The 144,179-nt window shown below is 39.5% G+C and overlaps 1 long non-coding RNA gene across 1 annotated transcript; it reads left to right on the forward strand.

Moving 5' to 3' along the window:
• The first annotated feature begins 29,024 nt into the window (after positions 1-29,024).
• LOC119510924 lies at positions 29,025-61,634 on the forward strand. Its single transcript, XR_005212068.1, has 3 exons — positions 29,025-29,114; positions 29,922-30,071; positions 60,651-61,634. It is a non-coding gene; the product is annotated as an uncharacterized LOC119510924 (long non-coding RNA).
• Positions 61,635-144,179: the final 82,545 nt, after the last annotated feature.

Consider the following 144,179-nt stretch of genomic DNA (forward strand, 5'->3'; position numbering starts at 1 on the left):
TTTTTTTTTTAGGAGGGTCTACCCATATATGATCAACCCCAATCAGATTTTTTCAGACCAGACAGACCCAGATCTCAGGAGGATGGTGTAATCAATATCAAGTTTCCCTGAAGATCAGACCCAGAAGTTTGTCACTTTCCTGTGAAGCCTCTAGATTCTGTTCTTTTCCTATCCTGCCCAGCAGGTGGCACTTGTCGGTCTGCAGCTATTTTGGTGTAAAGAGGTACAGTGCATTTAATTTTCAGCAGGCCCTATCCCTGCCATGGGCATGGTTGAAACAGAGGCTGTGGCAGAGGGAGGCCTTAAACCGTTTCTGTTTTCTAGCCCTTGGGGTCTGAATTCTCTGAAGGAGGGCCACCACTTCAGCTGGGCCTTGCCCCCTTTTCTTGGGGGAAGATAGGCCCTTTAGGAATTATATCCTTCACTTGACTCCTTACTTTGTCTCTCAGACCTATCTCAACTTCACCCTTGCCTGGGTCAGCACTGACAACCGAAAATGACCAAAGCTTTCTGTAATGAGCAACTTAGAATAGTTTTAAAAATGTAGAGAGAGACAGAGAAAAGAAAGAAATCCCCTTTTCAGAGCCAGTTCCCAGTTCCCTGGTGTCACCAGTTAAGAGCTGGAATTGGTACCTGGCTCTATATGCCCTTTTCTTTGGGACACATCTCTTTTCCAGTAGTCTGAGCTCAGTCAACTCCCAGAGAGTCTGTTTTTATTTATTCATTTTATTTTTCCATCAATCCCACCTCTTCTCTGCTGGGAGAGACCTTAGGATTCCTTTCCTGCTTGCTCCAGGTTTATCTGTGCTCACAGCTTATATTCAGTAGTCCAAATTTGTTATATAAAACTGCAATTGGGGCTTTGTTGAGGTACCTTCTCTTGCTCCTAGTAGAGACTGCTGTTTACCACAGGGAAGTGACCCTAAACCAACCTGCCATGCTACTAGGGGAGGGGCACCAGCCTCTGCAGTTTGAGGGCTTTACTTACAGTTCTATTCTGTGATCTCAGCCCTTCCAACCATTACAGACTGGCATACTATGTGTGTCTGGTCGTGTATGTCCCCCAAACAGTTGTTCCAGACAGTTCCTGGCTATTTATTAGCTGCTCTAGAGGACAAACTCACCTTGCTATGCTACCATCTTGCCCTGCCTCTTCCTCCTCTTATACTAGTTTTTCATTTAATATTTATTTTGTCTGATAGTCGTATAGCTACTCCATCTTTTTTTGGTTACTATTTGCATGGAATAACTTTTTCCAGCCTTTTGCTTTCAACCTATTTGTGTCTTTGGGTCCAAGATGAGTCTCCTGTAGGCAACATATAGATAGGTCATATTTTTAAAAATCTATTTTGCCAGTCTGTGTCTTTTGATTGGGGGATTTAATCCATTAACATTTAATGTCATAACTGTAATGGCAGTACTTCCTTCAACCATTTTATCCTTTGGCTTTTATATGTCATATCTTATTTTTGTCTCTCTTTCAGCCCTTTTAGTTTCCTTTACTTATACTCTTCATTTCTGTACTCTCCTTCAAGGCTCTCTCTCCTGTCTCTTCCTTTCAGCATGCAGGACTCCCTTTAGTACTTCTTTTAGGGCAGGTCTCTTGTTCATGAACTCTCTGTTTCTGCTTATCTGTGAATATCATAAACTCTCCCTCATTTTTGAAGAACATTTTCTTTCTGGATAGAGAATTCTTGGATTACTGTTTTTCTCTTTCAGTATCTTAAATGTATCTTACCCCTTCCTTCTTGCCTGCATGGTTTTTGATGAGAAATTGGGGCAGTCTTATTAGGCATTCATTGTATTGAACAAATTACTTTTCTCTTGCTGCTTTCAAAATTCTCTTTATCTTTGGTTTTATATTCCGATTATTAGGTATCTTGGAGTAGGTCCATTTGGATTTATTCAGTTTGGAGTATGTTGTGCTTCTTGGACATGGCTAGCTATGTCTTTAATAAGCATTAGGAAATTTTCAGCCATTATTTCCTCAAATATTCCTTCTGCCTCTTTTCCTTTATCTTCTCCTTCTGGGATGCCCATGACAGAAATGTTTGCATGCTTCATGTTTTCAATCAACTCCTTGAGACCATGCTCAATTTTTCCCATTGTTTTCCCTATCTGTTCTTTTATCTTTTCAAATTCAGATGCTCTTTCTTCTAGCTCATGGATCCTTTATTCTTCCTCTTCAACTCTGCTGTTGTGTGCCTCTAGGGTACTTTAAATTTCATTTATTGTGCATTTCATTCCCATAAGATCTGTTATTTTTCTTTGTATGCTTTCAAATTCTTCATGCTCCCCCATTTTCTTCTTAATATCCATTATCTTTTTAGCCATCTCCTTGAACTGATTGATCATCTTTAAGTAGTTGTTCCAAATTCTGTATCTCCTCCAACTCTTTCATTTACTCTTTTGACTGTGCAAAATCTTCTTGCATCTTTGTATGGCTTGTAATTTTTTGCTGATGTCTGGACATTGGGTTATTGAGTTTCCTCTGAAGGATGGATTCTCTTTTGTTTAAGGTTTTGTTGTTGATTGGCTCTGTGTTAATACTCTTCTTTGACACTTGGTTCATCAGTACTACCAAGTCGAAGTAGAGTCATGGACCCATGAAGGGGGTGTACACCAATTCCACGGTGTCCTTGGGAAGGGATCAGATAAAGATGCTAAGAAGCCTTTAGTTCCACACCCAAAGGGTGCACTTTCCTGGCCTGTACAGCATTTGGCCCTTTTTGACCAAAAGCCTTTTAGATATCTTCCTGGAGGTATGCTCTCCTTGTCTGCCAGCAGATGGCTGTCTTTGTCAACCCATTCTGCTCAGCCCTCAGAAGGCGGGCTATTAGCTCTCTGATGTCTCCAGATAATGGCATAGCAGCACCATGTCAGGTGGGTTGAAACTGCATGTCTCAGCAGTTCAAATTTGCCAGTTAAAAGCTGGAACAGTGCTAGGCCATGACCCACCTTGTTCTTGGACAATGGACCTCCACATCCCTCTCAGTCTACAGCCACCTGCCTGCCAGGGACTGGACACCCTGAGGCTTTCTGCCCTGAAAGTGGGGGTGGGGTGGGGTGGGCACCAGGAGCTGGAGCTTAGGGAAATTACTTAAATTCTCACTGCAGCTTCTCTGTCTCTTTGTTCCTTACTTTCCTGGGTGTTGCACAGCACTCCCTTTGGTCTCCAGAGCCCCAGATCCATTATTCCAGACAGTTTCTTTCTGTCCCCTACTTGTTTTTTTTTTGGGGAGAGAAGTGAGCCCATGCTCTCCCTAATTAGCCACCTTGGGTGTTACCTCCCTCACTTTTAAAAGAAAGTTACAGCAGATATAAAATTCTTGGCTGGCAGTTTTTTTTCCCCCAGCACTTTAAACATTTCAACCCACTGCCTTCTTTCCACCATGGTTTATGATAAGAAGTTCACACTCAAAAGAACACATTGCTTTTCTCTGGTAGCTTTCAGAACTCTCTTCTTGTCCTTTGCATGTGATAGTGTGATGAATATATGATATGGTGTATTTTCCTTCATATTTATCCTTTTTGGTTCTCTGGGCCTTTTGGATGTGCATATTCACACCTTTTGCTAAGTTTGTGAAGTTCTGTCATTATTTCTTTGAATATTCCTTCAGACCCTTTCTCTCTTCTTCTTCTGGGAGTTCCATGATGAATATATTGGTATGCTTGATGGTGTCCCAGACTTGTTTCAGGCTATTTGTGCATTTTATAATTCTTTTTCCCTTTCTGCTCCATAGCCTGACTCATTTCAAGCATCTAGCCTTCAAGTTCACTGATTCTTCTGCCTGCTCCAATTTGCTCTTGAAACCTTGAGAGTTTTTCATTTCAGTATTGTGGTTTTCAACTCCACTAGCTCTGTTTTTTTTTTTTTAATTTTTTTTATCTGTTTACTAAGATTCTCATATTGCTCATTCATTGTTTTCCTGATATCCTTTAGTTCTTTCTCTGTACTTTCCTTCATCTCCTTGAGCATGTTTAAGATGAATTTTTTAAAGAGTTTGTTCAGTATATCCACACTCTGGTCTTCTTCTTTGGTGTTTTCTGGACTTTAATCCTCTTCTTTTGGATGGGCCATAATTTCCTATATCTTTTTTCATCTTGTATTCTTGTTTCACACTGTATATTTTAATATTTTAAAATGTTAACTCAGGGATTTATTCCCTGAGATGTGTGCTTCTTGCTTTTGTTACCAGGTGGTGATAAGACGGAGATTTTCTTGAGCTTCGATTGTTCTATCCAGTAGGTCTGCCCAAGGCAAATGCAGTATCCAGGGTTTTCCCTGTCTTTCTGTGCCTTTGTCTTGTCCTGGACTTCTGCTGTTAGTTTTTTGGAGTTCCTCTGTTAACAGGACTTTGCTTGTATCCCATGTGTACCAGGGCAGACCTCCCACTCCTGGGTGTTTGAAACTGGCAAGCCATTGCCCCATATTGTCTGCCTCTATATTTTCTTACACTCCTTTTGTTGACTCAAGCTGCTTTTGCTTGGAGAGCCAGTTCTGGTAAGAGGGACAAGATGGAGAGGACTTTCTCAAGTCAGTCTTTCCCAGCCAAAGCATAGCAAGGAATCCATGAAGGCAGCACAGACCAGCTCCAAATTGCCCTAGGGAGAGGTTCAGGAAGGGCACCAATAATTTATCTGACAGCTCCCCAGATCTGAGCTTTCCTGGCCTGCCCAGCAATGGAACCCTTCAATTAACTGTTCCCCCAGCCCTGAGGAAGCCTTTAAGTTGCCACCATCACCACCCTTGTCTGGGGAAGGTTGAAACAATGGCTGTTGCAACCTTTATCCAGGATGGGTTGAAACAATAGCTGCCTTCAGAGCTGGGCCCACCGTGATCTGAATTCGCTAATCAAATCTTTGATCAGTGATCAGTCATTCCTACCCTGTTCTTGGGTAAGGGGATTTTTATGTCCCTTTCTGTCACCAGTGAGCTAGCTAGGGGCTGGACCCCATGGTGGCCTGCCATGAGAGTGGGAGGTGGGCACTGGTAGCTACCATGTGCACATAGAAAGAGCAGTTTACTATTGTTTACCATAATTTACCAGTCTCTTACTGTTGCTCTTCTGTGGTTGCTGTACAGTGTTCTTCTGGCATTGAGTTTCAAAATAGTTGTTTCTGACAATTCCTGCTTGTTTAATAGTTGACTTAGTGGAAGGACTGATTTATGGAGTTCTCTACTCTGCCATATTCCCACAATCAGTTCTGTGATTTTTGAGGATCATTAAAAAAAAATCTTGTCTGATATGTCCAAAATCTTGTCTTCTTCATTGATGGTTTCTGGATTTGTATCTTGTTCCTTTGGATGGGTCATCATTTTCTGTTTCTTCATCTTGCAGTCTTCTGTTGCATGCTGTACATCCTCTAGGATTTGGTCCCTAAGCTGTATGTCACTTAACATTTGTATCAAGCTCGTGATATGAGTTTTCCTTGAGTGCCAGGAGATAACAAAAACAATCAAACCAAATTTTGAAAACACCTTTCACAGTCTTTCAAACTGGCTTTTCTTTGGCTGGTGGTTTCCTTCAGAGGTTATCCCTCCTATCTAGAACATCAGCTGGAGGTGAAGGCTAAGTGCAGTGTCCTCTCTTATCTGAGCCTGGGTGGAGCTGTGGAGCCTGCTTCTATTCCTGGGCTTGTGCTGGATCATGGCCTTAGGAAATACCCTGTTCACAGTTTACAGGAGTTCAAATGCCCCTTTACTCCCTTTGAAATAGACTTTCACCCTTTCCTGGGTGCTCTACTGTATGACTTAATGCAGGTAGCCCTTTGCTTCAGGCTTCTTTGACTCACTTGTTTCTTATACTGCTTTAGTTGTGTGCAAGTGGCTTCTCTGTCTTCAAGGCAAATTCTGGGAGGCTGAGCCTAGACAAGTTTCTTGGTCCAATATTCCAGGATTCCAATGGATAGAGGGAACTGACATACAGGCAACCTAGTATGCACTTGGGCATTACTCAGCTCCTTCTGGCACAGGGCCAGGGGCTCACAGTAGAAGCACAGGCTGGCTCCACATTGCCCTGGGGAGAGAGTGAGGGAGGAACTAGCATGGGCACCAGGAGCTTTGCCTACCGTTTTTCAGGCTGCTTTTTCTTGACTTAGTACTTTCCCAGTTACTGAATCCCTTTAACTATTTTCCAGAATTTTGAGGAAGATGGCTTTGCCAGTTTTTGCTAGTTGTTTAAAGTTTCTGTTGGGAGCATCTTAGCCATCTTGGTAGACTGGATATCTGTGCACTTATTTTTGAATGTCACTGGTTAAATCCTGTTTAGGATACACAGTTTTATGAGTTATGCTGAAGCTTTCAAGGAAACTGTAGTCTTCAAGTTGAGTTATGAAATGTGCACACATAACATAACACAACAACAAAATGCTAGTGCTACAGGGAGATACAGTTAAAATCTGATAGTGTCAAAAAGGAAGGGATAATTTTTGGCAGGGCAATCTAGGCAGACATGGAGGAGGTGCCATATAAGATGGTCTTCAAAGAATGATAGAAATTCAGTAGATGTTGTGAAGGTGGCTTAGGAAGAGGAATCAGCATGAATGGAGCTTGGAAGTGGATGAGGGTCAACCATGTTTGGGTATTATTTTACAATCCATTCTGGCCACCAGAAGAGGGTTCATGAAAAGAAACAGTGGAAAATTAAACTGGAAATGAAAGCCTAATCCCCAATTGAGAAGGGTCTTTAGTTCTTCTATAAGGAGTTTTGTTAATTAACTTGATCTAATGAATATTTATGAAGCTCCTTCCTGTGCCAGATACCGTGCCAGGCACTGAGGTTTATGTAAAGAAGGCAGATGGAATAGGGCCTCTTGTGGCATTTAAAGCAGTACAGGGGAGTCAGATGATTAAGAGAGACTTTGCAATTGAATAGGATCATTAATTTTGTGCTGGATGTCATCCATTTGCCCTTCATATCCCTCTCTACCACCTTCTTCCATCTTTCTCTGCTCGGGAAGCTGACCTTTGTGGAAGGTACAAAAAGACTCACTTGCCCAGCTTCTGGATGTGGCCAGGGGGAGAGAAATGAGAGGGTGGAGAGAAGGTGAGGTTGATATTTATTCCTCTTTATTTTTTCCTGCTGGGTCCGTCTGAGTTGCTGTGTCCCTCTACTATAGGTCACAGCTCCTATTGGGAGCTCTCTTCATACAGCTACTCTCTGCGTTCTGGTAACCATTCCCTTCTTTTGCCTTCTCAAACCTTGAAGGGGTAATGGCAACTTGTCATTATCCCCCAAATTACTGCACCCTCCCTTTATTAAACTCTCCTCAGCTTGACTGTTCCATCTGTTTTCTGTTGGGCCCTGATTAATGCAGTATGATCATGTATTAATTTCCTAAGGATGATGAAACAAATTGACTCAAAGTTGGCAGCCTGAAACAAGAGAACTTTGTTCTCTCTCAATTCTGGAGGCCAAAAGTCAGAAACCAGTATCACTGGGCCAAAATCAAGGGGTCTAGATGCTCTCGGAGAGATCATGTCCCTTGTCTCCTTCAGCTTCTGGTGGTGGCATGTGATCAATTTCTGCTCTTATTTTCACATCACCTTCTTCTCTGCATAAATTTCCTCCTGCCTTCCTCTTATAAGGACAATTGTGATTGTGTTTAGGGCCCACCTGGATAATCCAAGATCATTTCCCCATCTCCTAATCAACATGATTATATATACAAAAACATTTTTGTCCACCTATGGTTCTGAGGATTAGGACAGTGTGTCTCTGGGTGGTCATTACTCAGCCTACTCCAGACAGGGAATGAAAGGTTTTGGGGAAGCACAAAGAAAAGGATTCCCTACCAGTCTACTAGGACCAGGGTTGGTGTCCTGAGGAGTAAGGAATATTAAAGCTGAAATTTGCAGGATGAAAAGAAATTGACCAGGGACAGTTAGGTGGGAGTGAGAATGTTCAAAGCTTCAAAGCAATGAATAACTAGAATAAAGACCTGGAAAAGGGATTGAGCATACATGGCCCATTTAGCACATTTAAAGACATGACTAGATTTGAGTATGGCTGGCATGTAGAGTTGAGGGGGTGAGAGAGGATGGTGAGAAGGTAGCTGGCAGAAGACTGGGCCAGAATACGAAAGGTTTTGTCAGTGACATTAAGGAATTTGGACTTAGCCCAGTTGGCAAAAAGTATACATTACCTATTTTTAAACAAGGGAGAGATATGATAAAATAGTGCTTCAGAAAGATTAATTTAGTTTTCAGATGCAGGGAAGATTACAGCAGGGAGATCCTGGAGGCATGGAACCCAGTTGAGCAATGAGATGAAAATTTCACTGAATTTGGCCACACAGTAAATATCTGAGGGTATTAGACTCTGTGTAGGGTGTGCTCCGTGTCATCAATCATTGATGAATATTTATCAACTTTTAACAGCAACTGTTGTGAACAGTTGAAGAAGATGGAAAAAAGGCCTGTTACGTGGTCTAGGAGGAGATATAAGGTTTGCAATTGGATTGCACTGAAGCTCTCCTTTCCCCCAAAAGTTCACTTCCTATTTACTGTTTAGGAAATATTTGATCTATTCATGAACATGCGTGCTTTGCCAGATACCACATCACCGATTCTTGAAAGATTACTGTCTGAAAATTAATCCTGGAGGTCAAAGGCCAGGATTAAAAAATCTGTTTTAGGAAATGATTTCTAATAAAACTTCAATGACATTAACTAGAAATATGTTAGCCGGAAGGTTGTCATGTTGAATAATGCTAAAAAATATTGGTAGAAAACAAATGCAATACAAGTGCTCTGTGTAATTTTAGAAACGTAGATTGGAATATCTGACATTTTCTTGTGTAACATAACAATGGATAAAAACAAATGGATCTTTATAAATAGGTTGATCTGGAAGAATATGAACAATTTACTTGTTACTTAGTTACTTTTTACCTATTGAAACATACTCTTCTATAATAAGTACACAAGCAATATCTTACTATTTTAAGTTTAAAAAATCCTGAAGGAAAATTAATTGCTAAGGTGCTCAAGTTCTACCTGCCAACCAAGTCATACTGTATAATAAATAGCTTGTATCTTAAGGGGGGAGTTTTTCTTCATTCAATTATTTATTTTTCACTTTTAACAATGTCTTAATTAAACAAGATGGGTATCTATCAGACTGCAGTTAGAATGCAAACTTCAGCTCTCCCAAAGAGATAGTTGATGAGTTTGCTAAAAATGGATGGTATGAAATTATAGTTAAGTTTTTGAAAAATAGAAAATTAGGAAGTGATAGTGGGAAGGTAGCAATATGGATGCCCAGAAATGTGCCCATAGCCCGAGTTTAGACGCAGATTTCAGCTAAGATATGGATGTGCTCAGCAAGACCCAATAAAACAGAAATATGCGTTACAGAAGTGTTTACACTTGACAGGGAAATGCCATCAAGAACCAGTTTTTCCGTAACCTGATTCTAAAACAGTATTGCAAAGATCAGTGCTGTGGTGTAAAGAACTGCATTAAATAAACAAATTTTAAAAAAAGGATTGGAATATGTTCAGTCCTGATAGATAACAAGAAGTGAATAAAGTCTATTTATATTTTGACAAAGCATGGAGACTGCAACTGAAGAGATGCATTGTCAGAGATTACTGGAAAATCATGTTAGTTTTTAAATGTATCAATTTAATTAAGCTGGAACTACATTTTTCACAATTCCTTTCCCTCCATGGTTCTGGTTTGAGGTTGGCCAAAGTGCAATTTATGTGTGATTTGAAAGGCTTGACACAGCAGCAGGGTGTTGTTGATCTGTGGGCTCCCAGTGTTAGCATGGGGCAGCATGGCTCACAGCTACTCCACTTACAGCCAGGACTTCTCTTTTTGGCTTCTCTGGGCAAGACTCACATACAGCTCCGTGGCAGAGGATGTCAGGTTGCCCTGCAGATCCCTCATGCCATGCAGGTCAGAGGCAGAGAGAGACAGATGCCAGTTCCAGTCTGCCCTCATGGGTTCAGATCCTTCCTTGAAGATTCTGGTCTGTCCTCATGGATTTCATTGCCTTTCCTGTCTCACTTCTAGCTTTTCTTCCAGATTGTTGGCCATGCTGACCTATGGCAACTTTGGGCCCAGATCCAGAGATAGCAGCCTTCTACAGCCTTCTCTGCAAGCATCTCTTTAGGATCTCTGATTAGTTATTTCTCTGTGACCCTCCAGCCATCCTCTCCTGGACCTTTACTTCCCCTACTTCACCCATGGTTGTAGAAAGTCTAATTCCTGTAATAAATCCCTTATTCCATATCACGGTATTGGTTCTGTTTCCCCCACTCCCAAGTGGATACAAAAACTTTAATCGCTCTGTTTTGCAACATTTGCTTTCCACTAGAAGGAAAAATATATTGCCTAACTAAAAAAATTGCAAAAGACTAAATATGTCTATCTGTGTATATATATCTGTGTATGTATGTACACATGCATATTCACATGAAGTTGATGGATGATTTTTTTTTTTTTCTGAGTGTGATAGCTAAGAATCTTGAATTCTAGATTCTTAAACCACTTGATCACAGCTAATGTTGCTAGGCAAGGGTTCACTGCCTGATGCACACAGGAGTCAATTCTGTGATGCTGGGATTTTGAGAAAAGATTTATTGCTAGTTGACCAGCAAGGAGATAGGAGGCAAGGCTCAAATCTGTCTCCCTGATTTAAGGCTAAGGGAGATATTATTGAGGTAAGAAGTGGGTGTTGTTATGGGGAAAGTTAGTTTGTTGTAGCTTGATTCGTTAGGCACAGATGTGTCCATATATAATTAGGCAGGCTCCAGACTGTATTTCCCTTGTTGAAGGAGCTCTTGCATTGGATTTGCTTCTGACACTTCTCGATTCACATAACTTTGGTTCCAAGGGGGATGATTTTTTTTGTTTTTTTTTGTGTCTTGGAACTCATCTAAGGACACCAGTCCATATTTCTGTGCATGCCCAGGTTATATAACTTTTGTTTGGCCACCTGAAAAACAAACTCAAGAAAAAAAGTTTCAGATAAGAAAAGTTACACAAGTTTCAGATAAGCAAAGATTCTACTAACTGGTTCTGGGTGGTTTCAGTTCCCCCTTGAGTTTTGATCATTCCTCAGTCTTCAGGGATTTGGGACAACGAACTGCTCCGGCTACTTCGTTGCTGGTCAGAGATATATATCACGGTTTGGAGAATGGAATTGCTTAGCTTGAAGTGGGAGATATTCTCGAGTTCCTGCTTGTTGATTCTGAAGTGGCTGGTATCCTTGGGTCTCAGGGTTCAGTTGGCATAGAAGCAGTCCTGAGGTCTGGGGCCCTGAGAAATAAACTTAACAAGTAAATTGAAAATTATAGGACCAAATAGAAGGAGGATAATGATTAAGGGGCTTACTAGTGAATATAGCCATGTCATATTAGGGAGATTTTTTTTTTTTTTTTTCAATCATTCCCAGATGGAGTCTGCAGAAGGGTAGTTGACCCCATGCAGCCACATGGCCTAGGTGTAGATTTTCTACACATTTTTTTCTATTTGACTGGAGGTATGAACCCAAGTACAACAGCATGTGTTGGCTCCTGCACAAACTCCTCCTTGCTCTGCAAGGAGAAAATCTAAGGCCAAATGTTCAACATTTTCTAATATGTCCATGGATATTTGGGTGGCCCCCAGGGCTGCTGCAGTAGAATTTTCCAGCTCTGCCATGGAGGTTCTTTAATGTGGTCTCACGGTAGGGAGCCTCTCCCAGGGGCCAACGGTCTGATGGTGAGCCCAATGCCTGCTATAATTATTCTGAGGGCTCTTTCCACCCTGGTATGATATTTGGGTTTGAAGATAGATACATCAGGCTTTAAATATTGCAGAGTGCATTGACCCATGACCCAGACATTGTTAAAACAATTAAATAGCCTGATGTGAGGACTGTAGGTGGTATTTGACCATCTGGAAAGTAAATGGCTCGCTGGGCTTCCTCAAATAAACACATAGCCCTTAAGGGCACAAACAGTTTTGCAGTCAGTGGAGTTTAGGCTACTTACACCCCATGTTATGCTTGAACCCTCTTGGGCCACGTTGAGATGCCGGCGCTGGGAAGATAGAGGGCTCATAGGGTTGATTTAACTCACAATATTTGTGGTATGGTTTTTTTTAAATAAACAGTTTTGAGATTTCCCCATTGGGTGGTGTATTCTATAGTAATGCCCATTGCATGTTTGCCTTGGGCCATCAGTGAGTGTACTGAGTATATTAATCTCCTCATTTACATGTAGTATATACTGGCTGAAGTTCACAGACTGCCCAGTAGTTCAGGATCCTCTTAATTGTATGATTGGATTCTGGTTGATTGCACTTATCTGCCAAGTTCATTAACCCAAGTTGTATTATGAGGGGGTCTTTGTTTCACAAGAAAGATGGTATCAAGCAAGAGTTTGGGCCACAGGGAGGGATTAAGAAACACAAAGCCAGTATTTAATCTAACCCTGAGACCCAGTTAGATATGGGATTTAGGTTGAAGCAAGGAAAAGTTCCACCTGTGATGTCATTTGTTAAGAGTCCCTTCTATGGGGAGTTCAAACTTAATATCCAACTGGGGCAACAATGAAACTTGGGAAAAGTTATTTAAGGGGAGGACAGAATTTGAGTTGAGGAAACTGTGTGGATCCAGATGATATATCCAGCTGTCTTGTAAGTTTTCCCCAATGGCTGCTGCCTGTGATAGCTTTTATTAATGATTTAGTTTCCCACCCTTTCACTGTCCTATACAGGGGGCATGAACTAACAGAAATACCAGTACCAATATTATAAAAATAGATGCCATTTTCTATTTCTACTGACTACATACAAAATGGTTAAATTCATTAGGCAGTTGAGAAAGGCACATTAAGATATAAAAAAATGATAAATAGACCAGGAAACATAGCTACACTAAGGCACCAAGTTTCAGTCATTACTTATCTTTTCATTTCTTTTACTTGAAGAGTAATTTAAGGTCAGTCTTGGGCTCAAAAGAGGATTCTGAAGATGAAATGTCCTCCAAAGGGTCCCAGAATTCTGGTCCTGCTCATTCCTGTTATTGATAAAGACCATTTTTGTCCCTTGCTTGATCCCTGCAGACTGGCTTGGGGTGGTTCACTCGGGAGTGATGAATCCATGGTCTCATGACCTGGGTCCATTCCACTGGGGCCTTAATTCATCTTCAGGGTGTTGAGTCTTCCAGGTTTTGAGGAGCACCCAGTCCTCTAGACTTATACGTGAAAAGGTACATCCGTGGGAAACATAAGGCGACTCAAAACATATTGGTGAGTGGCAGACAGGGCAGCACCTAAAGATTGTACATACTTTACAGTATCTAGTTCCCTTACGATAGGGCTGTTTTCCAGATTATGATAAACCTTAGTCTTAAGGGAAGGTCTCCCACACACCATTTTGTAGGGAGCTTGCTTCTGGGAGCTACTCTTATCTGGAGAATTGCAATTGGCAATGCTTTGTACTATTCTAAGTTAGATTCCTGGCAGATTTTTGCTAAAGTCTTCTTCCAGGTATGATTAATCTTTTCTGTGTTCCTTGTGGATTGTGGTTTACATGAAGCTTCCACTGTATTCCTAGGGCTCCAGCCAGCTCTTGGGTCACCTTAGTGATGAAGGCCCCCATTATCACACTGTAGCATATGACAGTTTGAATCGAAGAATAATTTCCTTCAGTCCTCTTGTTACTTCTGTGGCTTTTTCTGCTATACGGGGAAAAGCGTCTACCCATCCAGAGAAGGTATCCACAAATACTACCAGGTATTTATAGTTTCTTCTGGCCTTGGGCATGACAGTAAAGCCTATCTGCCAGTCCTTTCTTGGTTCTGTTCCTCTCATTTGTACTCCTTTTACAGTAGGAGGGGTCCCATTTTTGGATTATTTCTGGCACAGAGTATGTACTTTTGGACCACCTTTTAAATTATCCTCTGCATGTTTGAGCCAACAATGAAATTTTGTAGTCTTTGGTACATGGCGTCCTTCCCATAATGGTTCCCCGATGTAAATGTGTGATAAATCTTTCCATTAAATGTTCCGGTACTAGTATAATTCCTTGTTAATTATAAATCCATCCTTCCCTGGTAGCTCTGCAAGGATCCTTGCCAGGGTTTTGAGGATCTGTATAAAGTCCCCAACCATCAGTATTGTCCAAATCCATTGCTGAAATTTGGGCTTTAAATGAACCCAAGTTCAGGTTAGGTATTGAGGCCAAGATATTGTCATTTGTCTTTCCCTCCCTGGCTACTTGTTTAGCAGTCTGCTCTGCTAAATTGTTTCCTTTTGGTGTTAGGCTATCAGTCCTTTGGTGTCCTGGCAGTGGACAATTGCTACTTCTTGTGGCAAGATAATGAACTTCAGCAGGGCTGGTACATAACTTCTGGATGTTTGAGCTCCTTTCTTCCTGAAGTTAATAATCCTCTCTCTTTCCAAATAGTTCCATGTGCATGGACTACTAGAAAAGGCGTATTTCAAGTCTGTGTAGATTGTGACCCTTTTTGCTGTTCCCAAATGCAAAGCTCTGGTGAGAGCTATAAATTCTGCCTTTTGTGCAGACGTATCTGGAGGAAGTGTGTTTGCCTCTAAAACCTCTTGGAGAGTCACTATAGCATAGCCAGCTTTCTGGAGTCCCCAGTCCATGAAGCTGCTTCCATCAGTCAACATTTCTAAATCTGGTTCCTCCAGGGGTTGGTCCGTGAGGTTTGCTCAGCTAGAATAAACTTTCATAATTATTTTTATACAATCCTGGATAGGTTTTTCCGGCACTCTAGGAATAGAGTGGCAGGGTTTAAGGAAGAGACTGCCTTCAGTTTCACGTTTGGGCTATCTAAAAATATGGCTTGGTACTTGCCTAGCCTCCCAGAGGTAAGCCAATATCCCCTTTTCTGTTCAAGAAGGGGTATCACACAGTGAGGGATGTGCACTGTGGTTGACTGTCCCAGAGTAAATTTTTCAGCTTCCCCAACAGGTAGCAGGTGGCAGCCATGGCTCAGGCACACTGGCCATCCTTGAGTTACTGTATCCAGTTGTTGGAAACATAGGTGACAGGCCTACATATATTACCTAAATTCTGTGTTAATACCCCAAGGCCTGTTGCCTGTCATTGGTGCACAAATTGAAAGGTTTTCTCATGTCTGGGAGGCCAAGCACTGGTGCTATTAAAAGTTTTTCCCTAACAGTATCGAATACCTACTGGCATTCAGTAGTCCAGTCTAGATACTCATTATCTATTCCTTTAAGGGCCTCATATAAAGGTTTGGGTATAATTCCAAAATTTGGGATCCAAATATGGCAAAATCCAGCCATTCGCAGAAACCCTTGAAGTTGCCTATTGATGGTGGTTGATGCAGCTACTCTAGCTAAAGCTTCTCTCCTATCTGGTAACAAATGCTTTTTGGCCTTTTGACTGTTCAGATCCTAGATATTTCACAGTAGGTTGTGAGATTTTGGGTCTTTTTCTTAGAGACCTTGTATCCTTGTTCTACCAGGAAGTTCAGAGTTAGGCCACTATTCTTATCCAAAGCTTTCCTGGTAGAACTGGCAATTAGGATATCATCTACACATTGTAGTAAAATTCCTTCCTGAAGTTGGAGCTCCCTTAAATCTATAGTTAGATGTCTCAGATTGTAATGGGGGCATTTTAAACCTTTGGGCATACAGTCCAGCAGTACTTCTGCTTTACATTTGTCCTGAGATCTTACCATTCTAAAGCCAACAATTCTTGAGATGTTAGACTCAGAGGTATACTACAGAAAGCATCTTTTAAATCTATTACTGTGAACCAACAAAATTTCCCTGACAGAGTAGTGAGAAGGGTGTAAGGATTCAGAACCACTGGATAAATATCTTCCACTATTTGATTAATGGCCCTTATGTCTTGTACAAAATGGTACTCATTAGTACTGGGTTTCTGTACTGGTAAGATAGGTGAATTACATGGGGATCAGCAAGGCCGAATCAACTGATACTACAGAAAGGCATCTATTAGGGGTTCAATGCTTTCTCTGGCATGCTTTTTTGAGAATATGGTTTTAAATTAGGAATTTTCATGTCAGGCCGAAGTTTTACTTGAATTGACATCCTGGCATCCCATTAGCCCATACCTCCTGCCTTACCTGCAAGATCTTATCCCGGCCTCTGATAGTGCCTCTCCGCCCAGTTGTAGCAGGACAGCCTGGAGGGTGCAAGTTTTCGGGAGGGACCTCAATGCATGATTTTCGTGATGAAAAAGTCATTTGTGTGTTTAGTTTGGTAGTAAATCCCATCCCAGCAATGGTGCAGGGCATTCAGGCATATAGAGAAAACTAAGGTTTGTTTTTTTTTTTTAAATTCAATTTTATTGAGATATTTCACAAACCATACAGTCATCCACAGTGTACAATCAATTGTTCATAGTACCATCATGTAGTTGTGCATTCATCACCACAATCAAGATTTGAACATTTTCATTACCACACACAGAAAAGAATAAGAATAAAAATTAAAGTAAAAAAGAACACCCAAAACATCCCATACCCCCAATCCCTCCCTCTTATTCATTTTCTTTTTTGTCCTCATTTTTCTACTCATCTGTCCATACACTGGATAAAGGGAGTGGGAGGCACAAGGTTTTCACAATCACATGGTCACACAGTATAAGCTATATAGTTACACAGTCATCTTCAAGAATCAAGGCTATTAGGTTGTAGTTCAACAGTTTCAGGTATTTCCTTCTAGCTATTCCAATATACTAAAAAGGGATATCTATAAGTTCCAGAATGACCACTAGATTCTATTTGAAATCTCTCAGCTGCTGAAACTTTGTTTCATTTCTCTTCCTCCTTTTAGTCCTAGAAGGCTTTCTCAATCCCATGATGCCAGGGCCAAGCTCATCCCCGCGAATCATGTCCTGTGTTGCCAGGGAGATTTATACCCCTGGGAGTCATGTCCCACATAGAGGGGAGGGCAGTGAGTTTACCTGCTGAGTTGGTTTAGAGCAAGAGGTTACATCTAAGAGGTCACACCTCTTTTGTTCTCTGGGGGTGACTCTTAGGCAGAATTTTAAGTAGGCTTAGCCTCTCTTTTGAGGTAACAAACTTCATAAGGGCATCCCAAGTTTGAGGGCTTGACCTTCTAAATTGGAAGTCCCCGATGCTTATGAGAATATCACTAATTCCCCGGGTGGGAAATTAATATTTCCATATTTTCTCCCAGTCCTTCAAGGGGGCTAATATGTTTTTATTCTCTGCCCAAATTACTCTGCGTTGTATTGGGACTTCACACTAATGTGTACAAAGCAACCAGTTTTCACTCCCTATTCAATATACCATGTAATTATTGTGTTCGAAAAACTGACCATACAAGTTAAATTATATAGTGTTTTACAAAACATATACATTTTGCACCTAATAAACATCTTTTCCTTTGGTTGCACACGGAAGTTGAAGTTTTAAAACATCGTCAGTATTGCCCTTTACCCTTTAGTCTGACTTACCTTTGTCTTAACCAAGTCCATTTCATTCATGTCTCTAATTGAAGTCTGATCTCTTTTTCAGACTCTTTAACATTTGCTGTATGGGGTAATGCTGATATTCATAGCTGCCAGAATCTGGCTCTGAGTCTTGGGAGTCACACTGATACCTAAAGTTCCAGGGACCTATCAGGTTATACACAAAGAGCTCAGCATCTCAGAATTTAGAAACAGCCATTACAACTCAGGAATAGATGTGACTGCTGTAAGAGCTTACAATCTAGGACCCTTTACAGTAAGGTTTCTCCTGATAATCTATGCTCTGAGATTCAATTCTCAGAGTTTGCCCATTATAGTTAGTCCACATTAGTGAGGCATTATGATGTTTGTTTTTTCATTTCTAGTTTATTTCACTCAATCATACTGTCCTCAATGTCCATGCACCGCACAGCTTCATTCCTTGAGCAGCTCAATATTCCACTGTATGTATACACCACAGTTCACCATTCCATTCATCAGCTGATGTACCCTTAGGCCACCTCCATCCACTGAGAATTGTGAATACTGCCACCACAAACCCCACTGTGAAAGTGTCCATTTGTGTTCTTTTCAGTTCTTCCAAGTATATACCCATACTTAGCTTCCTGTGGAACCACCACACAGGCTGCACCATTCTACTTCCCTGCCAATGGTGATTAGGTACATCTCTTTCTCCACATTTTCTCCAGCACTTGTATCCCTCTATTTATTTTTATATGGATTATTCACACACTATACATTCCATCCTAAGTAAACAATCAATAGTTTGTTTTATAAATCATAGTTATGCATTCACCACTGTTATCTCTATGAGGATATTTCCATTTCTTCCATGATAAAAGAAAAAAGAGAAAGAAAAAACTAAAAAGCAACAAAAGAAAAAATAAAATTAAAATAAAATACAATAAAAAAGTCAGACAACAACACCAACACCAAGAATCCCATACCCTTCCCTTATATCTCCCTCTTATAGATATTTAGCTTTGGTTTATTGCCTTTGTTACAATTAATGGAAGCATATTACAGTGTTACTCTGAACTAAAGACTCTAATTTGCATTGATTTTTTTCCCCAATACCATCCCTTTAGTACCTTGCAAACTTGACATTCATTTGTTCTCCCGCATGTAAAAACGTTCTTATATGTGTACCTTTAATCACAATCATTGACCACTCTGCATTTCACTAAGTTATGTTGTCCCAGTCTTTATCTTCTGTCTGTCCTTCTGGTGTCCTACATGTCCCTAACCTTCCTCTTTCAACTGACTCACAGTCATCTTCGTTCAGTGTACTTACAATATTGTGCTACCGTCACCCAATGTTATGCTGTCCATTTGATCCATACAATCAATCCTATTGAACATTCTGTATTCCTTCAGCATCAAATGCCCAATCATTACCCTCTTTCTATCACTAGGTATCTTCAATTTCTACACTCTTCTCCAAATCTCTCTCTCTTGTCTTTTCCTATCTCTTTGTAGCACTCCCTTTAGTATTCCTTGTAGAGGAGGTCTCCTATTCAAGAACTCTCTCAGTGTCTGTCTATCCGTAAATATTTTAAACTCTCCTTCATTTTTGAAAGATAGTTTTGCCAGGTATAGAATTCTTGGTTGGCAGTTTCCTCTTTCAATATCTTGAATAATCCATACCACTGCCTTCTCGACTCCATGGTTTCTGTTGAGAGATCTGCACTTTGTCTTATCAAGCTTTCCATGTAAGTGATTGATCACTTTTCTCTTGTTGCTTTCAGAATTCTCTCTTTGTCTTTGATGTTTGAAAATCTGATTAGTAAGTGTCTTGGAGTAGGTCTATCTGGATCAGTTCTGTTTGGGGTATGCTGTGCTTCTTGGACCTGTAATTTTATGTCTTTCATAAGAGTTGGGAAGTTTTCATTGATTATTTCCTCTATTATTCTTTCTGCCTTTTTTCCCTTCTCTTCTCCTTCTTGGACACCTATAACATGTATATTTGTGGGTTTCATGTTGTCATTCAGTTCCCTGAGTCCTGGCTCATATTTTTCCACTCATTTCCCTATCTGTTCTTTTGTTTATAGGATTTCAGATGTCCTGTCCTGCTTGCTTCTGCCCCTCCAAGTCTGCTGTTGTATGTCTCCATTGTGTTTTTCATCTCTTCTATTGTGCCTTTCATTCCCACAAGTTCTCCCATTTGTTTTTTCTAGCTTACAAATTCTTCTTCATGCTCACTGTTCCAGTTTGCTAATACTGCCATTAAGCAAAATACCAGAAACGGATTGCCTTTTATAAAGGGGGTTTATTTGGTTACAAAGTTACAGTCTTAAGGCCATAAAGTGTCCAAGGTAAGGGAGTACAGTCACTGAAGGATAGCCAATGGTGTCCAGAAAACCTCTATTAGCTGGGAAGGCACGTGGCTGGATCTGCTCTGGAGTTCTGGTTTCAAAATGGCTTTCTCCTGGGATGTTCCTCTTTAGGCTTCAGCTTCTCTCCAAAATGTCACTCTCAGTTGCTCTTGGGGACATTTGTCCTCTCTTAGCTTCTCCAGAGCAAAAGTCTGCTTTCAAAGACCATCTCCAAAATGTCTTTGTAAGCTTCAGCTCCTCTCTCAGCTTCTGTGCATTCTTCAAAGTGTCCCTCTTGGCTGTAGCAAGCTTGCTGCTTCTGTCTGAGCTTATCTAGTGCTCTAATAAATCAATCAAGGCCCATGCTGAATGGGCAGGGCCACACCTCCATGGAAATTATCCAATCAGAGTTATCACAGTTGGGTGGGTCATATCTCCATGGAGACACTCAAAGAATTAAAATCTAATCAAGACTAATATATCTGCCCACACAAGATTACATCAAAGATAATGGCATTTTGGGGGACACAATTCATTCAAACTGATACATTCCACCCCCTGGACCCCAAAATGACATGATCTTTCCATATACAAAATACACTTATCCCATCGCAATATCACAAAACCTTAAATAATTTCAATAACAAGAGTTACATACAAGATCCCATCAAAATCAGTTACAGGTGTGGTCTGTCCTAATGCAAAATTCCCCTCTGGCTCTGTACCTGTGAAACTTAGAACAAGTTATCTGCTTCCAAAGGAGGGACATTCACAGGATAAATATTCCCATTGCCATAAGGAGAAACAGTAAGGAAAACAGGGTTTATTAAAGGACCAAAACAATTCCTAAAACCCGCAGGACAAACTCCATTAGATTTCAAAGTCTGAGAGTCATTTAAAGAATGATGTTTTATCCTTGGGGCTTGAGAGAGCAGGAGTCTAACCCTTCCTAAGGGTCTTTGTGGCAGCCCTTTCCTCTCTAAATGCTGGGGTGAGTGCTCCAACATATCCGCACATTGGGGAGACCACCTTCTCGGCCCCACCCTCCTCAAACATTGGGGCAGCACCCAGATTCTCTTCCATTTCCGGGGCACACGCTCAACGCCTTCAGAACAGTGGGGTGGTGGCCAGGCTCTCCCCAATCCCCTGGGAACGTGCTCCAAACTCTCTGAGGCCTGGGGTGACAGCACCCTTCCTGAACATGGAGGCAGAAGGCCCATCCTCATCCTCCAGGGCAAACTCACCCTTTCCATGCATGTGGGCCACTCCGTTCTCCCAGCCTGAGACCTCTTGACTCCAGACTTCAACCTCCATGGCTCTGTCTTTGAAGAAATTTTTCCTTCAATTTGTTCCTTGTCTGTCTCCTCCAGTCCAGACCAGATCTTGCAAAAATTCTGTTGGCTTTGCATGAAGCACACAGGGGTCAAAGCTGTCAGACAAGAGGACTTTCCTTAAATCCTTTCTGGATAACTCCATCTCCAATCTTGGATTGTTCTGAAATGGCAGTTGGGTTCCTTGTTTGGTTAAATCCTCATGTGGGGCTGAACATTCTGGGGTTTTACCCCCTGGAAGCCCAGAATTTTCCAAACCATCAGTTTCTGGTTTCTTTGAACCCAAGAGTTCAGTTCTAAGTTTCTCTCTCTCCACTCGCATTTTTCTATAAGTTGCAAGGAGAAGCCATGTTATATCCACAACTTTTAGTTTCAAAATCTCATCAGCCAAGTATCCCAGCTCCTCACTCTCAAATTCTTCCCTCCATCCAACACCAGGACTCAATTTTGCCAAACTCTTTGCCATTTTAACACAAGGATAGCCGTTCTTCCAGTTTGCAATGACACTTTCAACCTTTCTGTTTAAGGCCTCATCAGAACTATCTTTAGAGTCCATATTTCTACCAACAGTCTCTTCAAAGCAGTTTGGGCCCTTTCTATAAGGCGCCTCACAATTCTTCCAGAATCTTCCCCTTATCCATTTAAAAAGCCGTTCCAACATGTTTAGTATTTGCAAACTCAACCACACCTCACTTCTCTGGTACCAAAATCTATTCCAGTTTGCTAATGCTGCCATTAAGCAAAATACTAGAAATGGATTGGCTTTATAAAGGGGGTTTATTTGTTTACAAAGTCGCCATAAAGTGTCCAATGTAGGGGGTTACCTTCACTGAAGGATGGCCAATGGCATCTGGAAAACCTCTGTTAGCTGGCATCTGCTCCAGAGTTCTGGTTTCAAAATGGCATTCTCCTGGGCACTACTCCCTAGGCTTCAGCTTCTCTCCCAAATGTCACTCTCAGTTGCTCTTGGGGCATCTGTCCTCTCTTAGCTTCTCCAGAGTCAAAGCCTGCTTTCAAAGGCCATCTCCAAAATGTCTCTGTTCAGCTCCTTTCTCAGTTTCTGTGCATTCTTCCAAGTGTCCCTCTTGGCTGTAGCAAGCTCGTTCCTTCTGTCTGAGCTTGTATAGTGCTCTAGTAAACTAATCAAGGCTCACGCTGAATGAGCGGGGCCATACATCCACGGAAATTATCCAATCAGAGTCATCACCTACAACTGGGTGGTCACATCTCCATGGAAATAAAGAATTACAATCTGATCAACACTAATACGTCTGCCCACACAAGACTGCATCAAAGATAATGGCATTTTGGGGGACACAATACATTCAAACTGACACACTCACCTACTGTCTTCTTAATATCCTCATCTCTTTTGTCATATTTTCTTTCAACTCTTTCATTTTAGAAGATTTGTTTGAACATCTTTAATTAGTTGTTTTACCTCTTGAATCTCAGTTGAGGTGTTAGTTTGTTCCTTTGGGCCATATCTTTGTGTTTCCTGGTGTGGCTCATGAGATTTTTTTGTTTGTTTTTTCATTTTTTTATTGTGGAATATAACATATATACATAGAAGTGATAACTTTCCAAGTGCAATTTAACAAGTAGTTAGCAAATTTCAAAGAATATTATGGATTACAGTTCCACAGTTTGTTGTTTCCTTATTGTGAAATATAACATATATGCAAAAAGGTGATAACTTTCAAATTACAGTTTAACAAGGAGCTATAGAGCAAATTTCAAAGAATGTTATGGGTTACACTTCCACCATTTCAGTTCTTTCCTTCTAGCTATTCTAATACCCTAGCAACTATGAAGAAGAAAATTATATAGAGATTCAGTATTCATAATCCTTTGTTAAATTCCATCTTGTTGGTTGCTACCCCTTCCTCTAGTTTAATCACTTTCCCAGTCTTCAGGGCTGTATAGGCAGTGACCACTCAAACTTGTTCATGTTGAAAAGGGATGGGAAAATGGGATACATTTAGTCAATGTTCTTTTTGTTGTTGTTTTTTTTAATTAAATTCAGTTTTATTGAAATATATTGACATACCATACAATCATCCATAGTGTACAGCTATTCACAGTATCATCACATAGTTATGCATTCATCACCCGAATCTATTTTCGAACATTTTCCTTACACCAGGAAGAATCAGAATAAGAATAAAAAGTAAAAGTATAAAAGAACACCCAAATCATCCCCCCATCACACCCTATTTTTCATTGTTTTCGTCCCCATTTTTCTACTCATCCATCCATAAAATAGAGTGTGATCCACAAGGTTTTCACAATCACAAAGGGTAACAGTGTAATACAATCATCTTCAGGAGATGATAGCTTCAGGTATTTACTTCTAGCTATTCCAATACATTAAAACCTAAGAGGTGTTATCTATATAGTGCATAAGATGTCCACCAGAGTGACCTCTTGACTCTATTTGAAATCTCTCAGCCACTGAAACTTTATTTCATTTCATTTTGTATCCCCCTTTTGGTCAAGATGTTCTCAATCCCACGATGCCAGGTCCAGATTCATCCCCGGGAGTCATATCCTGCATTGCCAGGGAGATTTACACCCCTGGGAGTCAGGTCCCATGTAGCAGGGAGGGCAGTGAGATCCCCTGCCAAGGTGACTTAGAGAGAGAGAGAGAGAGAGGGCCACATCTGAGCAACAAAGGCACTCAGGGGGAGACTCTTAGGCACAATTATATGCAAGTTTAGCCTCTCCTTTGCAGTAATGGTGGCTCATGAGTTTTTGCTGTTTAGGCATCTGATTTTCTTGATTAGTTTATTCTGGAAGTTTTCTTTCTTTTGCCTTGGGTTTTCTTTGATCTCTCTTTTTATTTCTCTTGCTGGCCAATTGTCAGATTGGCTCTGCCCCCAGTCTTTTCCCCAAATTAGGCACCCCAGCAAGTTCACTGTGTGTGGTAATAGAGAGTGGTGCTCTGTTTTCCACTGGTCAGCCGTATTTTGACATTGGGTTGTCTGTATTTCTCTGCCCAAACTGGGCTGGGTTTCTGTGTAGGGTGTGTAGACCAGCTCCTGTGGTCCTAATAAAGGGTCTGAAGCATCGTTTTAAAAGGGTTGCTATCCCCTTGCACTTTCCAGACTGTCCAGCAGACGGTGCTGTTGGTAACATAATGGTTCTCAGAGGCTGCTTTGCCTTCTAGCACAGGCTGTGTCTACAAAGGTGAGCTGAAACTGCAGGATTCCTATGCCCTCACTTTGCCGGCCACAGTCTGGCTGATGTGGGGCTCCAACTGTGGCAAAGTATTCCCTCAGCTCACCCAGTACTCCAGCTGTCCCCAAGGCAAGGAAACAGCTGCTGGCTGCTGCTTCCCTCAAGGGTAAGGGAAGGGTTTTCAGACCCAGGGTTGGAAACGCAGTCGTTGTCCATGTTTTCTGTATTTTTATCCCTCACTGTCCAGGGTCTTGAACTGTCCTCCCCTGTCCCCTGGGTCTTCAAACAGTGGGGGTATGTCTCACTGCTGTGAGATTTTAAAATCGGTGTCCCTGGTGGGAGGAGCCCCATCTGCTGATTCTGTCCCTTTCCTGCACTGAGCCCTAGTGAGGGGGAAGGAGAGAACTGGCTGGTCTGGGATGGAAGATTCCTACCTGATATTTCTACTCTTTCTTCAATTCAGCCTCTGCAGTGTCCTTCTCCAGTCCATATCCTCCTCCAGAGTTTCAAACAATTCAGAATTTTCCTTTTTTTTCATTGAATCTTTGGAGAGGAGTTTTCACTAGCTGTTTACTTCACCATGTTGATGATGACACCCCTCAAGAAAACTATGTTTTCATCTCCTTTCTCCCTGTTGGCACTTGAGAGGCTGTAGGAAGGATGTCTGGTCATTTTCCCCAATACTCCAGTGATAGCCATAGTTCTCGGGGAACAAGGGTCCTGTTTTTCATTTAGAATGGAGTAGGTTGCTCCAATGTCAACTAAAAATCAGTGGGATTTTCCCCTACCATCAGGGTTACCCAGGGCTCCTCATGGGAGGTGCTGATGGGGCTGGGTAAGTTGAGAGGTGCCTCTGGGCCCTGTCATTTTTGGTCACCCTTGGTAAGCTAAAGTGCTTGGCAAATAGGTTTACAGAAGGGCTTTGATTCTCCCTCTTCTGGGCAGTTGGGACACTCTCGTTTCCAATGACCCCTGCCCCCATTTGCAACAGGCATATTGCCATGGCCCTATTTGAAAGTAGTTTCTTTGGGTACAGGGGGCCCTGGGGGTCTCACCATGTTCACCTGTCCATATCAAGGATATCCCCCTGGTTTCCAGCAAATTGTGGCCTAAAGCAGTAGCCAGTAGAGTGGCTTGGTGCTTCATACATTGCTGCTTTTGTTTTCTCTTGACTTAATCTCAGTTATTGTAGACCCTAAAGGGCAACCTTTACTGACATAAGCATACCTAGCCCCCATCCAAGTTCTTATAACTTCTTTCTAATATCAGGGGCACTCTGATTAAAGAAAGTCATATCGACTAGTCTCATTTTGTCTGGGTATTCTGGATCTAAACCAGTATATGGTCTGTAAGCCTTAGAACAACAACAAAAAAGTGGATGGGTTTTCTTTTGGTCCTTGTTGTACTTCCTGGACCTTCTTCAAACTCTTTCCTTGGACTCCCTTTTGCATCCCTGTTATGATACATTCTTTGTCAAACTTGGCCCAGTCCCAGGGTCAATGGGTCCCAGCCCAGTTCTGCCCCTCAGACTGCTTGTACCATTGGTGTTCAGATTGGATTATTGGGTTGCAATTCATGCAGCCTGTTGGCCTCCTGATGAGCACTTTCTAAAACTGTTCTGTGCTCCTTGGGTGTGAGAAAGGTATTCATGAGGGGCATGAATATCCACCCAAGTGGGGTTATGGAAGTGAAGAGACTCTCCATGCTTTTAGGGTCATCTCAAGAAGAGGGCGTGTTATTTTCCCAATTGTACAAGTCAGAAGTGGATAAGGGAGAATGCACATAAACAAACCCTCTGGGGTTACTTTGATCGTCTAATCCTGCAGGAATTTGAGTGTGAATTGCTCTACATGAGTTTGAGTCATACACTGTCAGATGTTGGAAGGGGAGACCATGCCTCCCTGTTTGGTAGGTAAAGGAGGGTACAAGTTTGAACTGGTGGGCTCAGGAAGGTTAAGAGTGATTCTCCCATCTCGAGTATGGCAGTGGTGCTGAGGGAGACATTTGTGGGATAAACTTAAATCATTGTCTGATTTAGAGTTTGGTAATACAGGTTTAGCTGAAGGTTTAGTTGAGTCTGTTAATAGTGGTTTTGCCTGCTTTTCCTAAATCCTTTCCCTCAGGATCACAATGTTACATTTTTTTTAAGTTCTTATTTTGATATAAAGACATAAAAGACTGAACATATGGAATCTCATCCAATTTCTCCTACCCTTTGCAAAACAAATAAAATTGCAGGATCCATTCTCTGGCCATTGTTCTCCTGACTCTAAGCTATACTGGGGCCAGGCTGTATAACAAAAGAAGACCATCCTTTTCCTTCTCCTAGGCTCACAGCTGAACACAGAACAATTTTGTAAAATACATCCCGAAGGACTGTAGTCAGGTATGCAATTAGCATTACCCATGGTGATAATTCTGTCTGTGAGCAATGGAAAAAAAAAAACTGTGATCCAGTTGTCAAGCCCATGGCCAGGTGCTGCTAGTTGCATGGAAATTGTCTTGAGGGTGCAGGCGACATATTGCCAAACTTGTCTGGCTGTGACCACGTTATCTTAGCATGGGGGCCTTGTTCTTTGGAAGCCAAGGTTTCTCATTAAAAGGTGGCTAGTGCTCTTTTAGCATTTAACTGTCATTTAACTGTCAAGTTGTGCCCACTGATGCTGAATCTCTTGCTCACAGCCAGAACAGAAATTCTATTTTAAACTAAGCTAAAGTACCATGGAAATTTCTAATTTAGATACCTCTTAATCCAATAATCCAGATCTCTATCAGTACGTTGAGACTTGAACCCAACCCAAGGTTACCTTTTAATAGGGGACTCAAACCCCAAAGGCAGACCTTACCCTACAAAGAGTGAGACTCAAACCCACAGTCCTCTGAGTACCTCCGTGGCTAAATTCTCCTACATTGCCTTTTATTCTCAGTACTTGACCCCAACTAGAGGTGTACCTCTTAATAGGGTACTTGATCCCCCTGAGGCAAAACCTACCCTAAAGGGTGGGACTTGAATCCATAATCCTATGGGGCACAAAGAAAATACGTGCTCATGTGAGGTTATGTCTATTGCCAGAACTGTTTCTTTCCTCAAAATTAACGTAGTACCGAAGGGTCTAGAACACCAGGCCCGGTGTAGAGAGCCTTGATCATTGAGCCTTTAGACAAACTAGCTGAGGTGGCCACTGAGGGTCAGTGAAGAGGGCTTGAGCCCTGCTGGGGCTACAGTGCCTCATGCAGAACTCCCATCTGGGTTGCCAAGATTTGTTGCTGAGATACACAGGAGTCAATTCTATGACACTGGAATTTTTAGAAATGAAGGAGATTTATTGCAAGGTTGACTGGCAAGGCTCAAATCTGTCTCCCTGATTTGAGGGTTATGGGAGATTTTATTGGAGTGGGAGGTGGATGATGCTTTGGGGAAGGCTAGTTTGGGGTGGTTTGATTGGTTAGTCAGGTTCCAGACTGGATTTCCCTTGTTGAAGTACCTTTCATATTGGATTTGCATCCAACACCTCTAGACTCACGTAACTTTGGTTCCAAGGGGGATGTGTTTTTTGTTGTTGTTGTTGTTCCTGGTGTCTTAGAGGTCATCTAAGGATGACAGTCTATATTTCTGCACATGCTCAGGTTATATAACTTTGGTTGGCTGCCTGAAAAACAAGTTCAAGAAGAAAAGCTTCAGATAGGAAAAGTTACAGATGAATGAAGATGCTACTAACTGGTTCTGGGTGGTTTCACTACTGCACAGTAAACAACTGGGTAATGGAATGCTCATTAAGAGATGAGGTCCTATATTTCTTTGTGGTTTCCTACCTTTAGTAATCTGGGCTTAACCCCCTTTCCTCTCCAAGACTCTTTTCTTTTTTCTATTTTCTGCCTTGCTTCTCTTCTGGTGAGGTCCCATCCATCTTTCAGAGACTCAAAACCTTGCATGGAATTTCAAGAGCCAGAAGCAAAGGGAATGCCTTTTTCTTTGGTCCGTATCACAAGCTCTGGGTGGAGTAGGGACAGCAGTGCAAATGGGGAAAAGCACCTGAGCATTTCTTGGTGCATACTCGAGTGTGTAGATGTTCTTCCCTTGTTAACTAAATAGGTTCAACAACAGGATCTGCGGTAAAACTGGTGATGCAGTTCCTCCCAGGGAAAGAGAATGGAAGAATGTCAGAAATTTCCAGAATGAGCCAACACTTTCCAAACCTCCTTAATCTTTCTGTATTCATCTGAGACCAGTATGATGGGAGATGTAGGCTTTCAAGGTCTTTTCTTGGACGTTTCTATCAAATGCTTCTGAAATATGACCAAAATTGCTTAAATTAATTTTATTTGAATGTCAGTTTGTATACTGAACCAAGAAATCAGGCCCTATTCTAATTCTCAATCTTAAAAAACACTCCGTCCAAATAAATTCAGCCGATACACTGATACACTGTGTTCCAAATGGCAGCAAAACCCAATGGCCAACTTTCTAGAGATATAAAATTCTCCGTATTGATCCCACCATATAAAATTAAACACCACAAATACCCCTTTCCCATGTTGGTTTCATTTTTTCCTTAAGAAAACCAATAAAGTTTCCAATTGTATGCTAATATATATCACTTTCCTATTTTTTTTTTTTTTCTCTTTAGGCTCAGCTGGATTACTTACACTCTAATTCTTTTATAGGCTTCTTTCTTCTAAACTGCTGAGGCAGCATAAGGACCTAAAAGAATACTGTGCCAACAGTCAAAACCTATGAAACTTTTGATGATTAATTACTGACCATAAAATAACAAAACATAAACAAATGAAAGTCCTCAAACGAAACCTGAGCACTGCAGCACATAACAGGTAACTACTGTTGTCCTTATGTTGCTTTATACAAGGGAAAGTACTGCTTCTAGAACACAGTACATCTCAAAATATAGACCTTTTGCTTCCAGATGCAAACATTGGCAGAGATTTAATGTTATGATGGGGAAGACAGGAAGCAGAGAGAAATGGAGTATAGAAAAAGAGGAAGGCCAGAGAGTCTCAGTTTTGTTAGTGTTGGTCAATTTGTGAGAGTTTTCCAGACTCCACCATCTGTGAACTGAAAACTCAATTCCAAGAAGTCTCCCACTGAGATGTAATCGGAAGATTAAAGTTCCTAGATCAAGGAAGAAAAACCCTTTTCAAGCCTTCTCTTTGAGAGTTTGTTGCATCACAGTTTAGAAATTCATAATAATTTCACTCTCAATCCCTGGAATTTTCTTGAGTCGTCCATCTTATTTCATTTTTGTCTATATGCTTCTCTCCATTCCCCGTTTGTACATCTTTTCCCTCTTGTTCAGGCTTCTTTGCTTCTGCAACTTCAATCCTATCATTTGGAATTTTTGCGAAGTCATGGCATCAACTGCCATGAGAGCAGAAAATCCCATATTAATAACAGATGGCCTATAGCAAATTCATGGCCTTGCATTGCCATGATGCAAACCTCCATCTATGGCTAACAAATAGGTTAATGAGGAAAAGCTGAAGTAGCAAAAAAGTTCCCATCCACCAGTGCATGGTGCCAACAACTGGTACACAACGATCTTGCTTTCAAATGGTACAGAAACGTCTTGCTTTCTCAAGTACCTTCTTTGACCTTATTTGTGAGTCTCTCACTTTTCACAGGTGCTGACAACCAGCTATGATGCTGTTCTAGCTATATGAGTATCCCTGTGAGTCTGTCCTGGCCTTGGAAATGAATGCATCATGATTTACCTACATCAGTTTCCCACATTTTAACCTCTCATCCATAAAGTCACCCCATTTTGCCGAATGGTAAGTAGCTGTAAACATATGATGAAACAGTCACACTTACAGCCTCCTGCCTGGCAGTGCTCCTTGCTCAAGTTCTTGAGAGATCCATGCAGAGAACACTCAAGGCAAAAAAAAAAAAAAATACAGTATTGCTCTCTAAGGCTTTGTTACCCATTTCGCCTTCTAATGGGGTAAAGGATGACCTCTCCCCAGTCAAAAAAAATGATGGGCCTAAGTCCAGCTGATTGTGTCAGTTCATGCAGCTCTGTAGGAAACTCTGAGAAGCAGCCCTCTTCAAATGAATTCTACATGAAAGACATTTAAAGCTTTTGTTCTGCAAAGCACAGTTCCCCAAAATGGTACCATGGCCTAGTAATTGCTGGTTCATACCTTTCACCTATTCGTTCATTCAACAAGTGTTAAGTATTGCAATTGTTCCAAGGTGCAAGACATATAGCAGTTTACAAAACACATTTTCTGTTCTCATGTAATTTATATTCTGAGTAGGACAGTAAATACATAATTATATACCTCACCATTGGGTCTATTGAATTGGGCTGCATCTCTCAACAAAAGGTAGGGTAACTTGATTCAGGCTGGGAGGGGCAGTGCTCAGAGAAAGATTCACTGAAGAAGTGATATCTCATCTGAGGTATAATGAATTTGAGTTATCTGGTCAATTCAGGGAAGGAGGGGTTTTCCAGGCAAAGGGAATAAATAGTAATGCGAGGTCTTTGTACCACCACTCCTGAGAAGTTACAGTGCAGGGCCAGCAGCAACTCTGAAAACTTTAGCCATTTGTAATCCATTTGGGTTCCATCAAGACCTGTCAATATTTCTTGAAAGTATTTACAACTGCCTGTCCCATTTCTACTGGCTTATCTTAGAAGGACATAGCAGTGAGGTAAAAGGAGAAAAACCACAGTTTCTGTCTTTCAGAATGCCAATAAACTCTTGGCTCTGTTAGAGCCTTTCCTCCCATTCTCACTGTTCTTTTAAACACCATTAATTTCATGATGAATTAGTTCCTTCCATCTTTTTTATCTCTTTTCTTTTTTTTGAGGGGAATGTTAGGTAGGCAGGATGCATTGGGCTTGTGATCTGTAGAAGCCTCCCAATTTATTCATTTTTTTTTTTTTTTTACTTTCACCGTCCTTGTCCTAGTTCAAAACATTTTTACTTCTGCATTAATATCCTTGCATATATGCTTTCCTTTTATTCCTGCCTCCCTGAAGCAACAGTAATTTAAAAAAAAATTCACATCTGACAAGCCACAGCACTACTTAAAACCCTACAGGATATGGCTTGCACAGAACTCTCCCGTTTCATCGAGCACCATTCAACTCCTTAATTACTTTGTCATAGGAGGCGTTTCTCAGTTTCTGGAGGAGGCCGTGTTTTCTGCTAACTCTAGTCATCACACTGTGATTTGCCTCTGCTTGGATGCTACCAACAGATTATAAAATAGGGTATATTATTTCTATCTATTTATCCATCCTTCTCTTCCCTATATATAGGTCTATAATAGGAAAGCCTGATTTCATCTTGTGGGTCAGTGAAAGCTTCCTTCATAGAGTGATGAAGCCTGAGGGATTAGTGAGGGATAACTAGTTGGAAGAGATGGGAGGTTTACAGGCACACGGGTATACCCCAAGGTGGGGGGTGTGTAACAGGTGACACTTCTCTAATAACTGTCTGAACGTATCAGGAAAGTCATTTTAAGGTCATGTTAAGGATTTTAGTCTTCATCTTAAGAATGGTTGGAAGCCAGTGAAGATGAAAAATGATGTCTGTTAGGATTGCTCTCATTGCCAGGAATTGTGTTGAGTGTGCAAACCCAGTGCCAAAGGTTGCTACTATATTTAAGTTTAGAGATCCATGAGCTGATGGGCCCAGCCACCTCACCATTGGGTCTGTTGAAAGGCATCCATCTGAAAATAAGCCCTAATACCAACCCCAGTAATGTACATAGTAAAATAAATGAAACAGGAGGGAGGTGCAAACACTTGTGGCCCAGCATTATCCGTAGAGACAGGGGAAGGGGATCTTAAAAAATTATTTTTAAATAGTGGAGTGGGGGTTGGTAGGGAGGTGAAAAACTGCCTACAGGAAGAGGGGAATGATGTTTGGAAAAAGGTCAACCCCAGAAAAGTTGCAAGAATTGTATGATAAACATATATATAGCTTTCACTTAGATTTATCAGTTCTCAAAATTCAACATTTGGTTTATTTCTTTTTCTATAACTTTATTTGTGTGTGAGGATGTTTTTTATTAATGATTAGAGAGTTAGTAATGACACTTCATTGTGTATAATACTTTTATTTCAGCATAGAGAAAGACCCAAGGGATGACACTTGGGTTACTAGTGAAAAAAATTTTTAATGTATTATAAATGACTTTTGGTTTTGGATTTGTGTCTTGTTACCCAAAATTTCTATAATAGATGTTTACTTATTTAAATAAAATGTTATGTAAGTACATAGGAATATAGCATGTTAACAATGATGTTGACTGTTTTGCTACACTCATCTTCTTTTCTTCTTTTCTGTCAATGTGAAAGGTTTAAAAGCTCATAAGAAGGCAGACAAGCAGTGTCTATCAAATATCAAAGACCTAGTGCTAGAGGCCTGTGGGAAGACAGTGGAGTAGGGAGCTCCAGGACTCAGTCCTTCCACCAAAACATCTGCCTGAAATGATTTTGAAACATCAGAGGCCAGAAGAACACTGAACAGCATCCAGGGAAGTGTGGGAGGAAGAAGCTGATAAATTATGGCAAAGAACAGTAAATTGTTCTTTCCATAGTGGCTATCAGCATACATGCCCCACTCTTGTGGCAGGATGCTGTGGAGTCCAGCCCCTGGATACTCACTGGTGACAGAAAAGGACATAAAAATCCCTCTTTCCCAAGATCAGGTGGGCATGGCCAATCACCGATCATGCATGACTTTTCATTAGCGACTTTGGATTCCTGGATGCCTGACTCTGAGGATGGCCATTGTTTCAGACTGCACTTCCCTGGAGAGGGGCCATGGTGGAGGAGACTCAAGGCTGTGGGGGGCGGTTAGTTGAAGTACTGCATTTGCAGGGCAGGCCAGGAAAGCACAACTTTGGAGAGCCATGGAAGAGGCTCCTGGAGCCCTTTCTGATCTCCTTCCCAGGGCACATTGGATTTGGTCTGGGACCCTGGCTTTGTTTCATCTGGGCAGAACTGACACAAAGAAGTCCTTTCCAACGTGCCCCTCTTCCCAGAATTTGCCCTCCGGGCAAAAGCAGCTTGAGACAACAAAAGGGGTATAAGAAAGTACAGAGGCAGACAATCTGGGGCAAAAGATTGCCAGCTTTAAACACCCAGGAGAAAGAGGTCTGTCTACTGGGAAATAGAGGGGACAAGCAAACTCCTGTAAACAGGGGGCTCCAAAACAACAAACAAGCAAAAGCCCAGGAAGACAGAAAACCCCACAAACAGCATTTGTCTTGGGCAGACATATTTGATAGCAGGGCTGAAGCTCCAGAAAATCTGCCTTATCACCAGCTGTTCACAGAATCAAGAAACAGACATCTTAGAAAATAAATCACAGAGTTATTTTAAAATATTAAATTGTACAGTGTGAAAAAGAGTACAAGCAAACAAAGATACAGGAAATGATGGCCCATCTAAAGGAAGAGGATACAAACACAGAAAACACAATGAAGAAGACCAGAATGTGGATGTCCTGAACAAAGCCTGTAAAACATGATCTTAAAAATGCTCAAGGAGGGGAAGAAAAATACAGAGAAAGAACTAAAGGATATGAGGAAAACAATGAATGAGCAATAGCAATATGAGAGTCTTAGGAAAGAGACAGAAATCTTAAAAAGGAACCAAATGGGGGGTGACATCATCAACATGGCAACATAAACAGCTACTGAAAACTTCCCTCCAGAGATTCAGTGAAAGAAAAAAAAAGAATTCTAAACTGTTTGAAAATCTGGGGGAGGATACAGACTGGAATAAGACCTGCAAGTGCTGAACTGAAGAAAAAGAAATATCAGGTAGAAATTTCCCATCCCAGACCAGCTGTTCATCTCCCCTCCCCCTCACTCGGTCTCCTTGCAGGAAAGGCTCAGAAACAATAGATGGGACCCCTCCCACCAGGGACACAGATATTAAAATCTCACATCAGAGAAAAATACCCTCACTGTTTGAAGACCTGGTGGACAGGGGAGGACATTTCAAGGCCCAGATCAGTGAGGGACAAAGAGTCTGAGAAAAACAGACAGAGGTGCATTTCCAACTTTGGGTCTGAAAGCCCTTCCCCCACCCTTGAGGGAAGAAACAGCAGGTGGCCTTTTCCGTGCCTTGGAGACAGCTGGATCAGCTGAAGGCATACCCTGCCACAGAGAGGCAGCAGCAAGTGGCTGGTTCCTGGCTTGGCTGGGGAGTGGGGGATGGTGGGGGGGAGTGCTGTGCTATGGATAGAGCTTCACTTCAAGCTGGATTTTGGCCAGCATAGCAAGGGTATAGGAATCCTGCAGTTTTGGCCTCACCTGGCTGCACTCCAAGGCAGAGCAACCTCTGAGGACAATTAAGTTACTGAACAGCACCATCTGCTGGACAGTCCAGAAACTGCAAGGACCCTTTCTTAGGAACACAGAAGTTGGTCTATATGCCCTGTATGGAAACATGGCCCTATTTTGGCTGAATAATAGGGAAGACCCAACTGTTAAAGCAGGGACCCAGAACAAACCCAGGTTTTGCTAGTTGGTGGAAAACAGAGCACCACTGGAAGCCAGCAAAAAACATGAAGATATGGCCCAAAGGAAGAAACTAACATTTCAACTGAGATTCAAGAGTTGAAACAACTAATTATAGTTGTTCAAACAAATCTTTTAAATCAAATCAATGAGGTAAGAAAGAATGTGAAAAAAGAGATAAAGGATATAAAGAAGACACTGGGTGGCCATAAGGAAGAATTCATAAACTTGAAAAAACAAATGGTAGAACTTATGGGAATGAGAGGCACAATAGAAGAGATGAAAAACACAATGGAGACATATAACAGCAGACTTGGAGAGCCAGAAGCAAAAATCAGTGAGATGGAGAACAGGACATCTGATATCATGCACACAAAAGGAACAGACAGGGAAAAGAATGGAAAAATATGAGCAGGGTCAAAGGGAACTGAAGGACAACATGAAGCACACAAATATATGTGTTATAAGTGTCCCAGAAGAAGAGAAGGGGAAAGCAGGAGAAGGAATAATAGAGGAAATAATCAATAAAAATTTCCGCACTCTTATGAAAGGCATAAAATTGCAGGTTCAAGAAGCACAGCATACACCAAACAGAATTGATCCAAATAGATCTACTCAAGACACTTACTAATCAGATTTCTAAACATCAAAGACAGAGAGAATCATGAAAGCAGCAAGAGAAAAGCAATCCATCACATACAAGGGAAGCTCAATAAGACTAAGTGCAGATCTCTCAGCAGAAACCGTGGGGGTGAGAAGGCAGTTATGATATACTGAAAGAGAAAAACTGCCAACTAAGAATCCTATACCTGGCAAAATTGTCCTTCAAAAATGAGAGAGAGTTTAAAATATTTACAGATAAACAGATACTGAGAGAGTCTGAATAGGAGACCTCCTCTACAGGAAATACTAAAGGGAGTGCTACAGACAAATAGTAAAAAACAGGAGACAAGGGTAGAAATGAAGATAGAAAGAGGGTAGAGATTAGACATTTGGTGTTGAAGAGTATAGAATGTTCTAGAGGCTTGATTGTGTAGCTCTAGAAATGGATAGTACAATACTGTGTGATAGTAGCACAATATTGTAAGTACACTGAACAAAGATGTCTGTGAATAAAGCTGAAAAAGAAGGGCTAGGGGTCTGTGTGACACCAGACAGAAAGATAGAAGACTTGGTCTGTATAACTTAGTGAGTCAATGTGTGTGATTAAATGTACAAATATAAGAATGTTTTTGCATGAGGGAGCAGCAAGAAGGAATGAAGTTATGAGGTATGCAACAAAGTGAATGGACCATGAGGACAGCAGGTTGAGTGAAATAAACCAGAAATGAAAAGACAAACATATAATGCCTCACTAATATAGACTAATAACAATGTCTAACCTCTGAGAATTGAATCTGGGAGCATGGGCTATAAGGGGAAGGCTTATGTAAAAGTTCCTAGATTGTAAGCTCTTACACCAGTCACATTTATCCATGCATTGTAGCAGTTATTTCTAAATTTTGAGATTCTGAGCTGTTTGTGTGTGGTATCCAGGACTCAGAGCCAGAATTCAGCAGCTGTGAGAGTCAGCATTGCCCCATGAACCAACTGCTAAAGAGGCTGAAAAGGAGATCGGATTTTAATGGGAGCTATAAATGAAATGGACTTGGTTGAGATGGGGGTAGATCTGATTAAAGGGTACAAGATGATACTAACTTTGTTTTAAAACTTTGACTTCTGTGTGGGACCCAAAGAAGGGATGGTTATATGGTGCAAAGTCTATATTTTCTGTAGTGCACTATATGATTTAACTTGTATGGTCAGTTTACTTAAATGCCACAATTACATGGAACCTGGACTAGGGAGTGAGACCTTGGAGGCCTGTTACAATCCAGAGTAATTTGGGCAAAGAATAAAAAGTATTTACAAAGCTCTCTTGAGGGACTGTGGAAAAATGTGGAAATATTAAACTTCCCCAGCTGGGGAATTCCTGATATTCTCACAAGCATTGAGGACCACCAGCTTAGTAGGCCAAGTCCTCGATCTTGGGGCTTGCCTTCACAAAGCTTGATACCTCAAAGGAGAGGCTAATCCTACTCATTATTGTGCTTAGGAGTCACCCCCAGAGAACCTCTTTTGTTGCTCAGATGTGGTCTCTTTCTCTAAGCCAACCCAGTAGGTAAACTCACTGCCCTCCCCCTACATGGGAGGGGTATAAATCTCCCTGGCAATGTGGAATGTGACTACTGGGAATGAGCTTGGACCCTGCATTTTGTGACTGAGAAAGTCTTTTGGATCAAAAGGGGGAGGAGAATTGAAACAAAACACAGTTTCAATGGCTGATAGATTTCAAATGGAGTCGAAAGGTCGTTCTGAGAGGTAACTCTTATGTGTTATCCTTTTTTAGCCTTTAGTTTATTAGAATAGTTAGAAGGAAATATCTGAAATTGTTGAATTGCAATCCAGTATCCCTGATTCTTGAATGTGACTGTATAACTACATAGCTTATATGGTGTGACCATGTGATTGTAAAAACCGTGTGGCTCACACTCCCTTTACCCAGTGTATGGACAAATGAGTAGAAAAAATGTGGACAAAAAGTAAATAATATGGAAGAGGGGGATATGGAATGTTTAGAGTATTCTTTTTACTTTTACTTTTATTCTTATTTTTTTGGAGTAATGAAAATGTTCAAAAATTGACTGTGGTGATGAATGCACAACTACATGATGATACTGTGAACAAGTGTTTTACACATTGGATGATTGTATGGTAGGTGAATATATTTCAATAAAAACAAAAGTAAATAAGGGGGAAGAAGGGGGTATGGGATTCTTTGAGTGTTACTTTTATTTTCATTTTTTGGAGTGATGAAATTGTTCAAAAATTGATTGTAGTGTTGAATGCACAACTATATGATGAAACTGTGAACTGTACACTTTGGATGATTGGTATGTGATTATATTTCAAGAAAATTACATTTAAAAAGGAAGCAAACAGAACTACTGGAACCGAAGATCACAATAACTGAAATAAAAAACACCCAGGAGGGTTTCAAAGGCCAACTGGAGCTGGCAGAAGAAAGAATCAGTGAACTTGAAACTAGACACTTGAAATGAGTTAGGCTCAGAAGCAGAAAGAAAACAATTATATAAAGCAAAAATAGCCTGACACCTCCAGACACAATCAAGCATACCAATATACATGCTATGAGAAACCCAGAAGAAGAAAGGGAAAAGGGGGCAGAAGAGATATTCAAGGAAATAATGACAGTGAACTTCCCAAATTTTCAAAAGATGTGCACATCCAAGAAGCTCAGAAAACATTGAAGAAAAATACTCCCCATCATGTACTGACCACACTATTGAATGCAAAGGATAAGAAGAGAGTTCTGAAAGCTGCAAGAGAAAAGCAACATATTAGGTACAAGGGAGTCCCAATTTCTCATCAGTAACCATGGAGGCATAAAAAGCAGTGGATTAAAATAAAGAGCCAGTGGATTAAAATAAAGAGCCGAAAGTTATATCTGGTGAGACTTTCTTTCAAAAATGAGGGAGAGGGACGGTGTAAGATGGTGGTGTAGTGAAGTGTGGAATTTAATTACTCCTCTAGGGCAGCCGGAAAATAGCCAGGAACTCTCTGGGCAGCTGTTTGAGGGACTTCTGTGACTCTACACACATAGTACACAGTCTCTAATAGGTGGAACGGCTGAGATCACAGCCAAGAACTGTAAGTTTCCCCAGCCAGGGGGCTGGTAACCCTACCCCACTGGCATGGCAGGCTGTCTTGGAGCAGATTCCCCAAAGGAAAAAGCAGCAGTCTCTGCTGGGAACAAGAAGGGTGGCTCAATAAGGCTCCAATTGCAGAATTAGTTAACAAATTCATACTGCTGAATAAAAGCTCCAAGTACAGATAAATCCAGAGCAAGCACAAAACTCTTCAAAAAATTGAAGAGGAGGGAAACTCATTCAATGAATCCCTAATACCAAAGCCAGACAAAGATACTACAAGGAAAGAAAATTATAGACCAATCTCTTTAATGAACATGGATACAAATATCTTCAACAAAATACTCACACATCAAATCTAGCAGCACATTAAAGGAATTGTACACCATGACCAAGTGGGATTTATTCCAGGTAAGCAAATCAATTAATGAAATATATAACATCAATAAATCAAAGTGGAAAAACCACATGATCATCTCAATTGATGCAGAAAAGGAATTTGAAAAAATCCAACATCCTTTCTTGGTGAAAACACTCAAAAGGATAGAAATAGAAGAGACCTTCCCCAATATGATAAAGGCAATATATAAAAAACCCACAGCTAACATCATACTCAATGGGGAAAGACTGAAAGCTTTCCCCCTAAGATCAGGAATAAGACATGGAATACCCACTGTCACCACTGTTATTCAACATTGTGTTGGAAGTTCTAGCTAGAGCAATTAGGCGTCCAAATTGGAGAGGAAGAATTAAAATTTTCACTGTTTCCAGATGACATGATACTTTATGTAGAAAATGTTGAAAAATCTACAGCAAAGTTACTAGAGCTAAATCAATACAGCAAGTGGGAGGGTACAAGATTAACAGTACTGTTCCATCCTATGCACTAGTAATGAGAAACATGAGGAAGAAATCAAGAAAACAAATTCCATTTACAATAGCAGCCAAAAGAATCAAATATTTAGAAATAAACTTAGCCAAGGCCACAAAAGATCTAAACATAAAAAGCTACAAGTTGCTAAAAGAAATGACAGAGGACCCAAATAAATGGAAGGACATGCCAGCTTCTTGGAGCTTCTTGGATTGAAAGACTAAATATAGTTAAGATGTCAATTCTACCTAAATTTATTTATAGATTCAATGCAATACCAATTAAATTTCAAAGCATACTTTTCAGAAATAAAAAAAAAAAACAATAACCAAATTTATTTGGAAGGGCAGGGTGCCATGAATAGCCAAAAATATCTTGAGAAAGAGGAATGAAGTGGGAGGTCTCACACTACCTGACTCTGAAGCATATTACAAAGCTACAGTGGTAAAAACAGCATGGTACTGGCATAAAGATAGATACATTGACTAATGGAATCAAATTGAGTGTTGAGAAATAGACCCTCTCATCTATGGACAATTGATCTTTGATAAGGCAGTCAAGGCAACAGAACTGGAACAGAGCAGCGTGTTCAATAAATGGTGTTTGGAGAACTGGATAGCCATATCAAAAGGAATGAAAGAGGGCTCCTTATCAAAAGGAATGAAAGAGGGCTCCTATCTTCTACCTTATACAAAAATTAATTCAAAATGAATCAAAGACATAAACATTAGAGCTAAGACCATAAAACTTTTAGAAGAAAAAGTAGGGAAATATCTTAAAGACCTTGAGATAGGAGGTGGTTTCCTAGATCTTACATCCAATGTGTGAGTACTAAAAGAAGAAATACATACATGGGATTTCCTCAAAATTGCACCCTTTTGCACATCAGAAGACTTTTTCAGGAAAGTAAAAAGGAAAGTAAAAAGGCAGACTATGCAATGGGAGATATCATTTGAAAACCACATATCAGATAAGGGTTTAATATCTAGAATATATAAAGAAATCCTACAACTCAACAATAAAAAGAAACAACCCAATTAAAAATGGGCAAAAAAAGGGAGAGATTTTTATGAAGAGGAAATACAAATGGCTCAAAAACATGAAAAGATACTCAATATCACTGGATATTAGGGAAATGCAAATCAAAACCACAATATCATCTCACACCTACTAGAATGGCCATTATAAAGAAGAAAAACAGGAAACTACAAGTGCTGGAAAGATGTGGAGAAAGAGGCACAACTCTTCACTCTTGGTGGGAATGCAGAGTGATACAACCACTCTGGAAGGCAGTGTGGCATTTCCTCAGGAAGCTAAGTATAGAATTGCCATATGATCCAGAAACCCCATTACTAGGTATATACTTGGAGGAACTGAAAGCTAGGACATGAACAGACATTTGTAAACCAATGTTTATAGCAACATTATTCACAATTGCCAAGAGACAGCCCAAATGTCCATCAACAGAAGAGTGGATAAACACACTGTGTGGTATATACATATGATGGAATATTACACAGCTGTAAAGCTGAATAAAGTCACAGAACATGTAACAGCATGGATATACCTTGAGGATGTTATGTTGAGCAAAATTAGCCAGATGAAAAGGTCAAATACTCTATGGTCTCACTAATATGAACTAACATTAATGAGAGTTAAATTTGAGAACACTGGTTATCTGGAAGAAAGAGGGAAGAGAACGGGCATTTGATGCTGAAGATACACAGAATGTTTAACAGGATTGATTGTGTAGATCCTGAAACGGATAGGACAATACTGTGTGATGGTAGCACAATATTGTAACAAAGATGACTGTGAGTATGGTTGAAAGAGGAAAGTTAGGGGCATGTCTGACACAAGAAGGAGAGATAGAAGATAGTGAAACCTAGAGTTGTCAATGATGCTGATTAATGTAGTAATATGATAACGTTTTTACACGAGGGAGAACAAGTGAATGTCAATATTGTAAGGTGTTGAAAATGGGATGGTATTCAGGAAAAATAAAATCAATGTAAACTAGAACTTATAGTTTATGCTTTCATTACTTGCAACAAAGCAATATACCAAAGCTAAATGTCTATAAGAGGGAGGGGTATGGAATTCTTGCTAGTGGTGGTGTTGTCTGACCTTTTCCTTGGATTTTATTTGACTTTCTTTTATATTATTGTTATTCTAATTTTTTTGGAATAATGAATGTGTTCAGGGCTGATTATGGTGATGAATTCATAACTATATGATACTGTGGTTGATTGTATGGTATGTGAATATATCTCAATAAAATTGCAGGGGAAAAGTAAACAGAGGGATACAAGTGCTGGAGAAAATATGGAGAGAGGGATGTACCTATTTACTGTTGGTGGGTGCAACCCATCTGGAGGGCAGTGTGGTGATTCCACAAGAAGGTAAGTATGGGGTTGCCATAAGGTCCTACAACCCCATTATTGTGTATATACTCAGGAGAACTGAGAGCAGGGATATGAATGGACATTTGCACGTGGTGGCAGTATCTACCACTTGCAATGGATGGAGGTGGCCTAAGGGTACACTGACTGATGAATGGTGAACTGTGGTGTATGCATACAATAGAATGTTGAGTGGCTGCAAGAAGGAATGAAATTGTGAAGCATGCAACTAGGTTAATGGACCTTGATGACAGCATTTTGAGTGAAATAAGCCAGAAACGAAAAGACAAACATTATAATGCCTTACTAATACCAACTAACTACAATGTCCACACTCTGAGAATTGAATCTTAGAGCATAAGTTATCAGGGGAAGGCTTGTTGTAATGGTTACCTCTAAATTCTGAGATACTGAGCTCTTTGTGTATAACCTGATCAGTGCCTGGAACTTCAGGTATCTGTGTGACACCTGGGACTCAGAACTAGAGTTCGGCAGCCACGAGTGTCAGCATCACTCCATACAGCAACTGTCAAAAAAGCTGAAAAAGAGTTCAGACTTCAGTAAGAGATATGAATGAAGCTGATCTGGTTAGGGCTAAGGCACATAAAACTAAAGGGTAAAGGATGATATTGACTGTGTTTTAAAACTTCAACTTCTATATGAGCCCAAGGAAGAGATGCTTATTCAGTGCCAAATTTATATTTTATGTAGCACACTATCTAATTTAACTTGTATGGTCAGTTTATTCGAACACCATAATTATATGGAACTTTGAATAGGGAGTGAGATCTTGTTAGTTTGTACATGTTAGTGTGAAGGCCTGATACATCCCCCAAAATTTGGGCACAGAATAAAAAGTATTTGCAAAGCCCCTGGGGAAAAATGTGGAAATATTAAACTTCTCCACCTGGTGAATTACTGATATTCTCACTAGCACTGGGGACTACCACTTTAGAAGGCTGAGCACTCAATCTTGGGCTTGTTCTTATGAAGCTTTTTAATGCAAAGGAGAAGCCATGCCTACTTATAAGTGTGCCTAAGTTTCACCCCCAGAGAACCTCTTTTGTTGCTCAGATGTGGCCTCTCTCTCTAAGCCAACTCAGGAGATAAACTCACTGCCCTCCCCCCTACATGAGACATGACTCCCAGGGATGAGCCTGGTACAAGCATCACAGGGTTGAGGAATCCTTTTGGACCAAAAGAAATAAAGTTTCAGTGGCCAAGAGGTCATTCTGGAGGTTATTCTTATGTGTTGTATAGATAACCCCATTTTAGTGTTTTGGAGTAGCTAGAAGGAGATACCTGAAACTGTTGAACTGCAATCTAGTAGCCTTGATTCTTTAGGATGATTGTATAATACATAGCTTACAAGATGTGACTGTGTGATTCTGAAAACCTGTGGCTCACACTTCCTTTGTCCAGTGTATGGGCAGATGAGTAGAAAAATGGAGACAAAAATTAAATGAATAATAGGGTGGGATGGGGGTGATGGGGTATTTTGGGTATTCTTGTTTACTTTTATTTTTATTCTTATTTTTTTGGAGTAATGAAAATGTTCAAGGTTATTGTGGTGATGAATGCACAACTATATGATGGTACTGTGAACAGCTGATTGTACACTGTGGATGATTATATGGTACATAACTATGTCTCAATAAAAGTGAACTAAAAAAAATTGAGGAGAGGTGACATTGTCAACATGGTGATATAAGACATCCACTGAAAAACCCTCCCCAGGAATTCAGCAGAAAAAGGACAAATATCACATGATTAGAAATCTGAAGGCATGTATCCTACAAATGCTGACTTGAAGAAAGAGAAAAGTATCAGATAGTGAACTTCCATACCGGACTGGCTTGTCGTCTTCCCTCCTCCTAACTCAGCCCCACACAGCTTAGGAAGTGCCCAGAGGCAGTAGCTGGGATCCACCAGGGACACAGACTAAAAAACTCGTACAACAGTGAGACAGATACGCATGTATGTTCAGACACAGAGACCCAAGTCCTCAGAGATCCAGGGAAGTACACAAGCTACTGGGGAGTGCAGAATACAAAAGGGCACCAAGGAGGAGCTTCCAAAATGGATGATTAGTGAGGAATTGGCAGAACCTACTTCTTTCTCAAGTGTAGCAGGTAGCCAGGCAGAAACTGCCTGAATCAACCGTTTGGGATCTGTGGGACAGGGAAGGGCTGTAAAATGCCCAGGGAAGTACAGGACAAAGAGTCTAAGAAAACATGTTAGAAGCTATAATTCTGTCCCTGGCTCTTGGTGCCCATCCTCCACCCTTGAGAGAAGCATTGGCATGCAGCCTGATCTTCCCTGGAGGAAGCTACAAAGCCCTAGCAAGCAGACAGAGGCTTTTGGTGACGATTGACCTTGGAGAGCTGGAGGACCTCTCTTGGAGGGAGGAGAAGCCCAGAGGACCGGGTGCTGTCTCTGGCCAATGGGTGAAAGTGAGGGGGTCCGCAGACTGACCCTGAAGGGGGGCTTTCTGTCCCTTTTTCAGCTCAGTGGAGAAAGCCTCAACCATTTTCAATTCCCAGCACTCAGACCCAGACAAGGGTGCAGATAGGAGAGTCAGAGACTATTCAAATGCTAATGACCTCTCCCTAGCAGGTGTTATTTCCCCTAAGAGGAAAGAGGTGGTGCCAAGCTCTACTACCCACCTTCCATTCAGAACCAGACCCCAGAGCCTGGGGGAAAACAGCCATATGCCACACCTCCTTATACCAGTCTGCAGTGACAGGCTGAGAGGCACCACCTGCTGGGCAGAAAAGCACAGTGATTTAAGGCCTCACAGGGTGTACCAATCTAAGACACCCTCAGGGAGACATGATCCTATTGCCTCCTTCTAGATCTGAGCTCTTTCTGGTCTTGGAAAACCTGTTGGGGTAACCAAGGAAACCAGATGCCTAGACAAGAGAAAACGACAAGCTACACTAAGAAAAATGAAGTTATGGCCTAGTCAAAGGAACAAACTTACACTTCAACTGAGATACAGGAATTTAAACAATTACTGCTAATCAGTTCAAAAAGTTTAGGGAGATATGGCAAAAGAGATGAAATGTATAATGAAAACACTCGGCGTACATAAGGCAGAAATTGAAAGTTTGAAAAAACAACTGGCAGAATCCATGGAAATGAAAGGCACAACACAAGAGATGAAAGACACAATGGACACATACAACATCAGATCTCAAGAGACAAAAGAAGATACTCAGGAACTGGAGAACAAGGCACCTGAAAGCCTACACACAAAACAACAGATAGAGAAAAGAATGGAAAAATATGAGCAACGTCTCCGGGAACTTAAGGACAAAATGAAATGAAGGAATGTATATGTCATGGTTGTCCAAGAAGGAGAAGAGAAGGGAAAAGGGACAGAAGCAATAATAGAGGAAATAAACAACGAAAACTTCCCCTCTCTTATGAAAGACATAAAATTACAGAACCAAGAAGTGCAGCGTACCCCAAACAGAATAGATGTGAATAGGCCTATGCCAAGACACTTAATAATCAGATTATCAAACATCAAAGACAAAGAGAGAATCCTGAAAGCAGCAAGAGAGAAGCCATCTATCACATGCAAAGGAAGCCTGATAAGACTCTGTGTGGATTTCTCAATAGAAACCATGGAGGCAAGAAGGAAATGAGGTGATATTTTTAAGATACTGAAAGAGAAAAACCACCAACCCAGAATCCTATATTCAGCAAAACTGTCCTTCAAATATGAGAGAGAGTTTAAAATATTCTCTGACAAACAGACAATGAGCGAGTTTGTGAACAAGATATCTGCTGCACAGGAAACAATAAAGGGAGCACTAGAGACAGGAGTGAGAGGTTTGGAACACAATTTTGGGAGACAGTAGCACAGCAATGTAAGTATACTGAACAAAGATGACTGAGTATGGTTGAAAGAGGAAGATTAGGAGCATGTGGGACACCAGAAGGAAAGAGGAAAGATAAAGACTGGGACTGTATAACTCAGTGAAACCTAGGGTGCTCAACGATTGTGATAAAAGGTAAAAATATGTTTTTACATGAGGGAGAACAAGTCAATGTCAACATTGCAAGGTCTTAAAAATGGGGTGGGATTGGGGGAAAAATACAATCAATGCATACCAGAAACTAGTCAACAGAAACAGTGTATTATGCTTCCTTTAATACAACAGAGGCAATATACCAAAGCTAAATGCATATGGGGCAGAGGGGACATAGGGGAACGGAATGGGACTCTTGGCATTGGTGATGTTGTCTGACTCTTTAGTTTAATGCTATTTTTCCTTTTGTTGCTTCCTAGCTGTCATGTTTTGTTTTGTTTTGTTTTTCTCTTTTGCTCATCTCTTTACCTTCTTTGACTTTTCCTCCTCCTTTGTGTAAGAAATGGAGATATCGTTATATAGATAGTGGTGATAGTGGTGAATACGTAAATACATGACTATACAGGGAACCATCAATTATTTACTAAGGACAGAATGTATGGTGTGCGAACAAAACTGTCTTTAAAAGAATGGGTTGATGAAGAAACCTTGAGGGCATTATATTGAGTAAAATAAGACACACATAAGGACAAATATTGCAGGGTGTCACTGATTTGAACTAATTATAATATGTAAACTCATAGACATGAAATGTAAGTTATCAGGATATAAAACAAGGCTAAAGAATGGGGAGTGGTTGCTTATTATGAGCAGAATATTCAACTAGGGTGAACTTAAACTTTTGGAAATGGACAGAGGTGATGGTAGCTTTTTGTGAGAATAACTAACAGTGCTGAATGGTGTGTGAAGGTGGTAGAAAGAGGAAGCTCAGAGTCATGTATGTCACCAGAAGGAAAGTTGGAGGTTAAAAGATGGGAATATATAAAACAGTGAATCTTCTGGTGGACAATGTCCGTGATTAACTGTACAAATGTTAGAAATCTCTCTCATGAACTAGAACAAATGTATGACACTGTAACTAGAAGTTAACAATAGAGGGGCATATAGGAAAAAATACACCTACTGCAAACTATATACTACAGTTAGTAGCATTTTAACATTCTTTAATTAACAGTAACAAAGGTACTATACCAATACTGTGAATCAATAATGGAGGGGGGGTGGCTAAGGGTATGGGAGGATTTGAGTTTCCTTTTTTTGGTGTTCCTTTATTTCTTTTCTGGAGTAATGAAAATGTTCTAAAAATTGCAAAAAAATTAATTGTGCTGATGGATGCACAGCTGTATGATGGTACCATGGGCAACGGATTGTACACTTTGGATCTCTGAATAATTGTATGGTATGTGAACAAGCTCAATAAAAAAAATAGATAAAAAAAAAGAAAAGATAAATCTGACAAATAAGTCAAATGATAAAATGGTTGAAGTCAGGAGTGCCTTTACAGTGGCAACACTGAATGTTAATGGATTAAACTCCCAAGTCAAAAGACACAGATTAGCATATGGGATTACAAAAGCATTAGCCATCTACATACTGTCTACAAGAGACTCATTTTAGACCCAAAAAAGAAATAGGTTGAAAGTGAAAGGATGGAAAAAGATTCCACACAAGGAGTGACCAAAGGGGGAAAAAAACTAGGTTAGCTAAACTATTGTCCGACAAAATCTACTTTAGATGCAAAAATGTTATGAGATAAAGGACACTATTTATTAATAAAAGGGGCAACTCCCCAAGAAGAAAAAAAAATCATAAATATTTATGTACATTACCCAATCTGATAAAACTAAAGGGAGGACTAGATAATGTACATTACCCAATCTGATAAAACTAAAGGGAGGACTAGATATATCTACAATAGTAGGAGAGTTCAACACACCACTCTCTTTAAAAGACAGAATATCTAAACAGAGGATCAATAGGGAAACAGAACCTAAATAATATGATAGATGATCAAGACATAACAGGCAATATATAAAACATTGCACCCCCAAACAACATGATCTACATTCTCCTCAATACCCATGGAACATTTTCCAGAATAGACCACATACTGATGCACAAAACAGTTTTTAATAAATTTATAAAGATTGAAATTATACAAAGTACTTTGATAAAGAACTGGAAATTTCACAAATACATGGAGGTTAAACAACACATCTTTAAACAAGCAGTGGGTTGAAGAAGAAATTGCAAGAGAAATCAGTAAATATCTCGAGATGAAAGGAAATGAGAACACAACATATCAAAATTTAAGGGACACAGAGAAGGAAGTGCTAAGGGGGAAATTTATAGCCCTAAACACCTACAAGAAATGAAAGAACTAAAACCAAAGACCTAACCAAACCCCTAGAGAAACTAGAGAAAAAAACAGAAAACTAGTCCCAAAGCAAGAAGAAAGAAATATTAGAGTAGAAATAAAAGAAATCAAGAATTAAAAAACAATAGAGAGAATCAATAAAACCAGAAGCTGGTTCTTTGAGAGGATCAATAAAATTGACAGCCTGTTAGCTAGACAGAAAAGACAAAAAGAGAGAAGATGCAAATAAATAGAATCATAAATTCAAGGGAGGTCATCATCATGGACCCTGTAAAAATAAAAAGATCCTAAGAGGATACTATGCACAATTGTATAATAAACTAGACAACTTAGATGAAATGGACAATTTCCTAGAAACACATGAACAATTACATTGACTAAAAAAGAAATAGAAGACCTCAACAAACCAATCACAAGTAAAGAGATTGAATCCATCCTCAAGAAGGAAAAGCCCAGGGCAGGATGGCTTTACAGGTGAATTTTACCACTCATTCCAAGAGGAATTAATACCCATCCTGCTCAAACACTTCCAAAAATTTGACGAGGAGGGAACACTACTGTATGAAAGCCTGATAAAGATACCAAAAGAAAAGAAAACTTCAGACTAATCTTCAATAAAATACTTGCAAGTCAAATCCAACAGCACATTACAAGAATGATACAGCATGACCAGCTGAATTTTATTCCAGGTATACAAGGTGGGTCAGCACAAGAAAATCAAGTAATGAAATGCACCACATAAATAAATTGAAAAGGAAAAACAAGATGATCATCTCAGTTGAAGCATTTTACAAAATCCAGCATCCTTTCTTGATAAAAACATTTCAAAAGGAAGTAATTGAAGGAAACTTCCTAAACATGATAAAGGGAATATGTGGAAAAACTCACAGCTAACATCACCCTCAATACTAAGAGGCTGAAAATTTCCCTCTAAGATCTGTAACAATACAAGGATGCCCACTATCCCCATTGTTATTCAACATTGTGCTAGAAGTTCTAGCTAGAGCAATAAGGCAAGGAAAAGAAATAAAAGGCATCTAAATCAGAAAGGAAGTAAAACTTTATTTGCAGATGACATGATCCCATATTTAAAAAGTCCTGAAAAAACTACAATAAAGCTACTAGAGCAAAAGTTCAGCAAGGTAGAATGGTCCAAGATCAACATGCAGAAATCACTAGTGCTTCATACACTAGTAATGAGCTATCTGAGGAAATAATCTAGAAAAAATTCCATTTACAATAGCAACTAAAAGGATCAGCTATCTAGGAATAAACTTAAAGAGGTATAGGACCTATACACATAATACTACAAAGCATTGCTAAAAAAAATACAAGGAAATCTAAAAAAATGGAAAGATATCCCACATTCATGGATTGGAAGGCTAAATGTAATTAAGATGTCAATTCTACCCAAATTGAGCTACAGATTCAATGCAATACCAGTCAAAATTCCTACCGCCTATTTTGCCTATCGCTAGATCTTGAAGATGTTTCCCAACATTTTCTTCTAGGAATTTTATGGTATTGACTACAACACTTAGGTATTTGTTTCATTTTGGTTAATTTTTGTATAGCATGTGAGATAGGGGTCCTCTTTTGTTCTTTTGAATATGGATATCCAGTTCTCTCAGCACCATTTATAGAAGAGACTGCTCTGTCCCAGTTGAGTGGACTTGGGAGCCTTCCAAAAATCAATTGGCCATAGATCTGAGGATCTATTTCTGAACTCTCAATTTGATTCCATTGATCATATGTCTATCTTTATGCCATTACCATGCTGTTTTGACCACTGTGGCTTCATAATATTCTTTAAAGTCAGGAGGCATGAATTCTCCACTTCAACTTTTTAAAGATGTTATTGGCTATTTGAGGCCCCTTACTCTTCCAAATAAATTTGATAATTAGCTTTTCCATATCTGCAAAGTAAGATGCCTTGAAGCATGCACAATATGGGTGAACTGTGAGGACATTAGGTTGAGTGAAATAAGTAAGACAAGAAAGGACAAATATTGTATAATCTCAGAAACAATATGAACTAATTATAATATGTAAACTCATAAACATTAAATCTATAATACAGGTTACCAGGAGATAGAATGAGGCTAGAGAATGGGGAACAGATATGTGCATGATTTTTAGCCAGGTTGAATTTAAATGTTTGGAAATAGAGGTTATGGTAGGACATTATTGTTAGTGTAATTAACAGTGCTGAATTTTGTGTGAATGTGGTTAAAGGGGAAGGTTCGAGTCATGTACATTACTAGAAGAAAAACTAGAAGTTAAAACATGGGACTGTCTAACAGTGAATTTTGTGGTGTACGATGACTGATTAACAATACAAATGTACAACACTATCGCAAGGAATTAATAACAGAGTAGTATATGAGAAAAAATGTACCTATTTCAAACTATGGATGATAATTAACAGTAATATCTTAATATTCTTCCATCAACAGTAACAAATGTACCATACAAATATTAGGAGTCAATATGAGGGCAGATAAGGATATGGGATCCTTTAGGTTTTCTGTTTTAATTTTTGGAGTTATGAAAATGTTATAAAATTGATCATGGTGATGAATGCACAAGTATGTAATGATACATAGAGCCACTGATTATATACTTTGGATGGATTGTATGGTGTGTGAATATATCCCAATAAAATTCCATTAAAAAAGGGAGAGATTAACACATTCTCAGATAAACAACATCTGAGGAAGTTCATCACCACAAGACCTACCCTACAAGAAATGCTAAATGAAGTTCTTCAGTCTGAAAGGAAAGGACAATAGACAGTGGTTCAAAGCAGCATAAAGAAATAAAATACAGATCTGCAGTAAATGTAACCATTTAGGTAATTATAAATGCCAGTATTATAGTGTATTCCTTAGTATGTAACTCCACTTCTTCCTTCCTACAGGTGCTAAAATGCAAATGCAAATGCATAAAAGGTAATGATAAATCTATGGATTTGGACATAAAATATACAAAGATATAATTGGTAAAAAAACAAACAAACATGAGTAGAGAGAGTAGAATAGGAAAAGTATACAGTATATACATTCTGTTGACATTAAGTTGGTATCAAAACAAATATGATTGCTATATATTTAGGTTGTTAATTTTTGTCCCCATGATAACCACAAGGAAAATAGATGAAAAGTATATTCACATAGAAAAGAGAAGGCACTCAATATGGTTCACCACAAAAAAATCAAATACATATAAAAGTAGATATTAATGGCAGAATTGAGGGACAAAAAACCTGTAAGACATACAAAGGCTAAATAGCAAAATGGCAGAATATAGTCCTGCATTATCAGTAGTCACTTTAAATGTAAAGGAATTAAACTCTCCAATCAAAAGGCAGCACTTGGCAGAATGGATAAAAAAGCATGACCCAAGTGTATGCTGTTAGCAAGAGACTAACCTTAAATTAAAGATACAAGTTGGTTGAACATGAAAGGATGGAGAAAATACACCATGCCTGTAGTAGCCAAGAGACCTGGGATGGCTATATTAATATTGAATAAAATAGACTTTAAGTCAAAAACAGCTACAAGGGAAAAGATGGTCTTTATATTCTGATAAAGTGGACAATTCATTAAGATCAGATAAATCACCAAGAAGACCTAATAATTATTAATATATTTGCACCTACATATATATGTACCTAATAGCATAGCCTCAAAATATATGCAGAAAATACTGACAGATTGAAGGGAGAAATTGATGGTTCTACATTAACAGTATGAGACTTTTTTTTTAAAGTAGAGAAATTGTGGGTTTGCAGAACAATCATACACAAAATACAGGATTCCCAGATACCACCCCACCACCAACAATGTGCATTTATTATAATTGATGATAGCACATTTTTATAATTGTACTATTAATTATAGTCCATGGTTTAACTTATGGATCAATGTTTGTGGAGTGTAATTTTATGGATTATTTAAAAAATTTTTATTGTACCATATATACAATATTGCATTTCCTCCTTTATTCACATTCAGATACATATTTCATTGCTATCAATTGTGTTCACAATGTTGTACAACCATCACCGCCATATATTACCAAAACATTTCCATCATTCCATATAGGAATGCTGTATATTTTAAATCTTACTTTTCCATTCCCTGACCCCACCCCATCCACTAGTATTTCTTACAAATATAGATGTGAAAATCCTCAACAAAATACTATTAAAACAAATCCAACAGTATATTAAAAGACTTATACACCGTGATCAAGTGGGAGTTATCCCTGGTATCCAAAGTTGGTTCAACATAAGGAAATCAACTGTGAAACTCAGAATGAAATATCTGCATCCCATATTCAATATACAATATTGGAGGGACAGTCACAGAGTGTACATTCCCATTGCCATAGGGACAAATTGGAAGGAAAACAGGGGTCATGGGTCCCAAATGGTTCTGAAACCCTCCATTAGGTTTCAAAGTCCAAGAGTCATCTATAGAATGATGCCTTGTTTTCTGGGCTTGAAGGAGCAGCATCCCCACCCATTCCAAGGGACTGAACAGTGGCCAGGCTCTCCCCTAATAGTGGGGGGAAGTCTCCAACATCTCCAGGCATTGGGGTGATGGCCAGGTTCTCGACTCTACCCTCTTCAAGCACTGGGGTGGTGGCCAGATTCTGCAATCTCTGGGGCATAGGGCAACTCCCTTAGAACAGTGGGGTGGTAGCCAGACTTTCCTCAATCCCTGCGGAATGTGCTCCAACCTCTCTAAAGACAGGGGCAGCAGCACTCTTCCTGAACCATGGGGCGGAAGGCCTGCCCTCGGCAAACTCTGGGGCATACTCAACCTTTCCACATACATTGGTGGGTTCACTCTCCTGGCCCAAGGTGTCTTCATCCCAGACCTCAGCTTCCATGCTTCTGCCTTTGAGGTCAGTTTTCCTTCAACCTGTCCCTTTTAGTCCAGGCTGGCAGTGGTTCCGTTCATATAGATCTTATTAAAAACTTGCTGGTGTCGCATGCAGTACACAGGGGTCCCAACTGTCAGATAGTAGAACCTTCTGCAAATCCTTTCTGGTTAACTGCATTTCCAATCCTGACTCAGGCTGATATGGCTGACTGGTTCCCTGGTCAGTTAAATCCTCACATGGTGCACTATTCTCTTGGGACTCACTCTCTAGAAGCTCAGAATTTTCCACACCATCAGTTTCTAGTTTCTTTGCGTCCAGGAGTTCAGTTTCCAGCTTATCCCTTTCCTCTTGCATGTTACTATATGCTGCAAGGAGAAGCCAGGCTGTACTTTCCACATTTAGTCTGGAAATCTCTTCAGCTAAAATATTCAAGCTTGTCACTTTCAAATTCTGCCTTCCATCTCATATCAGCACTCAATTTTGCCAAATTCTCTGCCAGTTTAAAACAAGGATTGCCTTTCTTCCAGTTGGCAATGATGCATTCATCATTTACGTCTAAGGCCTTACTGGAAGTAACTTTATCATCCTTATTTCTACCATTTGTGCCTTAAAGCAATCTAGGTCTTTTCTATCAAGCAACTCACAATTCTTCCAGAATCTTTACCTTATTCATTTAGAAAGCTGTTCCAGTATTTTTGGTATTTGCAGTCTCAGCACTCTACTCTTCTGGTACCAAAATCTGTTTTAGTTTGCTAAAGCTGCTGAAATACAGATACCATAAAATGAGTTTGCTTTTAACAACGGAATTTTTTAGTTTACAAGCTAACAGTTCTAAGGCCATGAAAATGTCCAAATCTAGGCATTATCAAGATACCTTCTTCCTGAAGACTGGCTGCTAACGATCCATGACTCTTATGTCACATGGCAAGGCACATGGCAGCATCTCCTGGTCTCTCCCTTCTCTTCCAGGTTTCCATGATTCCAGATTTTAGCTTTCTCTCTGTTTCTGTGGCTTTCTGTCTCAGCTTCTGTATCTTTCTCTGTGATTCTGTCTCTGAATTTCATCCTCTTGTAAAGGACTCCAGTAAGAGGATTAAGAACCACCTGGCACATCCCTCAACTGAAATAACCTAATCAAAAGGTCCCACCCACAACAGATTTAAATCTACAGCAATGGATTAGCCTTAAGAACATGATCTTCTGGGGTAATACAGCTTCAAACCATCACAACATTGCTATAAGAACTCAAAGACAACCTAAATAAATGGAAGAACATTTATGCTCATGATTGGAAGACCATATCATTAAGATACCAAACCTATCCAAAGCAATTTATACATTCAATAAAACCCCAATCAAAATTCCAATAACCTTCTTTGCAGTAATGGAAAAGCCAAACATCAAATTTACATGGAAGGGTAAGGAACCTAGCTAAAGCATCTTGAAAAAGAATAATGAAGTTGGAGGACTCACACTTCTTGATCTTAAAACTTACTACAAAGTCACAGTCATCAAAGAGCATGATATTGGTACAAGGACAAACACTGAGTTGAGAGCTTAGAAATCAGCCCTCACTTTTATGGTCAACTGATTTTTGATTAGGTGACAAAGACTACTCAATTGGGAAAGAACAGTTTCTTCAACAAATGGTGCTTGGAAACTAGATCTCCATTTGGAAAAAAAGGGGGGTGGTGGTAGATCGCGATATACAAAAATTAACACAAAATGGATCAAAAAACCTAACAAATAAAAGCAGGAACTATCACACTCCCAGAAGAAAATGTAGGGAAGCATCTTCAGTACCTTGTGTTAAAGAATGGATTACAAAAGAAACAAAAGAAAAAATAGATAAATGAGACCTCATGAAATTTAAAAACTTTTGGTCCTCAAAGGACTTTATTATGACAGTAAAATGACAATCTATACAACGGGAGAAAAATTTTGGAAACCACAAATCTGCTAAAGGATTAATACAGAATAGAGAAAGAAAGTTTTCAATTTAACAACAAAAAGACAACGCAAATAAAAAATGGGCAAAAGACTGACAGACATCTCTCCAAAGAAGATATATAAATGGCCAAAAAGGTGCTCAACATGATTAGCCATCAGGGAAATGCAAATCAAAAGCATAATGAGATACCATTTCACATCCATCAGAATGGCTGCTATCAAAAAAAAAAAAAATAAGTGTTGGAGAGGATGTGAAGAAATAGGAACACTCAATTGCTAATGGCAATGTAAAATGGTGCAGCTACTCTGGAAGACAGTTTGGCAGTTCCTCAAATAGCTAAATATAGAACTACCATATGATTCAGCCATCCCACTTACTAGGTATATACCTCAAAGAATTGAAAGCAGAGACTTGAACAGATACTTGCACACCAATGTTCATAACACCATTATACATAATTGCCAAAAGATGGAAGCAACCAAGTATCGAACAACCGATGAATGGATAAATAAGATGTGGTATGGAATATTATTCATCTGTAAAAAGGAATGAAGTCCTGATACATGCGACAACATGGATGAACTTTGAAGACAACTTGTGTGAAATAAGCCAGACACAAAAGGACAAATATTGTATGATCTCATTGATTTGAAACAATTAGAATAAGCAAATTCACAGAGTCAGAATTCAGAATATAAGTTACCAATGGGTAGGGTGGGCCTACGGAATGGGGAGTTAAGGCTTAAATATACAGTGTTCTTATTTAGAATAATGAAAATGTTTTGATAATGGTGGCGCTGGTAGCACTGAAATACAGTATCTGAATTTGATTAAAAGGAGAAATGTTAGATTGTATATATGGTAACAGAATAAAAATAAAATCCATGGAACAACACTACACAAATATTTTCCTCTAAGATAAACCATTGAGTATAATTAATAGTACAATTAAAAAATTGTGTTATCATTGACTATAACAAATGTTCCACACTAATGCAAATTATTAATAGTTGGGTGGTATGTGTAATACTGTATCTTATTCATGACTGTTCTGCAATCCCACAACTTCTCTAATAAAGAAAAAAAAATCAAAGGTCTTAAAAATGTACATGTGTTTGACTCAGAATGTTCAATACTAGAAATTATAAAAACGTAATGTGTCAGTCATGGTTTTCAAGAGAAACAGAATCAACAGCTTCCATCATATATACTTGTATGCCACATTCATCAGCGGTAGGGTTAAATTTGCTCCATGGACAATTCACAAGCATCTTCCTGTAATGGTCAGACATGAACAATTAACTAGAAATAAGTATTATATGGAAAATGGAATAAGTAAATTGATCTGTGGGTATTAGACACATACCTACATAGACACAACTTGCTTGAATTAATGTGATACTCACATAACTTATTTTTATTTAATGATATATTGCGTATAACCTTCCATACTCATTTGTCAAGCTTGCTGTATATCATTGCATGGCTTGTACTGTTAAAGCAATATTTCTTGGACAAACTGATCCGAGCACATGAAAATTTATTACTTAATCATGAGGAAATTACTGAACACTGATGATCCTCAATCTTAGCTGTGTGTTTGATTCACCTGGGAAGCTTTTCAAAAACTGAAGCCTGTGATTCACCTCTAGAGATTCTAATATAATTGGTGTGGGATGGGGTCCAGGAATAAGTGTTTTTAAAAAGCACCCCAAAGTGTGCAGTAAGGATTACAAACCACCGAACCAGATATGCCAGTTCAATGTAATGTGGGAGAAAAGGGGCTTTTAACTCAGCACAGACTGCTGCTTTGCTGTTCACTTACTGTGGATATGTCATTTTCATAAATGACAGGGTTAAATTTGCATCATGGACAATTCAGTCATTTTCCCATACTGATCAGACATGAACCATTAACCAGAAATGACAAAGCAATATATGGAGATGCAAATGATTAGCAAATTGTTCTAGTGGCTACTAATTAGATAGACATACCTGGTAACAAGGTGTTACTTCCTGACAGAAGCTGATAGTAATAGGTGGCAAAATGGTGTCAAGTGAAGGTCAGCTAAAAAGAGCAGTTTTTCTTTACCTCAAGTAGCTTTAAATGAATTTCTTTAGCAAGCCCTCAAAGATGCTGAACACTCAGTTTGCTTAATTCTCAATTTTTTGGACAAAGTTTTCCTTCTCAGCACAATAGTATATTCAACTTATATTTCTTCATTATAAGATGCACATATTAATATTTTAACATCTCTGAAATTAAGATGCATTTACAATTGAAATTATTAAGCATTGTGTTGTTTAATTGGAAGCATTGTTTTCTTAGTATGCAAAATAATTGAGCATCTTACAATCAATGCAATGAAATATGGTATATTAAAATTTTTTTTCAATCTGTTCACTTCTTAACACCTCCAACCCTATCACCCTGGTATAAACCTCAGTCATCTTTTGCCTACATTATTGCGTTAGCCTCCGAACTTGTCATTCCGCTTCCACTCTTTGCCCCTTTCAATCCATTCTCAGCACAAGGACAAGTGTTCTCATTAAAACTGAAGCCTGAGCTTCCCTTTGTCTCAGGTCCCTGCTTCCCCGGCAGCCCTCCCAATCTTGGCTCCTTGCTTTCCACAGTCCTCACTCCCCTGGGGCCTAGAGGTGGGGAAGGTGTCTCCCTTCCTGCTCCTACCTTCTCCCTGACTACTGCATTAAAAACCACGAGCTTTGAATCTTGTCATTAGAGTATAGCCAATCAGTAATCATCCACAATGAGGCCATCACGGCTGTAATGGTCACTTTCATGAAGGTATTAGTTCTCGCTTCCCTTTCTCTCTGGTGTTACTCCTGCTGTCATTCTGGTGATTTAAAAATGCAATTCGATGATGCTTCCAATTCTCTGGACTTGTGGTTCCTTCAGCATCTTTCCTCTAATGGTCTTACTTTCTACCTGACCACAGCACCCACTCCTGGTGGGCCTTGATCTTGTCTCAAAACTGCACCTCCTCCAAAATCTCGATTTCAAGCCCCTATAATCCCCCCACCATCTTTCCTGCTCATTCCTTCTAGTACCCGCCTGTAATAGTTTTAGTCCCCACCTGGACATTCAGTCCATCAGTTACCATTTTTAAATTGTCCGTCAACCTCTTCACGGTTTCTACTCCCTCATGACCATGTTCAATCATTTTAATAACTCTTGGGCCCTTTCCTCTGATGAAACTACTCCCAAACTTGTATCTACAGCTAGAAATGGCTGTAGTAAAACACACAACTATGCTGACTGCTCCCATTTTACACTGATGATCAATAACCTCAAGTTGCCTTTTAAACTGCCATGCAATCACATTGTATTTTCCTGGTTTATTTTCTTTCCTTCTATTCTACTCATTACTTTCTCCACTCTCCTGAAACCTCCCATATTTACTCCCTATCCTAACTTCAGTGATGATACCAAGAAAAGTGAGTAAATCAGAAAAGAACTTCCACAAACTCCCATCAACACATCTAACTCCTTAGTTACATTGGTGTGTATGTATGTGTACACACACACACACACATATTCTCCTCTTCCTTCTTCTTTTTGACATTCTGGATGAACTCTCTGTGCTCCCAGCTAACTCTAGGCTCCCTTCTTGTGCAACAGATCCCTCCAATAATTTTCCTTGCTCTCTCCTGTTTTCTCTTCTCTGCTGGGTCATTACCATAAATGTGCCAACATGCTGTTATTTCTCCCAACTTGAAAGAAAAAAAAAACACCTCCTTTAACCTCATCTTTCTCCTCTTTTTGCAGCAAAATTCCAGCAAGAGTTGTTTATTCTTATTGTCTCTAATTTCTCTCTCTTGAACCCTTTCCAAACAGATGTTCATTCCCACCACTGCATTCTAAATGCCCTTAAAAAGATCACAAATGACTTCCACACTGCACAACCCAGTGCCATTTCTATCTTCACCTTATTAGTCATAATAGATAAATCTCTTAGAAACATTTTCTTCTCTTGGCCTTCAGGCTGCCACTCTTCTTTTTCTCACACTTCACCAGCAGCTCTTTCTCAGTCTCGGGCTGATTTCTTCTCATTTCCCTAACTTCTAAATATTGTGCCCTGGGGTTCAGTCCATGGACCTGCTTTTTTCCTTTTCTTTCTTTTTCTGTATACACTAACTCCCTACATGACCTTATCCAGCCTCACGGCTTTGAATATATTGAAATTCTGACGACTCCTCAAATTATATCTCCAGACCATTCCCCTGAACTCCAGAGTTGTGTATCTAACCTGTTATTTAACATGTCCATTGGGATGTCTAATGGGCATTTTGAGTTAATAGGTCTCACATAGAACTTCTGGTATTTTTCCTGAAACCAGCTCCCCATGGGAAGAATATATATTATATGATAGAACATGGAAGAAAAGCAATGCCTTATTCACATAAAATCACTATGCTATTCACACCAGAGGGATAAAATTTTTTAAACTTTAATGCTGTGAATGGATTTATGTTTGGAATTTTAGAAATTCCATCAAGCAAGGAAGTATATTTTTACCTCCTCCATTGGTGACTCAATGGAAATAGGGACATATCTTTCTACTTCACCCTCTTAGCTCAGTAGTTCCAGCTCACATGGTCTGTGAAGGCTGCTGGAGCCTTGGCTATCAGGGCAGGTTTTTGGGCATAGAAGGGATGAGCAAAGGAAGGTGTGGTAGATTTTAATGTGGGTTTAAAAATTCCATTTTACCAGGGAACTTGGAAAAACTAGGATTTTCCTTTACTTGCTTTCTCAGCTTTTGCTGTCTTACATTTTTCATTTGCAAAATGATTTATGCCATTTAATGAGTTATTTCTTTTCATTTAGGCCATTGGGCCATTGTTTGATTATTCAGATAATCCTAAACAGCACTGAGAGTAGCATAAATTCTCTCTCTACTTCCTTTTCCAATTCAAAAAGAAAAACAATGTGAGGAGCACTGGGGTTAGAGTTTGTGAAAGGTCTAATTATTGTACCCTAAGTACCACATGTCGAGGTTGTCACTAGGTCCTTTATTTTGTTTACTCAAGGACAGTGATTCATCTATTTTCTCTTTCCTGCATCATTAACTTTTTTTAACTGAACAATTCTCATATCAACAGGCTATAATATTTTCCAACTTTAAATGGAAAACAAAATCCCATTTACCCCTCTGTCCCTTCCTGTTACTTTCCCATTTCTCTGCTCTTCTTTATAGAAAAATTCCTTGAAGGTAGTATCCATTCTCCTCCCATTCTCTCTTAAATCCATTTGTACCCATTAGTATTAGGTTTGGCTGTATATAATAGAAAAAAATAGCATAAAAGTAAATTTAAAGAGACAGAAGCTTATTTCTCTTTCACATAAAATAAATTCAGAACTAACAAGTCCATGGTTGGTATGGTTACTTAATGGAAATAGGGACATATCTTTCTACTCCACCATCTTAGCTCAGTACTTCCAGCTCACATGGTCTGTGAAGTTCTGCTGGAGCCTCGGCTATCAGGGCAGGATTTTGGGCATAGAAAGGATGAGCAAAGGAAAGTGTGGTAGATTTTACTATTTGGCCACAGTTCTTTCTTCACACCCCTCCCCTGCCATGGTTCCTAGTGGTTGGAGAGTCCTTACCCTCTCCACTGGGTTTGACATGTAAAGTCTCTGCCAATGGATGGGAATGACAGCACATACTCTGAGCTGAAGCATTAGCAGGTGTGGCAAATTTCTACAAGCTCTCTTGGAGCTTCCAATCGTGTCATGACAACAGTGTGTTTTTTATTTTCAGCCTGGATCTGAAGTTAAAACATGAAGAAGTCCTGGACCCAGCCCCAATCCTGGAATGAAACCTTATCCAGCCAAGGCCAGTGAGCCCAGCTCAGATCAACCAAACTGCTGATGCATAAACATGCAATTGAAGTTTTTGTTGTAAACAACTGAAAATTTTGTTTTTTTTCCCTCATAGTTTTATCAGAACAAACACCTAATACATATGACAAAGGGGGCATCTCCTGGTTAAATCAGCTGCATTTAAGCTGGTTTCCCAGAAATCCTACATGCACTTCTACTTATTTGTCACATGGCCACATCTTGAGGAAAGGGAGATTGGAAAATATTGCTGAGTGCATTTTACCATAAATAGAAACAGATTCCTTGTTATGGAAGAATAATGCATGGATATTGGGTAGAAATCAGCATTTGCTGTCCTACAATTCCTATCAGTTCTTTTCTCCATTCCTGTGATGGACTGGCTCCTGTCAAATAGGTTTCCACATATTATTGACCTATTAGCACCTATTAATTCATTCTTTGGAACAGATCCTTGATTTATTTTTTAGGGCACCACTTGGTTCTCTACTTCATTAACCACCATTTCTCAGTCTCCTTTATGGATTTATTCTTCTCCCTGAGCCCTCAGCCTCTTTTATTTTCTAACTGCCTTCACTCTCTGATAGATATTATCCAGTCCCAAGATCTTAAATAATGACGGTATGCCCTGACAGCTCCCATGTTGATCTCTCCACTCACAGCTGTCTCATAATTTCAGGTTTACATATTCAATTGCCTTCTCAAGTTGTATAGTAGTTACCTTTTATGCAGCATGCCCCAAACAGAACTATTTCTCAACCCCCATATTACTGCTGATTAGGTTGAATCTTTTGATTGAGTGTTTCCATGGAGGTGTGACTTAATCAACTGTGGGCAAAATGTTTGATTAAATTATTTCCATGGAGATATGGACCCTCCCCATTGATGGTGGGTTTTAATTTAATCACTGGAGTCCTATAAAAGAGCTCACAAACAGAAGGAGCTCGAAGGAGCTCAGAGCAGCTGAGAGGGACATTTTGGAGAGAAGCTAAGAGCTGACATTGACACTGACACTTGGAGATGCTTGGAGATGTTTGGAGATGCTAGCTCAGGGTTTGTTCTGGAGAAGCTAAGGGAGGACCCCAATGCTTAGATGCACAGGAGGTGAAGAAGCTAAGAGAGACCCAGAGACATTTTGGAAAAAGTCCTTTTGAATGCAACTTGGGAGCAAAGGAATAGCAGACGCCAGTCACATGCCTTCCCAGCTGACAGAGGTGTTCCACACACCATTGGCCTTAGTTTGGACACTTTTATGGCCTCAGAACTGTAAATTTGTAACTTAATAAATCCTCTTTATAAAAACCAATCTATTTCTGGTATTTTGCAATAATGGCAGCATTTGCAAACAGGAACTCCCCCTCCCCCCCCACCTAAAATTGCTCCTCATAAAACCTTTCCCATCCCAGAGAATGATAATTCCAAGACTTCTAGCAGCTCAGGTCATTCCTTCTTTCTTTCAGACCCTCTTCTCAAACCACTGCAAATCTTGTCAGCTATGTCTCTAAAATATAAATAAATCATGTACTATTCACCTGATGGATATTACACAGTGAAAAAAGAGTTAATCTACTGCTATGTAAACAATATGGATAAATCTCACAGAAACTAATAAGTGAAACATGCCAGGCATAAAAGTTATTATTACCAATAACTCACAAATTATAGATTTATTACATATAAGATGAAAACATTTAAATCATTAAAATATTTTTGTACATTTATATTTACAGAGTATCTTTACAGATGCAAGCCATCATGATTTCTTGACAAGACTATGGAAAGCCTCCTAATTACCCCAACCCTACCTCTCCTTTCATCTCCCCTTCAGTCTATTACCCACATAGCACTAAGACTATTCTTTAAAAATTCAAGTCAGGGCATATTTACCCTCTGCTGAAAACCCTCCAAAGATTTCCCATTGTACTCAAGTAAAAAGCCAAAATCCACACACCTGTCCTCTTACTTCTTTCAGGTCCCAGCTCAACAGCGAAGTCTTCTATGACCACCCTATATTAATACCACCCTTAAGTGCTTTAATTTTCTTAATAATGTAAATCATTTCTTAAATATTATATGTTTGGTACTTTTCTGTTTATTTTTGTTTCCCCCTTTCACACTAGAATGTAAGCTCTGTGAGAAGAGGAACACAGTCTATTTTCTTCACTACTGTATGCCCAACTTCTAGAACTATGTCTATTATGTGGTAGGTTCTCATTAAGTTTTTACTGAATGAATGATTAAATCAGTGACCTAGATGTTGAGGTACATTAAAGATGGCCACCATTCTTGGACACTCCTCCCACTGAGAGGTGGGGCTTTTGTTCCCTCCACTTGAATCTGGGTGGGCTCTCTCACTAGCTGCTTGACCAATAGACTACGGAGGCTTTGATGTGCCACTTTCTGGGCCCAGGCTTTGACGGACTCACAGCTTCCACTTCTAGTTTCTTAGAACACACTCTCTGTGTTCTTTGAGCAACCATATAAGAAGTCCAACTACCCTAAGGCTTCCATGCTGGAAAGGTTACATGTGTTTCAGTAGACTATTCCAGTGGAGCCTAGCCTTCTAGCTATCCCTGTCAAGATGCCAGCCATGAATGAAACCATCTTTTACCCTCTAGACCAGCCACCAAGTGACTTCAGCCAATGCCACATGGAGCAGAAGACTCACCCAGCTGAGCCCTGCCTCAAATCCTGAACCACCTAATGATGAGGTTTAATCAAATGGTTATTGTTTTAAGCTACTACATTTTGGCATAATTAGTTATGCAACAATAGATAACCAGATAGGCATTGTGTGTGGGGGTGGGGTGGGGGAGTACCCACTAGCAGGTTTTATTTCAGGATGTTCCTACAGGGCTTAGGTAGGCAGGCTTCCAGCTCCCCCCAGTGTCAAAACCAGCAGGGCTTTACCCTGTGCACAAATACCCACACCAGAACACGCACTGGCTATCCTTAGGCAGATCATGTGATTTCACTGCAGCAGAGATCTCAGACTTCAGTGGTGGACAGATATTAACTGCTATCAATCTCTCTGAATGTGTAGAGTGCAGGAGATATGTCCTACGTGTCCCGTATATGCTTTTATTCATCTTGATCCCTGACTGGAGACTTAAAGGTGTTGCAGGCAGAAATCTCCCCATGTCCCTTGGCCCTCTCTGTATGTTTCAGGCTGCAGGTACCTGCAAGTCTGGTTTGCTGTTTGTTATACAACTCTCCCCTTACTTCTAGAAAGTCATCAATGTGTCTGAGTCAACTCACAGGTTCCAGTTTTATTATCAGAACAGTAACAGGTTTATTCCTTTCTGTACATCTTTGCTGTCATTTCAATGGTTTTGAGAGCGAGGGGAGGGAAATATATGGACTCCATTCTCCCTCTTAAACCAAAACATGTATTTCTGCATTAAAAAATTATATGGCAGGAATCCCTTAGGTAGAAGGATCTTCAAAGAAGTGTACGTGAGAGGAAACACTGATGTCCTGGGTTTTCCAGGGCTGCCTCCTTTGCCATTTGTTCAGATGCACCCCCAGATCTGGCTATGCTCATCTCCTCCCTCTTTCAAACCAGCTCAGTCCAAAGCTGCCTGGTTGCAGAGTGAGGAAGGGAGAGGGGGAAAGTAAAGGAGAGAGGGAGAGGAGGAGGGGGGAAGGGAGAGAGGGAGAGAGAAAGGGGGAAGGGGAGGGGGAGGGGGCAAGAGAGAGATCCCAAACCAAGCTCCCTGACAAACTTTTCTATCTGAGCAGCCAATCTGCCCCATAGAGTTGAACTTCATGGAATGGAAAGTGTAGGAGAATGGTATGTTTTATTTATTCTCAGCTCTAATTCTTTAATTAACAGAAATACACAAATCATTACTGTGTAATTTATAGAAGCACATATACTTTTATTGCATAACTGACTAAAATGCTCATTAAGTGCTTTTAATGATGTGAGAAAATGCTCACAATAAAATGAAAAAGAAGAAACCAAAAATGAAATCATAGTTCACAATGTTAGCGAGGCTATGACTTCAAGAAAGTGAAAAAAATTGTAGCAGTAGGATGGCATGTTAGGACAATAATTCTATTTGCCTAGTAAAATTATGTTTTCTTAAATTAAAAAATCCTTTGCGAATAATTTAAGTAAACTTAATATTTTTTAAAGCGAAAATATGCCTGACAGGATATACGGCTTTTCTAAATTTGGTATAAAATGTGTTCTGTTTCCAGGGCTATGGGGCTGGCTAATAATTCAGACCGACCATCCTGCAAAAAAACAACTAGAAATGCTGTATAAAATATCTTAAAACAATCACAGGGTGCTGAGAGAGTAAAGAATTGCCAGGTCAAAATCTAAGGGAAGGGGCAGCCCTGGGAGGTCAGCGGAGCAGCAAAGCCCCGGCCATTGCCCTGCTGGCTTTTGCTGACTGTGGTAACCTGATGGGCAGATTTTGAGGGACTTGCTGGGTGAGGGAGAGAAGCCCAGCACCCATCCATGTCAGGGAGTCTAAGAGGAGACCATTTCCCAGAGAGCAAGGACCCAAAATGCCACACCCTCAGGTAAGGTGACCCACAAATGATTTGGCCTCACCCCCAGGGGACTACAAGGACCTGCTTCAAGGCCACCAGCTAGGAAGGGGTTAAAAAAAAAACCTCTAGGAAAAATTTTCACCATGTGCCTGCCTTTACTGGATTCACAGCTCCAGTATGCACTTAGCCTGGGTGCAGGAAGGGTCGAGGTCTTATGGGGTCTGATACACAATTTGGAGTAGCATCATTAGATAAAAAAATATACAATTGCAAATACATAATTACTACACATGTGACTATTCAGTTGCAAGAGAAAAGATGTTGCAACAAATTCTATATTTAAAAAGTTGACATATCACGAACATCACAAAGTCAAGAAAAATGACACGATGAATGATTTTATTTATTAACTCTCAGCTCTAGAACCCCTACTTTCTTTTTTGGCCACACACTCTTTGCTGTCTTTTTATATGACAGTGATTTCCTAATGTAAGTTTCTATATAAAGAAATAAAAATGATGATTTAGTCTCTCCTCTAGCATGGGTGATAGAAATTTATTTTATTATTGATGGTTTAGAAAAATTTCCTTTAAGTTTCATAACTCATTATTGGTAATGTCATGTAGATTTTTAAGATTGTTTTCAAATTTTGGAAATTCTCAACTTTCACATATCAGCTGTAAAGTTTTGAGGCATTTCAAGTTTTCTTGGGCAGTGACAAATCCTAAAGATTCTTTGAGCTAATGATTCCCATTAGCCAGTTTGTCACTAACATCCGAGCTGTAGTGCAGTATTATTAGCTTTATGTTACCTTAGTTGATGTCAGTATTTTGTGTCAAATCAGGAAGACATTTAAATCTTTTTTTTCAGTTTATAAAAAAGTTAAAAACCATCAAGTTTCTTTTGCTATGCCATTTGTGCTGATCAGTGTTTGTCCCATATAGTGACAAATCTACAAAAATACAGAAATGTTTGCTGTCTGCTTGATTTACCACTTCATTTTAGGCATATTTGCCATTGATTTTACTAATGCTTCACAAATTGTCTAAGATAAATAAGTCATATTTGTTTTTTTCATTTGACATTTTGCAAGTGATCACACAAAAATGTATCAAATTCAGCAAACAGATGATTGCCATGTCATTTCTGTTATTTGAAGAAGACCATTTTCATCCTCACCTCTTAAACTGCTTTCACGGAAACATTCAATAACTGCATCTACTCTTTAGATCATTTATTAAAAATAATAAACGCTATTTTCTATTTTGACAATTCTGTTTTTGGAGGTCTTATAACATTTTATTAATTTTTTTCTCTAAGTGCTGTATTTTTTGGGTGCTAATATGAATCATACCTTATAAAAATTTTAATCTTTTTTTACTGCTTTATAGAAGTGCAATTGATTTTTGCTGATTTCATATCTAGAATCACTGCCAAATTTTAATTCTAGTAATTTATATGTAGATTGGTTTAAATGTTCTACATACAGTATATCATCCATGATAATGATAACTTCATTTATTCCTTTCCAATCCTCATGATTTAATTTTTTTCTTGCTTTACTATACTAGCTATGACCTCTAGTGCAATAAATACTGAATAGCATTGGTGGTAATGGACAACTTGGTATTCTTCTTGACCTCAGGAGGAACGTGTTCAATATTTCCCTATTAAGTATGATGTACACTGTAGAACTTTTAGTATACTTGTTTATCCAATTGACATTCTAAGCTGGAAGAGTTTTCAGAGTCCCAGGACTGAGAGAGGAGGCTGGAGGAATGGCTACCAACAGGGATAGAGGGGCAATGGGGACTTCACAGGGATAGGGGGAATTGGAATGACTTTGAGGTTGAGGGTCAGTGGGGCAACTGATGGTAGAAGGGAAAGCACGCAGTGAGAGCAGAGGCAGGGAGAGCTGGGACACTCACCAACCCAGGACTGTCTTTGTGGGCAACCCAGGAGGAGGCTTTCCACCTGTGCAGAGAACACAGGGATGGTAGCTAGAGCAGGGCCACTCCTGACTTTCACCCGAGTCATATTTTGAATCTTTTTATGTTCTATTATACCATCTTTGGGATTGTCAGTCTGGCTTTCCTGGCAGAGGGTGGGAGGTAGATGAAGCTCCCCCGAGCACGTGTGCACACACACTCCCCAACACAGACAAATGGCCGACAACTGAGCCAACTTCTCTATGGGCTTCAGAGATACAAAGAACCATCCTAACCCATAAGAGTAAAGGATGTGCTTTTCATCTCATCTAAGCTTAATTATTTAAGAGTTGAAAGTTTTTTTAAAATTAATTTTCTTGGTAAAATATTAAGACATCTAGACTAGACTAAAATCCCCCTCTGATTGTTCCCCATCCCTGTCCTCTCTCTCCACGGACTCCCTCCATACCTCAAAGAAAACCACTATTTTCAGTTTGTTGGAGCTCCTTCCAGATGGGTTCCAATGAATTTGTATTCATAAGTATAGCTATAGAAAGTGTATAGTATTGTTGTCTGTGCAAGTAACACTAATTCTATCACATTGAAGGTATATTATCCCTCTACACCTTTTGGAGCATCAGTTTCCTCAAAATGTATCTTCAGAGAAAATGCTGCAAGTACTATAGTGAAGCACTTTTCTCTGGAAATGCTTGTCAGGGATGATAATGAACATGGAGATGGAAGATGTTAGTGCCACAGAAATTCAAGACTAGGAAGATTGAAAATGGCTTATTTTATGGCAGGAATTGCATGGCAGATAAAAGACAGCTGCCCCAAATTTCTCCCTCCTTGCCTGATGCCCACAGGGCACCCATACACCTTAAGACGGAGTGCCAGTGAGAGCTCTGGTTGGCACCAAAATGGCATTTAATTGTTTCCTTTCCTTAAGATGATATCTGAATGAAGAGGCTAAATGACTTTCCTCCAAGCATGAAAAAAACTCTCCTTCAATTGCAATAGAACTGCCGCAAAGATGAAGGATGAATATGAGGTGTGTGCTTTAAGAACTGGCTTCCAATTATTCCCATCTCTTTATTGTTGAGAAGCAGCACCTGTATGGGAAGGACCAGGGACTGAATAGTCTTCAGAAATTCATTATACACAGCAGCCACTTTTTAACCTTTGCCTGCAAGTGATTTTTGAGATGCACTCGTGGCGGATGATTTTAAAATTCTAAAGGTGAATGAAATGGCATTGTCAAAGTAGCAACATCTATATGATGAGAACACTAGTGCCTGGAAATTGAGTTCTCTGAGGGAGAGACATTATAGGAAGAGTTAGAAGGAATTGTGTCTTGATTTCCAATATATTAATTTATTCAAATAGCTTCATCTACTTACATGTAAGAATCATAGAATGTTAGAATCAAAAAGACATTAGAGATATAATCTAGTTATTGAAATAAATTTTATAGATCTAAGAGGAGGGGCAGATAAACCACCTGAGTAGCCCAAGGTCACACAGCTGGTCAGGGGGAGAATCAAGAAAATACCCTGGCTTCCCGTATTTGGATGGGGCAGCAGGCTCGCTCTGCACTGTGCCATCTCCCTAATGTGGCTAATGCATGGATGCATGCATTCATTAACTAATTCCAATAGAATGAAGCTTTTGAGAGATGGTGTGTAATTGATGGGGACAGGAAAGGGTATTAGTTGTGGAGTTTGACAAATGAAATTGAATTCTGAATTTGACACTTGTTATGTGATTTTAGGCAAATTTCTTTACTTCTTAGCCAAAGTTTACCATCTAAAATTCTTCTCTTGCGGGGTTCTTGGGAGAGCTAAATGAAATAATACAGGGTCCAGCTCATTGTAGTTTCCTGACAAGTGATAGTTCCCTTATTCTCTGTGGTAAAATATATAAAAAAAGGAGGAAATAAAAAAACAATAAAACCGAGCAAAAAACAAAGACAATATATTTGAAATAAATCTCATCTTGGGTCATCTATACTTGTTTCCTTTTCCTTTCCTTCCTTATTCTACCAAATTATGTACCAGTCACAACTATAATTTTTCCTAATCTGCAAAATAATCTTAAGAACTTTGGTTTGCCAAGAAAGGCTACTAGGGGTATAATTTTACATAATGACCCCAGAAATGGTGAAGACGACTTTGGAACTAAAGATCATTTAGATTTAGCCACTCAACATGAGAGAAGACAAGGATCACCCATAATGTCTCAGGACTTGCCCTCCATGCAGAAAGAGTATTTTACCTAAAGGTGTTGGCTGGTTGTAGGAAGGACAGAATAGTTTTTGGTGTGATACTTAGTCAGATCAACAAAATGCATTCTAACAAATATCAGTTTCTTGAGGTTCAATAGGTCTTTTTGAAAGCATGTCCTCTACTAGCTGTTGGGGATCCAATGATAAACAAGACATGATATCTCACTCCTGGGGAAAATAATCTCAAATTCTTGAATGAAGGAACTGTGAGAAAGCAAGATAGTTGATCAATATGAAACAAAACAGCATATATGCCTCCATCCCTACTCCACTGACTTTGATTCAATGTCCAAGGCAATGTAAATATGTTTTAAGTTAGAGAATTATGTTGTGGTGTATTGAATTAGTGCATCCAAATTTAAACATGTTCTTGGTTTTGACCCATGTTCCTGAAGGTATGAACCCAAGATAAAGAGAGTCTCTTAAAGTTATTTTAGTTAAAGTGTGGCCCAAAAGAATGAGGGTGGGACTTAATCTGGATTACTGGAGTCCTTTATAAGCAGAAGAAATTTAGACAGAGAAAGCCACAGGGAGAAGTTGAAGCCAATGGGAACTGGAAGAGAAAGGAGATGACATCACCATGTGACCCAAGGCAGAGATGCAAGCCAAGGAACCCCAAGAAGTGACAGCACCAGAATGTTTCAGACTTTGGGGATCAAGTATTGCCTTGCTGACACCTTGATTTTGGACTTCTCGCCTCAAAACCAGGCATCAGCAAAATGGAGGATTAGGGATAGAACAGCAGAACCTATTTCTCTCCCCAAAGCGCAAGTAGCCAGGCAGAAACTGTCCAAATCAACTGTTTGGGAATCCAAGGAAAAGGGGAGGTCAGTACAAGGCCCAGGGAAGTGCTGGAGAAAGAGACTGAGAGACTGTGGTCAGAGCCTTGAGTGATTCCATCGTGGCTCCCAGCATCCATCCCCCACCATAGAGGGAAACAGTGGCCAGTGGCCCAATCCTTCCCTGGGGGTTGGCTGTGGACTGGAATGGCTGAGGGAGCCCTCCACCCCAAGCACAGAGGGGGACAGAAACCAACACTGAGCCAGATATTGGCTAGTGAAGTGAGAACACGGGATCACCACAGTTTCAGCCCCTCCTGGTCAGACACCACTGGGAGCCACTGTTTCAACAGCTTCAGAGTTGGATTTTGCAAAAAGTTATAAAGCCAGCCTTCCTAGGGCTAAGGGCAATAGGTAACCAAAGAGTGTCATCTGCTGGGAAGACTGGAAAGTGCAGGGAACAAAGGACTTTCTGGGAGTCTTGCCAAACCATATCCCAGGGCCCACTGGTTCTGATCTATGCCCCCTGAATGGGTACTGACTACCCAGCCCTATTATGTCTGGGAAATACTAGTCAAAGGAGAGCCTTAATACAAACTGAATCAACAAAAGCCTACACAAGAGAGAGAAACCAATTTTCAGAAAAAGCCCATCAAGATAATTAGAACACAAAGCACACTAGAATGCAGGAAGATATGGCATAGACAAAGGAACAAACTAAAAAGTTGGAGAAGACATAGAATTTGGAAAATCTAATCCAAGAAGTTCAAATAAATCACCTAAACAAATTCAACATAATAGCTAAAACGATAAAGGATATTAAGAAGACACTAGGAGAAAAACATTAAGTGAGAGGAAGGGGTGGCAACAAACAAGATAAGATTTAACAAAAGTCTATGGGGGGGGGATCCAAGATGGCAGATTAGGAGAGACAGAGCAAAATTCTCCTCCAAGAAAAACACTAGATACAAGACAAAAAGTGCTTCGGAATAGCAGTTCCAGGGTTCCACCAGCTGGGCAAGGGGTTCTACATCCACAGTGACTGCACTTGGAGAAACCGAGAGACTGGGTTCAGACTCGTGTGAGTGTTTGATATGGAGAGATGCTGGGGAAATGGCAGCTGGAGTTGCACCATGGTGAGGAGAAATGAGGAGACTGTGTTCAGAGGGAAGTTAGAATATGACCCAAAAGTAGCCAGGGAGCCGGCAGCAAAGGCCACAGTCAAACGCAGTGGGGAGTGCCTTCCATGCCCCAGGCAACTGCCTCAGTATCTGGCATGGGTGATAGCCCTTCATACACCTGCAGCTAAGAGCCCTGAGCCAAGGATGAGACATTGCAGCAGGTGGATGATTGTGGATTGTGGAAGTGGGTAGTTTCCATGCCCTGTGCAGCCATCTTTGCAGCAGGCTGGGAGACACCCATTCGCAGCACCGCAGCCAAGAGCTTCCTCAAGGGAATTCAGGAGTCGGCTGGCTTGTGATGGTGCAACACCTCCACACAGAAGCCCATGGGGTGCACAGCCTAGAGGCAGGGGTGTGGCATGGAAGTGCCAGGAGCCCTACACTAATCCCAGGGACTTGTGGGCCCATGGAAGAGAATCTGAGCTGAGGGGTTAGATGTGTGCTGCAGCCCCCGGGTATTCCATCCACAGTCCCAGGAAAGGCTGGAAGTACTGGGTCTTAAAGCCCTCTTCCTTGCCAAACTTCACAGGACACAACCCCCACCCAAAGGCTGGCAGTCCCCATGGTACATGGAAAATTGGTGCACTGATTGGACATCCACAAGGTTTGAACTCCCACTCGCTGCATAAATGAAGTTGAGGAGACTTGGATTGAGGGTAAGAGGTGGCTCTGGAGTGCCATCTGCTGATAGGTGAGGGAAAGTGCACTGCAAATTATAGATAATTGTTTAAATAAGCCCGCATATCCTAAAAGAACACAATCAAGACAAGCAAATGTCAAGAGGCCAAAAACAACAGAAAATTATAGAGAATATGAAGAAACCAGAAGATATGGATAACCCAAACGCCCAAATTAAAAAACCAGAGGAGACACAGAACTTGGAGCAATCAATCAAAGAAGCAATCACAAACACCAATACCATGGCTTAGGATATAAAGGACATCAAGAAGAACCTAGAAAAGCATAAAGAAGAATTTGCAAGAGTAAATTAAAAAATAGAGGATCTTATGGAAACAAAAGAAACTACTGATCAAATTAAAAAGATTATTGAAATATATAACACCGGATTAGAAGAAGTAGAGGAACGAATAAGCGAACTTGAAGAAACTGTTCTGGAAAGTGAAAGCACAAAAGAACACATGATGAAAAAAAATTTGAAATGGATCTCAGGGATATGATGGATGTGATGGTTAGGTTCATGTGTCTACTTGGACAGGTGATGGTACCCAGGTGTGTGGTCAAGCAAGCACTGGCCTGTTATTGCAAGGACATTTGTGGCTAGTTAATAAACCAGAAGGCTGGTTTATTAAATCAATTGGCTGCAGCTGTGACTGATTACATCAACAAAGGGTATGTCTTCTGCAATGAGAGAATTTGATCAGCTGGATTTAATCCAATCAGTTGAAGACTTTTAAGTGAGACAGACAGAGGACCATCACTCCTTTGGTTAGCCAGTGAAGCATTTCCTGAGGAGTTCATTGGAGTTGCCAGTTCGCTGCCTGAGGAGTTCATCCAGCACCTCATTGGAGGTGCCAGTTTGCTGCCTGTCCTATGGAATTTGGACTTGTGTATCCCCACAGTTGCATGAGACACTTTAATAAAATCTTTTTAGATATCTCTTGTCAATTCTGTTTCCCTAGAGAACCCTAATACAACTTGGTACCAGGAGTGGTTCTGGAGAAACAAAATCTTAAAATGGGCTTTTACAATTGGTTTTCTACTCTGATTAGATTCAAAGGCACTAATGACACCATTTCCAATAATCAAGATGGTACTGACAGCTCATGGTGTGAGTTGGCAATGGAGATATGCAAAATATCACCATTTGATTCTCCTAATCATACTTTTGTATGAAGCAAGGCTCTGGGTGACAGTGTTTTTGACACCTTAACAGCGTTTTGCAGAGTTAAGAGGTATAATGATGTGGGATGTTTGTCTTAGATACACTGGATAAAGTTAAAGAGAAAGGGATGAGCTAAAGGCTTCAAATTTGAAACTTGAACACCGTATGGCAGATATAAAGGTTTCTGTGTGCCCTGAAAGAAAATCTTATTTCCTGTGGCCACAGACTTGAGATTTCTGAAAACCAGACCCAGAGTCTCATTGTGTGAGTAGCATATTTACAATGTAAACTAAAATCTCAACTTTGCTGGGTGTCTGCTGTTAAAGTAAATGCATTGATTGGAAAAGAATGGGATTCTGAAACTTGGTATGGGGACATATGGATTGATAATAATTGCAGCGAGGACACTGGAACTCTGGATACTGCTGAGTCTTCATTAGAGGAAACAGCCCCCTCCCCTGCCCCACTACAGTCTGCCATGAGGAGACAGCTACCCAATCACCACCCTGCTTTGATGAAACAGCTTCCAGACCTCCTGTCTGCCCTGAGAAGCCTGCCATCCAACCTCCACCTAAAGAGATTAACTTTTCAGTGCCTGCTAAACTTGTAATCACCTCTTCTGAGGAAGTAGCCCTCACTTTGTCTGGAGAGATTAATCCGGTTTCACAAGACGAACCTGCCATGGAATGTCCTGAGGTAAATGGCTTGAGGGATACATCTAATTCTTTTCATGACCCACCCCACCAACAGTCTTTTCTTCAAGACCTATAACTAGACTAAAGTCCCAACAGTCTCTGAAGGGAAAGGTACAAACGGTGACCCATGAAGAAGTATGCTATACTGCAAGAGAACTGTATGAGTTTTCCAATTTATACAGACAGAAATAAGGGAAATATGGGTGGGAATGGATATTAAGGGTGTGGGATAATGGTGGAAGGAATATAAAGTTGGATCAGGTTGAATTTATTGATATGGGCCCACTAAGCAGAGATTCTGCATTCAATGTTGTAGTTCGAGGAGTTAAGAAAGGGCATTAACAGCTTGTTTGAATGGTTGGATGAAATGTGGATCAAAAGGTGGCCGTCATTACCTGAGGTTGAAATGCCAGAACTGCCCTGGTATAATGTAGATGAGGGGATTCAAAGGCTTAGAGAGATTGGAATGTTAGAGTGGATTTATCATGGAAGATCTGATCACACACATTTTACCAGGGCTGTGAGGAATAAATTTGTGAGACTAGCTCCATCATCTCTGAAGAGCTCTGTAGTTGCCCTTCTCTGTAGGTCAGATATTACCATGGGAACTGCTGTCACTGAGCTGAAATCCTTAAACACAATGGGGATAATCAGATCCCAAGTCAGCAGAAGCCACGTGGCAACAGTAAATCACCAAAGACAAGGTAGGCATGGCTACCATAATGGAAAACAGGCTCAAAACAGCAGTCAAAATAATCTGACTCACCAAGACTTATGGTGTTGGCTAGTAGATTATGGAGTACCTAGCAGTAAAATAGATGGGCAGTCTATGAAATGCTTGTTTGAGCTGTATAAGCAGAAAAATTCTAGGTCAAGTGAACAAAAGCCTACCTTGAATTACAAAAACAGAATCATGGCCCCTTAATCAATTCCCAGACTTGAGACACTTTACAGATCCAGAGTCCCCTGAATGAGAAGAAAGCTGGGTACCCTTGGGGAAGGACTCTGTTACACTGCCAAAAATTTATACCGTTAATCATCCTCCCAGCCTTCCCCAGGGGGACCTACGGCCTTTTACCAGGGTAACTGTGCTTTGGGGAAAAGGAAATGATCAGATATTTGGGGGATTATTAGACACCGGTTCAGAAGTGACATTAATTCCAGGAGACCCAAAACATCACTCTGGTCCCCCAGCCAGAGTTGGGGCTTATGGAGGTCAGGGGATTAATGGAGTTTTAGCTCAGGTCCATCTCACAGTGGGTCCAGTGGGTCCCCAGACCCATTCTGTGGTTATTTCCCCAGTTCTAGAATGCATAATTGGAATAGACATACTCAGCAACTGGCAGAATCCTCACATTCATTCCCTGACTCATGGAGTGAGGGCTATTATGGTGGAAAAGGCCAAGTGGAAGCCGCTAGAACTGCCACTGCCTAGCAAAATAGTAAACCAGAAGCGATACCAAATTCCTGGAGGGATTGCAGAGATTAATGCCACTTTAAGGACTTGAAGGATGCAGGGGTGGTGATTCCCACCACATCCCCATTCAACTCTCCTATTTGGCCTGTGCAGAAAACAGATGGGTCTTGGAGGATGACAGTGGATTATCTTAAGCTTAGCCAGGTGCTGACTCCAATTGCAGCTGCTGTTCCAGATGTGGTATCATTGCTTGAGCAAATCGACACATCCTTTGGTACTTGGTATGCAGCTATTGATCTGGCAAGTACTTTTTTCTCAATAGCTGTTAGTAAGGACCACCAGAAACAGTTTGCATTCAGCTGGCAAGGCCAGCAGTATACACTCTCTGTGCTACCTCAGGGTTACATCAACTCTCCAGCCCTATGTCATAACATTGTCTGCAGGGATTTTGATCATTTCTCCCTCCCACAAGACATCACACTGGTCCATTATATTGATGATATGTTGATTGGACCTAGTGAGCAAAAGGTAGCAACTACCCTAGATTTGTTGGTGAGGCATTTGCATGCCAGAGGATAGGATACAAATCCCACAAAAATACAGGGGACTTCCACCTCAGCGAAATTTCTAGGAGTCCAGTGGTGTGGGGCATGTCAAGATATCCCTTCTAAAGTGAAGGATAAGCTGTTGCATCTGGTCCTTCCTACAACCAAAAAAGAGGCACAATGCTTAGTTGGCCTCTCTGGATTTTGGAGACAACATATTCCTCATATGGGTGTGGTACTCTGGCCCATTTACTGAGTGACCAGAAAAGCTTCTACTTCTGAGTGGGAACTGGAACAAGATGAGGCTCTGCGACAGGTCCAAGCTGCTGTGCAAGCTGCTCTGCCACTTGAACCACATGGTCCAGCTGATCCAATGGTGCTGGAAGTGTCAATGGCAAATAGAGATGCTGTTTGGAAAATTTGGTAGGCTCCTATAGGAGAATCACAATGCATGCCCTTAGGATTTTGGAGTAAAGCCTTACCATCCTCTGCAGATAACTACTCTCCATTTGAGAAACAGCTTTTGACCTGCTATTGGGCCTTAGTAAAGACAGAATGCTTAACCATGGGCCACCAAGTTACCATGAGACCTGAATTACCTATCATGAGCTAGGTGTTGTCTGACCTACCAAACCATAAAGTTGGGCAAGCACAGCAGCACTCCATCATGAAATGGAAATGGTATATACAAGATAGAGCTTGAGTGGGTTCTGAAGGCATGAGTAAGTTATATGAGGAAGTGGCCCAAATGCCTATGGCCTCCACTCCTGCCATGTTACCTTATCTTTCCCAGCCCACAGCTATGGCATCTTGGGAAGTTCCTTCCAATCAGTTGACTGAGGAAGAGAAAACTTGAGCCTGGTTTACAGATGTTTCTGCACAATACACAGGCACCACCCAAAAGTGGACAGCTGTAGCAATGCAGCCCCTTTCTGGGATGTCCCTGAAGGAGAGCAGTGAGGGGAAATCTTCCCAGTGGGCAGAACTTTGAGCAGTGCACCTGGTTGTTCACCTTGCTTGGGAGGAGAACTGGCCAGAGGTGCATTTATATACTGATTCATGGGCTGTTGCTAATGGTTTGGCTGGATGGTCAGGGACTTGGAAGGAACATGATAGGAAAATCGGTGACAAAGAAGTCTGGGGAAGAGGTATGTGGACAGACCTTTGTGAGAAGGCAAAAAAACATGAAGGTATTTGTGTCTCATGTGAATGCTCACCAGAGGGTGAATTCAGCAGAGGAAGGTTTTAATAATCAAGTGGATAAGATAACCTATTCATTGGATAACAGTCAGCTTCTTTCCCCAACCACTCCTGTCACTGCCCAATGGGTTCACGAACAGAGTGGTCATGGTGATAGGGATGGAGGTTATGCATGGGCTCAGCAACATGGACTTCCACTCACCAAGGCTGACCTGGCCACAGCCACTGCTGAGTGCCCAATCTGCCAGCAGCAGAGACCCACACTCAGTCCCCAATATGGGACAATTCCCCAAGGTGATCAGCCTGATAGCTGGTGGCAGGTTGATTACACTGAACCACTTCCATCATGAAAGGGGCAGTGATTTGTTCTTACTGGAATAGATACATACATCAGATATGGGTTTGCCTTCCCTGCATGAAATGCTTCTGCCTAAACTACCATCTATGAACTTACAGAGTGCCTTATCCACTGTCATGGTATTCCACACACAGCATTGCTTCGACCAAGGAACCCACTTCACAGCAAATGAAGTGAGGGAATGGGCACATCCTTATGGAATTCTCTGGTCTTAACATGTTCCCCATCATCCAGAGGCAGCTATGTTGACAGAATAGTGGAATGGCCTGTTGAAAACTCAATTACAGCCACCAACTAGGTGGCAAAACCTTACAGGCTGGGGCACTGTTCTCCAGGGGGCTGTGTATGCTCTGAATCAGCATCCACTCTATAGTGCTGCTTCTCCCATAGCCAGGATTCATGGGTACAAGAATCACAGGGTGGAAACAGGAGTGGCACAATGCATTATCACTCCTAGTGATCCACTAGGACAATTTTTGCTTCCTGTCCCTGAAAGCTTAAGCTTTGTAGGTCTACAAGTCTTAGTTCCAAAAGGAGTGCTTCCACCAAGAAACACAACAATAATTCTATTGAACTGGAAGTTAAGAATGCCACCTGGCCACTTTGGGCTTCTTATGCCTCTGAATCAACAGGCAAGGAAGGGAATTACTGTACTGGCTGGGGTTATTGATCCTGACTATCAAGGGGAAATAGTGCTGCAACTACACAACAGAGGAAAAGAAGTTTTCCTGGAATACAGGAGATCCCCTAGGGCATCTCTTAGTACTACCCTGCCCTTTGAATAAAGTCAATGGAAAACTGCAACAACCCAATCCAGGCAGGACTACCAAAGGCCAAGAAACTTCAGGAATGAAGGTTTGGGTCACCCCACCAGGCAAAGAACCATGGCCAGCTGAAGTTCTTGCTGAGGGTAGAGGGAACATGGAATGAGTAGTGGAAGAAGACAGTGATAAATATGAACTATGACCACATGACCAGTTACAGAAACCAGGACTATGATGGCATGAATACTTCCTCATTGTGTTATGAGTATGTCTGTATTTGTCTGTAAAGCAAATATCTTTGCTTTTTTCTCTGTCTTATCCCTTTATCATATGACATAAGCTGTATTGTTCATTTTTCAGTATTTAAGTTAAAGGAAGACAATTTTAAGAGAGTTAATGTCACCCAAGGACTTGCACCCTATTCTGGAGAGATTTAGTGTGTTTCTGGTTGTACACAGGGCACTGGAGTATTGTTAGGTGAAATACATGTCTCTTATTGTTTGCTACTAAGAGATAAAGTATGGTTTAAGGTGATGTGTTTAACTGCCAAGTTGACAAGGGGTGGACTGTGACGGTTAGGTTCATGTGCCAGCTTGTCAAGGTGATGGTACCCAGGTGTCTGGTTAAGAAAGCACTGGCCTAACTATTACTGTAAGGACATTTTGTGGCTAGTTAATAAACCAGAAGGCTGGAATATTAAATCATCAGTCAACTGGCTGCAGCTGTGACTGATTACATGAAAGAAGGATGTGTCTTCTGCAATGAGAGAATTCAATCAGCTGGATTTAACCCAATCAGTTGAAGACTTTTAAGTGAGACAGACAAAGGACTTTCACTTCTTCAGCTAGCCAGTGAAGCATTTCCTGAGGAGTTCATTGGTGTTGCCAGTCAGCTGCCCAAGGAATTCATCAAACACCTTCACTGGAGTTGCCAGTTTGCTGCCTGCTCCACAGAATTTGGACTTGTGCATCCCCTCAGTTGCATGAGACACTTTTATAAAATCTTTTATTCAGATATCTCTTGTTGATTCTGTTTCCCTAGAGAACCCTAAGTAATACAATGGACAACATAAAGCACTCAAATATAAGAATCATTGGTGTTCCAGAAGGGGAAGAGAAGGATAAAGGACTAGGAAGAGTATTCAAAGACATTGTTGGGGAAAACTTCCCAATCCTTCTAAACAACATAAATACACAAATGATAGATGCCCAATGAACTCCAAACAGAATAAATCCAAATAAATCACTCTGAGACATATTATGATTAGACTGTCAAATGCTGAAGAGAAGGAGCAAGTTCTGAAAGCAGGAAGAGAGAAGCAATTCACCACATACAAGGGAAACAACATAAGACTAAGCAGTGACTACTCAGCAGCTACTATGGAAGTGAGAAGGCAGTCATGACATATTTAAAATTCTGAAAGAGAAAAACTGCCAGCCAAGAATTCTTTATCCAGCAAAACTTTCCTTCAAATTTCAGGGAGGGCTTAAAATCTTCACAAACAAATGCTGAGAGAATTTGCTAAGAGACCTGCCATAGAAGAAATACTAAAAGGAGCCCTACTGACTGAGAAAATAAGAAAGGAGAGAGAGGTCTGGAGAAGGACAAAGAACTAAAGAGTTTTAGTAAGGACACATTAAAGCAAATAGAGACAGCGGGAAAAAGTATATCTGACAAAAACCAAAGGATATGATGGCTGATTCAAGAACTGCCTGCACAGTAATAACATTGAATGTGAATAGTTTCAAGTCCCAAATTAAATGATACAGATTGGCAGAATAGATTAAAAACATGAACCATCAATATGTTGCTTACAGGAGACTCATCTTAGACCCAAAGACACAAAGAAACTGAAAGGGAAAGGATGGAAAATATATTCCATGCAAGCTACAGCCAAAAGAATACAAGAGTAGCAATATTACTTTCAGACAATATAGACTTTAAATGCAAGGATGTCATAAGCAGCAAAGAAGGACATTATATTCTAATAAAAGGGACAATTCAACAAGAATAAATAAAATTTAAATGTCTATGCACCCAATCAAGGTGCCCCAAAGTATAGAGACAAACACTGGCAAAACTAAAGGAAGACTTCAATACATCACTATTTCCTATAGACAGATCAACTAGACAGAGGACCAATAAGGAAACTGAAGATCGAAACAATATGATAAATGAATTTGACTTAACAGACATATATAGATCATTACATCCAAAATCATCAGGATACAAACTCTAGTTCTTATGGAACTTTCTCTAGAATAGATCATATGCTCAGCCATGAAACAAGTCTCAAAAAACTTAAAAAGACTGAAATTATTCAAAGTATATTCACTGATCACAATGGAATACAACTAGAAGTCAATAACCGTCAAGGATTTAGAACATACAAAAATATTGGGAGGTTAAACAACACACTCCTAAACAATCAATGGGTTAAAGAAGAAATAGCAAGAAAAATTGCTAAAGACATAGAGTCAAATGAAAATGAGAGCACAACATATCAAAACTTATGGGATGCAGTGAAGGCAGTATTGAACACAAAATTTATAGCTCTAAATGCATAAATTATAAAGGAAGAAAGAGCTAAAACCACAGAACTAATGAAACTACTGAAGAAGCTAGAAAATGAACAGCAAACTAATCCAAAGCCAAGCAGAAGAAAAGAAACAAGCATTAAAGCAGTAATAAATGACCCAGAGAACAAAAGAACAATAGAGAGAATAAATAAAACCAAAAGTTGATTCTTTGAGAAGACCAAAAAGATTGACAAACCTTAGCTGGACTGACAAAATAAAAAAAGAGAAGACCTAAATAAACAAACTAATAAATGAGGGGGAGGAAGATGGCAGATTAGGAGAAACAGGGCAAAAAAAATCTCTGTGAAAGACACTAGATAAAAGACAGAAAGTACTCCAGAATAACAATTCCAGTGATGCACCAGCTGGTTGAGGTCTGCTAAATGCACAGGGAATGTGCACTCGGTGAAACCGAGAGCGTGCATTCTGAAACAAGTGAGTGAGCCTGCTGGGGAACCAGCACCCAAGCCCTGGTTGGGAGAAACTGGGGGTTGGCGTTCACAGACAGATTAGTTTAAAAACCCAAACACAGCTGCAGATCTGGTGAGAGCTGCACAAACCAGCACGGCAGGAAATCCTTCCTGCAAAATGCACACATGCCTCAGTAGCTGGTGTGGATGGTAGCCTTTCGCACACCTGCAGCTAACTGGCCCTGAGCTAGAAAGGCGGAGGTCCACAGAAAAGGGGGAAATTGCCACACCCCATACAGCCATATTCTCAGCGGGCTGGGAATGTCCCCGCAGGGTGCCGCAGGCCAAAGTCACGCTGCACAGCCCAGTGCCGTGGGAGTGCTTCCCCAAAACTGCAGGCATGCCAGGTATCAGGTGTGGGTGATACCCTTTCACACACCCACAGATAGCAGTCCTGGATCTAGGAAGGCAGAGGTCCACAAAAAAGGGGGAGATTGTCATGCCCCATACAGCCATCTTTTCAGCGGGCTGAGAATGCCTGAGTGACACAAAGGCCCACGCTTCCCTTGTGGACTGCGCTCACCTGTGGCGTTGCACTATCTGCCTCCCACAGAGGCCCCTGGAGGCAGGACCCACACAGAAGTCCCAGGGACCATATACCAATATCAGGGACTTTTGGGTCTGTGGCAGAAACAAACTGTGAGGAGAATGAACTGAAAGTCTGGACTCCTACAACAGCTATAAGTCTCCAGAAACATGTAGGAAATTTGATTATTAAAGTTGCCCTCCTTTCCAACCCCCCCCCCCCCCCCGCATTCAGGGCAGGCAGCACCAAATACACACAGAAATTTGGTGCACCAGTTGGACCCCCACAAGATTCAGACCCCCACTCACCACAAAGACAAATTTGGGGAGAGCTGGCCTGAGAGGAATAGGTGGCTTGCAGACGCCACCTGCTGGTTAGTCAGAGAAAGTGCACTCCACCAAGCTGTAGCTCTGAAAAAATCAGAGATAATTGTTCAAATAAGCCTACATATCTGAAAGGAACCTGATCAAGATAAGCAAATGCCAAGAGGCAAAAAAAAACAACAGAAAATTTTAAAGCATATGAAGAAACCAGAAGATATGGATAACCAAAACCCAAACACCCAAATCAAAAGATCAGAGGGGACACAGTACTTGGAGGAATTTATCAAAGAACTAATGACAAACAACCAGATCATGGCACAGGATATAAAGGACATGAAGAAGACCCTAGAAGAGCAAAAAGAAGAAATTGCAAGAGTAAATAAAAAAATAGACGATCTTATGGAAATAAAAGAAACTGTCGACAAATTAAAAAGATGCTGGATACTCACAGTACTAGATTAGAGGAAGCTAAGTAGCAAATCAGCAACCTTGAAGGAGAAAGAATGGAAAGTGAAAAAAAAACAAAAGAAAGAATGGGGAAAAAAATTGAAATGGAATTCAGGGATATGATGGACAATACAAAATGCCCAAATAGGAGTCATTGGTTTTCCAGAGAGGGAAGAGAAGGGGAAAGGTCAAGGTAGAGTATTCAAAGAAATTGTTGGGAAAACTTCCCAAACCTTCTACACAACATAAATACACAAATCACAAATGCCCAAGGAACTCCAAACAGAATAAATCCAAATAAACCCACTCCAAGACATATTCTGATCAGACTGTCAAATGCTGAAGAGAAGGAGCAAGTTCTGAAAACAGCAAGAGAGAAGCAAATCACCACTTACAAGGGAAACATCGTAAGACTAAGCAGTGACTACTCAGCAGCCACCATGGAGGTGAGAAGGCAGTGGCATGCCATATTTAAAATTCTGAAAGAGAAAAATTGCCAGCCAAGAATTCTTTATCCAGCAAAACTCTCCTTCAAATTTCAGGGAAAGCTTAAAATTTTCACAAATGGTGACAGAATTTGCTAAGAAGAGACCTTCCCTACTTGAGATACTAAGGGAGCCCTACCAACAGAGAAACAAAGAAAGGAGAGAGAGGTATGGAGAAAGGTTCAGAATTAAAGACATTCAGTATGGATACATTAAAGGACAATAAGAGAGAGAGGGGAAGATATATCCGACAAACGTAAGCCAAAGGATAGGATGGCTGCTGCAAGAAATGCCTTCACAGTAATAACACTGAATGTAAGTGGATTAAACTCCCCAATTAAAAGGCATGGATTGGCAGAAAGGATTAAAAAATATGAACCATCCATATGTTATACATGAGACTCAATTTAGACACAGAGATACAAAGAAACTGAAAGTGAAAGGATGGAAAAAATATTTCATGCAACCTACAGCCAAAAGAAAGCAGGAGTAGCAATATTAATCTCAGATAAAATAGACTTTAAATGCAAGGATGTTATGACAGACAAAGAAGGCCACTACATATTAATAAAAGGGACAATTCAACAACAAGAAATAACAATCATAAATGTTTATGCATCCAATCAAGGTGTCCCAAAATACATGAGACAAACATTGGCAAAACTAAAGAAAGCAACAGATGTTTCCACAATAACTGTGGGAGACTTCAATACATCACTCTCTCCTATAGATAGATCAACCAGACAGAAGACCAATAAGGAAACTGAAAACCTAAACAATCTGATAAATGAATTTGAATTAACAGACATATGTAGATCATTACATCCCAAATCACCAGGATACACATTTTTCTTTAGTGCCTATGGAACTTTCTCCAGAATAGAACATATGCTGGACCATAAAACAAGCCTAAATAAATTTACAAAAATGTAAATTATTCAAAGCACATTCTCTCATCACAGTGGAATACAATTAGAAGTCAATAATCACTAGAGACTTAGAAAACCCAAAAATACCTGGAGGTTAAATAACACACTCCTAAACAATCAGTGGGTTAAAGAATAAATAGCAAGAAAAATTGCTAAATATATAGAGATGAATGAAAATGAGAACACAACATATCATAACCTATGGGATGCAACAAAAGCAGTACTGAGGGGGAAATTTATAGCTCTAAATGCATACATTAAAAAGAAAGAAAGAGCTAAAATCAAAGACCTAATGGAGCCAATGAAGAAACTAGAAAACAGCAAACTAATCCTAAACCACATAGAAGAAAAGAAATAATGAGGATTAAAGCAGAAATAAATGACATCGAGAACAAAAAAATAATAGAGAAAAATTAACACCAAAAGTTGGTTCTTTGAGATCAACAAGATTGACAAGCCCCTAGCTAGACTGACAAAATCAAAAGAGAGAAGACCCTAATAAACAAAATAATGAATGAGAGAGACGACATTACTGCAGATGCCAGAGAAATTAAAAAAATTTTAAGAGGATACTAAGAACAACTGTACATCATCAAACTAGATAATGTAGAGGAAATGGACAATTTCCTGGAAACACATGAACAACCCAGACTGAACAGAGAAGAAATAGAAGACCTCAACCAATCAATCACAAGCAAAGAGATCCAATCAGACTAAAAACCTTCCCATAAATAAATACCCAGGACCAGATGGCTTCACAGGGGAATTCTACCAAACTTTCCAAAAAGAACTGACACTAATCTGACTTAAACTCTTTCAGAACATTGAGGAAAATGGAACACTACCTAACACATTTTATGAAACTTACATCACTCTAACACCAAAACCAGGTAAAGATGCTACAATAAAGAAAAACTACAGGCCAATCACCCTAATGAATATAAATGCAAAAATTCTCAACAAAATACTTGCAAATCAAATCCAAAGACACATTAAAAAATCATACACCATGACTAGGGGGGGGTTCATTCCAGGCATGCAAGGATGGTTCAACATAAGAAAAATCAATCAATGTATTACAACACATTAACAAATCAAAAGGGAAAAATCAAATGACCATCTCAATAGATGCTGAAAAAGCATTCGACAAAATCCAACATCCCTTTTTGATAAAAACACTTCCAAAGGTAGGAATTGAAGGGAAATTCCTCAATATGATAAAGAGCTTATATGAAAAACCAACAGCCAGCATAGTACTCAATGGCAAGAGACTGAAAGACTTCCCTTTAAGATCAGGAATGAGACAAGGATGCCCACTGTCACCACTGTTATTCAACATTGTGCTACAAGTGCTAGCCAGAGCAATCCGGCAAGACAAAGAAATAAAAGGCATCCAAATTAGAAAGGAAGAAGTAAAACTGTCATTATTTGCAGATGATATGATCTTATATCTGGAAAACCCTGAGAAATTATAAACACAGCTACTAGAGCTAATAAATTTAGTGAAGTAGTGGGATATAAGATTAATGCACATAAGTCAGTAATGTTCCTATACAACAGAAATGACCAAACTGAAGAAACACTCAAGAAAAAGATACCCTTTTCAACAGCAACTAAAAAAAATCAAGTACCTAAGTAAAACTTTACCAAAGATGTAAAAAACCTATATAAAGAAAACTATATAACTCTACTAAAAGAAATAGAAGGGGACCTTAAAATATGGAAAAATATTCCATGTTCATGGGCAGAAAAGCTAAATGTCATTAAGATGTTAATCCTACCCAAACTCATTTACAGAGTCAATGCATCCCCATCAAAATTCCAACAACATACTTCGCAGACTTGGAAAAGCTAGTTATCAAATTTATCTGGAGGAGGAAGATGCCTCAAATTGCTAAAAACATTCTTTAAAAGAAAAATGAAGTGGGAGGACTTACACTCCCTGTCTTTGAAGCTTATTATAAAGCCACAGTAGTCAAAACAGCATGGTACTGGCACAAAGATATACATATTGATCAATGGAATTGAATTGAGAATTCAGAGATAAAGCCCCAGATCTATGGTCGACTGATCTTTGATAAGGCCCCTAAACCCACTGAACTGGGACATAACAGTCTCTTCAACAAATGGGGCTGGGAGAACTGGATATCCATACCCAAAAGAATGAAAGAGGACCCCTACCTCACACCCTACACAAAAATTAACTCAAAATGGATTAAAGAACTCAACATAAGAGACAGTACCATAAAACTCCTAGAAGATAATGTAGGGAAACATCTTCAGGACCTTGTATTAGGAGGTCACTTCCTAGACCTTACTCCTAAAGCACAAGCAACAAAAGAAAAAAATAGATAAATGGGATCTCCTCAAACTTAGAAGTTTCTGTACCTCAAAGGAATTTGTCAAAAAGGTGAAGAGACAGCCAACTCAATGGGATAAAAATATTTGGAAACCACATATCTGACAAAAGACTGATATCTTGCATATATAAAGAAATCCTACAACTCAATGACAATAGTACAGGGATCCCAATTATAAAATGGACAAAAGATATGAAAAGACAGTTCTCTGAAGAAGAAATACAAATGGCTAAAAAAAGCATGAAAAAATGTTTAGCATCAGTAGCTATTAGGGAGATGCAAATTAAGACCACAATGAGATACTATCTCACACCAATTAGAATGGCTGCCATTAAACAAACAGGTAAACACAAATGCTGGAGGGGATGTGGAGAAATGGGAACTCTTATTCATTGTTGGTGGACTGTATAATGGTTGAGCCACTCTGGAAGACAGTCTGGTGGTTCCCTACAAAACTAAATATAGAGTTACCCCTCGATCCAGCAATTGCCCTTCTCAGTATATACCTGGAAGATCTGAAAGCAGTGACATGAACGGATATCTGCATGACAATGTTCATAGCAGCAATATTCACAATTGCCAAGAGATGGAAACAATCCAAATGTCCTTCAACAAATGAATGGATAAATAAAATGTGGTATATTCACACAATGGAATACTACACAGCAGTAAGAAGGAACGATGTCATGAAACATGACAACATAGATGAACCTTGAAGACATAATGCTGAGTGAAATAAGCCAGGCACAAAAAGGAAATACTATATGTTCCCACTAATGTGAACACTGAAAAATGTAAAATAAATGGTTAATAATATAGAATGTAGGGGACCTAGCAATAGATAGCAATTAGTGAAGGAATGACAATCTAATAAGAACAGATAAATTACTGTGGGTAAATTTAATGTTCTGGGAATGCTCAGGAATCACTATGGTTTGTTAATTTCTGGTGGGTATGGTAGGAACAAAATCACAGAAATGTAGTTATCTTAGGTTATGTGTTTTTCTTATTCCTTTCTTAGGATATAGTCTGTAGATTTTCTTGGGGTAGAATGAAGAACACGTTGGAAGTAATGTAGTTATTCTAGGATATTTGTTTTTTCTTATTCTTTTGTTTTGGTTTTGTTTGAAGTGGTTTTTTTATAGTGTGTTTTTTTAAAAGTTTTTGATAAAGTTAATTTAAAAAATAAAAAAATTTAAGAAAACCTATGTTTATGCAAAACATGTACATGTATGTTTGCAGTGGCTATATTTGTAAGTGCCAAAGGAAAAAAAAAAAAAGGAAAACAATACAATGCTATTCAGTTTTTGTTTTGTGTATTTGAAGCTCTGTGCATACATCATCTTTAAGATTTATATGTTATAATTTTTTTTTTTCAGATTTGCCCTTTATCCTTTTGTAATCCCAGGCAATGGTCCTTGTTCACAGGACTGCTCTATCTGACATTAACTACCTGTCTCAGCTTTCTTTTGATTAGTGTTTTCATAATATACCTTTTTTCCATTATCATATTTTTAACCCATCTTTAAAGTGAATTTCTTGTAGACATATACAGTTGGGACTTGCTTTTTTCCCCATAAACGTACAATCTTTGGCTATTAATTGGTGATTCTGGACCATTTACATTATTTGTTATTATTGATAAAGTTATAGTCACTTACTAGATTAACTTGTTAGGCTAATATCTTGCTATTTTATATTTACTTCATCTGTTTGTTTCTTTTTCAATCTATTTCTACATTTGTTTTTGACTGAGTATTTTTTATGATTTCACTTTATCTCCATTTGGGTTACTATAACTATTCTTTTTTTTTTTTTTTTTTTTTAAATCATCATTTTATTGAGATATATTCACATACCATGCAGTCATACAAAACAAATTGTACTTTCGATTGTTTACAGTACCATTACATAGTTGTACATTCATCACCTAAATCAATCCCTGACACCTTCATTAGCACACACACAAAAATAACAAGAATAATAATTAGGGTGAAAAAGAGCAATTGAAGTAAAAAAGAACACTGGATACCTTTGTCTGTTTGTTTCCTTCCCCTACTTTTCTACACATCCATCCATAAACTAGACAAAGTGGAGTTTGGTCCTTATGGCTTTCCCAATCCCATTGTCACCCCTCATAAGCTACATTTTTATACAACTGTCTTCGAGATTCATGGGTTCTGGGTTGTAGTTTGATAGTTTCAGGTATCCACCACCAGCTACCCCAATTCTTTAGAACCTAAAAAGGGTTGTCTAAAGTGTGCGTAAGAGTGCCCACCAGAGTGATCTCTCGGCTCGTTTTGGAATCTCCCTGCCACTGAAGTTTATTTCATTTCCTTTCACATCCCCCTTTTGGTCAAGAAGATGTTCTCCGTCCCACGATGCCGGGTCTACATTCCTCCCCGGGAGTCATATTCCACGTTGCCAGGGAGATTCACTCCCCTGGGTGTCTGATCCCACATAGGGGGGAGGGCAGTGATTTCACCTTTCAAGTTGGCTTAGCCAGAGAGAGAGGGCCACATCTGAGCAACAAAGAGGCATTCAGGAGGAGACTCTTAGGCACAAATACAGGGAGGCCTAACCTCTCCTTTGCAGCAACCGTCTTCCCAAGGGTAAAACTTATGGTAGAGGGCTCAACCCATCAAACCACCAGTCCCCTATGTCTGTGGTCATGTTAGCAACCATGGAGGTGGGGTAGGCGAATACCCCTGCATTCTCCACAGGCTCCTCAAGGGGGCACTACATCTTTTTTTTTCCTTGTTTTTCTTTTTTTTTTTTTTTAACTTTCCCTTCTTTTTTAAATCAACTGTATGAAAAAAAAAGTTAAAAAGAAAAAAAGCATACAATAAAAGAACATTTCAAAGAGACCATAACAAGGGGGTAAGAAAAAGACAACTAACCTAAGATAACTGCTTAACTTCCAACATGTTCCTACTTTACCCCAAGAAAGTTACCTAATATAGCAACATTTCTGTGAACTTGTTCCTACTATATCCATCAGAAATTAACAGACCATAGTCATTTCTGGGCATCCCCAGAACGTTAAATAGCTTATCTGTTCTTCTTGGATTATTGTTCCCCCTTCCTTAATTGCTCTCTACTGCTAGTTCCCCTACATTCTACATTATAAACCATTTGTTTTACATTTTTCAAAGTTCACATTAGTGGTAGCATATAATATTTCTCTTTTTGTGCCTGGCTTATTTCGCTCAGCATTATGTCTTCAAGGTTCATCCATGTTGTCATATGTTTCACCAGATCGTTCCTTCTTACTGCCGCGTAGTATTCCATCGTGTGTATATACCACATTTTATTTATCCACTCATCTGTTGAAGGACATTTGGGTTGTTTCCATCTTTTGGCAATTGTGAATAATGCTGCTATGAACATTGGCGTGCAGATATCTGTTCGTGTCACTGCTTTCCGATCTTCCGGGTATATACCGAGAAGTGCAATCGCTGGATCGAATGGTAGCTCTATATCTAGTTTTCTAAGGAACTGCCAGACTGACTTCCAGAGTGGCTGAACCATTATACAGTCCCACCAACAATGAATAAGAGTTCCAATTTCTCCACATCCCCTCCAGCATTTGTAGTTTCCTGTTTGTTTAATGGCAGCCATTCTAACCGGTGTTAGATGGTATCTCATTGTGGTCTTAATTTGCATCTCTCTAATAGCTAGTGAAGCTGAACATTTTTTCATGTGTTTCTTGGCCATTTGTATTTCCTCTTCAGAGAACTGTCTTTTCATATCTTTTGCCCATTTTATAATTGGGCTGTCTGTATTATTGTCATTGAGTTGTAGGATTTCTTTGTATATGCAAGATATCAGTCTTTTGTCAGATACATGGTTTCCAAAAATTTTTTCCCATTGAGTTGGCTGCCTCTTTACCTTTTTGAGAAATTCCTTTGAGGTGCAGAAACTTCTAAGCTTGAGGAGTTCCCATTTATCTATTTTCTCTTTTGTTGCTTGTGCTTTGGGTGTAAATTCTAGGAAGTGGCCACCTAATACAAGGTCTTGAAGATGTTTTCCTACATTATCTTCTAGGAGTTTTATGGTACTTTCTTTTATATTGAGATCTTTGGTCCATTTTGAGTTAATTTTTGTGTAGGGGGTGAGGTAGGGGTCCTCTTTCATTCTTTTGGATATGGATATCCAACTCTCCCAGCCCCATTTGTTGAAAAGACCATTATGACTCAGTTCAGTGACTTTGGGGGCCTTATCAAAGATCAGTTGGCCATAGATCTGAGGGTCTATCTCCGAATTCTCAATTCGATTCCATTGATCTATATGTCTATCTTTGTGCCAATACCATGCTGTTTTGGCAACTGTGGCTTTATAATAAGCTTCAAAGTCAGGGAGTGTAAGTCCTCCCACTTCGTTTTTCTGTTTTAGAGTGTCTTTAGCAATTTGAGGCATCTTCCCTTTCCAAATAAATTTGATAACTAGCTTTTCCAAGTCTGCAAAGTAGGTTGTTGGAATTTTGATTGGGATTGCATTGAATCTGTAGATGAGTTTGGGTAGAATTGACATCTTAATGACATTTAGCCTTCCTATCCATGAACATGGAATATTTTTCCATCTTTTAAGGTCCCCTTCTATTTCTTTTAGTAGAGTTATGTAGTTTTCTTTGTATAGGTCTTTTACATCTTTGGTTAAGTTTATTCCTAGGTACTTGATTTTTTTAGTTGCTATTGAAAATGGTATCTTTTTCTTGAGTGTCTCTTCAGTTTGTTCATTTCTAGCATATAGAAACATTACTGACTTATGTGCATTAATCTTGTATCCCGCTACTTTGCTAAATTTGTTTACTAGCTCTAGTAGCTATATCATCGATTTCTCAGGGTTTTCTAGATATAAGATCATATCGTCTGCAAACAATGACAGTTTTACTTCTTCTTTTCCAATTTGGATGCCTTTTATTTCTTTGTCTTGCCGGATTGCCCTGGCTAGCACTTCCAGCACAATGTTGAATAAGAGTGGTGACAGCGGGCATCCTTGTCTTGTTCCTGATCTTAGAGGGAAGGCTTTCAGTCTCTCACCATTGAGTACTATGCTGGCTGTGGGTTTTTCATATATGCTCTTTATCATGTTGAGGAAGTTTCCTTCAATTCCTACCTTTTGAAGTGTTTTTATCAAAAAGGGATGTTGGATTTTGTCAAATGCTTTTTCAGCATCTACTGAGATGATCAATTGATTTTTCCCTTTTGACTTGTTAATGTGTTGTAATACATTGATTGATTTTCTTATGCTGAACCATCCTTGCATGCCTGGAATGAACCCCACTTGGTCATGGTGTATGATTTTTTTAATGTGTCTTTGGATTCAATTTGCAAGTATTTTGTTGAGGATTTTTGCATCTATATTCATTAGGGAGATTGGCCGGTAGTTTTCCTTTTTTTGTAGCATCTTTGCCTGGTTTTGGTATTAGATTGATGTTAGCTTCATAAAATGAATTAGGTAGTGTTCCATTTTCTTCAATGTTTTGAAAGAGTTTGAGTAAGATTGGTGTCAGTTCTTTCTGGAAAGTTTGGTAGAATTCTCCTGTGAAGCCATCTGGCCCTGGGCATTTATTTGTGGGAAGATTTTTGATGGCTGATTGGATCTCTTTGCTTGTGATGGGTTGGTTGAGGTCTTCTATTTCTTCTCTGGTCAGTCTAGGTTGTTCATATGTTTCCAGGAAATTGTCCATTTCTTCTACATTATCCAGTTTGTTGCCATACAGTTGTTCATAATATCCTCTTATAATTTTTTTAATTTCTTCAGGATCTGCAGTTATGTCATCTTTTTCATTCATTATTTTGTTTATATGGGTCTTCTCTCTTTTTGATTTTGTCAGTCTAGCTAGGGGCTTGTCAATCTTGTTGATCTTCTCAAAGAACCAAGTTTTGGTGATATTTATCCTCTCTATTGTTTTTTTGTTCTCTATGTCATTTATTTCTGCTTTAATCCTTGTTATTTCTTTTCTTCTACTTGGTTTAGGATTGGTTTGCTGTTCATTTTCTATCTTCTTCAGTTGATCCATTAGTTCTTTGATTTTGGCTCTTTCTTCCTTTTTAATATATGCGTTTTGTGCTATAAATTTCCCCCTTAGCACTGCTTTTGCTGCATCCCATAGGTTTTGGTATGTTGTGTTCTCATTTTCATTCGTCTCTATATATTTAGCAATTTCTCTTGCTATTTCTTCTTTAACCCACTGATTGTTTAGGAGTGTGTTGTTTAACCTCCAGGTATTTGTGAATTTTCTAAGTCTCTGATGGTTATTGACTTCTAATTGTATTCCATTGTGGTCACAGAATGTGCTTTGAATAATTTCAATCTTTTTAAATTTATTGAGGCTTGTTTTATGTCCCAGCATATGATCTATTCTGGAGAAAGTTCCGTGAGCACTAGAAAAGTATGTGTATCCTGGTGATTTGGGATGTAATGTCCTGTATATGTCTGTTAAATCTAATTCATTTATCAGATTGTTTAGGTTTTCAATTTCCTTATTGGTCTTCTCTCTGGTTGATCTATCTATAGGAGAGAGTGATGTGTTGAAGTCTCCCACAATTATTGTGGAAACATCAATTGTTTCCTTTAGTTTTGCCAGTGTTTCTCTCATGTATTTTGTGGCACCTTGATTGGGTGCATAGACATTTACGATTGTTATTTCTTCTTGCTGAATTGCCCCTTTTATTAGTATGTAGTGGCCTTCTTTGTCTCTCAAAACATCCCTGCATTTTAAGTCTATTTTATCTGAGATTAATATTGCTACCCCTGCTTTCTTTTGGGTGTAGCTTGCATGAAATATTTTTTTCCATCCTTTCACTTTCAGTTTGTGTCCCTGTGTCTAAGATGAGTCTCTTGTATGGAACATATTGATGGTTCATTTTTTTTGATCCATTCTGCGAATCTATATCTTTTAATTGGGGAGTTTAATCCATTTACATTCAACGTTAAAACCGTGAAGGCATTTCTTGAATCGGCCATCTTATTCTTTGGTTTATGTTTGCCATATTTTTCCCTCTCTCTATTAATATCCTTTATTGTACCCATACCGAATCTCTTTAGTACTGAACCTTTCTCCAAGTCTCTCTGTCCTGTCTTTGTTTCTCTGTCTGTAGGGCTCCCTTTAGTATCTCCAGTAGGGCAGGTCTCTTGTTAGCAAATTCTCTGAGCATTTGTTTGTCTGTCAAAAATTTAAGCTCTCCCTCAAATTTGAAGGAGAGCTTTGCCGGATAAAGTATTCTTGGCTGGAAATTTTTCTCACTCAGAATTTTAAATATATCGTGCCACTGCCTTCTCGCCTCCATGGTGGCTGCTGAGTAGTCACTACTTAGTCTTATGCTGTTTCCTTTGTATGTGGTGAATTGCTTTTCTCTTGCTGCTTTCAGAACTTGCTCCTTCTCTTCTGTGTTTGACAGTGTGATCAGTATATGTCTCGGAGTGGGTTTATTTGGATTTATTCTATTTGGAGTTCGCTGAGCATTTATGATTTGTGTATTTATGTTGTTTAGAAGATTTGGGAAGTTTTCCCCAACAATTTCTTTGAATACTCTTCCTAGACCTTTACCCTTTTCTTCCCCTTCTGGGACACCAATGAGTCTTATATTTGGACGTTTCATATTATCTATCATATCCCTGAGGTCCATTTCGATTTTTTCAATTTTTTTCCCCATTCTTTCTTTTGTGCTTTCATTTTCCATTCTGTCATCTTCCAGGTCACTGATTCGTTGTTCATCTTCCTCTAGTCTTGTACTATGAGTGTCCAGAATCTTTTTAATTTGGTCAGCAGTTTCTTTAATTTCCATAAGATCATCCATTTTTTTTATTTAGTCTTGCAATGTCTTCTTTATGCTCCTCTAGAGTCTTCTTGATTTCCTTCATATCCCGTACTATGGTCTCATTGTTCATCTTTAGTTCTTTGAGTAGCTGCTCTAGGTGCTGTGTCACTTCTGGTATTTTGATTTGGGTGCTTGGGCTTGGGTTATCCATATCGTCTGGTTTTTTCATATGCTTTATAATTTTCTGTTGTTTTTGGCCTCGTGGCATTTGCTGAACTTGATAGGGTTCTTTTAGGATTTGTAGACCTATTGAAGTCCTTTTCTCTAATTTATCAGATCTACAGCTTCGTGGAGTACACTTTCTCTAACTAACCAGCAGGTGGCGTCCACGAGCCACCTGTTCTCCACAAACCAGTTCTCCCCTGCTTAGCCTTTTTGGTGAGTGGGGGAGTGAGTCTTGTGGGGTCCAATTGGTGTACCAAGCTTGCGTGTGTAGTTGGTGTTGCCTGCCCTGTATGTGGGGCATGTTTCTGGGCAGTCGGGGAGGGGGGGTGGCCCTAACAATCAAATCTCCGTGATGATCCTAGAGTTTTAAAGCTGCTGCAATAGTCTAATCCTTCAGTTCAGTCCTGCCACAGTTTGTCTCTGCCACTGACCCACAAGTCTTTGGTATTGGCGTATGGCTCCTGAGACTTGCAAGTGGGCCCCTCCTCCAGGCTGTGCACCCCGGGTCCTCTGTTCAGGGATGACTGTGCTATGTCACAGGTGAGTGCCGTCCCCCCAGGGCAGTTCTGGGCTGCTGGGCTGTGTATGGAGGCTCCCAGTCTGCTCAAATGATGGCTGAATGGGGCTTTGTTAATTCACACTGCTCCACCTTCCCAGCTCTGGGACAATCAGCTGAGGTTGCAGGGAAGGCTAATGTCCACGCCCAGTTTTGTGGTGTGTGCCTGTTATTTGAAGCACTTCCGTCACACTGGGTTGTCTGGGGCAGCTCTGGGCTATGGGGCTGGCGATGGGCAGGAGTGTTTCCTGTCCACCAGGATGGTGGCTGTGAGCGGACACCCTCCTTTTCTTGGGAAGTTGTGTTGTTTAGTGAATTTTCTCAGCCACTGGATTATTGCCTTTTGTCTCAGAGCTCTCTTAGTTCTGCTCTTGACTTGAGGTGTCCAAATTGCAATTCTTTGAAGCTTTCTGTATTGGGCTTCTTACAGTAATTGTTTTAGAAAAGGAAAAAAGGATTAAAAAAAAAAAAAAAAAAAAAAAAGGGCCCTCCTCAGAGATCTAATGGGTTATTGAAATGCTAATAGACAAAGCAACCAGGGCCATTAAGGAAAGGTCCACAGGGCAAAGAGATCAGCTTTTCTTCAGGATTTGCATATGCGCCTCAAGGTCTGAGCTCCGCCCTTCCCCTTTCTGTGTTCACCAGAACTCCAAAAATCCTCTGATTTTGGAGTTTTTCGTGTTATTATTTTTTTTTTTCTATGTCTGTCTCCTCTCTGCTGGGCTGGCAGCTCTCAGATTCTCTGGTGTCTGGTCTCAGTCTATCTATGGTTGGAGTGTGGATCAGTAGAATGAGTTTCCGAGAAGGGCTACCACTGCAGTTCTCCCTTCTCCTTCCCGGAGCTGGCAGCCCCTCCTCCCACGGGACTGAGCCTGGCAGGGAGGGGCGTGGGTCCCCTGGCCGCAAAAACTTACAGATTTCGCTGATCTCAGCAGTTCGACATTTTCATGAGTGTTGTATGAAGTATGCCCAAAGACAGATTGCTCTGTCACTATAACTATTCTTGAATTGTTTTTAGTAGTTTCTTATGGTTTACAGTAGGTACTTTTAATTAATTAATGTCTACCTTCAAATAAAATCTTATTTCCTGCATGGTTTCAGTATCATGCATCAGTATACTTTCAATTCCTCCCTACGATTTTTTGCTATGTGTTATATATTTTACTTTTATATATGGTTTAAATACAAAATCTGTTACTATTTTACTTTACACAGTTATCTTTTAGAATAATCAAATAAAAGAAAAAATTTAATTACAAAAAAATGAGAGAGAGGACATTACTGTTTTTCCAAAGAAATTAAAAAAATCAAGAGGACACTACGAACAACTGTATGCCAACAAACTAGATAATGTAGAGGAAATGGACAATTTCCTGGAAACACATGAACAACCTAGACTGTCCAGAGAAAACATAAAAGACCTCAACAAACCAATCACAAGAAAAGAGATCCAATCAGTCTTCAAAAAGCTTTCCACAAACAAATGCCCAGGGCCAGATGTCTTCACAGAGGAACTCTACCAAACTTTCCAAAAACAACTGACACCAAACTTACTTCAACTCTTTCAAGAAACTGTAGAAAATGGAACACTACCTAACTCATTTTATAAAGCTAGCACCACTTTGATACCAAAACCCAGTAAAGATGCTACAAGAAAGGAAAACCACAGGAAGATCTCCCTCATGAATATAGACCCAAAAGTTCTCAACAAAATACTTGCAACTTGAAATCAAAGACACATTAAAAAAATCATACACCATGACCAAGTGGGGTTCATTCCAGACATTCTGGGATGGTTCAACATAAGAAAATCAGTCAGTGTAATACAATACATTAACAAATCAAAAGGGAAAAATCAAATGATCATCTCAATAGATGCTGAAAAAGCATTTGATAAAATCCAGCATTTTTTGATAAAAACACTTCAAAGGTAGGAAATGAAGGAAACTTCCTCAATATGATAAAGGGCATATGTGAAAAACCCACAGCCAGCATAGTACTCAATGGTGAGAGACTGAAAGCCTTCCCTCTAAGATCAGGAATGAGACAAGGATGCCCACTGTTAACCAGTGTTATTCAACATTGTACTAGAAGTGCCAGCCAGAGCAATCCGGCAAGACAAAGAAATAAAAGACATCCAAATTGGAAAAAGAAGAAGTAAAATTGTCATTATTTGCAGATAATATGATCTTATATTTGGAAAACCCTGAGAAATCGACAACACAGCTTCTTGAGCTAACAAAAAAAATTTAGCAAAGTAGCAGGATACAAGATCAATGCACATAAGTCAGTAATGTTCCTATACATTAGAAATGACCTACCTGAAGAGACACTCAAGAAAAAGACACCATTTTCAATAGCAACTAAAAAAAAAATCAAGTACCTAGGAATAAACTTAACCAAGGATGTAAAAGACCTATGCATAGAAGATTACATAACTTAGCTAAAAGAAATATAAGGGAAGCTACAAATATGGAAATATATTCCATGTTTATAGATAGGAAGGCTAAATGTCATCAATATGTCAATTTTACGCAAACTCATCTATGATTCAATGCCAGTCCAATTAAAATTCCAACAACCTACTTTGAAGACTTGGAAAAGCTAGTTATCAAACTTACTTGGAAGGGAAAGATGCCTTGAATTGCTAAAAACCTTCTAAAAAAGAAAAACGAGGCAGGAAGACTTACACTTCCTGACTTTGAAGTTTACTATAAAGTGACAGTAGTGAAAACAGCATGGTACTTGTACAAAGACAGACATATTGATCAATGGAATAAAATTGAGAATTCAGAGATAAAGCCCAAGATCTATGGTCAACTGAGCTTTGGTAGGGCCCCCAACCCCACTGAACTGGGACATAACAGTCTCTTCAACAAATTGGGCTGGGAGAACTGGATATCCATATTCAAAAGAATGAAGGAGGACCCCTACCTCACACCTTACACAAAAATTAACTCAAAGTGGATCAAAGACCTCAATATAAGAGATAGTACTAAAAAACTCCTAGAAGATAATGTAGGGAAATATTTTCAAGACCTTGTATTAGTATGTTGCTTCTTAGATCTTACACCCAAAGCACAAGCAATTAAAAAAAATAGATAAATGGGAACTCCTCCAAATTAAAAGCTTCTGTACCTCAAAGGAATTTGTCAAAAAGGTGAAGAGGCAGCCAACTCAATGGGAAAAAATTTTTGGAAACCACATATCTGACAAAAGACAGATATCTTGCATATACAAAGAAATCCTACAACTCAATGACAATAATAAAGACAGCCCAATTATAAAATGGGCAAAAGATATGAAAAGACAGTTCTCTGAAGAGGAAATACAAATGGCTAAAAAACACATGAAAAAATGTTCCATCTTCATTAGGTATTAGGGAGATACAAATTATGACCACAATGAGATATCATCTCACACCAATTAGAACAGCTGCCATTAAATGAAAAGAAAACTACAATTGCTGGAGAGGATTTTGAGAAATTGGAACTGTTATTCATTGCTGGTGGGACTGTATAAAGTTACAGCCACTCTGGAGGAATTCTGGCAGTTCCTGGGAAAACTTGATATCGAGTTTCCCTTCGATCCAGCAATTTCACTTCTTGGTATATACCTCGAAGATCTGAAAACAGTGACATGAACAGCTATTTGCACACTGATGATCACAGTGGCATTATTCACAACTGTCATGAAATGGAAGCAATGCAAATGTCCTTCACCAGAAGAGTAGGTAAACAAAATGTGGTATATACACATGTGATAGTTGGGTTCATGTGTCAACTTGGCTAGGTGGCCTAGCTGTCTGTTCAAGCGGGCACTGGCCTGACTACTGCTGTGAGGATATTTGAGGCTGGTTAATAAACCAATGGGCTGGTTTGTCGGATCATCAGTCAGTTGACTGCAGCTGACTGATGACTCATCAAGGGGCATGCTTCCACAGTGAGAGAATGCAATTGGCTGGATTTGGTCCGGGTGATCAGTTGGAGGCTTATAAGCCGGATGGTTAGAGAACCTTCACTTCTTCTTCAGCTGCTCAGTGAAGCATTTCCTGGGGAGCTTGTCGAAGTTGCCAGTTCGTTTCCTGAGGAGTTCGTCAAAGTTGTCGGTTCGTTTCCTGAGGAGTTCGTCAAAGTTGCCGGTTCGTTTCCTGAGGAGTTCGTCAAAGTTGTCGGTTCGTTTCCTAAGGAGTTCGTCAAAGTTGTCGGTTCGTTTCCCGAGGAGCTCGTCGGACGTCTTCCTTGGAGTTGACAGCTTGTTGACGGCTCTGCAGAATTTGGACTCATGCGCTCCCGCAGTTGCGTGAGTCACTTTTGCAATCTGATAATCAGAGACATCTCTCACTGATTCTGTTTCCAAGGAGAACCCTAACTAATACAACACACAATGGTATACTATGCAGCAATAAGAAGGAATGAGACCATGAACATATATCAACATGGATAAACCTTGAAGATACAATGCTGAGTGAAATAAGCCAGACACAAAAGAGAGATACGGTATATTACCACTAATGTGAACTCTGTGAAAAATGTAAAATAAATGTTTTATATTGTAGAATGTAGGTGAGCTAGAGATAGACAGCAACTAGTGAAAGGGGATGATAATTTAATAAGAACAGATAAGCTATTGAGGGTAATCTTAATGTTATGGGAATGCTCAGGAATGATTATGGCTTGTAAATTTTCTTGGGTATGGTAGGAAAATGTTGGAAGCAATGTAGTTATTTTAGGTTATTTTGTTTTTCTTATTCCTTTGTTTTGTCATGGTTTGTTAATTTTCTTGGGGTAGGGTAGGGATATGCTGGAAGCTATGCAGTTATTTTAGGTTATTTGTTTTTCTTATTTCTTTTAATTTTTTTGATTTTTTGACAACAAAAACAAAAACAAAAAATATTAAATATACACATTTATTGATATGAGTTATATTTGGTTTGGGGCATATATTATTTTAGGATATGCTTTTCATTTTTATTGCTTTAAACATTTTTTTTCCAAAATGTGGTCTCTGCTTTGTTTTGTGTTTACATTTCTTCTGATAATTTGGAAAAATTTTTTTCTATTGAATATATTTATACTAACTTCATAAAATATACCTAATACACTAAAAGAAGTCTATGGATACTGATACGTTTTACATATATATACAAACATTTAGATGCTGGGGTGTTGGAATAGCTGGAAGGAGGTAAATGACATGGTGGAACTGTAACCTATAACATTCATTCTTTGAAATTTGCTCGTAGCCACTCATTGAATTGTGCTTTGAAAGTCTTCACTTTTCTGTATATACCCTATATTTCATAATAAGGAAAGAACTGAAACTGTGGAACTGTAACCCATAACAATTTTTGAAATTGCCTATATAACTGCTTGTTGAGCTGTACATTGAAAGTTAACACCTTTCTGTACATTTTACAATAATGGAAATAGCTGAAGTTGTGGAACTGTGACCCATGACATTCTTTGAAATTTGCTACTTGTTAAATCATACTTTGAAAGTTATCACTGTTATGTATATATGTTAAAGTTCACAATAAAAAAGGCATTAAAATCACTATAGGGCTTAGCAATGTGCTTAATCATACACAACAATGCATAAAGTCAGTCTGTAAGGGCCATCACCAGCTTCCCAGTGGCTGATGCCAAAGCCTAGGGGTCATCCTCAATCCTCTCTTTACTTCAATGCAATCCTTCAGCAAGTCCCATCTGCTCTCCCTCCAAAATTTCCCCTGCACATCCACTCACTTCCTCCACAGCTCCGGTACCCCTGCCTCAGAGGCTCTGTCCCCAGATCTTCCCATGGTAGCCTCCTGCAGCTCAAGTTACCTCTTCCAAGAAGCTCTCCCTGACCACAAGTCCCTTTCCAGTCACCCTATTTCACTGTCCTCATAGCATGTCACAATCTGTTTATGTATTTATTGATGTCTGTCTCTACACACACCTCCCCCCACCTTTTCTGGCTTTTTTTTATAGCTATATCCCCCAAACCTGGAACATGCCAAGCACACAGCAGGTACTCAATAAGTACTTGCTGGATTTCCCATAAATGCCATTTTAGGAGTCCAAGGTCTCAGCAGCCCAGAGATGCTTCTTCCAGATGTGCCCCAAGACTGGGTCAGACCAAGGATAGACATTGCTGTGCCTCATGAACACTCAGTGTGGATGCCATCTGGATAAGGCAGCAAGGGAGGAGGAAGTCACTGCCCTGCAGGGAGACACCTCTCCACATGTCTGAGGGCCCCAAGGAGGTACAGGGCATACAGACAGATGCAATTTCCTTAGCACCAACTACTGTGGGAAACATAACAGGTCCTTTCCTTCTCCTCATAAACAGTCACCAGCGTCAGCAGGCATGGAGGCCTGGAACCCTTCCCACAGCCCTTGCAGGCCTTCAGCTGCCTGGGGCAGGCTTCCTTAGTCCATGATGGCCCCACAGAGGGTGGGAGGTAGGGCTTTGAACTAAGCCCATCAAAGCCTCCTTCAGCCCCACCCATTTCCCTAGCATTGTAACTGCTGTGCCTCTCCTCCCTACTCGACTACCTGCCCCCCTACCCCAAGGAAGACACTTGGAGGCACTTCCCATTTTCAATGCACCTCCCCCCCAAAAAGAAGACACTAGGTGAGCATAAAGAAGAATTTTAAAGAACACAGAAAAATAGCAGATATTATGGAAATGAAAGACAGTATAGATGAAATTAACCATACACTAGAGACACACAACAGCAGAGTTGAAGAGTCAGAAAAAGGATGGTGAGCTAGAAGACAGGGCAACTGAATTTGCACAGACAAAAGAACAAATGGAGGATAAAAAACAGGAAAAATTTGACCTGGGTCTCAGAGAAATGATTGATGACATAAAGCACACAAATATACGCATCATGGGTGTCCTAGAAGGAGAAGATAAGGGAAAAGGGCCAAGAATACTATTTGAGGAAATAATGGTTGAAAATTTCCAAGCCCTTATAAAATACATAAATATGCAATTACAAGAAGCCCAATATACTCCAAACAGAACAAATCCAAATAAACCCACTCCAAGACACATACTAATCAGATGGTCAAATGCCAAAGAGAAAGAATTCTGAAAGCAGCAAGAGAAAAGCAACTTACACATACAAGGGAAGCCAAATAATACTAAGTGCTGATCTCTCATAAGAAACCATGGAAGTGAGAAGGCAGTGGTATGATATATTTGAGATATTGAAAGAGAAAAACTGCAAGCCAAGAATTATTTATCCAGCAAAACCGTTCTTCAAAAAATGAGGGAGAGATTAAAATATTCACAGATAACAGAAGCTGACAGAGTTCATTAACAAGAGGCCAGCCCTAAAAGATATTATAAAGGGAGTTCTGCTGGCTGACGTGAAAAGACAGGAGAGAGAGACTGGGAGGAGAGTATAGAAATGAGGATTTTCAGTAAGAGTAACTAAAAGGATAAAAAAAAGAGGAAAAAGTAGCTGTGATAAATAAAAGCCAAAGGATAAAATGGTTGAAGTAAGTATTGCTTTTACAATAATAACAACGAATGTTAATGGATTAAATGCTCCAATCAAAAGGCACAGATTGACAGAATGGAAAAAAAGATCCAGCTATATGTTGTTTACAAGAGACTCATTTTAGACCCAAAGAAACAAATAGGTTTAAAGTGAAAGGATGAAAAAAAGATATTCCACATAAGCTGTTACCAAAAAAGGGGGGAGGGGCAGATAAAATACACTTTAATTGCAAAATTATTATGAGACAAGGAAGGACATTAATAAAAGGGGTTATCCACCCAGAAGAAATAACAAACATAAATATCTATGCACCTAATAAAGGTGCTCTAAAGTACTTGAGGCAAACATTGGCAAAACTGAAATGAGTAACAGATGACTAAAATAATAGTGGGAGATTCAACACATTACTCTTCGACAGATAGAAAATATAAACAGAATATCAACAGGGAAACAGAGAACTTATACAATATGATAAATGAACTAGACCTAACCTATGTATATAGAACACTAAACACCCAAACGACAGGATATACATTCTCCTCAAGTGCTCATGAACCATTCTCAAGAATAGACCACATGCTGGGGCACAAAATAGATCTCAATAAATGTAAAAGACTGAAATTATACAAAGCATTTTCTATGACCACAATGCAATGAAGCTGGAAATCAATAACAGCTGGAGAACTGGAGGATTCACTAATATATGCAGGTTAAACAACACACTCTTGAACAATCAGTGGGTCAAAGAAGAAATTGCAATAGAAATCAGCAAACATCTTGAGACAAATGAAAAGGATTACCTAACATATAAAAACTTATGGGATGCAGCCACGGCAGTGCTGTGAGGGAAATTTATAGTCCTAATCATCTACATTAAAAAGGAAGAAAGAGCTAAAATCAAAGACCTAACTGAACACCTGGAGAAACTAGAGAAAGAACAGCAACTTAATACCAAAGCAAGCAGAAGGAAAGAAACAACAAAGGTTAGATTGGAAATAAATGAAATTGAGAACAACAACAAAAAAATAGAATCAACAAAACCAAAAGTTGGTTCTTTGGGAAGATTCTCAAAATTGACAAACCCTTAGCTAGACTGACAAAGAAAAAAAAGAGAGACGATGTAAATAAATAAAATCTGAAATAGGAGGGGGGCATTACCACAGACCCTGGAGGAATAAAAAAGATCATGAGAGGATACTATGAACAACTGAACACCAACAAACTGAACAACTTAGATAAGATGGACAATTTTCTATAAACACATCAACAACCTACACTGAATCCAGAAGAGATAGAAGACCTCAATAAACCATTCACATCTCAAGAGATTGAATCAATTATCAAAAATCTCCCAACATAGAAAAGCACAGGGCAGGATAGCTTCACAGGTGAATTTTACCAATCATTCCAAGAAGAATTAATACCCATCCTGCTCAAAATCTTTCAAAAAATTGAAGAGGAGGGAACATTACCTAACTTATTTTATGAAGCCAACATCACCCTAATACCAAAGCCTGATAAAAATACTACAAGAAAAGAAAACTACAGACCAATCTTTGTAATGAATATAGATGCAAAAATCTTCAGCAAAATACTTGCAAATTGTCCTGGTTAGCTAATGCTGCTGTTATGCAAAATACCAGAAATGGACTGACTTTTATAAAGGGGATTTATTAGGTTACAAATTTACAGTTGTAAGGCCATGAAAGTGTCCAAACTAAGGCATCAACAAGAGGATACCTTCACGGAAGGAAGGCCAATGGCATCCGGAACACTTCTGTCAGCTGGGAAGGCATGTCTGCTGGTCCTTCGTTGTGTTTCAAAATGGTGTTCTCCAAAATGTCTCTGGGTTTCTGTCTCTCTTAGCTACTCTCAGCTCTCTGCTTGGTTCTCCTGGGGCATTTCTAAGCATCTGGGAGTCATCTCTTAGCTTCTCTGGGGCAAACGCTGGGCTTCAACTCTTAGCTTAGCATCTCCAAACGTCCTTCTGTCTTCATCTCCAAGCATCACCAAGCATCAGTGTCTGTGTTGGCTCTTGAGTGCTCTTAAGTACTCCAGTGAACTAATCAAGACCCACCCTGAATGGGTGGGGTCCGCACCCTGATAGACATAATTTAATCAAAGGTCTCACCCACAGTTGGGTAAGTCACATCTCTATAGAAATCCCCAATCAAAAGGTTCCACCCTAATCAAAAGACTAATAAGTCTGCCCCCACAAGGTTGCATTAAAGAACATGTGTTTTCTGGGGGACATAATATATCCCAACCAGCACATAAATCAAATCCAACAGCACATTGAAAGAATTATACACCATGACCAAGTGTGTTTTATTCCAGGTTTACAAAGGTAGTTTACACAAGAAAATCAATTAATGTAATTGGCCACATTAACAAATAGAAAGGGGAATACCACATGATCATCTCAACTGATGCAGAAAAGGCACCTGACAAATTCCAGCATCCTTTTTTTTTTTTAAATAAATATACATTGAAAGGTAGGAATTGAAGGAAAGTTCAACATGGTAAAAGGCATATATGAAAAACCTAGAGCTCTCATCTTACTCAACAATGAGAAACTGAAAGCTTTCCCTCTAAGATTGGGAAAAAGATAAGGATGCCCACTGTCACCACTGTTATTCAACACTGTGCTAGAAGTTCTAGCTAGAGCAATTAGGCAAGAAAAAGAAATAAAAGGCATCCACATCAGAAAGGAAGAAGTAACGCTTTCACTATTTGCACACAACATGAGCCTACATTTAGAAAGTCATGAAAAAACTACAACAAAACTACTAGAGCTAGTAAACAAGTTCAGCAAAATGGTGGGATACAAGACCAATATGCAAAAATCAGTAGTGTTTCTATAGACAAGTAATGATCGAGGCAATCAAGAAAAAAATTCCATTTACAATAACAACTAAAATAATGAAATATGAAGTAATAAACTTAACTAAGGATGTAAAGGGTCTATACACAGAAAACTACAAATCATTGCTAAAAGAAATCAAAGAAGATCTAAATAAATGGAAAGATACTGTTGTTCATGGATAGTAAAGCTAAATGTCATTAAGATGTCCATTTTACCCAAACTGATCTACAGGTTCAATGCAATACCAATCAAAATTCTAACACGCTACTTCGCAGAAATGTAAAAGCTAATTATCAAATTTATTTGGAAGGATAAGAGGCCTCGTATAGCCAAAAGCATCTTGAAAAAGAAGAATGAAGTGGAAGGTCTCATGCTTCCCGACTTTAAAACTTATTATAAAATGGTCAAAAAGAGCATGGGATTGGCATAAAGATAGACGTGATCAATGGAATCAAATTGAGAGTTCAGCAATAAATCTTCAGATTTACTGGTCAATTTTTGACAAGGATCCCAAGTCCACTCAACTGGCATGAAACAGTCTCTTTATAAATGGTTCTGGGAGAACTGGATATCCATAACAAAAAGAATGAAAGAGGACCATTATCTCACACACTACATGGAAATGAACTCAAAATAGATCAAAGACCTAAATATAAGAGCCAGTACCCATAAAACTCCAAGAAGAAAATGTAGGGAAGCATCTTCAAGATCCAGTGATAGGTGGTAGTTTCTTAGACCTTACACCCAAAGCACAAACAACGAAAGAAACTAAACAGATGGGATCTCCTCAGAACGGAATACTTCTGTGCTTCAAAGGCTTTGTCAAAATGGTGAAAAGGCAGCTGACTCAATGGGAGAAAATATTTGGAAACCTCATATCTGATAAGGGTCTGATATCCAAAACATTCAAAGAAATCCTGCAACTCAACAGTAGAGATATGGAGAAAGGTTCAGTACTAAAGAGATTCAGTATGGGTTTGTTAAAGGACATTAAGAGAGAAAGGGAAAAAATATATCTGAAAAACATAAACCAAAGGATATGATGGCTGATTCAAGAAATGCCTTCATAGTAATAATGTTGACTGTAAATGGATTAAACTCCCCAATCAAAAGATATAGATTGGCAGAATGGATCAAAAAATATGAACCATCAATATGTTGCATACAAGAGACTCATCTTAGTGGACACAAAGAAATTGAAAGTGAAAGGATGGGAAAAAATATTTCATGCAACCTACAGCCAAAAGGCAGGAGGAATAGCAAAATTAATCTCAGACTTTAAATGCAAGGATGTTATGAGAGACAAAGAAGGCCACTACATACTAATAAAAGGGGCAATTCAACAAGAAGAAATAACAATCATAAATGTTTGTGCACCCAATCAAGGTGCCACAAAATACATGAGACAAACTCTGGCAAAGCTAAAGGAAGCAATTGATGTTTCCACAATAATTGTGGGAGACTTCAACACATTACTCTCTCCTATAGATGGATCAACCAGACAGAAGACCAATATGGAAACTGAAAACCTAAACAATCTGATAAATGAATTTGAATTAACAGACATATATAGAACATTACATCCCAAATCACCAGGATACACATTCTTCTCTAGTGCTCACGGAACTTTCTCCAGAATAGATCATATGCTGGGACATAAAAAAAAGGCTCGATAAATTAAAAAAAAATTGAAACTATTCAAAGCACATTCTCTGACCACAATGGAATACAATTAGAAGTAAATAACCATCGGAGACTTAGAAAATTCACAAATACCTGGAGGTTAAATAACATGCTCCTAAACAATCAGTGGGTTAGAGAAGAAATAGCAAGAGAAATTGCTAAATATAAAGAGATGAATGAAAATGAGAACACAACATACCAAAACCTATGGGATGCTGCAAAAGTGGTACTGAGGGGGAAATTTATAGCACTAAATGCATACATTAAAAAGAAGAGCCAAAATCAAAGCACTAATGGATCAACTGAAGAAGCTAGAAAATGAACAGCAAACCAATCCTAAACCAAGTAGAAAAAAAGAAATAACAAGGGTTAAAGCAGAAATAAATGATACAGAGAACAAAAAAACAGAGAGGATAAAGAACAGCAAAAGTTGGTTCTTTGAGAAGATCACCAAGATTGACAAGCCCCTAGCTAGACTGACAAAATCAAAAAGAGAGAAGACCTATGTAAAAAAAATAATGAATGAGAAAGGTGGCATTACTGTGGATCCTGAAGAAATTAAAAAAAATTATAAAAGGATACTATGAACAACTGTATGCCGACAAACTGGATAATGTAGAGGAAATGGACAATTTCCTGGAAGCATATGAACAACTTCGACTGACCAGAGAAGAAACAGAAGACCTCAACCAACCAATCACAAGCAAAGAGATCCAATCAGTCATCAAAAAGCCTCCCACAAATAAATGCCCAGGGCCAGATGGCTTCACAGGGGAATTCTACCAAACTTTCCAGAAAGAACTGACACCAATCTTACTTAAACTCTTTCAAAACATTGAAGAAAATGAAACACTACCTAACTCATTTTATGAAGCTAACATCAATCTAATACCAAAACCAGGCAAAGATGCTACAAATAAGGAAAACTACAGGCCTATCTCCCTAATGAATATAGATGCAAAAAGTCTGAACAAAATACTTGCAAATCGAATCCAAAGACACATTAAAACAATCATACACCATGACCAAGTGGGGTTCATTCCAGGCATGCAAGGATGGTTCAACATAAGAAAATCAATGTATTACAAAACATTAACAAATCAAAAGAGAAAATCAAATAATCATCTCAATAGATGCTGAAAAAGCATTCGACAAAATCCAACATCCCTTCTTGATAAAAACACTTCAAAAGGTAGGAATTGAAGGGAAATTCCTCAATATGCTAAAGAGCATATATGAAAAACCAACAGCCAGCATAGTACTCAATAGCAAGAGACTGAAAGCCTTCCCTCCAAGATCAGGAATGAGACAAGGAAGCCCACTGTCACCACTGTTATTCAACACTGTGCTACAAGTGCTAGGCAGAGCAATCCGGCAAGACAAAGAAATAAAAGGCACCCAAATTGGAAAGGAAGAAGTAAAACTGTCATTATATGCAGATGATATGATCTTATATCTGGAAAACCCTGAGAAATCAATGACACAGATGGTAGAGCTGATAAACAAATTTAGCCAAGTAGTGGGATATAAGATTAATGCACATAAGTCAGTAATGTTCCCATACACCAGAAATGACAGAACTGAAGAGACACTCAAGAAAAAGATACCATTTTCAATAGCAACTAAAAAAAAATCAAGTACAAAACTTAATCAAAGTTGTAAAAGACGTATATAAAGAAAACTACATAACTCTACTAAAAGAAATAGAAGGGGACCTTAAGAGATGGAAAAATATTCCATGTTCATGGGCAGAAAAGCTAAATGTCATTAAAATGTCAATTCTACCCAAATTCATCTACAGATTCAATGCAATCCCTATAAAAATTCCAGCAACATACTTCGCAGACTTGGAAAAGCTAGTTATCAAATTTATCTGGAGAAGGAAGCTGCCTCAAATTGCTAAAAACATTCTAAAAAAGAAAAACGAAGTGGGAGGACTTACACTCCCTGACTTTGCAGCTTATTATAAAGCCATAGTAGTCAAAACAGCATGGTACTGGCACAAAGATAGACACATTGATCAATGTGGCCGACTGATCTTTGATAAGGCCCCCAAAGCCACTGAACTGGGTCATAACAGACTCTTCAACAAATGGGGCTGGGAGAACTGGATATCCATATCCAAAAGAATTAAAGGAGACCCCTACGTCACATGCTATACAAAAATTAACTCAAAGTGGATGAAAGACCTCAATATAACAGACAGTACCATAAAACTCCTTGAAGATAATGTAGGGAAACATCTTCAAGACCTTGTATTAGGTGGCCACTTCCCAGACTTTACAACCAAAGCACAAGCAACAAAAGAAAAAATAGATAAATGGGAACTCCTCAAGCTTAGAAGTTTCTGTACCTCAAAGGAATTTGTCAAAAAGGTGAAGCAGCAGCCAATTCAATGGGAAAAAAATTTTGGAAACCATGTATCTGACAAAAGACTGATATCTTGCATATATAAAGAAATCCTACAACTCAATGACAATAGTACAGACAGCCCAATTATAAAATGGGCAAATGATATGAAAAAACAGCTCTCTGAAGAAATATAAATGGACAAGAAACACATGAAAAAATGTTTAGCTTCACTAGCTATTAGAAAGATACAAATTAAGACCACAATGAGATACCATCTCACACCAATTAGAATGGCTACCATTAAACAAACAGGAAACTACAAATGCCGGCGACGATGTGGAGAAACTGGGACTCTTATTCATTGTTGGTGGGACTGAATAATTGTTCAGCCACCCTGGAAGACAGTCTGGGAGTTCCTTAGAAAACTAGATATAGAGCTACCATTCGATCCAGCGATTGCACTTCTCGGTATATACCCGGAAGATCTGAAAGCAATGACATGAACAGACATCTGTACGCCAAAGTTCATAGCAGCATTATTCACAATTGCCAAGAAATGGAAACAACTCAAATGCCCTTCAACAGATGAGTGGATAAATAAAATGTGGTATATACACACGATGGAATACTACGTGGCTGTAAGAAGGAATGATGTCGTAAAACATATGACAATATGGATGAACCTCGAAGACATAATGCTGAGTGAAATAAGCCAGGCACAAAAAGAGAAATATTATATGCTACCACTAATGTGAACTTTGAAAAATGTAAAACAAATGGTTTATAATGTAGAATGTAGGGGAACTAGCGATAGAGAGCAATTAATAAAGGGGGAATGGTAACCCAATAAGAACAGATAAGCTATCATGGGTAAATTTAACGTTCTGGGAATGCTTAGGAAGGACTATGGTCTGTTAATTCCTGGTGGGTATGGTAGGAACAAGATCACAGAAATGTTGCTGTATTAGGTTATTTTCTTGGGGTAGAGTAGGAACATGTTGGAAGTAAACTAGTTATCTTAGGTTAGTTGTCTTTTTCTTACTCCCTTGTTACGGTTTGTTTGAAATGTTTTTTTTTTAATTGTACTTAAAAAAATTTTTTTATATAGTTGATTTAAAAAAAAAAGCATTAATTAAAAAAAAAATGAAAAAAATATGCACAGCCCCCTTGAAGAACTGGTGGAGAATGCAGGGGTGTTGGGCTTCCCCACCTTGATGGTTGTTGACATGCTTTACAGACTTGGGGGACTAGTGGTTTGATGGGCAGAGCCCTCTACCACAGGACTTGCCCTTGAAGACTATTGCTGCAAAGGAGAGGCTAGGCCTCCCTATAATTGTGCCTAAGAGCCTCCTCCTGAATGCCTCTTTGTTGCTCAGATGTGGCCCTCTCTCTCTAGCTAAGCCAACTTGAAAGGTGAAATCACTGCCCTCCCCACTACGTGGGATCAGACACCCAGGGGAGTGAATCCCCCTGGCAACATGGAATATGACTCCTGGGGAGGAATCTAGACCCGCCATCATGGGATGGAGAACATCTTCTTGACCAAAAGTGGGATGTGAAAGGAAATGAAATAAGCTTCAGTGGCAGAGAGATTCCAAAAGGAGCCGAGAGGTCACTCTGGTGGGCACTCTTACGCACAATATAGACAACCCTTTTTACGTTCTAATGAATTGGAATAGCTAGCAGTAAATACCTGAAACTATCAAACTACAACCCAGAACCCATGAATCTTGAAGACGATTGATTAAAAATGTAGCTTATGAGGGGTGACAATGGGATTGGGAAAGCCATATGGACCACACTCCCCTTTGTCTCGTTTATGGATGGATGAGTAGGAAAATGAGGGAAGAAAAGAAAAAAGGGCACCAAGTGTTCTTTTTTACTTTAATTGTTCTTTTTCACTTTAATTTTTATTATTATTTTTGTGTGTGGTAATGAAAATGTCAAAATTTAATTTTGGTGATGAATGCACCGCTATATAATGGTACTGTAATCATTTGAATGTATGCTTTATTTTGTATGACTGCATGGTATGTGACTATATCTCAATAAAAATGAATTAAAAAAACAAAGAAATGAAAAGTTATTTTGCAGGGAGGAAATACAAATGGCTGAAAAGCTCATGAAAAGCTGTACATCTTCACTAGCTATTAGGGAAATGCAAATCAAAACCACAATGAGATATTATTTCACACCTGCTAGAATGGCCACTGTATAACAAACAGGAAACTACAAGTGTTGGAGAGTATGTGGAGAAACAGAAACACTTATTCACTGCTAGTGGGAATGTAAAATGGTACAGCACTGTGGAAGAAGGTTTGGAGATTCCTCAGAAAGCTAACTATAGATTTGCCTTATGATCCAGCAGTCCTGCCGCTACTTGGTATATACGCAGAACTGAAAGCAGAGACATGAACAGACATTTGTATGCCAACGCTAATAGTAGCATTACTCACAGTTGCCAAAAGATGGAAATAACACAAGTGTCCATCAACTGATGAATGGATAAAGAAAATGTGGTATATACATTTGATGAAATATTATTCAGCAGTAAGAAGGAGTCCTGAAGTATGCAACAACATGGATGAATCTAGAGGACGGTGAGTGAAGTCAAATACAAAAGGACAAATATTGCATGATCTCATTAGTATGAACTAATAATAATATGTATGCACATAGACATAAAATCATAATACAGGTTACCAGGAGGTAGAATGATGCTAGATAATGGGGAGTGGTGGCTTAATGTGTGCAGAATTTTTAACTAGGTTCAATTTAAATGTTTGGAAATAGATAGAGGTGATGGTTAGCACATTGCTGTGAGTATAATTAATAATGCTGAGTTGTGTGTGACTGTGGTTGAAAGGGGAAGTTTAGAGTCATATATTCTAAAGGATGTCACTAGCAGGAAAGCTAGAGGTTAAAACACTGGACTGTATAACAGTGAATCTTGTGGTGGACGATGACTGTGATTATACAAATAACAAAGTTCTTTCATAAACTAGAACAAATGTATGTCACTAAAGTTAATAATAGTGGGGTTTATGGGGTAAATGCACCTATTGTCAACTATGGACTATAAAATGTCAGCAACATTTTAATATTTTTTATCAACAGTAACAAATGTACCAGGCCAATAGGGCTCAATAATAGGGGGGTTAAGGGGTATGGGATATTTGGGGTTTCTTTTTTTTTTTTTTTGTAGTAATGAAAATGTTCTAAAATTGATTTTGGTAATGAGTGCACAATTATGTGATGATATTGTGAGCCACTGATTGTGTACCTTGGATGGACTGTATGATGTGTGAATATATCTCAATAAAATTGCATTACAAAAAGAACTATTTAAAAGTTGCTTACATATATGAGCTGCCAGAACTAGAATCACTGCAAATCAATAAAAAAGACTGTGGATGCTCTCCTGAAGTGGGACATGGTCTTGGGTGATTTAAATAGAGGGGAACTCAGACATTCTGAAAAGGAGTGAGGACTTTGAGCTAAGGTCAGGCCATGAGCTACTAGGGGATGTGCCACTCAGGTGGAGGGCAACATGCCAAGTGACGGCTTTTAGACAGCCTTAAAGCTCTTTTCTTGGTTGGGGTGACCTGAAACGAAGCTTCAGAAATTCAATGGGGCTGGATCAGGGGTTGGGGAGGGGCTGATGAATCAATCCCTTGGCTGGTAAACAGTAGGTACAGGAGTGATGAGGGGCTTTTGGCAGATTTGGGGGCTGTCTCTTGGCACTGAGATTGAGGTGTAACTGTGCACTGGGTCTAGAGAGAGCCTAACAGGAAGGTTGACTAGAATCGAGGCACTGTCCAAGGAGGACCTGCCACAGTGGGGGATGGAAAGGGATTGCATGCAGGGGGCAAATGCACTGGGGTGGAGTCTTATCCTACTGGCTCTGATCTTTTCCCATATGCTACACTACATGACAGGAAGAAAAGGCATGGAAGTTGCTGGGGTACTGGTGATAACCAGCAGGGAGTACCTGCTATAGCCACTCCCACTTCTGCACAGTCCATCTCCCCCCTCCACCCCCTCCCTCCCCAGTATAGGAGTGACCCTCTGGCATGCAGCCCTCTGATTTCTGATTTCAGGCAAATTTTCAAAAGCATTCTCTAGTTTTCTAGCAACAATTATGGGGCTTTTCAATCAATCCAGTGTTGGGAGGGGACAAATGTCCTATCAAAGATTTTGTGGGTCCCTGCCCTCAGGGTCAGAAGGAAATTGGTTTTAACACGAATACTCTGCAGGCAGGAGGGATGGAAAGGCCCAGGCAGCTCCAGCAGAAAGCTTGGATGCCCTGCTGCAGGGTTTCTGTTCTGGTCTTATCTGGGGATGTGTGTCCCTTTCTTAACTGGAGCTTTGCTCCTGTGGGGAGCCAAGGAAGGTCGTGAGCTCTCCGGGCTCCAGCACTCCCTCACTAACTGGGTGCTGCAGTGAGCTCCACTCAGCTCCTTCTGTGGATGGACACCCATGTCTGGTGCAAATCCTGATGACCTTCTAGGGGCTGGGATTGAATCCGTCTCCTCTTGCCTTCGACTCCCCTATTCCCACTGCTCTCGCCTTCAGTTCCAGCTCCTTCAAGCAAGTGGATGTAAGTGGGGGTCCTTTCTATTACATCCTAGGCAGGCTTTTCTGTCACAAGTGGTGGGTTGGCCAACTCTCTCCGCCATCTAATCCTGCATGCACTCTATCTGGTAGAATCCACTGACATTTCCGGCCCATGGTTTAAGGACACAGGAGAATATGTTTACTGTTTAATGTCTAGACATGTTTTTCTTCCCTTATACTTTTATATGTTCTGGATAGGTACAGAAATTGTCAATTACATAAGCACATGGTGGCAGAGAAAGCCCAGTGCAAACTTATATTTGGAAAGCATAAATTATAAAAAACAACAACTGCTTTTATAGAGAGCAAGGTAGTGGCTATGATGATAACAATATTTTACTGACTCTAGCTTTTTCTAATTGACCCTGTCACTCTGTATCATTAACTTCTCTCTTATTCCATGTTTTTGCCATAATTTCTTATTTAATTTTTGACTTTCCACCACTTTAGTCACCATTTTTATTCCATTTTTCTGTTCCTTGTTCTGTTTGAACTATTGTTCCTTTTTATGTATAATTACAGTGTAAGCCAGAAGTCCAGATAGTGTTAAGCTAGAAAGCCCCTGTTAATAATGCATTCTCACCACAAAAAGGAAATGAGCACATTTGTATGATAAATGAAAATGTGTTATCTTGCAGGAATAGTCAACATTAAGGTTAGGCAATGTGAAGGTTCAGTGACATTCTCCTAAGCACCAGCACATTGCATTTGGGAGCTATATTTCCCCTGGGTTAGAGGCTGGTGTTAAGTAGGCATAGAATTGGAAGCTGGAAGCTGATAAAGGAATTACTAATACTGCCATTGGTTTTACAAATTTCAATTAAAGGATTTAATATGATGGTTAAACTATAAATTACATTTAGTAAAGCTGCAAGACTGGCATTTTCCTTAATTTAATATTCCTGCTTAAGGCCATCTGCTTAGAGAGAAGGCATTGGGTGCTCTCAAATTCAAATTCCTGTATTTATGATTCCTGGTTAAACAAGGAACACTGTGCATTAGACTGGAGAGTGGAATAAAGTAATACGGTTTTTTTTAGGGTCCACAATTTAATATGATCCTATTGCATTTGTAACATTTAACAGATCTCAGAATAAATCAAACGTTTGGATAAACTGCTGTAATTTCTCTTTCATTAGCTTGACAGTTGCAAATGAAGTAACAATTTCACTTCATTAAGTTTCCAAGGCAATAAAAACGAACTTAAGGAAAATGAGCATTAAGAGATGAATGTGTATACCTAGTGTTAGCAAATTATAAAAGCTTAAAAAATCAGTTACGCAGAGTTTATAGGGAGAATTCTATATTTCCCATTAGGTAAAGAGAGCTTATCTTGTTCAAGAGGAGGATTAGCATGATCTGTCTAGTTCTCCAAATGTTTTATTTGCAGTCTGTTAAAGAAATGTCTAACTCCAAGTTAGTTTGCATATACATATTTTAAATTTTTCTCTGAGTTTATTTAGTTTTATTTTGTTTTTGTGTTTTATTTGAATTGTCTTCAGTGAAGTAAGAAACATGGAAAGGTAAAGTCTTCTGAGTTAAGTGCTTCATGGCCTTCTTTCACTTGAAAAGCAGATTGTGTTTTGCTGATTCAAATCTGCCCAATATGGACAAGACTACCAAGGAGAGGAAATGAAGGACAGGTTAGAGAGAATGAGAAGACACCAAAGATGATGCTGATAAAAATACAACAGAAAAGAAAACCAGGTCAGAATATGGAAGGGCTTTAGCAAAGAGATCCAGAATCTGCTGATACATGGGGATTATGAAATAATGAGGATTTGTTATGTTTGATTCAGCAGAAAAAGCAACTCATCACCACCTGATAACCATACTTCTCTAACTAAAATTTTCCCATGGATGCCACTGCTGTTGGGATCAAGTTTCTTTGAGCCCCTTGTGGTCTTGTGGGTTTGGTTACTTTCTATATCCTGGCCCCTTGGTCCTCTCTGCTCAACCCATATTGGCCTTCTTTTAATCACTCACAAGCATCTCTCTCCTTTCTGCGTCAGGAGCTCTGCACACATACTAGTGCTGCTCCTGCACTGCTGCCTAACTCCGTGGAACCTCTTCACCTAGCTTGCTCCTGCTCCTTTTCCAGTTCTCACTTCTGCAGGGAAGCCTTCCCTTTCCCAAGGACTAAGTTGGGGCTCCTTGTTTTAAGTTCTCGTAACACCCTCTGGCACTCACAACAATTGTACTTACTTATTAACTAGTTTGTGTCATTATTTCTTTAATGTCTGTTTCCTTGTACTGGTATTTCCATGACAGTAGGGACCATTATCTCTCTTGTTTACGAGTACATTCTATGGCACATAAGGAAGAAAAAAAGTTAACTACAGGAATAAATTAAGGCAGAAAGCCAGCCACTGGAGCTAGTAGCGAAGGTCACCCTCTACCAGCAGCAAGGGGGCACTGACTTCTACCTAGGGTGCAGGACTGATGATGGGCACTGGTGTCCAAGACCAAGTTTGCTCTTAGAACCTGGGATTAGACTGATCTAGCAGGTGATGCATGAACTAATTAATAATGCTGTGGAAGGAGGAGGAGAGTTTCAGGGGCTCAGGCCCGGCAAAGCCTGAAAAGGGTATCCATGAGGATAGCTAATAGTAAGAGTCAGGATTTAGTGGGTGATTATATAGACCAGCATCACTCTAAGTATTATATTTACATGATTTGATTTATCCCTGAAAACAACCCCATGAGGTAGACTCTATTACCCTTATTTTACAAATGAAACAGTTGGGAAACGGTGAAGTTAAGAAATGGCAGAACCTTGATTTGGACCCAGGTAAGCGTGAGGGACAGAGAGCACGTGTAGCTGTTTAGGTCCCAAAAAAATATTTATTAAGAATTTATATGGGTCAAACCTTTTCAAAGGCCAGGACAATGCACTGAGATTGAGCTTATTCAAAACTGATTGGCATATAGGTATAGATTTTCTATTTTTAACTTTGTTTTTGGCAATAGTGTCAATCAGTCTACATGTTTCATAACCCCCTGGGCAATGTAGTGTGATGTTGTCATCATATTCACAAGTTTGGTTTTATATCTGCCTCATTAAAACCCACAAGCACTTACGACATTCTAGTGTTGCCTCCTTCCCCCTCTTACAGGTTTCTTTCCTTCTACTTCCAAAGTAGGTCATCCAGCAGTAGCCCAGGCGCAGAAAAGGAGAAAGCAGAGGAAGCAAAAGCTGGAAGGAATCCTGATGGAGACAGAGATCATTAATTCTTCCTCCAGAGAGAACTGCATCTCTGAAAGATGAAATCTGTTCTTGCAATTCCCAAGGGAAAGAGACTGTTTGAGCTTCTTAGCATGGAGAGTGTGGGATAAGGGAAACAGTGAAGGGGAGTCTGGGAGAAAGTCCAAATTTCAGACCTCAGCTTTTCCATCTTGGTGTAATTACCCCAGTGGTCTGAGATTCCACTTCCTGGTTTGTGAAATGGGGGGAAGAGCAGCTCACTGGCTGTGAGATAAAAATGAGAAAATGAAGGTGCTTCTTCATTTAGGGCAATTCCACTAAAAATGTTTGACCCGGAGGGAGCATCCTTTCTTTCATTTTAGGTAGGTGAACATTTTTATTATTGTGTCCGGGGGGCCTTTACCTTTCGCTTTCCAGCCTTTTTTTTTTTTTCTTCTTCTTCTTTTAAACCTCAATCATCTTCACTGCTTTTTGGATCTTTTTCAATTTCTCACTTGCCTCATAGCAGGCAGAGGCTAAAACTGCACAAAGCATCTGTGCCCTCTGTTGTGCACACCAGGTAAGTCATACACAGCTACAGTGAAAACGTGTCTAGAGGAACTTTTTGGTGCCTTCTTTTCTATCGAGGTTGGCTGGGTTCACAGGTTATTTTTTTTGGTTTTGGTCATGACAGTAATCTGCAACTCCATTTTTCCTTCTCTGGATATATTGCTCAGACTTTCCCTTTTGGGTGTTAATCTGATCTTGGCAATTTCTCTTGTTAAGGTCATCTCAAATTCTAATGGAATTCTCCTCAGACTTTCCTCTCAAAACACTGTGACATTTGCCCTATAAAAAAGTATTCATTATTCAAATCATGAGTCCAAGTAATGTGATTACTGATCCCAAGTAGTGGCTGCTGAGAACTGCCCAGCATGTTATAGGAATGTCAATACATTGATATCAATGACGGATGGTGGTGGTAATAATAATATTACAATGAGGGACAATCTATAGGCACTGGGTTAAGTTGTTACATACACTGTAATAGTCATCCTTACAATCCTGGCAAATGGGCATTATTATCCTCATTTTGCAGAGGAGAAATCTGAGGTCTTCATAAATTAAGTGAATCACAGAAAAACTATTCAAGCAATTTGGGTCTATGGACTCCAGTGCCCATGCTTTAACCTCTGCTCTAGACAGTCTCCTAGGGATGTTATGGCTCATTAAGGGCTGAACAGACCTGGTTTTGGAACCTGTATATTGGTTCAGGGCATCAGGACCTTGTAGAGCCTTCCTCCTAATATCTGCAAAAATCTGCTTCCTTGCCCTTTACAGTAGCTGTTACATCCATCTGCACACTGTAAATTTCTTAATCACCTCTGGTGATGTGATTCTGACTCCTTCAGTATTTTGTCCCCACCACCTGTGAGGAATGCATATTGTTTCAGCATCTGCTCACCCCATTCCTCCCGGTAAACTCTGAGGCGGAGAATTCACTGGAGGGTTTTTAGTGATGTCTACCTTCTCTGGTTAGGAGGAACGTTTGCCATCTGTCAGTGGCTATGGAGTATCCTTCACTGACCTTTTACTTTTAATTTTCTGGACTCACTGCTCCCACCGTTACCCACCCCATTAACTATGGCGGTTTTGGCCTCTACTTTCACAGATGGTTAAGAAATGTAAATCCTCCAGGAAGGACTAAGGCTTTGCTTTTCAGCAAAGTGAAGAATATATTCTACCATAATAGGACTTCACCTTCTGGAACCTCAGCATTTTTTGATAAATAGATAAATGCCTTGAAATAAGGGGTTCACTTTTTTTTATGATGGATTACTTTTACTTTGCCAATAGAATTTAAATGACTATGCCTTATTATCCATCCTTCAAATGTATGCTTGCCCTCTTAGAAAAGCTGCTAGGATGATGCTTGCTCATTTCACGTGCAGCGCTCTAAAATGCATGCATTTGATTAATACGGCTTTGTACCTTTAGATACAGAAAAGCAAATCCAAACACGGTCAATATACAAAGTCTTAGATTTTCAGACATGCACCAATGGACGAGTTTCATGACTATTAAAAATCAGCACAATTAACGTGTAGAAAATGTAGGTCTTAATACCTGCTCTTAATTTTAAGTTTTCAGCTTAGTGATGTTTTTCTTATTCAATATGCTAGGACCACCTTATCTGCTTTCTCTCTCCAGTGTAGCATCTATTGCTCTTTCCTTCACTTTCAATTCTATGAATTCCTTCCTCCATATTATTTTAAGATTTGAGTGTCCAGATGAATACTGAATTCCTCCCTTACACCTGGCTTCCTGAGCAAGCCACCGGTTTGTGATTTTTTCACTGGGCCTGAGCCATCTTCCCTGGCCTGGTTTTTGTAACATGCAACTCTTTTCCCCTTCCCTGATTTTAATGTTCTCATTGAAGGCCTCAGAAATGGTGGCTTTTGAATATCATGTATCCAAGTACCATCAAGGTTTCAGTAGGGAAGGGATTGAGAAAAATAGAAAAACACAGTCCTGTGTTTCTTTTCATCTGTAGCCAGCCTTGTCACACTGTCCTTTCAAGGGTGGCTTGGTAATTAAGTCGGCAACAGAGAGGCGAGCAGTTCTACAGGCTGCCCAAGCCAGCCACCTTAATGCTTTTATACTGTTAGTAAGACTTAAAAAGTGGCTAATAACAGCATTTTCATATTGCATTAATGAAACACAATTTCTGAAGGTGATATGTATCTTACCTAATTGGTAGCTTTTAAAATGCCCTCAGACCTGTTTTTGAAGGGAATTCAACGCACTGGAAAGGGATTCCAAAGCCAGGGACCCAAAAACGGCTCAACAGTCTGAGACAGTGTGAGACAAATTGCCCAGGAAGCTCAAGACACCCTTATTTCTTGAATTTTGACGGAGCGTAAAAGTTATCACATATTTTCCTCCCAGTAGAATATGTCTGACTCCTTATATTACTATTCTCTGCCATCCTCACACTAAAAAACAAATAAACAAACAAAAAACAGGCAACAAACAAAACTCAGCTAGCCCCTTCCTTTAGTTTGAGGTATTCATATTTCCTGACACTTTCTTATGGTACAGCAGATCATAAAATCTGAAAAAGAGCCAGTGTAGAGTCCAAATATGGAAGAGGTTAGTGAGAGCCTAGAGCTGCTAACGGCTCCCAATGACCCCAGGCTCTTGATCTAAAGGACCATAAACCCGTTAGCTAATTTGCCTTTCTTCTCTTCTTTCCCTCCTTCTTACCTTCCCTCCTTGCCCTCCTTTTGTTCCTTGTTTAGTACAGTTTTTCTTCCTTCCTCTAATCACACTGTCTTTTTTGTGGACCTCAGTTACTGAAAGTTAAGTTAATCATATTCCTCAGCTCATGGCTCACCAGCATTATTGGTCCATACAACATCCCTTGTTTTATTTTATTTTACTTTTTTTCTCTTTCATTGCCCATCCTCATGCTCATCTCTCCTCCTTCCATTAGAACCCACTCTAGAGTATTTAACACATATGTACTCAGGCATCAGTGAAAAGTGGTTTTATTTGAAAAATATGTCGTTTTAGTTTATATAAATGGTATTCTGTTATTAACTCATTCTATTTCACTATTTTCTCAGCCCTATTTTAAAAAGACCTAATAATGTTGCAATGTGTAAATCTCTAGCTTCTTTGGTCTGCCACATTCCATCATCTGTCAAAAATCTGCACTGCATTTTACTTATTCATTACTCTAGTGATGGCATCTAGGTTGCTTCTAATTTTTTTTTTTTTTACTAGGAATATATCAATGAACATCCCTGTACACGTCTCCTTATGTTTCTACTTGAGAGTTACCCCTCCAAGGAGTGAGATGGTGCAATGAAGCTAGCTGGCAAGGTTGTGGAAAAAGATGGACCAGCCCAGTAGCAATAAGAACTTAGCACTCAAGTTATGGATTCTAAGTACTGTTTCCCTCAAAAGGAAAGCAGGGATCCTTGAGAAACAGCTGATTTCCAGTGTGGAGCAGAAATGTATAAGGTGAGCCTAGATCAGCTTGTGAAACCTGATAACAAGGAAGCTATCAAAGAATATCAGAATCATGTCTAAAGGGCTCAAGAGCCAACTTGATAAGGTTCCCACTAATCATATATGGTTTCAGCCAAAAAATAAAGAAGGAATGATGGAATTAGAATTTCACCATTTTGCAACCCCTAAGGTATCTAGATGCTGATTGTCAATGATTCTTAACACCACAACAAGAAAGACAAATGTATCTCCTGTGTAAGATCACAACATCATCTACGAAGTATTCTTGGGAGGAAAATAAACAAACTGAATCAGAGAGAGCCTCAAAATTTGATCACTTATTTTCAAGTTGTTGGGAAATATCTGCTTATCTTATATAATTGTACACAGCTTACTGACCTTGTCCAAGGAGCTATGTCCTATAAACGCATAAATCCTAGACTTGCTTACTATGAACAATCCTAGAGAACCAGATATTCTGCCAATTTCCCTCACTAGGAAATACTGATAAATATTTATCAGGATATTTACAAAGGGCTTTGGCTGAGTTGCCCGTCTTCATTATTTCTCAGGAATCCCTCTCAGAAAGAAAGGACTGGAGACCTGCTCCTTAACCAACTGCTTTCTACATGTCCTTCCAGATCATAAAACACACTGAAAGGTCACAGCAATAAAGAGACAATTGGAACAAAATGAAGTAGTCAGAAATTAACCATCTCTGTAGAAGAATTTTATATCTGCTGGAGACAGTATCTAAATATCAATGGGGAAAGAATGGATTGTTTAACAAGTGTTCAGAAAACGGACACGCTGTGGTAGCCAGACTCCAAGATGATCCTGGTGATCCCTGCTTCCCAGTTTTCACACCCATGTGTAGCCCCCTCCCACATTGTATCAGGGTTGGGATGTGTGACCAGTGGCGTGTGGCAGAAGTGAGAGTAAGTTTATCACTTCCAAGTTTAGTTTATAAAAGACTGAGTTCCATCTTGGTCTCCCTTTTTCTATTCCTCTCCCTTATTACCAAGTTTGACAAGATTGTCTAGGCTCATCTTGTACATTTCTGTTCGAGACTGGAAACCAGCTATTTCTCAAGGATTCCTGGTTTCCTTTTGAGGGGAATGGTGTTTAGAATCCATAATCTGAGTGCCAAGGTTCTAACTGCTGCTGGAGCGGTCTGTCTTTCTCCACAATGTTGACAGCAAAATTCATTGTCAAACTTTTGAAAATACATGATTTTTTTTTTTTTTTGAGAAACAGTATCTTAGTGTAATTTTTGTTTCTTTTAATATATGCAAGCTTGAGCATCATTTCATATGCCTAAGGGTCATTTCCGTTTTCCGTGTACAGTCTGTTCATTTCACTAGCCTATTTTTAAAATAACATTTTTGGCTTCTATCTTCTCCATCTTTAGAAGCGCTTTATATCAGTGTTTCTCAAAGTGTGATCCAGGGAACCTTGGGGCTCCCCAAGACTTAGAGAGTATGTAAAGTCAAAACTATTTTTATGATAATACTAAGATTTCATTTGCCTTTTCACTGTCATTATCTCATGAGGGTAAAGTGGAAGTTTCCAGAGACTATATGACGTTTGATATTGCAACAGACTGAATGCAGAAACTGTTTTTTATTAAGCGAGGCATTTTTAAAAAAAAAAAAAACTGCAAAAATGTAAAGCAATGACAGTCTTCTAATTTTTTTTTTGTTTTGCAAAACAGTTATTTTTCATAAAAATATGTTATTTGTGTTTCAATGTAATGGGTTTATTGTTATTTTTAAATGAGTTAATAAGTCTTTCACAATTTTTTTTTTTTAATTTCAAATGTGGTAAATAGTGATAAACATAATCCACATAAACAAAGCTCAGTGGTGGTCCTCTACAATTTTGAACACAAAGGTGTTCAGAGACCAAAAGTTTGAGAGCCTGTTTTATAAGTTGGGAATACTGGAAATATTTCTTGTGATCCACACTGCAAATATTTTTCCCAGTTTGTCGTTTCATTTTACTTTGCTTATGGTGTTTTCTGCCATGAAAAAGTTGTTCCAGTTTTTATGTAACCAAGTGTATCAATCTTTTCTTGAGTCCTGTATGACATCAGACTTTTGACAGTACACTGGCATGAGAAGATGATAATGAAATATTTTTCAGCGCTTAGGACAGACATTTTGAAATAGTGTCGTGTATCCTGTTAAACTATCTGGGTGGGTGTAAAAAGATATTTTTAGACCCTCAAGGCCTCAGAAGTTTAGCCTGCAAAGATCTCCCTTGAAAGCCTGAGTTCAGGGTTGGGAGGATGTTGTACCCTCACTGTCCCTGCTAAACTGACATGAGCAGAGCCATGCATGGGGTGCAGGTGAGTGGAGGTGGCCTAGAAGCATGAACGGCTCCCTTCCATGGGCCATGGACTCTGCTTAGTGTTTTTGGCAGCCACTGCATGCATCTTGTTAAATTTATTTTTTCTTTCTAAGATAATTCTTAAAATGACCTATGACTTATTCTCTACTTAATCATATATATACACATATATATACATACATATATATATTTGTGTCTGTGTGTTGTGCCTAAGTGCAGGATTTTGGTTTTGACCTTTTTTTTTTTTTGCATATTTAAACTTCTGGATATCTGGGGAAACCCAGCCTGGCCACTACTAGGACTCAGATACATCCTGAGGACTACTGTTCCACCCACCATGAAGCTATATGCATATGGGACTGAGCAGGTATCTATCTGGCTGCTGTAGTGTTCTAGTGACACAGTGTATCTCAAACGCTAATTCCATACTTTTAGCTCCAGAGGCACCTCCCTGAGCTTTAAAAAGAATGGTGTGGGGAGATCACTGCTATGAAAATATTGGCTTGCTTCTGAAAACCTGCCTTTTCAGGACCGGATTGATCCCCGTGAGGTTAGCCTCATTCTTATGGAAAACAGCAGTTACACATTAAAGGTTTTCAGCACTCCCAAGCTGAGGATGCACAGTGTAGCAGCATTGTGGGAAACACAAATAAAAACAGTCATCAGTTACTGTAGCAATCAAACATCATTGTGCAAAAGCTTGGGGACAACGCTGGGAACCCAAGCTTATGGAATTTAGGATGCATTCCAGAGCTTTGCTTTAGATTCTCATCGTTTCTTTTCCCATGGCTTAGATGAGAACAAACTAATCTGCACACCAGTCTGTCATCTTCATTACCTAGGAGATAAACCAATTCTCACAGGATTTCTTCCCCTCCAGCTACCAGTCCTCCCCTGCAGTTTAATTTGCATTTAAAGTGGCAAAGATTGGGTTTCAGAGTTAAAGATGAATTTGGTACTGGAGTTCATAACTACTTTTCAAAATTAAAATTTCTTAAATAAGCCCAAATAAAGGGAAATTGCTCTTAGGAAGATGGGACATTCTTCCTATATAATTTCTGGATGTGGTCCTCACTCTCCAGGTTTGGGAACTGGTAGTCCATTTAACCAGTAGCATTATTTGGGACTGAAGTTTATATAAAATGACTAAAGGTGAGCAAGTGTTCCTAGTACTATATGTTTTTACTAAAATGAAAGAGGGCATTTCGAAATCTGGCTGGCTGGTTGGCTGAATGCTATGGGAGAGAAGAACTTTGGTCAAATCAATCAGCAAGAACTCATCTTTAGTTTTGTACCACCAATCCTTGCCTAAGGATAGATTTGAAACCAACTGTTGATATATTAAATGACAGTGGGGAATTATCTTTATGGATTCTGAACACTATAGTCCATATCCTGAACATTGTCATCTGCAATGCAGCTCTACCTAGGGAGGGAGTCAGTAGTTGGAGCCTGGTGCAGCAGATTCCAGGTAAAGACGTTGGGCTACTCTCGCAAGTCCCAGAAGGGTCCTCTTCCACTGACAGGGCATCGTGTCTTCCTTGGTAGCAATGTGGAAGCTGCATTCACCTCCACTTGCATTTTGGATCTCCTCCACTTAACCTTCACTTCTACATATGCTCCACAATTATTCTGTAATCCCAAAGAATAATTCTCAGTTTTGCATCAAGTGAAAATCATTTCATATTGTTAGAGGTAAAATGTCCTTAGTTAAGAGCTCAGACAAGGAGACCCGGTTCCAGCACATGGTACCTGGAGGCTCTGTGTCCATTACCTTAGCCTTTCATAGCCTTAGTTTCCACATCTATAAATGGGTATCATGTTAGTAACTACCTTATCTCAGGGGGCTGTATGAGATGACAAGAATGAATTCATGTGACATGCTAAGTATACGTGGTAGGCAGTCCTGAGGTGATCCTAATGAACTCCACCTCCTGGTCTTAATGCTTCTGTATAGTCTCCTCTCACAGTGAATAAGGCTGATGTATGTAAACACTAGGATATTGCAGAGATGGCAGTACGTGGCTTGGTCATAAAATACATTGCGTCTTCCATCTTGCTATCTTGGATAACTTGCTCTGGAGAAAGGTAGAGGACACTCAAGCAGTCCCCATGGAGTTGCCCTTTCATGATGAACTGGCATCTCCTTCCCATAGTCATGTCAGTGAACCATCTTGGAAATGGATCCTTTTGCCCCTGCCAAACCTTCAAATGACCATAGACCCGGTCAACATCCTGACTGCAACCTCACGAGAGACCCTAAGCCAGAACCACTCAGCTAAGCTGCTCCCAGATTCCTGATACGCAGAAACTGCAAGAAAATAATTTTTTTGTTGTTTCAAGCTGCAAAGTTTTGGAGCAATTTGTTATGCGGCAATAGATAACTAATACAGTATAGAGTATTAATGATTCAATAAATCATGGAAAATTGCTATTGCAATTTAACCAGTTAGAATAGACTTTAGCTTTTTTGGGTCTTGTTTTGATATGGAAACAGTGCCAAGATAATCAGGGACACCTGTTAAACCATCTTACCTTGGGCCATTTGTCCAAGTAGGTAATATGTCTTATCACCATGCTGTGGTGACTCTTATTAGCTTCACTTATCTCGTGATGCCTTAATCCAGTTCTTGGATACTGGCTGTACCATTCATTTCAGATGAGTTGGACTGGCAAACAAGTCAGGATCAAAAACAGTTTTAGGATGAATGTAAAAGAAAGTAGGAGTAGAACATTTAATTCAAAGTATAGGTGAGCCTTTTGTCCCTAATTATATGTCCTTGGCATATAGTTCTCAAAATGGGCCATGATTATGAAACTGGTATACAAGAAACTGAAATAAGATCATGAAGGTTGCTATTGATTTATATTACAATTAGTAATCAAACTTCTAAAGTATTTTGGAAAATTGGCTTAGCGCTGAAATATTACTAAGTTGCAATATTAGAGGATAGGCAAAGAATTTTACCCACAAATCAATAAAAGAAAAATACCATCTAGTTCTCCTTGAGAATCTAGATTAGAGTAAACTGGTTCTTAGGGTGTTTCCCATGGATAACTTCAAGTTATCCCAGCCTAAAACACACAAAGACACTGCAGTAGTGGCCTACAGCACACCTGACAGTACCCTAAGATAATCAGCAGTCTTAGAGACCAGAAAATTAGGTTCAAATTCTAATGCAATTTCTTACCAACTATGTGGCTTGGGAAACTACCCTCTGGGAGTATGCATTTTCTTACATGAAAATAGAAAAGTAATTACCTTGCAGAGTCCTTAGGTTTAAATAATGTGATATATGTGATGCCAAGTGGCTCAGTGCACGGCTGCCTAGGATGGAAATGGCAAAAGTTGAATGCAAATCTGAATGTATAGAGAAGACTGACATTGCTGAGGGGAATGGCTTTGTGTATGTACTTGCCAGCTGAGTGAAAGATTTTCTGATGGCTTCCTTCTCATGAACTGTGCAAGGTTTATCTGAAGAAAGTTTCTGAGACTTCCTTCTGTCATCTGTGGTTCCATGGTGTTTGGTTTTTACCTCCTTGATAGCCCCAGTGGTCCTGCCTTATAATATCTTCATGGGCCTTCGGTTCCCACTAGATTCTGGAAGCTTTCTTTGGGAAAAGACCGTCTTGCTATCATTAAAAAAAATTCTCAAGACTTGACACATAGTAGGTTGTTAATAATTATTTGATGAGGGAATGGATTTCACAGATTTTTAAATGGTTCTTATTCTTGGGACCGCCGACACTGCTATGAATTTTCTTCAGAGCAGGGGGCATGCAGTGATTGTTAATTAAAAAAAAAAAAAGAAATTAAATGGTTTGTGAAAAAAATTTGAATGTTTCTGCAGAAACACTGCTGTATTAATGACCTTGAACTGAATCCAATGATGTGGGTTTAATCAATGCAGATGAATAAACCCTTTATGAAAAGCCTCAGAAGCCTGTGTTTGCTTGAACTGCCATTAGGATTTTTAAATAGTTGTGCAGATTGCCCAGGGAAAGGGACTGCCCCCAATAATTAACCTACACTTCATAATCCACTGGCATACACATTACTGTATCAGTTAAATGTATATGCAATTCTTTGGGCTGAGTAGGGATATACAGGTTGTAAAAGAGAAGTCCCTTTAAGCCATCATGTTGAATGACATAAGCCAGCCACAACATGGCAGATATTGCATGTTCTCACTGATATAAAATAACTAGAATAAGCAAATTCGTAAAGTCAGAGACTAGAATACAGGTTTATCAGGGGCCAGGGTGGGGGTAGGGAATGGGGAGTTAATTCTTAATTAGTGCAGAGTTTCTGTTTGGTGTGATGGAAAAGTTTTGGTAATGGATGGTAGCGATGGTAGCACAACATTGTGACTGTAATTAACACCAATGAATTATATATCTGAATGTGCTTATTAGGGGAAATTTTAGGTGGTATATATGTTGTTAGAACAAAAGTTTAAAAAAACAAAACAAAAACAAACAAAACCAACCATAGGACTGTACATATGAACTCTAATGTACACTATGTACCATAATAAACTCTCATCAATTGTAACAAAGGTACTACATTAATGTAAAATGTTAAATATGGGGTGGGTATATGGGAACTCTGTGTTTTGTGCATGATCTTTCTGTAAACATACAACATCTCTAATTAAAAAAAAAAAAGTTAAAAAAAAAAAAAGAGAGAGAGAGAGAGAAGGCCCTGGCTCACAGTGATGTATACTGATAACAGAAGTAGGGAGTCTGATGGAGGGAAATAAACCTCTTTGCAACCTACATAACTCAGGGCTTGGTAACAAAATGTGGACTATCTTTACTGCTTAAATTGAAGGTTAGAAAGTGCTAGATCATCATTTAATTCATTTACAAAAGTAAATCACAACAACATCAGAACTTTGCACTAGTATCTGAAGGTCAAAATATTAATTAATAATGTTACATCCTTAGTGAATAACAAAGCAGCATTGTTTTCAGCATTATTTACAGAGGAAATGGGCCTAGTAATACAGATGTCAGCAACTGAAGGGAACTTGGGAAGAGAATTTTGCTGTGTTAGTTCCTTCCTCTAAACGTATTATTTTTAAAAGAACACTAGTTCTTCAAAATGCTCTCCATAAACTGTCTTTTGGGTTCAAAGAAGCTTGAAAACTATTTAATGCCAAAATGTCCTTTAAGAGAGACACAATACATTTTTCTCTGATGTCAGATGAATTTTTTTTTTTTTTAAGTTACAAATAATCATTATAAAAGCTAAATGAGCTCACTGGGGATGGGGTGGGGGGGGTATTCCAACAAACTCACAAAGGAGAGCCTTCTAAAGGCATCTTTAGAAGACTTCAATTTCTTTGTAATTGCCAAATTCTACTTTAGAAAACATGTGGAAAGATCCTCACTAAGATATTTATACTCCACACACAAACCCACTGAGTTTAATAGTACAGACTGTGGAGCCCATCTGCCCAGACACAAATCCTTGCCCCTGCACTTACTATTGAACTTCAAGTAAGTTAAAAGATACTTAACCTCTCTGTAACTCTGTAAGTTTCCTTATTAGTAGCACTGGGAAAATAATGTCAATTTTATAGATTGTGGTGAGGCTTAAATGAAATAGTGCATGTGCAGATTTTTATAAACTTAATATATTATGAACCTAATTCTGTGACAGTACATAGACTTATCTTACTGTTTTTAACAATTGCACAGTACTTAATTTTATGACATAATAGTTTAGTGATTTTTAAAGTATAATTTTGAGTGGAATAGTTATTTTTCAGTATGACATGAAACTCAGAAAACATAAAGAAATTATTGATAAAAATGTACATTTATGAACAAGAAAGAATCTTCAAGACCAATGTCAGAAGAAAAACAGCAAACAAGGGAGAACATTGCAATCATAGAAGATGACCTAATTTCTTTAAGGTATAAGGAACTTTTCCACATAAATGAGTTCAACCAATTGAAAAATGAGCAAAAGCTAAGTACTCTTTAAAAAAAATGAACCACTCTCAAACTGTCAATTTGCAAATGCGAACCATGAGACACTATCCTTTTCCTATAAAATTGGCAAAGATTAGAAGGTTGTTAACACATACAGTTCATGAATGTGCAGGAAAATGGGAATATTAACACATTTTTAATGTATTAATGTGATGGTAAATTGGTATAATTTTGTTGGAGTACAAAATGTGAGCATCCATTAAAATAAGAAAATGAGCATGCCATTTGAACCAAGAACTCCACTTTTAATACTTTACTGATGGGCTTGCACACATGCATGACGATGCATGTGCAAGCATTTTTTTTTTTTTTTTTGGTAATGGCAAAGACCTGGACATAGAATATAGAATCTGTAAAGCTCTGAAAAGTTTTGCAGCCAAGAAACATTTTAAACTTAAAAACTAGCATTTACTCAACTTTACCCACTGAATTCTGCTTTTAGAGTAACGCCCATTGCAAATCCATAGAAAGCAGAATTCCGTAAAAGGCACTTTAGAAAATGCTGCCTCTTAAAAAAATTTCTTCAACTGTTAACTGTGAAATGTGAATTTGAGAATTATAGGCAGGAGCCCACTCAAATACTACAGGACTCAGCCTTGAAACACTCAGGTTCTCTCTGTTTTTGGAGAAAGTTCTACACATGGAAGAAGAGAAGGGGACTTTTCTCCATGGAAGGTGAGTTATTTTTAAACCTACTTTAATAAGGACAGAGGAGTTCTGCTTCCGTTTAGGATGTAAACATTCATGAGACCACGTCCTTTCCACCCTAACAAAGGAAAACGCCAGAACAGGTACTCTTCAAGAGCCTATCAGAGGACTGAGGTCTCAAGGCAACCAGGGGGACTGAATTCCAGAGCAAGCCCTTCCCAGGAGGGATGGACACGAAGACTCTTTAACTTTTGGCAGAGCATGGGAAAAAGAGAAGGCCACCCTGAAACTGGGAAGGAAGAAAAGAGCTAACATTCTACCGAATCTTAAAGGCTGAGTGTGGACTAGCATGGCAGGCTGACATCCCCCCGCGCAGACAATGGAAACGCCTGCAGCCACTCACCAACTCTTCCAGCAGCTCCAGCGGCGCTCAGGAGAGAGGTGGGCCCGGGGGAGCCCGAAGAGGGGGTCCGCTCAAAAGCGCAGGGGTGCGAATAGCCCAGCGCTCCCCGACCCTTCTCTCCTCCGAAGCAAAAGCCATAAACTTGCTGGCGGACTCACGCTAAAAATCCGCTTTAGCCCAGATGGTCTACACCTGGGGGCGGCCAGGGCACGCTCTCCTCGCAGGTGCGCTTGGCCTACCAGGGCCTGGGGCTGGGCGAGAACCATCGCCGCCCCCACCAGGAAGCCAGGACCAGGTGATCAGCACCACGAGAGAGGAGAGAGACCCCATCTGTGGTGCAGGTAGGCAGGGACCCCCAAAAACTGAAGGTAGGACAGGAGCATTGAGAAACCGAAGCACCTGGAAGGGCACTTAGGCAGCGCGCCACACCACACGCCAGAGGAATTCGAATCTGAGGAGCACTGCTGATAACCTAGCAACAAAAAACCCCGAACTCTACTCCTGACCAGATTCACTCAATCCCTTCACTCCCCACAGAGTGGATGCAGCTGGATAAGATAACCGTGAATTTAAAGACAGGCCAATAGAAATGGGCCAAACTAAAATACAAAGAGAAACCGGAGTAAAGACAAAAGGACAAAGGGCTCTCCGTGAATGTCGGCTTGGGATTTAAGAATTTAAGAATTTAAGATGCTTATGCAGAGTTTAGGTCATTCTTGATAAATAATTCTATCTGGCGTTGTTTACTGATTTCTTGGAGCTGTTAAGACATTGAAGATGAATGCCCAGTTCCTAACACTTGAGGAGGGAAAGTGTGGGCTTCCAATAGACAGCGAGACATTAGAGTTTCCTTAAAGATAAAGCAGAAGCTGGCAGAGATGAACTGCACATTAGGGTGAGATCATTTTTATCTCTAATATCCGCAGTGACCATAAGCCCACAGTGTAAGGAAGGCTGGTTTTTCTCCAACTGTGACTCTACTTATAGTTCTCTCCTCTCGATTTCTATTGTTCAAAAAAAAAAAAAAAAAAAAAAAAAAATCTACAGGATATGCTTATAGTCTTTTATATACTAATTTTTCTTTATTAGACCATTTGTTCCAGAATCTACAGCCATTTCTGCTGTAGTTTTCCCTAAATGCTCAGCAGGAGGCAAGAAATCATTCATTTTGTGAGTGATGAAACTAATATAAAATTATTTTGTATTAAAGAGAATCAGGGAAGAAAAAAAATTCCCTAATGCATTGTCTTTGGCTAAACTATGAGGCTGCTCAATTTTTATCTTAGAGACTTATCATTTTTCCCTGGGTCAATGATTACTTGCTGAGAACAGTAAGTCTATATTTGCCCAAGGAAAAGATATGATCTGAATACCAGATGAACATTGGTACACGTAGAGATATTGGTCTCCTGTTTATGGTTGATATTTCCATATTAAGACGAAACACCTGCCAATTCAAAACTGCAGCCCTCGAGCAAAGCACCAGGGCATTATAAAAAAGCATATACTCCTGGCACTTTCCAGCTGTCAGCACCACCACTCACCTTTCTTCTTGCATTTTATTACAGATATTTTGGTCCAGGATTTATAACGTGGAAGCAGGAGGGGAATTCACCTGTTCCCTGTCACAAAATGCCATTTCAATTGAGAAGACAAAGGGAAATCAGAGCTGAAGCTTGTTCTCTGGAGAAGATGATCTTCCCTGGAGAGGATGAAAGGCAGTTTGATTTAGTGGTTAAGCTTCGAGAGCCAGACAGACATTGGGTTTGACTTCCTGGATCCCCTAACAGCCAAATGACCTTGAGCAAGTTACTTGGTGGCAGTGAGTCTCAGTTTCTCATATTTGAAACTGGGACAAAAATATACATCTCACTGAGCTGTCATGAGGGTTAAATGAGATGTGCATATATCTCAGGGCATAATCCTTGGGTCAAGTAATTCTTTGTTATTGGAGTAAGGAATTGAGTTGGAGCTGAGACCTAAAGATTAGGCATATCTACCATGCTATGAAAGGGATTTGGGGGGCAGATGGGACAGACCCAATTGTGGTGGGTAGAATGAGAGGCAGCTTGGCCAGGGTGCCTGGTGGCAGGAAGTAAGTGATTATGTAGGTTTCCATTAGCCACAGAGAAGCCTAGAAGGAGAAAGCAGGTCAGACAAGGGTAGCATTCAGTAACATCAGGGCAACGTCTGGATATCATGGTGAGGATAAGGCAATGCATTCCAGCTTCAGTGGCAAAAGGCATAAATGGCTCAACCCTAGGGGCTTGAGCAGAGATGTCTTGGAAAGTTGGTTTGTCAAAACAATGGACTAACATTCCTTAAGATAGCATTCTTTAAGTCCCTGATAAGGTGAGGAGAATGGGCGCAGGGCAGGGATGAGACTGCCTGAGGGATTTAAGTGGCTCCCTCAGGGTGCCAGATAAGACAAACTGTGCAGAGAACCGAGCAGGCATTGCACACTTTGGCCCTGACTGATATTGTGCATTTCTTCCAGAAACTGGTAATTGTCACCCTTCCTTTTTTTGCTTACATTGCTGAAATTGTTTCCCATTAGTAGATATGGATACCTACTGATAAAGGTGAACAGGTGGGTTATAATTGGGTGGTTTCTGCATAATTTTCCAACTAAATTCCCCATTTCAAATGCTGCCTGTTTATTGTCAGGTCTGTTTTCTGTCTTTTGGAAATTTCCCTTTATAAGCAAGGCTTTCCCTAGTTCTGTGTGTGGGGAAGAACTCACAGAGAACACTCGACCTTTATGGCAGAGAAGCAAGGTTTTTGCCTCTTTATTCTCAGGTGCTGTTTGCTTAGGATCCCTGGTGTGAAGTGTATCATTTGAACGCAGCTGCTGTGTAGTCTTGGGAGCACTCCCCCCACCCATGGTCTGGGACACACCCTTCTTTGCAAATTCCTATGGCTAGAGGACAATTCAAGCAGACTGCTTGCCAAAATTGAAGCCCTTGTTTCTGACTCCATACCAATTGATCTAGTTTCTGCATCACAGATTTTAAATATGGCTGTTCCCTAGATAGACACAATTAAAATTCGGAACACATACAAATATCATGTTAGCCAAGAGAATGATGCTTTTTTTTTTTTTTGGAAAGATAAAAAGCAGATAAATCATGTATGTATCTTATGGTTGCAGTAATAGCTATACTAATGTTTTTGTCAAATCTCAAACGAGAACAAATAGCTTAGCTAATGGTGTGTAACAAAGAATATCCCAGTGTGAAATACAATAGGACTTGTTAGTTTTTAATGTAGGGTACCTGGGGAAAAATGGATTTTGAGTTATCTGGGATGAGCTGATGTGCTATTTTTTACATAACTGGAAAATAGCAGTTACTTTGAATATAACGTGCTTTAAAACCAATAACCTGTAAAGTTTTACTTCATAGATATAAAGTCTTAGCAATGAGAAAACATTTTGGTATATTTATAACCTTCAATTGCACCAGATCAATTGTGTGTGTGTATGTTATGTATATGTGTGTGCTGTGTGTGTGCGTGGTGGTGTGTCCACAATGTTTGTTGAGAAAGGGGTTACTGTTCACCTGATTGGTAAATTAAATTGAGTCAAATCATGGAACTTTATTTCCAGACTCTGGGTATCTCAAAATCACCATTTTTCAATTTGAAAATGTGAACTCTAGAGATACTATAAAACTGGTTTATATATTCATTTGATCTTGAAAAATAGCATATGATCTTTGATAAGGCCCCCGAAGCCACTGAACTGGTTCATAACAGTCTTTTCAACAAATGAGGCTGGGAGAGTTGGATATCCATATTCAAAAGAATGAAAGAGGACCCCTACCTCACAACCTACACAAAAATTAACTCAAAGTGGATCAAAGACCTCAATATAAGAGACAGTACCATAAAACTTGTAGAAGATAATGTAGGGAGACATCTTCAAGACCTTGTATTAGGAGGTCAGTTCCTAGACCTTACACCCAAAGCACAAGCAACAAAGGAAAAAATAGATAAAGGGGAAGTCCTCAAGCTTAGAAGTTTCTGTACCTCAAAGGAATTTGTCAAAAAGGTGAAGAGGCAGCCAATGGGAGAAAATTTTTGGAAACCATGTATCTGACAAAAGACTGATATCTTGGATATATAAAGAAATCCTCCAACGCAGTGACAATAGGACAGACAGCCCAATTATAAAATGGGCAAAAGATACGAAGAGACAGTTCTCTGAAGGGGAAATACAAATGGCCAAGAAACACATGAAAAAATTGTTCAGCTTCACTAGCTATTAGAGAGATGCAAATAAAGACCACAATGAGATACCATCTCACACCAATTAGAATCGCTGCCATTAAACAAACAGGAAACTACAAATGCTGGAGAGGATGTGGAGAAATTGGAACACTTATTCACTGTTGGTGGGACTGTATAATGGTTCAGCCACTCTGGAAGACAGTCTGGCAGTTCCTTAGAAAACTAGATACAGAGTTACCCATCCATCCAGCAATTGCACTTCTTGGTATATACCCAGAAGATCTGAAAGCAGTGATGTGAACAGATATCTGCACGCCAATGTTCATAGCAGCATTATTCACAGTTGCCAAGAGATGGAAACAACCCAAATGTCCTTCAACAGATGAGTGGATAAATAAAATGTGGTATATAGACATAATGAAATACTATGCAGCAGTAAGAAGGAACGATGTTGTGAAACTATGACAACTTGGATGAACCTTGAAGACATAATGCCGAGCGAAATAAGCCAGGCACACACACAAAAAAATATTATATGCTACTACTAATGTGAACATTGCTGGGGGAGAATGCAGGGGTGTTGGGCTTCCCCACCTCAATGGTTGCTGACGTGCTCACAGACATTCGGACTGGTGGTTTGATGGGCTGAGCCCTCAGTTCACAGGACTTGCCCTTGGGAAGACTGTTACTGCAAAGGAGAGGCTAGGCCTGCTTATAATTGTGCCTAAGAGTCTCCTCCTCAATGCCTCTTTGTTGCTCAGATGTGGCCCTCTCTCTCTAGCTAAGCCAACTTGGCAGATGAAATCACTGCCCTCCCCACTACATGGGATCTGACACCCAGGGGTGTAAATCCCCCTGGCAATGTGGAATATGACTCCCAGGAGGAATCTGGACCCGGCATTGTGGATGGAGAACATCTTTTTTGACCAAAAGGGGAATGTGAAATGAAATGAAATAAGTTTCAGTGTCTGAGAGATTCCAAAAGGGGCCGAGAGGTCACTCTGGTGGCCACTCTTATACACAATATAGATAACCCTTTTTAGGTTCTAATAACTTGGAATAGCTAGCAGTAAATACCTGAAACTATCAAATTACAACCCAGAACCCTTGAATCTTGAAGACGATTGTATAACAATGTAGCTTAAAAGGGGTGAAAATGTGGTTGGGAAAGCCATGTGGCTCACACTCCCCTTTGTCCAGTGTATGGATGGATGAGTAGAAAAACAGGGGCAAAAAAAAAAAAAAAGCACCCAGTGTTCTTTTTTATTTTAATTGTTCTTTTTCACTTTAATTTTTATTATTACTTTTGTGTGTGTGATAATGAAAATGTTCAAAAATTAATTTTGGTGATGGACACACAACTACATGGTGGTACTGTGAACAATTGATTGCATGCTTTGTATGACTGCATGGTATGTGAATATATCTCAATACAATTGAATTATTTTTAAAAAAATGGCATATGAGTGATTTACTTTCTTTGTGTCACATATTTAAAAAGGCAAAATTGTGAAACTTAAATATTGCCCTTACTTCCTTGCTAGGGATGGTCTTGGTGATACGAAGCTGAGCTCACAAGAGAGCCTCTCCAATGTTATTCAATAGATTCAGGAAAAGACGCAATAGAGCGCCCACCTTTTTTTGTTAGTTTTGGTAGTCACTGATCAGCATGTAGATGAGGGATTATAGCTGGTTCTCACTTGGAATAGTTCTTCACAAATGTGTTCCTTAAATTTATGGTAACTCAATTTACTAAGAACTATGGTTTGGGAATGGAGTCCAGAGTCTTCCTATTGGATAGACTCTGACAAGATAATGCCATGGGTCTCTTCTAACCCAAGTTCCCTTGGCTGCTTTCAAGTCCTACAGACTGTTTAAATATGTAAAGTAACTCAGATTGAGGAACCAGCTAGAAAGCCAGCTGAGGGACACTGAGTGGCCCAGAAATGTTCTCAATGCCTCCTCCCAGATATTACCTGACCTGTCTTGGGATGGACCAAGGGGTAGAGGCCACACATCTTTAAGTAGCTGGGACTGTGCCCACTGGGAAAGAGTCCTAACACTAGTTACTTTTAATCAAGTTAGTGAAAATCTGGGCATTTGGGGTGATACCTGTGGCTTAAATGCCTATAATATTTTCTGTATTACTACAATATGTCCTGGAGCTCACCAGCCTGCATCGGTTTTTTGAGTTACCGTGTACTCTTTCAAAATAGAGATTCAAATCTTTTATTTCAGGAAAATTACTTTGAAACTATAAATTTAAATATACATTGTTTCTTTTTTTCTCTTTTCTTTTCTCCCTCCCTTCTTTCCCTTCTTCCTTCCTTCTATTTTTAGCCACTGGAAGGGATTGGGGCTCTGGTAATATACCCTGAGGCAGCCTGTTCAATTGCCCATAATGGGCATCTTCCCATCCCCCCAGTTGTGAGTGCCTGATGATTTCTACCCTTTACATCTAATTCTGAATACTATTGATTCCCCTTGTAACCTACCAGGGCATCCTACATTCCAGGGACAGTGTATTGATCTACTTTAGTGTAATTATTCTGCCTACAATGATCTACACCGATTCTAATTTTGCTTTATATTTTCTGTGCCTACATGACAGGGGAGATACAGGGCCTCTAAGACTTGGATTTAAAGCTATTGATTAAAAGTTAGTCAATATGGTCTCTAAAATCATTAATATATGACAGAGTCAACCTTCTAGAAGAGCACTTCCTAGAAGGTCTGGGATCCTGGAAAACTGGAGAGTGCTGCTCCCATCCCACTCAGAGGATGGATACACAGTATTTGACTCCCAGTAGTGGGGTGCTAGTAAAATGTTTAACAACTGGCTCTCAGGAAGGAAAACGGAACCAAAAGACAAAAACCCTAATTTGTAGTATTTCCTAATTTCTGTGGTGTAAATGCTCTCACCACGGTTGACTTCAAGCTACCAATGTGATGTCAGGGAATATGGAGTTGAGAGGAGATGCACACAATTGACTTGTGAGCAGGTGTGTGAGCAAGTGTGCAAGCAGGTGGGAGAGCAGGTGTGAGCTGACACCGGCACACCACTGCTTCTAGCCTAAAAGCTTCACTTTTAACTTCAGCTTTCGTGTTTTAAGGGTTGGAAAATGGTTGAGGTCGAAGCTATTCAAACTCAGTTTTACTAGATCCATTTTTGGGAAACCTATCAGCTGAGTGGAGGAAGTGGTCTTCTGGTCTCTCTACATGGTGGCCTAAATGCATGCAATGTTATGTAGCAGAAACTTAGGTAAATACACCTCTTCCCCCAAATTATTGTCAGCAACATGAGACTGGAGTTAGTCCAATTACGGTTGTTCATTTGATCCAGTGGTTCTCAACTGAGGGTGATTTTGCCACCAGAAAACATTTGTCACAACCAGGGTGGGGTGGGTGCTACAGCATCTAGTCAGTAGAGGTCAGGAATGCTGCTTAAAGTACAGCAATGCATGGGAAAATCTCTACAAAAAAGAATCATCTGGCCCAAAATGTCAGTAGTGCTAAGGCTGGGAAACCCTGGTCTAGTCAGTTCCAAGCACTCCACAGAAATAGTGGTCATTGATTACATCCTTCACCTAACAACTTTTATTTTTTCTTTTGGGGGAATTTACCCCCATGCCCCCATAAGGAACACCCAATCCAGAGACACTGAATTCTGTTATGTTTTCTTGTGAAATGTAGGCAGATTTTATTTGTGGAAGCATTTGGGTACCAATGTTCAACAAGCTTTGCTGCCACTGCTGGTCCTTGAGCGTTTGCTTCGCTCCCTCCAGAACCAGTGGAGGCGCCTAGCAGTGCTGCCAGATAGGCAGTTACCTCCTCGTGTGGGAGATCCCCAGCTGGCTTTGTGCTGTTTTGTCATTGACCCCAATGTACCTGCATCTTCTCTAACACCAGGATGACTCCCCGGGTTTGTACAGCTGGCTAATATATACATATTATGCCCATATCTATAAGACATTTGGAGACTGGTTTGCCAAAGTGTCCTTGTTATCTTTAGGGCAGTGCACAACATTTCTACAGTGTGTACCACAGCCCAAGGTGTGGTCTCAGCCACCTTGTCTGTGTCATAAATTTCCATAGTTTACTTTTATACACTTTCACCTGGAGAACACTGCATTATAAGAGAAAATTCCTGAGACCCTTAGTCTTGTCGGAAACCTTGGGTTGCAGAGCATTGCCTGGCTGTAAGTGCCTCCTGATCCATATAGCAACCATCATGTGACCTTGGGAGAAACCAGCCTTAAACTTACTGTAACTCGGAGCATAGAAAAGGAGAAATGAAGAAACCTCAATCCTTGATGATACAATTTAGCTGCCAGGTAGATCAACATGGAAGCCCACCCTACCTCTGAACTTGTACAAATGTGAGCCAGTGACCCAAATTACTAGAGTGGCTTTGAGTTGGGCTTTTATCTTACATGCTGCCAAATGCATGGAGAAAGGCATATCTATTTTTGAAAAAACTTGCATTTTTGTGTATTTTCAGTGGATGATAGAGTTCCCATAACCTCCCTGTCCCTGTACAAACATCTAAAAATTAAGATAGAATGTTATGATCACAGACATAGGGGACTGGTGGTTTGATGGGTTGAGCCCTCTACCATAGGTTTTACCCTTGGGAAGACGGTTGCTGCAAAGGAGAGGCTAGGCCTCCCTGTATTTGTGCCTAAGAGTCTCCTCCTGAATGCCTCTTTGTTGCTCAGATGTGGCCCTCTCTCTCTGGTTAAGCCAACTTGAAAGGTGAAATCACTGCCCTCCCCCCTACGTGGGATCAGACACCCAGGGCAGTGAATCTCCCTGGCAACATGGAATATGACTCCCGGGGAGGAATGTAGACCTGGCATCGTGGGACGGAGAACATCTTCTTGACCAAAAGGGGGATGTGAAAGGAAATGAAATAAGCTTCAGTAGCAGAGAGATTCCAAAAGGAGCCGAGAGGTCACTCTGGTGGGCACTCTTACGCACAACTTAGACAACCCTTTTTAGGTTCTAAAGAATTGAGGTAGCTGGTGGTGGATACCTGAAACTATCAAACTACAACCCAGAACCCATGAATCTCGAAGACAGTTGTATAAAAATGTAGCTTATGAGGGGTGACAATGGGATTGGGAAAGCCATAAAGACCACACTCCACTTTGTCTAGTTTATGGATGGATGAGTAGAAAAATAGGGGAAGAAAACAAACAGACAAAGGTACCCAGTGTTCTTTTTTACTTCAATTGCTCTTTTTCACTCTAATTATTATTCTTGTTATTTTTGTGTGTGTGCTAATGAAGGTGTCAGGGATTGATTTAGGTGATGGATGTACAACTATGTAATGGTACTGTGAACAATCAAATGTACGATTTGTTTTGTATGACTGCATGGTATGTGAATATATCTCAATAAAATGAAGATTAAAAAAAAAAGTAAAAAAAAAACAAGTCAATGACATTAAAAATTTTTATGTAAAAAAAAAAAAAAGATAGAATGTTAACAAATGGTTAACAATATTAGACAAGCATCTCCATGGGCGAGAAACAGAAAAGAAACGGAGCAGGGAATGAATTCTGAACCTGACCGCCTACTATATTTTGGAAATGGAAACAAAGTAGCAGCAAGGAGAGTTATCTTGTGGGAAATAGGAATAAAAAGTGGCATACACATGGCAGAGGAGTGGCGCCAGATACCCTGTGCCGTGGGTGGCAGAGGGATGGTGGAGTATAATCCCAAGAATGATGGGAGGCTGAAAAAAATCTCCAAATACTTGCTGAATCTGAAGCTGCTGGAGAGATGTCTCCAAGTGGCTAAATTGAACAGAAATAACTACATCTGCAGGAACCAGAACAAGCCTAGTGCAGGCCACTGGTGTTGAGTTTTCATATCCTATTGGGCAAAGAGACTCAGCACGTAGATCTTGGGCCACTGCTGGCCTGGTTTCAGATACCCACAATTCCACAAGGGAGGTCGGGGTGAACAGAGAGAAGATGCTCACTCAACGTGAATTTGCAAACAGAAATTCAAAGCATATGAGGAAAATTAATAAGAATACATTCTACAGATTCAGCAAGCCTGGAAATCATCTTTAAGACAATGGAAGATATTCAAATGTATAATTGACTATATAGCAACCATAGAAAGAATAGAGGTTATGGAAGAAAAATGGGCTGATATGAAATAAATAAAAATGCATGTGTAAAAATGTTCAGAGTGCAAAAATATATGCCGTATTCAGAGGGAAGTATATATATATATATATATATATAATCATTTCTATTTTAATTCTTGAAGTAGTTACCCCTAAACACTAAAGAATATTCTTGTAATTCTAGTTAAATTAGAAGCTCAACTTCCTAAATGTGCTCTTTATCATGCATGTTATCTTACATTACCCTTTCACCATCTTACATTTTTGTTAAACTATCTCTTTTTATTCTCTTTTGAAGAAATCCATAGATAAATATCTATTTTGTGATTCCACTATTTTAGGCAATAGAAGCATCATCCAATCATGTATGTAGGAAGTACTTCCCTTCCAAGAGTTCCCCATTGAGGTAAGGGAACTGGGCTGTTTTGCCCCTCGTTAAACAGGGGCATGCTGACCCTGCAGATTGGGTGATTCTTTGGGCAAGGCAGCTAATCCCACATTGTCAAAATAAAATTACTTTATCTAGTGTATATATTAGCATTAGTTCTCTAGAAAGCAGAGCCTAAGGCAAGGATGAAAGTGCTAATATTCTATTAGGAGCTGACAGTCCAGGGCAGTAGGGTTGCAGAAAAAAGAGGAGTGCAAGGCTTGGAAAGATGCTCTTGCTGCATGACTGCAATGGATCCTGCCTTAACACATGTTGCAGAGAGACGCGGCTGGGTGCTCTGGGGTGTCCACTCCTCAGGTGGGACTTCTCAAGAAAATTTCCAAAGAAACACCACACCTTGGAGCCGCCCATGAACGGGAAAATGAAAAGGAAATTTACCTGTATAGCTCCCTCCAGCTTTTGTTTCCCACTGTTGAAGTTCACTCCATAGGAAGCTAATTAGCCCACAGAAAATCCTTCTGGAATGCCTGTTATTTATGTTAGACCACAGTTGCATCATACATTGCTTTGGTGGCAACTCAGGATGTCAGAGTCGACTTTGTCTTGTGATATTTCAACCAAAACTGAAATGGTTGGGTAACTCAGCTCAGGTGAGATGTTAACCACGAGAGAGAAGAAAGAGGCAGTAAAGGAAATCTGAGCAGACACACTAACTTTAAGCTCAATTCACTCTTGGATGCAGAAATCTTTTATTCTCCAAGTCTATTTGGTGGTTCAGAGAACTCTTACAGTTTCAGTATTCAGTATACTGTTTGCCGCAGGATTTTGGTGGATAATATTGTTGGTTTAAGGAAGCTTCCTTCTATTTTTAATCTGCTATATTTTCCATTTTGTTTTTAAATAAATGACTGGGTGCTGAATTTTGTTGAGTAGTCTTTCTTTGGTCATGAAGATAATAGTTTGGTTTTTCCTTTAATTTCTTTAATTATATTGGTAGACTTTCTAATGCTAAAATGCATTTTCTAATGCATTCCTGCATAAAAATTGCTTGTGGATGATCTATTATTTTAAAGCACTTCACTGGAATCAAGCTACTAATATTTTTATTCATGATATTTATTTCTAAGTTGTAAGCATGGTTCATGATTTTCTTTAACTTTTTCCATCCGTTGTTTGTATTGAGGATGTAAGTGCCTTATAAAAGGAGTTGGGAAAATTTCTCTCTAATTTGTATAAAATAGGGACTATCTGTTTCATTCTTCGAAAAGTCAGTAAAAACTTCTAAGCCCTATGATTTTTCAGAGTAGGAGGGATTTTATTTTATAACCAAGTACATTTTTTCCCAATAATTATGAGTTACTGAAGTTTTTGATTTTTTCTGAAATATAACATTTTGTTTTTGCGAAACTTTTCCATTTTATCTAAGCTTCCAAATTATCAGAGTTGCTAATAATATTTGTTTTTTTACATCTCAAATGTATTTAGTTAAGTACATTTTTCATCCCTAGTATAGTTTATTTGTAACTGATTTTTTTCCTTAAACTTTTAAGTTTGAAATAGTTTCAAGCTTACAAAGAGTTGCAAAAGTATACAAAAGCAATTTAGAGAACTCCAACATAATCTCCCTTCCAGATACCCAGATTCTCCAATTTTAAAATTTTGCTATATATGCTGTTTCCTTCTATTTGTCCATCTATTTCTCAATTCATCTATCTTTCCATTTAAGTCTTTCAATTTTCTGAACATTTGAGAGTAGGTTGTATACATCACGCTCCTTGAACACATAATACTTCCATGTACATTTCCTAAGAACAAAGATATTCACTTATTCAGCTACCTTAAGTAGTTCAAGAACTTTAACACTGATATAAAACTTACAGTCTATATTCCAATTTTTTCAAAGTTCCAATAATGTGCTTTTGGGCCATTTTTCCTCGATTATAAGATCCAGTCCAGGATCATATATTGCATTCTATTGTCATTGTCTCTCTAGTTGCTCTTTTTTTTTTTTAATTGTGGAGGCATATGTACAACAAAAATTTCCCATCTCAATGACTCTTGAACATACCATTCAGTGGGATTAATCATATTCACAATGTGCTACCACCACAATCCAGAACTTTCTCATCACCCCAAACAGAAATTCTATACCTATTATGCATTAGCTTCTCATTTTCCTTCCCACCCCATCCCTGGTAACCTGTAATCTACTTTCTGTCTATGCATTTGCATATTCTAATTATTTCAAATAACTGGAGTCATACAATATCTGTCCATTTGTGTCTGGCTTCTTTCACTTAGCATAATGTTCTGGAAGTTGATTCACATTGTAGCATGTATCAGTACTTCATTCCTTTTAATGGATGGATAATAGTCTATTGTATGAATATACCACAATTTGTTTATCTACTCATCAGTTGATTGACATTTGGGCTGTTTCCATCTTTTGGGTATTGTGAATAGTGCTGCTATGAACATGTGTGTATGTGTACTTGTTTGAGTACTCATTTTCAATTCTTTGGGTTATATACGTATGGTAATTCTATATTTAACTCTTTGAAGAACCGAAAAACTATTTTCCACAGTGGCTGAACTGTTTCATATTCCTACCAGAAACGTATGAATGTTCCACTTTATCCACATCATTACCAACATTTGTTATTTTCTATTATTATTATTATTATTAAATTTATTATAGCCAACCTAGTGAGTGTGAAGTAGTACTTCATTGTGTTTTTGATGTGCATTTCCTTAACAACTAATGATGTTAAGCATATTTTCATGTGCTTTTGGCCATTCATGTATCTTCTTTTGAGAAATATATACTTAAGTCTATTACCAATTTTTTATTTGTCTTTTTGTTGTTGAATTGTAAGGTTTCTTTATATATTTTGGATGGT

Source organism: Choloepus didactylus, chromosome 15 (assembly GCF_015220235.1).
Source record: "Choloepus didactylus isolate mChoDid1 chromosome 15, mChoDid1.pri, whole genome shotgun sequence".
Lineage (NCBI taxonomy): Eukaryota > Metazoa > Chordata > Mammalia > Pilosa > Megalonychidae > Choloepus > Choloepus didactylus.